The 135,265-nt window shown below is 46.5% G+C and overlaps 2 protein-coding genes across 3 annotated transcripts; both read right to left on the minus strand.

Moving 5' to 3' along the window:
* Positions 1 to 1,126: 1,126 nt before the first annotated feature.
* paxip1 (PAX interacting (with transcription-activation domain) protein 1) lies at positions 1,127 to 55,475 on the minus strand. The gene is made up of 23 exons (XM_061731503.1): positions 55,293 to 55,475; positions 47,707 to 47,841; positions 47,356 to 47,399; positions 45,646 to 45,709; positions 42,872 to 42,982; positions 41,941 to 42,016; positions 40,738 to 41,247; positions 36,326 to 36,438; positions 33,735 to 34,521; positions 27,159 to 27,253; positions 26,960 to 27,055; positions 25,670 to 25,807; positions 25,438 to 25,559; positions 25,144 to 25,328; positions 23,699 to 23,742; positions 23,525 to 23,592; positions 20,587 to 20,692; positions 16,430 to 16,598; positions 7,093 to 7,193; positions 5,611 to 5,745; positions 1,541 to 1,616; positions 1,378 to 1,442; positions 1,127 to 1,294 (listed from the first exon to the last, which is right to left on the minus strand). The coding sequence occupies exons 1-23, from the start codon at positions 55,371 to 55,373 to the stop codon at positions 1,283 to 1,285; spliced, it is 3,333 nt and encodes a 1,110-aa protein (XP_061587487.1). The 5' UTR covers positions 55,374 to 55,475; the 3' UTR covers positions 1,127 to 1,282.
* A 5,294-nt stretch (positions 55,476 to 60,769) lies between these two features.
* Positions 60,770 to 86,109, minus strand: fam110b (family with sequence similarity 110 member B). Of its 2 annotated transcripts, XM_061730910.1 has the most exons (5): positions 85,891 to 86,109; positions 80,148 to 80,349; positions 79,592 to 79,948; positions 78,233 to 78,657; positions 60,770 to 62,351 (listed from the first exon to the last, which is right to left on the minus strand). In XM_061730910.1, the coding sequence occupies exons 3-5, from the start codon at positions 79,715 to 79,717 to the stop codon at positions 61,508 to 61,510; spliced, it is 1,395 nt and encodes a 464-aa protein (XP_061586894.1). In that variant the 5' UTR covers positions 79,718 to 79,948; positions 80,148 to 80,349; positions 85,891 to 86,109; the 3' UTR covers positions 60,770 to 61,507. The 2 variants fall into 2 exon arrangements, with proteins under 2 accessions (XP_061586894.1, XP_061586895.1); XM_061730911.1 differs by lacking the exon at positions 80,148 to 80,349.
* Between the last annotated feature and the right edge of the window lie 49,156 nt (positions 86,110 to 135,265).

The following is a 135,265-nucleotide window of genomic DNA, read 5'->3' on the forward strand; positions in this document are numbered from 1 at the left end:
CCGTTTACTCCCCGACCCGTTTACTCCCCGACCCGTTTACTCCCCGACCCGTTTACTCCCCGACCCGTTTACTCCCCGACCCGTTTACTCCCCGACCCGTTTACTCCCCGACCCGTTTACTCCCCGACCCGTTTACTCCCCGACCCGTTTACTCCCAGAACCCCGACCCGTTTACTCCCCGACCCGTTTACTCCCTGACCCGTTTACTCCCAGAACCCCGACCCGTTTACTCCCCGACCCGTTTACTCCCCGACCCGTTTACTCCCTGACCCGTTTACTCCCAGAACCCCGACCCGTTTACTCCCCGACCCGTTTACTCCCTGACCCGTTTACTCCCAGAACCCCGACCCGTTTACTCCCCGACCCGTTTACTCCCCGACCCGTTTACTCCCAGAACCCCGACCCGTTTACTCCCCGACCCGTTTACTCCCCGACCCGTTTACTCCCCGACCCGTTTACTCCCCGACCCGTTTACTCCCCGACCCGTTTACTCCCAGAACCCCGACCCGTTTACTCCCAGACCCGTTTACTCCCAGACCCGTTTACTCCCCGACCCGTTTACTCCCCGACCCGTTTACTCCCCGACCCGTTTACTCCCCGACCCGTTTACTCCCCGACCCGTTTACTCCCCGACCCGTTTACTCCCCGACCCGTTTACTCCCAAAACCCCGACCCGTTTACTCCCCGACCCGTTTACTCCCCGACCCGTTTACTCCCCGACCGGTTTACTCCCGACCCGTTTACTCCCAGAACCCCGACCCGTTTACTCCCCGACCCGTTTACTCCCCGACCCGTTTACTCCCAGAACCCCGACCCGTTTACTCCCCGACCCGTTTACTCCCAGAACCGTTTACTCCCCGACCCGTTTACTCCCAGAACCGTTTACTCCCGACCCGTTTACTCCCAGAACCGTTTACTCCCCGACCCGTTTACTCCCAGAACCCCGACCCGTTTACTCCCCGACCCGTTTACTCCCAGAACCCCGACCCGTTTACTCCCCGACCCGTTTACTCCCCGACCCGTTTACTCCCAGAACCGTTTACTCCCAGAACCCTGACCCGGCTTCTGGTTCTGGTTCTGGTTCTGGTTCTGGTTCTGGTCCGATCAGAAAAAACCCTCACACCAGTTTAAACAGGAAACTTTATTCATAATTTCAGGAAGAAAAATAACATTATTTTGTCCAACAGTTAGAAACAAACGCTACAAAAGCTGCAGGAATAAAAACAGAATCAGCTGCTGCAGAAGTTCTGGATCTTCAGGTTCTTCAGGATCTTCTGGATCTTCAGGTGAACTTATATGTGCCGGCGTTAAGGAACCAAACAGTTCTGCAGAAACAACAAGAACCAGAACTAACCAAACCTAAACCTCACAGAAAGGATATGATTCGTAGTCCAGTTTCTGGGTCAGAACTCCCGTCAGGATGAACTCTGCGTTGTGGACGTCTGTGGAGGAGAGACAGGTCAGAACCAGGACTGGGTCAGGACCAGGACCGGGTCAGGACCAGGACCGGGTCAGGACCAGAACCAGAACCAGGACTCACCCAGGTTCTTCAGGAAGTATTCTCTGCAAAGGTGCAGGTCGTTGTCGCAGGAAATCAGGACGATCTCTGGAAGATTCTGGAACAGAAGAAACACCTGGTTAGGTTAGTTAGGGTTAGGGGTTAGCTAACCCCAGATAACTGGGGTTAGCTAACCCCTAGCCACTAGGTTAACAGTAGAAACATCAGGGTCAGGGTGGGGGTTAGGGGTTAGCTAACCCCAGATAACTGGGGTTAGCTAACCCCTAACCACTAGGTTAACAGTAGAAACATCAGGGTCAGGGTGGGGGTTAGGGGTTAGCTAACCCCAGATAACTGGGGTTAGCTAACCCCTAACCACTAGGTTAACAGTAGAAACATCAGGGTCAGGGTGGGGGTTAGGGGTTAGCTAACCCCAGATAACTGGGGTTAGTTAACCCCTAACCACTAGGTTAACAGTAGAAACATCAGGGTCAGGGTGGGGGTTAGGGGCTAGCTAACCCCAGATAACTGGGGTTAGCTAACCCCTAACCACTAGGTTAACCACTAGGTTAACAGTAGAAACATCAGGGTCAGGGTTGTGGTTAGCTAACCCCAGATAACTGGGGTTAGCTAACCCCTAGCCACTAGGTTAACAGTAGAAACATCAGGGTCAGGGTTGTGGTTAGGGGTTAGCTAACCCCAGATAACTGGGGTTAGCTAACCCCTAGCCACTAGGTTAACAGTAGAAACATCAGGGTCAGGGTTGTGGTTAGGGGTTAGCTAACCCCAGTTATCTGGGGTTAGCTAACCCCTAACCACTAGGTTAACAGTAGAAACATCAGGGTCACGGTGGGGGTTAGGGGTTAGCTAACCCCAGATAACTGGGGTTAGCTAACCCCTAACCACTAGGTTAACAGTAGAAACATCAGGGTCACGGTGGGGGTTAGGGGTTAGCTAACCCCAGATAACTGGGGTTAGCTAACCCCTAACCACTAGGTTAACCACTAGGTTAACAGTAGAAACATCAGGGTCAGGGTGGGGGTTAGGGGTTAGCTAACCCCAGTTATCTGGGGTTAGCTAACCCCTAACCACTAGGTTAACCACTAGGTTAACAGTAGAAACATCAGGGTCAGGGTTGTGGTTAGCTAACCCCAGATAACTGGGGTTAGCTAACCCCTAGCCACTAGGTTAACAGTAGAAACATCAGGGTCAGGGTTGTGGTTAGGGGTTAGCTAACCCCAGATAACTGGGGTTAGCTAACCCCTAGCCACTAGGTTAACAGTAGAAACATAAGGGTCAGGGTTGTGGTTAGGGGTTAGCTAACCCCAGATAACTGGGGTTAGCTAACCCCTAGCCACTAGGTTAACAGTAGAAACATCAGGGTCAGGGTTGTGGTTAGGGGTTAGCTAACCCCAGTTATCTGGGGTTAGCTAACCCCTAACCACTAGGTTAACAGTAGAAACATCAGGGTCACGGTGGGGGTTAGCTAACCCCAGATAACTGGGGTTAGCTAACCCCTAACCACTAGGTTAACAGTAGAAACATCAGGGTCAGGGATGGGGTTAGGGGTTAGCTAACCCCTAACCACTAGGTTAACCACTAGGTTAACAGTAGAAACATCAGGGTCAGGGTTGTGGTTAGCTAACCCCAGATAACTGGGGTTAGCTAACCCCTAGCCACTAGGTTAACAGTAGAAACATCAGGGTCAGGGTTGTGGTTAGGGGTTAGCTAACCCCAGATAACTGGGGTTAGCTAACCCCTAGCCACTAGGTTAACAGTAGAAACATCAGGGTCAGGGTTGTGGTTAGGGGTTAGCTAACCCCAGATAACTGGGGTTAGCTAACCCCTAACCACTAGGTTAACAGTAGAAACATCAGGGTCAGGGATGGGGTTAGGGGTTAGCTAACCCCAGATAACTGGGGTTAGCTAACCCCAGTTATCTGGGGTTAGCTAACCCCTAACCACTAGGTTAACAGTAGAAACATCAGGGTCACGGTGGGGGTTAGGGGTTAGCTAACCCCAGATAACTGGGGTTAGCTAACCCCTAACCACTAGGTTAACAGTAGAAACATCAGGGTCAGGGATGGGGTTAGGGGTTAGCTAACCCCAGATAACTGGGGTTAGCTAACCCCAGTTATCTGGGGTTAGCTAACCCCTAACCACTAGGTTAACAGTAGAAACATCAGGGTCAGGGTTGTGGTTAGGGGTTAGCTAACCCCAGTTATCTGGGGTTAGCTAACCCCTAACCACTAGGTTAACAGTAGAAACATCAGGGTCACGGTGGGGGTTAGGGGTTAGCTAACCCCAGATAACTGGGGTTAGCTAACCCCTAACCACTAGGTTAACAGTAGAAACATCAGGGTCAGGGATGGGGTTAGGGGTTAGCTAACCCCAGATAACTGGGGTTAGCTAACCCCAGTTATCTGGGGTTAGCTAACCCCAGTTATCTGGGGTTAGCTAACCCCTAACCACTAGGTTAACAGTAGAAACATCAGGGTCAGGGTGGGGGTTAGGGGTTAGCTAACCCCAGTTATCTGGGGTTAGCTAACCCCTAACCACTAGGTTAACCACTAGGTTAACAGTAGAAACATCAGGGTCAGGGTTGTGGTTAGGGGCTAGCTAACCCCAGTTATCTGGGGTTAGCTAACCCCTAACCACTAGGTTAACCACTAGGTTAACAGTAGAAACATCAGGGTCAGGGTTGTGGTTAGCTAACCCCAGATAACTGGGGTTAGCTAACCCCTAACCACTAGGTTAACAGTAGAAACATCAGGGTCAGGGATGGGGTTAGGGGTTAGCTAACCCCAGATAACTGGGGTTAGCTAACCCCAGTTATCTGGGGTTAGCTAACCCCTAACCACTAGGTTAACAGTAGAAACATCAGGGTCAGGGTGGGGGTTAGGGGTTAGCTAACCCCAGTTATCTGGGGTTAGCTAACCCCTAACCACTAGGTTAACCACTAGGTTAACAGTAGAAACATCAGGGTCAGGGTTGTGGTTAGCTAACCCCAGATAACTGGGGTTAGCTAACCCCTAGCCACTAGGTTAACAGTAGAAACATCAGGGTCAGGGTGGGGGTTAGGGGTTAGCTAACCCCAGATAACTGGGGTTAGCTAACCCCTAACCACTAGGTTAACAGTAGAAACATCAGGGTCACGGTGGGGGTTAGGGGTTAGCTAACCCCAGATAACTGGGGTTAGCTAACCCCTAACCACTAGGTTAACAGTAGAAACATCAGGGTCAGGGATGGGGTTAGGGGTTAGCTAACCCCAGTTATCTGGGGTTAGCTAACCCCAGATAACTGGGGTTAGCTAACCCCAGATAACTGGGGTTAGCTAACCCCAGTTATCTGGGGTTAGCTAACCCCAGATAACTGGGGTTAGCTAACCCCTAACCACTAGGTTAACAGTAGAAACATCAGGGTCAGGGATGGGGTTAGGGGTTAGCTAACCCCAGATAACTGGGGTTAGCTAACCCCAGTTATCTGGGGTTAGCTAACCCCAGATAACTGGGGTTAGCTAACCCCTAACCACTAGGTTAACAGTAGAAACATCAGGGTCAGGGATGGGGTTAGGGGTTAGCTAACCCCAGATAACTGGGGTTAGCTAACCCCAGTTATCTGGGGTTAGCTAACCCCAGTTATCTGGGGTTAGCTAACCCCAGTTATCTGGGGTTAGCTAACCCCTAACCACTAGGTTAACAGTAGAAACATCAGGGTCAGGGTGGGGGTTAGGGGTTAGGGGTTAGTAGGTTAGGGTACCAGGACCAGGTCAGGGTAAACTGGGATTAGGGACCGTACTGATCTCCTGCTTGACTGGAACCAACCCCAGATAACTGGGGTTAGTTCTGGTTCTGGTCCCACCTTGTTCTGCTTGTGCTCCATGATCTTCCTAAGGTTAAGTCTAGTTCTGGTTCTAGAGGGGGTTCTGGTTGTGGTTGTGGTTCTGGTCCCACCTTGTTCTGCTTGTGCTCCATGATCTTCCGGTACGACGGCTGCTTGGCCAGTGAGATAAGGTTCTACCTAGTTCTGGTTCTGGAGGAGGTTCTGGTTCTTAGGAGGTTCTGAGGAGGTTCTGGTTCTAGAGGGGGTTCTGGTTCTGGTTCTGGTCCCACCTTGTTCTGCTTGTGCTCCATGATCTTCCGGTACGACGGCTGTTTGGCTAACAGTTTCCCTCCAGCGCTTTCCAGGATGGATCTCATGGTGCTGATGTTGGGACAGATCCCTGGAGTCAGGTAGAAGAACCTCCCCTAGGAGACAAGGAGACAAGGAGACACATGAGGAACCAGGACAGATACCAGGGGTCAGGTAGAAGAACCTCCCCTAGGAGACAAGGAGACAAGGAGACACATGAGGAACCAGGACAGATCCCTGGAGTCAGGTAGAAGAACCTCCCCTAGGAGACAAGGAGACAAGGAGACACATGAGGAGACAAGGACAGATACCAGGAGTCAGGGAGAAGAACCTCCCCTAGGAGACAAGGAGGCAAGGAGACACATGAGGAACCAGGACAGATCCCTGGAGTCAGGTAGAAGAACCTCCCCTAGGAGACAAGGAGACAAGGAGACACATAAAGGAACCAGGACAGATCCCTGGAGTCAGGTAGAAGAACCTCCCCTAGGAGACAAGGAGACAAGGAGACACATGAGGAACCAGGACAGATCCCTGGAGTCAGGTAGAAGAACCTCCCCTAGGAGACAAGGAGACAAGGAGACACATGAGGAGACAAGGACAGATACCAGGAGTCAGGGAGAAGAACCTCCCCTAGGAGACAAGGAGGCAAGGAGACACATGAGGAACCAGGACAGATCCCTGGAGTCAGGTAGAAGAACCTCCCCTAGGAGACAAGGAGACAAGGAGACACATGAGGAACCAGGACAGATCCCTGGAGTCAGGTAGAAGAACCTCCCCTAGGAGACAAGGAGACACATGAGGAACCAGGACAGATCCCTGGAGTCAGGTAGAAGAACCTCCCCTAGGAGACAAGGAGACAAGGAGACACATGAGGAACCAGGACAGATCCCTGGAGTCAGGTAGAAGAACCTCCCCTAGGAGACAAGGAGACAAGGAGACACATAAAGGAACCAGGACAGATCCCTGGAGTCAGGTAGAAGAACCTCCCCTAGGAGACAAGGAGACACATGAGGAACCAGGACAGATCCCTGGAGTCAGGTAGAAGAACCTCCCCTAGGAGACAAGGAGACAAGGAGACACATAAAGGAACCAGGACAGATCCCTGGAGTCAGGTAGAAGAACCTCCCCTAGGAGACAAGGAGACAAGGAGACACATGAGGAGACACATTAGGAGGCAAGGAGACACATGAGGAACCAGAACCTGGTCTCCTCTCAACCTGGAGTCAGGTTGTGTAGGAACCGGTCGTTGGTATAACAGGTTAGGTTGTGATCAGGTTGTGATCAGGAACTGGTCTTAGGTTGTGATCAGGAACTGGTCTCAGGTTGTGATCAGGAACTGGTCTTAGGTTGTGTAGGAACCAGTCGTTGGTATAACAGGTTAGGTTGTGATCAGGTTGTGATCAGGAACTGGTCTTAGGTTGTGATCAGGAACTGGTCTTAGGTTGTGTAGGAACCGGTCTCACCTTGAACAGTGCAGTGCCGTGAGCTCTCTTCAGAGATTCCTCCAGGCTGAAGGAGAACAGAACCTCGGCCTCGGCGTCTCTCAGGATGAAGCTCTGCTCGTCTGGAACGCAGAAACACACGTGAGCAACGACCTACATGTAAATGTACTTTGTTTCTATAGCACCTATACACCTACATGTAAATGTACTTTGTTTCTATAGCACCTATACACCTACATGTAAATGTACTTTGTTTCTATAGCACCTATACACCTATTCAATTCAATTCAATTCAATTCAATTTTATTTATATAGCGTCTAATACAACAGAGTTGTCTCTAGACGCTTTACATCTACATGTAAATGTGTTTCTATAGCACCTATACACCTACATGTAAATGTGTTTCTATAGCACCTATACACCTACATGTAAATGTGTTTCTATAGCACCTATACACCTACATGTAAATGTGTTTCTATAGCACCTATACACCTACATGTAAATGTGTTTCTATAGCACCTATACACCTACATGTAAATGTGTTTCTATAGCACCCATACACCTACATGTAAATGTACTTTGTTTCTATAGCACCTATACACCTACATGTAAATGTACTTTGTTTCTACAGCACCCATACACCTACATGTAAATGTACTTTGTTTCTATAGCACCCATACACCTACATGTAAATGTACTTTGTTTCTATAGCACCCATACACCTACATGTAAATGTACTTTGTTTCTACAGCACCTATACACCTACATGTAAATGTACTTTGTTTCTATAGCACCCATACACCTACATGTAAATGTACTTTGTTTCTACAGCACCTATACACCTACATGTAAATGTACTTTGTTTCTATAGCACCCATACACCTACATGTAAATGTACTTTGTTTCTATAGCACCCATACACCTACATGTAAATGTACTTTGTTTCTATAGCACCCATACACCTACATGTAAATGTACTTTGTTTCTATAGCACCCATACACCTACATGTAAATGTACTTTGTTTCTACAGCACCTATACACCTACATGTAAATGTACTTTGTTTCTATAGCACCCATACACCTACATGTAAATGTACTTTGTTTCTATAGCACCCATACACCTACATGTAAATGTACTTTGTTTCTATAGCACCTATACACCTACATGTAAATGTACTTTGTTTCTATAGCACCCATACACCTACATGTAAATGTACTTTGTTTCTACAGCACCCATACACCTACATGTAAATGTACTTTGTTTCTATAGCACCCATACACCTACATGTAAATGTACTTTGTTTCTATAGCACCTATACACCTATTCAATTCAATTCAATTCAATTCAATTTTATTTATATAGCGTCTAATACAACAGAGTTGTCTCTAGACGCTTTACATCTACATGTAAATGTGTTTCTATAGCACCTATACACCTACATGTAAATGTGTTTCTATAGCACCTATACACCTACATGTAAATGTGTTTCTATAGCACCTATACACCTACATGTAAATGTGTTTCTATAGCACCTATACACCTACATGTAAATGTGTTTCTATAGCACCCATACACCTACATGTAAATGTGTTTCTATAGCACCTATACACCTACATGTAAATGTGTTTCTATAGCACCTATACACCTACATGTAAATGTGTTTCTATAGCACCTATACACCTACATGTAAATGTGTTTCTATAGCACCTATACACCTACATGTAAATGTGTTTCTATAGCACCTATACACCTACATGTAAATGTGTTTCTATAGCACCTATACACCTACATGTAAATGTGTTTCTATAGCACCCATACACCTACATGTAAATGTACTTTGTTTCTATAGCACCCATACACCTACATGTAAATGTACTTTGTTTCTATAGCACCTATACTCCTACATGTAAATGTACTTTGTTTCTACAGCACCCATACACCTACATGTAAATGTACTTTGTTTCTATAGCACCCATACACCTACATGTAAATGTACTTTGTTTCTACAGCACCTATACACCTACATGTAAATGTACTTTGTTTCTACAGCACCCATACACCTACATGTAAATGTACTTTGTTTCTACAGCACCTATACACCTACATGTAAATGTACTTTGTTTCTATAGCACCCATACACCTACATGTAAATGTACTTTGTTTCTACAGCACCTATACACCTACATGTAAATGTACTTTGTTTCTATAGCACCCATACACCTACATGTAAATGTACTTTGTTTCTATAGCACCCATACACCTACATGTAAATGTACTTTGTTTCTACAGCACCCATACACCTACATGTAAATGTGTTTCTATAGCACCTATACACCTACATGTAAATGTGTTTCTATAGCACCTATACACCTACATGTAAATGTACTTTGTTTCTATAGCACCTATACACCTACATGTAAATGTACTTTGTTTCTATAGCACCCATACACCTACATGTAAATGTACTTTGTTTCTATAGCACCTATACACCTACATGTAAATGTACTTTGTTTCTATAGCACCCATACACCTACATGTAAATGTACTTTGTTTCTATAGCACCTATACACCTACATGTAAATGTACTTTGTTTCTAAAGCACCTATACACCTACATGTAAATGTGTTTCTATAGCACCTATACACCTACATGTAAATGTACTTTGTTTCTAAAGCACCCATACACCTACATGTAAATGTGTTTCTATAGCACCTATACACCTACATGTAAATGTACTTTGTTTCTATAGCACCCATACACCTACATGTAAATGTACTTTGTTTCTATAGCACCTATACACCTACATGTAAATGTACTTTGTTTCTATAGCACCTATACACCTACATGTAAATGTACTTTGTTTCTATAGCACCTATACATCTACATGTAAATGTACTTTGTTTCTATAGCACCCATATACCTACATGTAAATGTGTTTCTATAGCACCCATACACCTACATGTAAATGTGTTTCTATAGCACCTATACACCTACATGTAAATGTGTTTCTATAGCACCCATACACCTACATGTAAATGTGTTTCTATAGCACCCATACACCTACATGTAAATGTGTTTCTATAGCACCCATACACCTACATGTAAATGTGTTTCTATAGCACCTATACACCTACATGTAAATGTGTTTCTATAGCACCTATACACCTACATGTAAATGTACTTTGTTTCTATAGCACCTATACACCTACATGTAAATGTACTTTGTTTCTATAGCACCTATACACCTACATGTAAATGTGTTTCTATAGCACCTATACACCTACATGTAAATGTGTTTCTATAGCACCTATACACCTACATGTAAATGTACTTTGTTTCTATAGCACCTTTACACCTAAATGTAAAAGTACTTTGTTTCTATAGCACCTATACACCTACATGTAAATGTGTTTCTATAGCACCCATACACCTAAATGTAAAAGTACTTTGTTTCTATAGCACCTATACACCTACATGTAAATGTGTTTCTATAGCACCCATACACCTACATGTAAATGTGTTTCTATAGCACCCATACACCTACATGTAAATGTGTTTCTATAGCACCTATACACCTACATGTAAATGTACTTTGTTTCTATAGCACCTTTACACCTAAATGTAAAAGTACTTTGTTTCTATAGCACCTATACACCTACATGTAAATGTACTTTGTTTCTATAGCACCCATACACCTACATGTAAATGTACTTTGTTTCTATAGCACCCATACACCTACATGTAAATGTGTTTCTATAGCACCTATACACCTACATGTAAATGTACTTTGTTTCTATAGCACCCATACACCTACATGTAAATGTGTTTCTATAGCACCTATACACCTACATGTAAATGTACTTTGTTTCTATAGCACCCATACACCTACATGTAAATGTACTTTGTTTCTATAGCACCCATACACCTACATGTAAATGTACTTTGTTTCTATAGCACCCATACACCTACATGTAAATGTACTTTGTTTCTACAGCACCTATACACCTACATGTAAATGTACTTTGTTTCTACAGCACCCATACACCTACATGTAAATGTACTTTGTTTCTATAGCACCTATACACCTACATGTAAATGTACTTTGTTTCTATAGCACCCATACACCTACATGTAAATGCACTTTGTTTCTATAGCACCTATACACCTAAATGTAAAAGTACTTTGTTTCTATAGCACCTATACACCTACATGTAAATGTACTTTGTTTCTATAGCACCCATACACCTACATGTAAATGTACTTTGTTTCTATAGCACCCATACACCTACATGTAAATGTGTTTCTATAGCACCCATACACCTACATGTAAATGTACTTTGTTTCTATAGCACCTATACACCTACATGTAAATGTGTTTCTATAGCACCCATACACCTACATGTAAATGTACTTTGTTTCTATAGCACCTATACACCTACATGTAAATGTACTTTGTTTCTATAGCACCTATACACCTACATGTAAATGTACTTTGTTTCTACAGCACCCATACACCTACATGTAAATGTACTTTGTTTCTACAGCACCCATACACCTACATGTAAATGTACTTTGTTTCTACAGCACCCATACACCTACATGTAAATGTACTTTGTTTCTATAGCACCTATACACCTACATGTAAATGTACTTTGTTTCTATAGCACCCATACACCTACATGTAAATGTACTTTGTTTCTATAGCACCCATACACCTACATGTAAATGTACTTTGTTTCTATAGCACCTATACACCTACATGTAAATGTACTTTGTTTCTATAGCACCTATACACCTACATGTAAATGTACTTTGTTTCTATAGCACCCATACACCTACATGTAAATGTACTTTGTTTCTATAGCACCTATACACCTACATGTAAATGTGTTTCTATAGCACCTATACACCTACATGTAAATGTACTTTGTTTCTATAGCACCCATACACCTACATGTAAATGTACTTTGTTTCTATAGCACCTATACACCTACATGTAAATGTACTTTGTTTCTATAGCACCTATACACCTACATGTAAATGTACTTTGTTTCTATAGCACCCATACACCTACATGTAAATGTACTTTGTTTCTATAGCACCCATACACCTACATGTAAATGTACTTTGTTTCTATAGCACCTATACACCTACATGTAAATGTACTTTGTTTCTATAGCACCCATACACCTACATGTAAATGTACTTTGTTTCTATAGCACCCATACACCTACATGTAAATGTACTTTGTTTCTATAGCACCTATACACCTACATGTAAATGTGTTTCTATAGCACCTATACACCTACATGTAAATGTACTTTGTTTCTATAGCACCCATACACCTACATGTAAATGTACTTTGTTTCTATAGCACCTATACACCTACATGTAAATGTACTTTGTTTCTATAGCACCCATACACCTACATGTAAATGTACTTTGTTTCTATAGCACCTATACACCTACATGTAAATGTACTTTGTTTCTATAGCACCTATACACCTACATGTAAATGTACTTTGTTTCTATAGCACCCATACACCTACATGTAAATGTACTTTGTTTCTATAGCACCCATACACCTACATGTAAATGTGTTTCTATAGCACCTATACACCTACATGTAAATGTACTTTGTTTCTATAGCACCCATACACCTACATGTAAATGTGTTTCTATAGCACCTATACACCTACATGTAAATGTACTTTGTTTCTATAGCACCCATACACCTACATGTAAATGTACTTTGTTTCTATAGCACCTATACACCTACATGTAAATGTACTTTGTTTCTATAGCACCTATACACCTACATGTAAATGTACTTTGTTTCTATAGCACCCATACACCTACATGTAAATGTACTTTGTTTCTATAGCACCCATACACCTACATGTAAATGTGTTTCTATAGCACCTATACACCTACATGTAAATGTACTTTGTTTCTATAGCACCCATACACCTACATGTAAATGTACTTTGTTTCTATAGCACCCATACACCTACATGTAAATGTACTTTGTTTCTATAGCACCCATACACCTACATGTAAATGTACTTTGTTTCTATAGCACCTATACACCTACATGTAAATGTACTTTGTTTCTATAGCACCCATACACCTACATGTAAATGTACTTTGTTTCTACAGCACCTATACACCTACATGTAAATGTACTTTGTTTCTACAGCACCCATACACCTACATGTAAATGTACTTTGTTTCTATAGCACCTAAACACCTACATGTAAATGTACTTTGTTTCTAAAGCACCTATACTCCATAAAATTATACCATTTAATCTAATTCAAGACAGAAATAACAATGTACAAGGCACAACCAGATGCTCCCACGCAGGACACAGCCAGTTCTTCCAGGTGAATATATATATTAGTGATGCACCGATTGTTCAGTAACCGAAATTGTTCGGCCGAAAATGTCAAAAAAACACTTTGGGTGTTCGGTGGAATAAGTGGGAAAAACCGAACAATTAATAACGGCGTTGTAAAATAAATAGACTGGCCGCTCCGTAACTGTTGCACCACAAACATAAATCGTTGGCCAACCAAAAACTAACCCCATAAGAATTTTACCAACATTCACCAGGAGGTGGAACCAAAACAACATAAATCAATCTATTCCAGGTTTAGATGAGGAAATCAAACGTTAGAGCGTGGAGTGAAGTGGTGCAAACATGTCAGCAGTGTGGAAGTATTTTAGAGTGGCAAAGAATAAAACAAGAATGGCTGTTTAATGAATGTTCTGCTCAAATATCTAGAGGGGAAACATCTGCAAAGTCTTTCAGCTACAAGTTTGATTTATCATTTGAAATCAAAACACCCTGAACAGCATGCTGCGTATGAGACAGAGACGACGGGACTGAAAAGGAAAGCTGTCACTCCATCCGTGGCCAACGTCTTTGAAAAGACAAAAAAGTTTGCCACTGACAGTGCCAAAGCAAAAGGCATTACTACCAAGATAATGGCATTTATCGCTTTGGATGATCAACCTTTTACGGTTGTGGAGGACCTTGGGTTTCGGAGGCTTGTAGAGCACATTGAGCCCCGTTACACCATGCCTAGTAGACGGTATTTCTCAGATGTGTGCTTATCTGAGATGTATAATGTCGTTGCAACTCAGGTCCACGAGCTCTTGGCTACAGACATTGCAGCCCTCAGCTTCACTACAGATATTTGGAGCTCAGATGTCAGCCCCACCAGTATGCTGAGTTTAACCGCACAGTGGGTCGACGCAGATTTCAAGCTACAAAAAATTGTGCTTCACTCACAAGAGTTCAGGGGGTCCCATACAGCAGCAGCCATCTCCGAGACATTTTCCATCATGTTTCACACTTGGCATATCGACCGATCCAAAGTTCATGCAGTAGTCAGTGATAATGCAAGAAATATGGTAAAAGCGATGGAAGACAGCGACCTGAAAGGCATACGGTGCATGGCCCACACTCTTCAATTAGCGGTCAATGAGGGAGTGTTAAGTCAGCGCAGTATAGCGGATGTCATAGCAACAGGGAGGAAAATTGTCGGCCACTTTAAGCATTCTCCACTTGCTTATTCGCGCCTACAGTCTATCCAAGAGCAGTTAGGAATGCCACCAAAACGGCTCCAACAGGACGCGAGTACACGGTGGAATAGCACCTATTATATGCTGGAAAGCCTTTTTTCACAAAAGCGAGTCCTGGCTGCGTACGTCGCAGATTTTGATCTGCCCGCAACATTGACCTCATACCAGTGGCTGTTAATTGAGAACACGCTCTCTCTCCTCGCCCCTTTTGAGCAGATAACAAAGGAGATCAGCTCATCTGATGCATCTGCGGCAGACGTTATCCCCTTACTTGCTGCACTAAAGCGTCTTCTCAGCAAAGAGGTTGAAACAGACCACGGAGTAAAAACAACTAAACGTACACTGTTAGAGGCTGTCAACACACGCTTTAGTCAGGCAGACTCCGAACCTCTGTTCTGCATTGCAACTGTGCTTGATCCACGATACAAAAATCATTATTTGGAGATGGGGAAGAAGCAGACGACACAACAAATGATCCAGGCTGAGCTGGATCTGGGAAACCCACTTGGTGATGGAGATGGTCACGCGACGCACAGCGCAGGAGATCGGGGAGAGAGCGCAGAAAAAAGGGCCCGTAGTACAGATGCGGTGCGCGTGCCCTCACTCTCAGATATGTTCGATGAGATCCTGCATGAAAACAACCCAGATGCCAGCCAGACGACAAGTGCAACTGCTCAACAATTGGATGGTTATCTGTCAGAAGTCCCCATCCCCCGGAGCGAGAACCCTCTCGCATATTGGAGGACCAATCAAGGCCGCTTTCCTGACTTGGCAAAGATGGCACGCAGGTAATAATAATATATTTAACATAAAAGCAATAAAACAAATAAAAGTACTGAAGAGTGCATAAGAGAAATGGAGACATGATACAATAATATTTAAAACAATAATATAAATAATTAGGTAGACTACTTGTATGGGAAAATGATTAATTTCCTTTTACTTTATTTTTTCTTTATTTTGTTATTGCTAAGGCATTGATAAAACAACTGAACCTACAATGTTGTCCCCATCCCAAGGTACCTGTCTGCTCCATGCACAAGCAGCGACAGTGAAAGGCTGTTTAGTGCTGCATCTCATATCATCGATGAGGAGGAACCGACTCGCCAGTGAGAAAGCAGAGAAGCTACTGTTCATAATGAAGAACCTGCCACTTTTCCTGAAGAAGTAGGATAAGCAGACTTATGCCCAGGATACTTATTCATTGTTGTGGGTTTATCCACTTATTTTGCACTTTTTTTTTACAATGTGCTTTAATGCATTATTATTGTTTTAAGGCCTATGTTACAATGAAGTTAAGCCTAACGTAAGCTCAAAGATGGACAAAAAATGTATTTTGCTAATTTATTTATTTTAAGTGATTGTTCTTTGCTGGTATAATATTTGCTGGAATATTTAAAAAATGCTGGGAAATTAAAAAATGTTCAGTTTTTTATTTATGTTGAATAAATATTTTCTTCTACCTTGTAATTTTGTAAAAGATTTTTTTCTTTTAAAAGCCTAAATCAAATTTATTTGATTTATGCAATGGTGAATGGTATATATATATATATATATATATATATATACCTGTGTGTGTACATATACAGTGTGTATATGCAAACATCTTAACAGAATAAAACCAGAATAAAAAAACACCATCAAGACTAAAGTATAAAACTACTGGCTATTAAAAGCCCTGAATAAATGAGTTTTCAGTTTATATTTAAAAAGTCCCAGGCCAGAGACAGGTAAGTCCCTGGCCTGGGACTAACCCTAAACCTACCCAGGAACCTCTGGTTCCTCCAGGATTCCTCCAGCCACTCGGGGGAGACGATGTGCTTCACCAGAGAAACGGCCGTCAGGAACTTCAGCGTCCTCGTCACCTTCCCGGCCACCAGGTGAGTCGCTCTGGAGACGCTGTCGGCCGGTTCCCCCCCTAGAGCCTGGAGCCTCTGCAGGACCAGAACCAGAACAGAACCACAGTCAGAACCAGGACCAGAACCAGGACCAGTCAGAACCAGAACCAGAACCACCGTCAGAAACCAACAGTCTCACTCCCGACTGGTCAAAAGCCGACGCTTGGTCAGGAGACTTTAGCGACACCTACTGACGTAAAAGGTTCCCATCTGCGTCTCTCTCAGTAGAATACTCTTGACTCCAGTGCAGTGGTGTAAAGTAACGAAGTACAAGTACTTCGTTATTGTACTTAAGTAAGATTTTTGATACTTTCATTTTTCTGTACTTTTACTTTTACTTCGTTACATTTTCAAGGAAAAAATCGTACTTTTAATCCACTATATTTAAAATTGGACACGTCGTTACTCGCTACAAATTAAAGTCTTACATTAAATGAAAATGTAGGCTATTGCCGTGAGAACAGCACAGCAGGGGCTGATTTATGGTTCCGTGTTACACCGGCGCAGAGCTACGGCGTAAGGTACGCGGCGACGCCAGGGGTGGACTGGCCATCGGCCCACCGGGCATTTGCCCGGTGGGCCGATGGGGATGTTGGGCCGGGCTGGGCCAAAAAAAAAAAAAAAAAAAAAAAAATTCTTTTGGCCCGGGCAGGCCCATTGGCCCATTTGATTTTGTTTTTTACCTAACAACAACTGGTACCACTGGCCGATTGGTTATGATGAGTTAGATTGGTTATGGGCTGGAGTCACGCCCGCCGCAAGGGGTGTGCGAACCGTGCGACCCCAAGGGGCCTCGCGCCCCAAGGGGCCTTGCGCTATGGGCCATTTTTTTTTTTCAAATTTTTTTTTTCTTCGTTTTTTTTTCGTTTTTTCTTTTATAAATATCAACAGTCACGTTCCATTACAGACCTAAATGTGTACTAGTCTGTGCATATCAATAAATATATGTGTCTGTTGTTCAATACAACTGATCAGACCAAGCGCAGACACAAGCTGCTCTGATCCAGACGGGTGGAGTTGGAACAAACTGTCACACAATGTCGAGAGAACGAGACAGGATCAGGAAATTTCCATCAGGGGATGAAAAAAGAAAAGAACTAAAGAAAATGGAAGAGTGGGCCCCCCCCCTTGTAGCTGCGGGCTATGAGACCTCCTGGCGTGGACGGCTCCCTGTTACCGTTTCCTCACCTGGATCCTCTGTGCCTAGCCATGTCTACACCATGTGTCTGCTTGTGTCTGTCTGTGTGTGTGCGGGGAGGGGGGGGGGGGGGGGGGGGGTAGGAGGGATGGGGGATGGGGGAGGGGGGGGGACATTAATACATTTTATGTTTATGTTTTATGGAAAGCACTTTGTGTTACATTTTTTGTATGAAAGGTGCTTTACAAATAAAGTTTGATTTGATTTGATTTGAATGATGAGTTCATATTCAATATCTTATATATTCTGTAAAACTAAATTAGCAACTCCAAATTTAAGTTGCTTTTTTGACAGGGACAGTGGTGGTTGGATTCCTGATTGTCACTAAATTTTAATAATGCTGTGATTATTAGTGAGTGGGTGAAATAATACATCAATCTTTTTGGAGAAATGTTTACCTACAGTGATGCCATCGCAGCAAAGACTTTGTGTACATATATTGGAAGTACCCACTGTTTAGGCAATTCAGGGTCATTAGTTAGTAAAAACAGAGGCAGCGCTGCATTCCCCCTGTTTAAAATGGTCAAATATGATGATATCAGCCTGAAAATCACAGGACTCTGTGGTGGTGAAAGAAGTCAGCAGTATGAATTTGAAAGATGTGTGAGCATCCCTTCATGATAAACAGAGGGGGAACGCATTCTGACAGCAGTATTTCACGCTGTCAGAATGTGTTCCCCCTGTTTAAAATGGGTTAATATATCATTGTAGATATCTGAAATGTTCTTTTTGACTAGGAGGAATTGAATTACAGATATCTGCAACACATATCCAGTCTAGCTATTAAATGTTAAAACGGCTTGTCATACAGGTTTGCTGGTCTACTCAGAAACAGTACTAAGTACATCTATAACGGGACTGGGGGGATGGTGTAGGTTTAGGTTTATTAGACAAGAACATACACACCAACAAGACAGTGTACAAGCGGTGTCACAAGAACGTTTGTTTTCATTCATAGGCTTTATTTTCTCATCAATACCTGGTGGGCCGGTCTAGGCTCAAAATGCCCGGGCCGATTTTTTGTCCCAGTCCAGCCCTGGGCAACGCACACCTTACGCCCTAGGGTACGGCGTAGGGTGTGCGTCGATTTAACGCGGAACCATAAGGCGGACGGGAAGGAAGGGGGGCGCGTGGATTGCCCGTGATTGCCCGGCGGCGGCTCCGTGACGAGACACCTGGGGCAGACGCGTACCCTACGCCGTAAGCTACGGCGTAGGGTACGCGGCGAAGCGCACCGTACGGTGCGTAAGGCCGCATACCCTACGCCGTAGCTCTGCGTTGGTGTAACGCGGAACCATAAATCAGCCTTGAGCGGCAGCCGACGAAATTAAAATGGGGTAATGGAAACAAACGCTAAAGGGGTCAGAATAATATCACCATTATTTAGAGTTGTAAGCAAATTCTTGGATTCTTCATTTCTTTGCAATCCTTTTGAAAATAATTTTGTACTTTGTACTTTGTACTTTTGTACTTAAGTACATTTTACACCATGTACTTTTGGTACTTTATTATATTTAATTTGAGGTACTTTTTTACTTTTACTTAAGTAATTTTCAAGCAGACTTACAGACTTTACTTAAGTACAATATTTTTGTACTTTTTCCACCTCTGCTCCAGTGTAATCCCGTCTGCGGCTCCATGTGACGCTCAGAGCAGCTGATCACCGCCAGCCGTTTCCTCTTTCTTCTTTATAAAAAATGCAAATACGTCAATTTAAAAGTGGTTTGATGACATTTTCTAGCGAGAAATGTGCATGTTTCCCCACAATCTCTGTTCAGTGAGTGTATATCATGCATGTTTTATTAATCGTTTATTGTTCTTGTTTGGAAGTCACGCCATATTAAAACTAATTATAAACCACATTAACACTTCATAGAAACTAAATAGATGGAGGGATGAGGTCTGAAAGATCTGTTTGGAAACGTTGATTAATACGTTACGTCATTGAACACAACCCTTCCTGTGGGGGAGATAGAGCAGCAGCACAAAACGTTAAAATAGCACTAATAAATGCATATTGATCTTTTCCATCACATACATCTACTCACAATATAAATATACATTTTATGGTCACACTTTGTTGAAAGATGAGCGGATATATGATTTCTGAGCCCTAGTACGGGTCAGTAGATTTTTTTGCTTGTAATAAGAAGATAAATCTTGTCCCACTGGCAGATTTTTCTACTTATTTCAAGTGAAAATTTACTTGAAACAGGTGAAAATTGTCACATTTTTCTGGTGTTATTTTTCTGGTGATGACTCTAAATGTTGAAATAGCAGTAAAAGCACATGAATTGATGAAATGACATAAGGGATGGAAAGGAGGGATGGCAGTTTTACAGGGGGGATGATTTGGACCGTTTTTATTTCAGGGGGGGATGATTTGGACCGTTTTTATTTCGGGGGGGGATGATTTGGACCGTTTTTATTTCAGGGGGGGATGATTTGGACCGTTTTTATTTCAGAGGGGGATGATTTGGACCGTTTTTATTTCAGGGGGGATGATTTGGACCGTTTTTATTTCAGGGGGGGATGATTTGGACCGTTTTTATTTCAGGGGGGGTGATTTGGACCGTTTTTATTTCAGGGGGGATGATTTGGACCGTTTTTATTTCAGGGGGGATGATTTGGACCGTTTTTATTTCAGGGGGGATGATTTGGACCGTTTTTATTTCAGGGGATGATTTGGACCGTTTTTATTTCAGGGGGGATGCCATCCCCCCTCATCCCCCCTCAACTCCAGTACTGGTGTTGCAGAATCAGAACCGGACCTGTGGAGGTCCTGGTCCCGGTCCCGGTCCAGGACCAGGTCCGGTAAAGCCTCACCTTGGTGAACTGCTGCACCTGCAGCGGCTCGAAGCCGGTGAACATCACCAGGGGGGCGGAGTCTGGGGGGAGGAGCTTCTTACTGGGGGACGTGATTTCCTCCAGCCTGTTAGGGAAAAACCACGTTAGGACCTCAGGCTAGGACCTCAGGTTAGGACCTCAGGCTAGAACCTCACGCTAGGACCTCAGGCTAGGACCTCAGGCTAGGACCTCACGCTAGGACCTCACGCTAGAACCTCACGCTAGGACCTCAGGCTAGGACCTCAGGCTAGGACCTCAGGTTAGGACCTCAGGCTAGGACCTCAGGCTAGGACCTCAGGCTAGGACCTCAGGCTAGGACCTCACGCTAGGACATCAGGCTAGGACCTCAGGCTAGGACCTCAGGCTAGGACCTCAGGCTAGGACCTCAGGCTAGGACCTCAGGCTAGGACCTCAGGTTAGGACCTCAGGCTAGGACCTCAGGCTAGGACCTCAGGCTAGGACCTCAGGCTAGGACCTCAGGCTAGGACCTCAGGCTAGGACCTCAGGCTAGGACCTCAGGTTAGGACCTCAGGCTAGGACATCAGGCTAGGACCTCAGGCTAGGACCTCAGGCTAGGACCTCAGGCTAGGACCTCAGGCTAGGACCTCACGCTAGGACCTCACGCTAGGACCTCAGGCTAGGACCTCAGGCTAGGACCTCACGCTAGAACCTGTTGAGACACATTGTCACGCCAGTTCCAGCTTCCTACACCCCTGCTGACACGTTGGAAGTAGCTTCGGCTTCCTACCCCTGCAGAGACGAAGACTTGAACCAGGGAAATGCCACATGATGGACTTCCTGACTGACTATGGGCTAGTTCCAACTGAACCATCACATCTGACTGGAAATAGCTTTTAATTGCTTCGTCTTTCACCTTTGGTTTGTTGATTCTTGCCGTCTGTGCTTTGAACTTTTTGTATAAAAGCCCTGTTGTCAAACCACTCTGGGTCAGCACACCAACTCAGACACGCTCTGTGCTGGTCCTGCTCACCGCCGGCTACTGAATAAAACTCTCTACACCACAGACTAAAACTCTCTACACCACAGACTAAAACTCTCTACACCACAGACTAAAACTCTCTACACCACAGACTAAAACTCTCTACACCACAGACTAAAACTCTCTACACCACAGACTAAAACTCTCTACACCACAGACTAAAACTCTCTACACCACAGACTAAAACTCTCTACACCACAGACTAAAACTCTCTACACCACAGACTAAAACTCTCTACACCACAGACTAAAACTCTCTACACCACAGACTAAAACTAAATACACCACAGACTAAAACTCTCTACACCACAGACTAAAACTCTCTACACCACAGACTAAAACTAAATACACCACAGACTAAAACTCTCTACACCACAGACTAAAACTCTCTACACCACAGACTAAAACTCTCTACACCACAGACTAAAACTCTCTACACCACAGACTAAAACTCTCTACACCACAGACTAAAACTCTCTACACCACAGACTAAAACTCTCTACACCACAGACTAAAACTAAATACACCACAGACTAAAACTCTCTACACCACAGACTAAAACTCTCTACACCACAGACTAAAACTCTCTACACCACAGACTAAAACTCTCTACACCACAGACTAAAACTCTCTACACCACAGACTAAAACTCTCTACACCACAGACTAAAACTCTCTACACCACAGACTAAAACTCTCTACACCACAGACTAAAACTCTGTACACCACAGACTAAAACTCTCTACACCACAGACTAAAACTCTCTACACCACAGAATAAAACTAAATACACCACAGACTAAAACTCTCTACACCACAGAATAAAACTCTCTACACCACAGAATAAAACTAAATACACCACAGACTAAAACTCTCTACACCACAGACTGAAACTCTCTACACCACAGCGGACTTCTCAACTGGATTTTATATTATTCTTCAACAATTTGGTGCTGTGACCCGGATGACAATAGACCTTCGATGGAAACTCCTTTTTCCAGACCAACGACACACCAGTCACTTCTATCCAAATTATTCAGAGGTAAGGGGTCCTTTTAAAAATCCCAAATTATCGTTGCTGGGTTGTTGTTGAAAGTCTGTGAATTGGAGTGCCAGAGAACGGTTGACGTCATCCCAAAACTTTAGGTAAGTCCGCTGTGTGGTTGTGAGCAGGGGTTATTGGGAAGGTTATTGTACAGATGTTTAGGAACGCTGGCAATTTCATAACACTTGAATTTGATTGTGTTGTGAGAATGCTTTGCTTCTCCTGCCTTAGAATTTGACTCGTTCTTCTAAAAAAGGTTTAATATCATATTATTCTTCAAAAGACCTCACGCTAGGACCTCACGCTAGGACCTCAAGCTAGGACCTCACGCTAGAACATCACGCTAGGACCTCAAGCTAGGACCTCAAGCTAGGACCTCACGCTAGGAACTCACGCTAGGACCTCACGCTAGGACCTCAGGCTAGGACCTCAGGCTAGGACCTCACGCTAGGACCTCAAGCTAGGACCTCATGCTAGGACCTCAAGCTAGGACCTCACGCTAGGACCTCACGCTAGGACCTCACGCTAGGACCTCACGCTAGGACCTCAAGCTAGGACCTCAAGCTAGGACCTCACGCTAGGACCTCACGCTAGGACCTCACGCTAGAACCTCACGCTAGGACCTCACGCTAGGACCTCACGCTAGGACCTCACGCTAGGACCTCACGCTAGGACCTCACGCTAGGACCTCACGCTAGGACCTCACGCTAGGACCTCAAGCTAGGACATCACGCTAGGACATCACGCTAGGACCTCACGCTAGGACCTCACGCTAGGACCTCACGCTAGGACCTCACGCTAGGACCTCAAGCTAGGACATCACGCTAGGACCTCACGCTAGGACCTCACGCTAGGACCTCACGCTAGGATCTCACCTGGCCTTCTTGCTGGCAGGAGAGTTGGCGGAGTCGGAGTTCTTCTGCTTCTGGAGCAGCTGGAGACCCTACCAGGAGAGAGGGGAGAAGGTTCAACCAGGTGCTAGCCACCCGTAGGTGCCGCTAGCTGCTAGCCGCCCGTGTCCATGTTTGGTGACGGAGGTGGGAACTCACCGCTAGCGCCTCCGGAGAAACCTTCACCGGGGTTCTCCAGGCACCTGGAACAACCACAAAATTCAGTCTTGAAAAGAGAGGGGCGTCTTATATTCAGGGTGGTCTATAATCAGGGTGGTCTTTGGACGCTTTTCTGCTCCTCTCCCTCCCTATCTGCCCTGCTACTGCTTTTGTCCTGTCTCGTCTTCAGAGTCTCTCCTTTTCACTCCTCCCAAACTCTACAATCATGGAATTGATTAACTGGTCTCTCAGCACAATTGACCAAATTTTTGCGACGAGAAGTCAGGGGGTAAGGGAGCCCTCCTGCCCCGATGGGATGTTTTTTGCTGGATACACAATGGATTCCTATAAATATTGGAAACCGTTGTGTTTGGTGATTCTGTCTGTCGAGGACGTTGAAGATGCTTCATAATTGGATTTATGATAACAGGATTTCTCTTGATCGGAGGAGGGGGATTCCTGGTCTACTGACAAACGCGTAAGTGGTCGACAGCTGTTCTGGCTCTTTCAGAGCTGCCGGACGTGGCTGAAGGATCAAGCAAGGTGATCAACACTCAGACTTTAACGCTGGGGGAGCAAAGCCGTAAGCTGGATGTGATTCTTGAACAGAATCTCAGGCTGGCGGCGTCTTTGAGTTCATTGACAAGATGGATAAGACCCTGGAGAAGTTGGAAGCTCGGCTTCGCGGGAATTGATTACAAATTCGTCTGATTGGAGTCGCCATTGATGAACCAGAGACTGAAGGCAGACGGAAAATTACTGAGTCTGTTTTCAATATAATTGTTGATTCTATAATCTGGCCTTGACAGGGCGGTTTGGCCGATCGCTCTGGTCACAATCTCCCTGGTGGAATGTAAAGTCACAATCTCTCTGGTGGAATGTAAAGTCACAATCTCCCTGGTGGAATGTAAAGTCACAATCTCCCTGGTGGAATGTAAAGTCACAATCTCCCTGGTGGAATGTAAAGTCACAACCTCGCTGGTGGAATGTAAAGTCACAATCTCCCTGGTGGAATGTAAAGTCACAACCTCGCTGGTGGAATGTAAAGTAACAATCTCCCTGGTGGAATGTAAAGTCACAATCTCTCTGGTGGAATGTAAAGTCACAATCTCCCTGGTGGAATGTAAAGTCACAATCTCCCTGGTGGAATGTAAACAAGGTGACTCTGCCCCCACTAACCCTCCCCTCTCAGGAACATCTGTGGACCTGGATCAGAACTGACCGAGCCGTCTGATAACATCAAGGACATTGGCTGAGGAGCAGCTCTGAGAGAAGTTCAGACTTACTGGCCGCGGTGCTCACTTGGGGAACTGTGTCGGGATACCCCCACCCCTAGAACCCCCCCACACACACACACACACACATGTGCAAGCCTTCTGCTGTTAAATTTGTCATGTGGACCAGCTGGGCGTTAAGTACCGAGCAGGTTCTGGACCGTTACGTACCGAGCAGGTTCTGGACCAGCTGGGCGTTGGGCTGCAGCGGTTCTGGGTGGCTGAACGTGGAGTATCTGGAGTGCTGGATCAGCCTCAAGGCCTCGAAGTTCCCCAGCAGGACGTCGCAGAGCCACTGGGCGTTGACGCAGGGAATCTTCCACTCCCGGGCCTTCTCGTACTTCAGCCCCCCCGGCCTGGGGAGACAGGGTTAGGTTAGGGTATCAGGACCGCGGTCACATGGTGGACCCCTGCAGCCTGAAGGTGAGATGTGGGACCAGACGGGTCACCTGACGTACGACTCACTCCTTGCAGATGAGCACGGTGTTGCTGCGGCACAGGTACCCGGTGTACCGGGCCCCGGACAGGTACACCATCAGCTTCAGGTCGTCCCGGTCGGCGTCCACGAACCCCGTCACAGAGATGATCTGAGGAGAGAGGGGGGGTGAGACGGGACCTGGACCGGTTCCTGAGGGACCGGTCCCGGTTCCTGGGGGACCAGAATCAGGACCAGGAGGGACCAGGGGGGACCACCTACGTGCTGGGAGCAGGGCTTGGCCCCCGGCGGGAAGGCGAACGGCAGGTGCAGCGTCCGGTGAGGAGGAACCATCTTCTTCTTCTTCAGCACCGTGTTGAGCCAGTGGGCCGTGACGCAGCGCTTCCCCTCCCGCAGGGCCTGATGGGAAAACACACCGCCTTAGGGCTAGGAAACACTAACCCTAACCTAGAGAAAACACAACGCATCAGGGATAAGAAACACTAACCTAGAGAAAACACAACGCATCAGGGATAAGAAACACTAACCAGATCAGAGAAACCCTAACCCTCCCGCAGGGCCTGATGGGAAAACACACCGCATGAGGGGTAAGAAACACTAACCCTCCCGCAGGGCCTGATGGGAAAACACACCGCATCAGGGCTAGGAAACACTAACCTAGAGAAAACACAACGCATCAGGGCTAGGAAACACTAACCCTAACCAGAGAAACCCTAACCCTCCCTGAGGGCCTGGTGGGAAAACACACCGCCTTAGGGCTAGGAAACCCTAACCCTAACCCAGAGAAACCCTGACCAGAGAAACCCAGACCAGAGAAACCCTGACCAGACCAGAGAAACCCTGACCTGACCAGAGAAACCCTGACCTGACCAGAGAAACCCTGACCAGAGAAACCCTGACCAGACCAGAGAAACCCTGACCAGACCAGAGAAACCCTGACCTGACCAGAGAAACCCTGACCAGAGAAACCCTGACCTGACCAGAGAAACCCTGACCTGACCAGAGAAACCCTGACCTGACCAGAGAAACCCTGACCTGACCAGAGAAACCCTGACCTGACCAGAGAAACCCTGACCAGACCAGAGAAACCCTGACCTGACCAGAGAAACCCTGACCTGACCAGAGAAACCCTGACCAGAGAAACCCTGACCAGAGAAACCCTGACCAGAGAAACCCAGACCAGAGAAACCCTGACCTGACCAGAGAAACCCAGACCAGAGAAACCCAGACCAGAGAAACCCTGACCAGAGAAACCCTGACCAGAGAAACTCTGACCAGACCAGAGAAACCCTCACATACCTGCGTAGCTGCGAGCTGCTGTGCTAACACGTACCTGCATAGCTGCGTAGCTGCTATGCTAACACGTACCTGCGTAGCTGCGTAGCTGCTATGCTAACACGTACCTGTGTAGCAGCATGCTAACACGTACCTGCATAGCTACGTAGCTGCTATGCTAACACGTACCTGCGTAGCAGCAGGCTAACACGTACCTGCGTAGCTGCTTAGCTGCTATGCTAACACGTACCTGCGTAGCAGCATGCTAACACGTACCTGCACATACATGTTGCTGACCTGACTCTCACACAGCAGGTGGGTGCAGCGGCTGCTCAGCGTGGGCTCCACCACGCCTCCACAGGCCTGGATCACCTGGAACCACAGCAGTTAAAGAAAACACGGTTACCGCCTCATTCACTGAATGGTCTGAGTGGTCTAAACCGGGTCCTGGACCGGGTCCTGGACCGGGTCTTACCCTCTTCCAGGTGGCCAGCAGCTGCTTGTCGGCCATCTGTTCCGGGTAGTCGGCCACAGCAAACACACAGCTGAGCAGGAAGCCGTCCTGAGGAACTGAGGGATGGAGAGATGGATCTATTTACTATCAATATTAAAGTTTAATGATGGATGGATGGAGAGATTTAGTTCCTATCAATACTAAAGTTTAATGATGGATGGAGAGATGGATTTATTATCAATATTAAAGTTTAATGGCTTGGGTAGAAAGGACGTGTTTGACCTATTTTTAATGAACCATTTAACATTAACATTAAAAGACAAGTTTCTTTAAGAAGTACCGTATTTTCCGCACTATAAATTGCACTAAATATCTGGTAAAATAGCGACTATAGTGGCTGGGGTTGAGTTAGCATCTACCTGATGGAGCTGCTACAGGAAATGCTACAAGACTACATTACTACATTACCCACAATCCCCCTGACTACATTACCCACAATCCCCCTGACTACATTACCCACAATCCCCCTGACTACAGGAACAGAAATGACCGTAATGATCTTATATAAGGCACTGCCGTATTTGAGAAGATTAAAGTCTTTTAGGTTTAACTCAGTGCCCGGACAGTCAGACCAATCGTCCCATTTAAGTTTGTGATCAAGCACAAAGTTCTGCAGAACTCTCCGATGATAAAAGTGGCTGAAATTAATTTTACTTCCTGAAATCAAAAGGTAATTTCCTTTGTCTTTAAGGTGTTGAGGACGAGGTTTTCCCTTTCACAACATTTAAGAAAAATGGTCCAGAACTGGCCCATGATTTAATCTCACTAGTGCAGTATCATCTGTGTATTTAATCACTAGTGCAGTATCATCTGCATATTTAATCACTAGTGCAGTATCATCTGCATATTTAATCACTAGTGCAGTATCATCTGCATATTTAATCACTAGTGCAGTATCATCTGTGTATTTAATCACTAGTGCAGTATCATCTGTGTATTTAATCACTAGTGCAGTATCATCTGCATATTTAATCACTAGTGCAGTATCATCTGCATATTTAATCACTAGTGCAGTATCATCTGCATATTTAATCACTAGTGCAGTATCATCTGTGTATTTAATCACTAGTGCAGTATCATCTGCATATTTAATCACTAGTGCAGTATCATCTGCATATTTAATCATTAGTGCAGTATCATCTGTATATTTAATCACTAGTGCAGTATCATCTGCATATTTAATCACTGGTGCAGTATCATCTGCATATTTAATCACTAGTGCGGTATCATCTGCATATTTAATCACTAGTGCAGTATCATCTGCATATTTAATCTCACTAGTGCGGTATCATCTGCATATTTAATCACTAGTGCAGTATCATCTGCATATTTAACCTCACTAGTGCAGTATCATCTGCATATTTAACCTCACTAGTGCAGTATCATCTGCATATTTAATCACTAGTGCAGTATCATCTGCATATTTAATATCACTAGTGCAGTATCATCTGCATATTTAATCACTAGTGCAGTATCATCTGCATATTTAATCACTAGTGCAGTATCATCTGTGTATTTAATCACTAGTGCAGTATCATCTGCATATTTAACCTCACTAATGCAGTATCATCTGTGTATTTAATCACTAGTGCAGTATCATCTGCATATTTAATCACTAGTGCAGTATCATCTGCATATTTAACCACAAGTGCAGTATCATCTGCATATTTAATCACTAGTGCAGTATCATCTGCATTTTTAATATCACTAGTGCAGTATCATCTGCATATTTAATCACTAGTGCAGTATCATCTGCATATTTAACCTCACTAACGCAGTATCATCTGCATATTTAATCACTAGTGCAGTATCATCTGCATATTTAATCTCACTAGTGCAGTATCATCTGCATATTTAATCACTAGTGCAGTATCATCTGCATACTTAATCACTAGTGCAGTATCATCTGCATATTTAATCACTAGTGCAGTATCATCTGCATATTTAATCACTAGTGCAGTATCATCTGCATATTTAATCACTAGTGCAGTATCATCTGCATATTTAATATCACTAGTGCAGTAGCATCTGCATATTTAATCACTAGTGCAGTATCATCTGCATATTTAACCTCACTAGTGCAGTATCATCTGCATATTTAATCACTAGTGCAGTATCATCTGCATATTTAATCACTAGTGCAGTATCATCTGTATATTTAGTCACTAATGCAGTATCATCTGCATATTTAACCACAAGTGCAGTATCATCTGCATATTTAATCACTAGTGCAGTATCATCTGCATATTTAATCACTAGTGCAGTATCATCTGCATATTTAACCACTAGTGCAGTATCATCTGTATATTTAATCACTAATGCAGTATCATCTGCATATTTAACCACAAGTGCAGTATCATCTGCATATTTAATCACTAGTGCAGTATCATCTGCATATTTAATCAATAGTGCAGTATCATCTGCATATTTAACCACTAGTGCAGTATCATCTGCATATTTAATCACTAGTGCAGTATCATCTGCATATTTAATCACTAGTGCAGTATCATCTGTATATTTAATCACTAATGCAGTATCATCTGCATATTTAACCACAAGTGCAGTATCATCTGCATATTTAATCACTAGTGCAGTATCATCTGCATATTTAATCACTAGTGCAGTATCATCTGCATATTTAATCAATAGTGCAGTATCATCTGCATATTTAATCACTAGTGCAGTATCATCTGCATATTTAATCACTAGTGCAGTATCATCTGCATATTTAATCACTAGTGCAGTATCATCTGCATATTTAATCACTAGTGCAGTATCATCTGCATATTTAATCACTAGTGCAGTATCATCTGCATATTTAATCACTAGTGCAGTATCATCTGCATATTTAATCACTAGTGCAGTATCATCTGCATATTTAATCACTAGTGCAGTATCATCTGCATATTTAATCACTAGTGCAGTATCATCTGCATATTTAATCACTAGTGCAGTATCATCTGCATATTTAACCTCACTAGTGCAGTATCATCTGCATATTTAATCACTAGTGCAGTATCATCTGCATATTTAATCACTAGTGCGGTATCATCTGCATATTTAACCTCACTAGTGCAGTATCATCTGCATATTTAATCACTAGTGCAGTATCATCTGCATATTTAATCACTAGTGCAGTATCATCTGCATATTTAATCAATAGTGCAGTATCATCTGCATATTTAATCACTAGTGCAGTATCATCTGCATATTTAATCTCTAGTGCAGTATCATCTGCATATTTAATCACTAGTGCAGTATCATCTGCATATTTAACCTCACTAGTGCAGTATCATCTGCATATTTAATCACTAGTGCAGTATCATCTGCATATTTAATCTCACTAGTGCAGTATCATCTGCATATTTAATCACTAGTGCAGTATCATCTGCATATTTAATCACTAGTGCAGTATCATCTGCATATTTAATCACTAGTGCAGTATCATCTGCATATTTAACCTCACTAGTGCAGTATCATCTGCATATTTAACCACTAGTGCAGTATCATCTGCATATTTAACCACTAGTGCAGTATCATCTGCATATTTAATCACTAGTGCAGTATCATCTGCATATTTAATCACTAGTGCAGTATCATCTGCATATTTAACCTCACTAGTGCAGTATCATCTGCATATTTAACCACTAGTGCAGTATCATCTGCATATTTAATCACTAGTGCAGTATCATCTGCATATTTAATCACTAGTGCAGTATCATCTGCATATTTAATCTCACTAGTGCAGTATCATCTGCATATTTAATCACTAGTGCAGTATCATCTGCATATTTAATCACTAGTGCAGTATCATCTGCATATTTAATCACTAGTGCGGTATCATCTGCATATTTAATCACTAGTGCAGTATCATCTGCATATTTAATCACTAGTGCAGTATCATCTGCATATTTAATCACTAGTGCGGTATCATCTGCATATTTAATCTCACTAGTGCAGTATCATCTGCATATTTAATCACTAGTGCAGTATCATCTGCATATTTAATCACTAGTGCAGTATCATCTGCATATTTAATCAATAGTGCAGTATCATCTGCATATTTAATCACTAGTGCAGTATCATCTGCATATTTAATCTCACTAGTGCAGTATCATCTGCATATTTAATCTCTAGTGCAGTATCATCTGCATATTTAATCACTAGTGCAGTATCATCTGCATATTTAATCACTAGTGCAGTATCATCTGCATATTTAATCACTAGTGCAGTATCATCTGCATATTTAATCACTAGTGCAGTATCATCTGCATATTTAATCACTAGTGCAGTATCATCTGCATATTTAATCACTAGTGCAGTATCATCTGCATATTTAACCTCACTAGTGCAGTATCATCTGCATATTTAATCACTAGTGCAGTATCATCTGCATATTTAATCTCTAGTGCAGTATCATCTGCATATTTAATCTCACTAGTGCAGTATCATCTGCATATTTAATCTCACTAGTGCAGTATCATCTGCATATTTAATCACTAGTGCAGTATCATCTGCATATTTAATCACTAGTGCAGTATCATCTGCATATTTAATCACTAGTGCAGTATCATCTGCATATTTAATCACTAGTGCAGTATCATCTGCATATTTAACCACTAGTGCAGTATCATCTGTATATTTAATCACTAGTGCAGTATCATCTGCATATTTAACCACTAGTGCAGTATCATCTGCATATTTAATCACTAGTGCGGTATCATCTGCATATTCAATCACTAGTGCAGTATCATCTGCATATTTAATCACTAGTGCAGTATCATCTGCATATTTAATCACTAGTGCGGTATCATCTGCATATTTAATCTCACTAGTGCAGTATCATCTGCATATTTAATCACTAGTGCAGTATCATCTGCATATTTAACCACTAGTGCGGTATCATCTGCATATTTAATCTCACTAGTGCAGTATCATCTGCATATTTAATCACTAGTGCAGTATCATCTGCATATTTAACCACTAGTGCGGTATCATCTGCATATTTAATCACTAGTGCAGTATCATCTGCATATTTAATCACTAGTGCAGTATCATCTGCATATTTAATCACTAGTGCGGTATCATCTGCATATTTAATCACTAGTGCAGTATCATCTGCATATTTAATCTCACTAGTGCAGTATCATCTGCATATTTAATCACTAGTGCAGTATCATCTGCATATTTAATCACTAGTGCAGTATCATCTGCATATTTAATCACTAGTGCGGTATCATCTGCATATTTAATCACTAGTGCAGTATCATCTGCATATTTAATCACTAGTGCAGTATCATCTGCATATTTAATCACTAGTGCGGTATCATCTGCATATTTAATCTCACTAGTGCAGTATCATCTGCATATTTAATCACTAGTGCAGTATCATCTGCATATTTAATCACTAGTGCAGTATCATCTGCATATTTAATCAATAGTGCAGTATCATCTGCATATTTAATCACTAGTGCAGTATCATCTGCATATTTAATCTCACTAGTGCAGTATCATCTGCATATTTAATCTCTAGTGCAGTATCATCTGCATATTTAATCACTAGTGCAGTATCATCTGCATATTTAATCACTAGTGCAGTATCATCTGCATATTTAATCACTAGTGCAGTATCATCTGCATATTTAATCACTAGTGCAGTATCATCTGCATATTTAATCACTAGTGCAGTATCATCTGCATATTTAATCACTAGTGCAGTATCATCTGCATATTTAACCTCACTAGTGCAGTATCATCTGCATATTTAATCACTAGTGCAGTATCATCTGCATATTTAATCACTAGTGCAGTATCATCTGCATATTTAATCACTAGTGCAGTATCATCTGCATATTTAATCACTAGTGCGGTATCATCTGCATATTTAATCACTAGTGCAGTATCATCTGCATATTTAATCACTAGTGCAGTATCATCTGTATATTTAATATCACTAGTGCAGTATCACCTGCATATTTAATCACTAGTGCGGTATCATCTGCATATTTAATCTCACTAGTGCAGTATCATCTGCATATTTAATCACTAGTGCAGTATCATCTGCATATTTAACCACTAGTGCGGTATCATCTGCATATTTAATCTCACTAGTGCAGTATCATCTGCATATTTAATCACTAGTGCAGTATCATCTGCATATTTAACCACTAGTGCGGTATCATCTGCATATTTAATCACTAGTGCAGTATCATCTGCATATTTAATCACTAGTGCAGTATCATCTGCATATTTAATCACTAGTGCGGTATCATCTGCATATTTAATCACTAGTGCAGTATCATCTGTATATTTAATCACTAGTGCAGTATCATCTGCATATTTAATCACTAGTGCAGTATCATCTGCATATTTAACCACTAGTGCAGTATCATCTGCATATTTAACCTCACTAACGCAGTATCATCTGCATATTTAACCTCACTAGTGCAGTATCATCTGCATATTTAATCACTAGTGCAGTATCATCTGCATATTTAATCACTAGTGCAGTATCATCTGCATATTTAATCTTCTCACCATCTTGTCCCGGCTCGTGTCCGAACAGCTGGGTGATGTGAGGGGTTTGCTGCACCTGCGGCTGCAGCGCAGCCACGTTGGTCTGCTGCTGGTTCTGGTGCTGCAGGTGCTGCTGCTGCTGCTGCTGCTGCTGCTTCTGCAGCTGCTGCAGGTGCTGCTGCCGCTGCTGCAGGAAGTGCTGCTGCTGCAGGTGCTGGTGGTGCTGCAGCTGCTGCTGCTGCTGCTGTTGCTGCTGCTGCTGCTGCTGCTGCTGGTTCTGCTGCTGCAGCATCTGCATGCGCTGCTGCTGCTGGAACTGCTGCAGCTGCTGCTGCAGCGCCTGCTGCTGCTGCAGCTGCTGGAGTCCCGGACGCAGCAGCTGCTGCTGCTGCGGTCGCAGCTGCTGCTGCTGGGGGAAGGCATGCGGCTGCTGCTGCTGCTGCTGCTGCTGCTGCTGCTGCTGGGAGAACATCTGCTGCTGCTGCAGGAACTGCTGCTGCTGCTGCTGCTGCTGCTGCTGGAACTGCTGCTGGGCAGCCTGCGACTGCTGCTGCTGCTGCAGCTGCATCATCTGCTGCTGCTGCTGCAGGTGCATCATGGGATGCTGCTGCGGCTGCTGCTGCAGCTGGTGCTGCTGAGCAGCCTGGTGGGACTGCAGCAGCTGCTGCTGCTGCTCGGCGCTGAGCGGCTGCTGCCCCAGCTTGGGGTTGAACTGGGGAGGGTTGCTACTGTTGGGGGGCGGAGCCAGGCCCTGATTGGTCTGCTGCTCCAGAGGCTTGCCCTGATTGGCCGTTAGATTCTGGATGATCTGCAAAAGAAACAAAAGAGTGGCAGCTTTCAGTTTGATCACTGGAAACATCTAAAATGGGAAACAGCTGTTGTGCGATCGACTGAACTCATAGGGCCTGATTTACTAAAGGTTTGCGTGTGTAAAAACGTGTGCAAACTTGACATCACCCGCAAACCAAAGTGCCAGCTGATCTACTAACAGCTGATCTACTAACAGCTGATCTACTAACAGCTGATCTACTAACAGCTGATCTACTAACAGCTGATCTACTAACAGCTGATCTACTAACGGCTGATCTACTAACGGCTGATCTACTAACAGCTGATCTACTAACGGCTGATCTACTAACAGCTGATCTACTAACAGCTGATCTACTAACAGCTGATCTACTAACAGCTGATCTACTAACAGCGTGCAAAGAGGACTGCGTCTCTCAAATAGCACACGCTGTTCATTTAGTACTTTTGCCCTGATGAATAATCAATATGGGGCGTACCCGCCAGAAATCCTAAATACTGGGAGGGGAAAATGCAAATACGTTCAATTACCACACGCAATGAGATTTACCAAGCCTGAAAGTAATTGCGGGGATTGTGATTGCGTCTGTATTTAATACGTTGGAAAGGAAGGTGCTAATCTGCCCAGCGTTACGCACCGATGGCGGCTGTTATTGTGGTGTTGTGCCGTATTCAGCACCCCTGCCGTGAAAAGCACCCCCTCGTACACACTCACACAAACACATACTTAGGAGTTTATATTATATATATTTACAAATATTATGGAAGACAACACAGTAAGCAGGCTATTAATTAATGACATCAATAACCATTTACCCGATTTGTGTTATCTGTGACTGTGATCGTGGGAAAGTATGACTATTGTGGAATCCATGAGCGCATTTAAACATGAATCATTAACACAAAACTGGACGCTAAACAGAACATAACACGGAATGAGAATATCATTTTTGTCATTGTGTGTACGTTGTCATTTGGAGTAAATTAAACATGAGCATTTAGTCCTTTTTGACATTTACTTGTGAATAAGAGATCTGTGGGTAATATATGTCGACGAGGGGGTGCTTTTCACGGCAGGGGTGCTGAATACGGCACAACTGGCAAGGAGGCGACATCGCCAAAATCAAAGAATACGCAGAGAGAGAGTCTTTGCCCAAGTTTTATTAAAGGCCACTTTTTCTTTAGTTCTTCGCCTTATATCTTGCCACCTTCTTTTAACCTCATCTGCCGTTCTTTTTGTCTTATAACTGCATTTATTCTATCGCAGGTTTTCTCCCATATTGCGTTTCTTTTGGTAATGTTTAAATTTCTTTGCTGTAGTTCATGAATGTGTTTATTTGCCTCTTCCACTAATATCTCTAACTCCAACTCGTCAAATTTTATTTTGCGCTTGCGACTATATCCTGCTTTCCATCCAGACTCTCCATGGCGCAAACCGTAAGACACGCATTTAAATACTGCGGTTTGCACCTGTTATCAATTGCACACGCATTCTTAGTTGATCACCCGCAAAACACACAACAACAGCACGTGCAAACTTTTTCAGTGCACACGCAATTTAGTACTCTTTATTTAGGATCTTAGTAAATCAGGCCCATAGATTTAGCAAGAAATCAGAGTTATCGTTTTACAGACTGACGAAGAATAAGCTAAAGAGAGACAAACGGATCAGAAACAACTGGATTCCAGGACAGAAACGTGGATTTGTGGTTCCCGGTTTGTATCAGGTGATGTTGGATTTTTGGGAAGCTAACATTAAACGGTCCAATCGTAAAGTCCGTGTCCTCATCACTTTAGTTTCTTACGTGTGCTACGTTGGCGGGCCGGTGCGCCGGCTGCATGTCGTTGTTGTTGGTGATGTTCCGGAGGGTTCTGATGTTGGGGCTCCACCCGGGGATTCCCTCTGGGACCGGAACACCTGGAAACAACGGTGCAGGTCAGGCTACATGCTACATGCTACATGCTACACCGGCTAACACCCAACTAGCAGCAGCTGCTGCACTTGGAATCTGAAATTACAGAAAATGTTGTGTGTATGCGGACCGGACTGACGGACCGCGGACCGGACTGACGGACCGGACTGACCGACCGCGGACCGGACTGACCGACCGGACTGACGGACCGCGGACCGGACTAACGGACCGGACTGACGGACCGCGGACCGGACTGACCGACCGCGGACCGGACTGACGGACCGGACTGACGGACTGACGGACCGCGGACCGGACTGACCGACCGCGGACCGGACTGACGGACCGGACTGACAGACCGCGGACCGGACTGACGGACCGGACTGACAGACCGCGGACCGGACTGACGGACCGGACTGACGGACTGACGGACCGCGGACCGGACTGACCGACCGCGGACCGGACTGACGGACCGGACTGACAGACCGCGGACCGGACTGACGGACCGGACTGACAGACCGCGGACCGGACTGACGGACCGGACTGACGGACTGACGGACCGCGGACCGGACTGACCGACCGCGGACCGGACTGACGGACCGGACTGACCGACCGCGGACCGGACTGACGGACCGGACTGACGGACCACGGACCGGACTGACGGACCGGACTGACAGACCGCGGACCGGACTGACGGACCGGACTGACAGACCGCGGACCGGACTGACGGACCGGACTGACGGACCACGGACCGGACTGACGGACCGGACTGACGGACCACGGACCGGACTGACGGACCGGACTGACGGACCACGGACCGGACTGACGGACCGGACTGACAGACCGCGGACCGGACTGACGGACCGGACTGACAGACCGCGGACCGGACTGACGGACCGGACTGACGGACCACGGACCGGACTGACGGACCGGACTGACGGACCACGGACCGGACTGACGGACCGGACTGACAGACCGCGGACCGGACTGACGGACCGGACTGACAGACCGCGGACCGGACTGACGGACCGGACTGACGGACCACGGACCGGACTGACGGACCGGACTGACAGACCGCGGACCGGACTGACGGACCGGACTGACGGACCACGGACCGGACTGACGGACCGGACTGACGGACCGGACTGACGGACCGGACTGACGGACCACGGACCGGACTGACGGACCGCGGACCGGACTGACGGACCGGACTGACGGACCGGACTGACGGACCGCGGACCGGACTGACGGACCGGACTGACGGACCGGACTGACGGACCGCGGACCGGACTGACGGACCACGGACCGGACTGACGGACCGCGGACCGGACTGACGGACCGGACTGACGGACCACGGACCGGACTGACGGACCGCGGACCGGACTGACGGACCGCGGACCGGACTGACGGACCGGACTGACGGACCACGGACCGGACTGACGGACCGCGGACCGGACTGACGGACCGGACTGACGGACCGGACTGACGGACCGCGGACCGGACTGACGGACCGGACTGACGGACCACGGACCGGACTGACGGACCGCGGACCGGACTGACGGACCGCGGACCGGACTGACGGACCGGACTGACGGACCACGGACCGGACTGACGGACCGCGGACCGGACTGACGGACCGGACTGACGGACCACGGACCGGACTGACGGACCGCGGACCGGACTGACGGACCGCGGACCGGACTGACGGACCGGACTGACGGACCACGGACCGGACTGACGGACCGCGGACCGGACTGACGGACCGGACTGACGGACCACGGACCGGACTGACGGACCGCGGACCGGACTGACGGACCGCGGACCGGACTGACGGACCGCGGACCGGACTGACCTGCTCAGCGCGTTCACATGGGAACTTTAATTCCTCTTTAATTCAGAATTAAAATTAAATCTGATTTAAAATGAGTAAAAATGACCGTGTAAACACCTAATTCTGAATTAAAAATGGCCATTCCCAATTAAACTTAATTCCAAAGTAAGTGGCCGGTTTATTCCCATTTTAAATCTGAATAGAATAATTCCGTGATCATGTTTACACTAGGGCTGGGCGGTACGGACTAAAAAATGTATCACGATCATTTCTGGCATTTATCCCCATAACGATAAAAAAAATACCAATTCAACTCCGTCTTTGTAACTATAAATCTATCTCCACATTCAGTGTTTGGAGCCAAATCACTGCTCTAAAAGATACTAAATGCTAATAAACTACACCAATGGGAATTTTTTTTCCTTCCTTCCTTCCTTCCTTCCTTCCTTCCTTCCTTCCTTCCTTCCTTCCTTCCTTCCTTCCTTCCTTCCTTCCTTCCTTCCTTCCTTCCTTCCTTCCTCCCTCCCTCCCTCCCTCCCTCCCTCCCTCCCTACCAATCAGCTTTACACAAAAACGTCATCAACAGGAATTTATCATTTTTACCACAAGATACAAATTCTTAACGTGGGGAATTTTTTTGATGGTTTATCGTGAACAGTGAAAACAATTTTTTCTCGTAAGTGCAAAATGAAAAATAAATCTCCCCCAGTTCTAACTAATATAGAAACTAATAATTAGTCACTAATATAGAAACTAATAATTAGTAACTAATATAGAAACTAATAATTAGTAACTAATATAGAAACTAATAATTAGTCACTAATATAGAAACTAATAATTAGTAACTAATATAGAAACTAATAATTAGTAACTAATACAGAAACTAATAATTAGTAACTAATATAGAAACTAATAATTAGTCACTAATATAGAAACTAATAATTAGTAACTAATATAGAAACTAATAATTAGTAACTAATACAGAAACTAATAATTAGTAACTAATATAGAAACTAATAATTAGTAACTAATACAGAAACTAATAATTAGTAACTAATACAGAAACTAATAATTAGTAACTAATACAGAAACTAATAATTAGTAACTAATACAGAAACTAATAATTAGTAACTAATATAGAAACTAATAATTAGTAACTAATATAGAAACTAATAATTAGTAACTAATATAGAAACTAATAATTAGTAACTAATATAGAAACTAATAATTAGTAACTAATATAGAAACTAATAATTAGTAACTAATATAGAAACTAATAATTAGTAACTAATATAGAAACTAATAATTAGTAACTAATATAGAAACTAATAATTAGTAACTAATATAGAAACTAATAATTAGTAACTAATATAGAAACTAATAATTAGTAACTAATATAGAAACTAATAATTAGTAACTAATATAGAAACTAATAATTAGTAACTAATATAGAAACTAATAATTAGTAACTAATATAGAAACTAATAATTAGTAACTAATATAGAAACTAATAATTAGTAACTAATATAGAAACTAATAATTAGTAACTAATATAGAAACTAATAATTAGTAACTAATATAGAAACTAATAATTAGTAACTAATATAGAAACTAATAATTAGTAACTAATATAGAAACTAATAATTAGTAACTAATATAGAAACTAATAATTAGTAACTAATATAGAAACTAATAATTAGTAACTAATATAGAAACTAATAATTAGTAACTAATATAGAAACTAATAATTAGTAACTAATATAGAAACTAATAATTAGTAACTAATATAGAAACTAATTAGTAACTAATATAGAAACTAATAATTAGTAACTAATATAGAAACTAATAATTAGTAACTAATATAAAACTAATAATTAGTAACTAATATAGAAACTAATAATTAGTAACTAATATAGAAACTAATAATTAGTAACTAATATAGAAACTAATAATTAGTAACTAATATAAAACTAATAATTAGTAACTAATATAGAAACTAATAATTAGTAACTAATATAAAACTAATAATTAGTAACTAATATAAAACTAATAATTAGTAACTAATATAGAAACTAATAATTAGTAACTAATATAGAAACTAATAATTAGTAACTAATATAGAAACTAATAATTAGTAACTAATATAGAAACTAATAATTAGTAACTAATATAGAAACATGCAGCATGTGTTTCCTTCATTCTAATTGAATTGCGGCTCCAGACATTTTTGTTTTTTGTGTTTTTGGTCCAATATTCAGTACTGGTACTGACCTGGTACCGGTACTGACCTGATACCGGTCCTGACCTGATACTGGTACTAGTACTGACCTGGTACTGGTACTGGTACTAACCTGGTACCGGTCCTGACGGGGCTGGTACTGGTACTGGTACTAACCTGACGGCGGGGCGTGGCTGATGGCGGTACCGGTACTGGTACTAACCTGATACTGGTACCGGTACTGATACTGGTACTAACCTGACGGCGGGGCGTGGCTGATGGCGGTTCCGGGCCGGGCCTCAGCAGGAATGATTCCTCCCCCCGGTACCGAGGGCCCGGTAGCACACAGGTTGATGAGGCCGGGCCCCTTGGGTCCCCCCGGGTCCTTGAGGCCCGGCGGGCCCCCCGGGCCCCCCCCGGGGCCGGGCCTGCGCCGGGCCCCGGCCCCGGGCACGGGCGTGGCCGGCGTCACGTCGGCCGGGGTCCAGTTCAGGTTGGTTCCCTCCTTCTCCGTGGACGAGTCGTCGTCCGAGTCGTCGAACATTCTCTCGCTGCGCCGCTCCGGTTTCCGTGGCGACGGCGGAGACACGGAGTTCAGCCTCTTGGGCCCGGGCCGGCGCCGCGGGCTGGACTCGTCTCCGGACGACGCTCCGCTGGAAACCCGGGACCGGCGGGGGCTGAAGCTGTCGTAGGAGTCGTCGCTGTCGTCGTCCGGCTCCACGTAGGTCAGTCTGGGGTGGTAGAGGTTCTCATCTTTACGACATCTGTCTGGAGGAAACACACGTAATTAACGTTAAGTGATTAACGCTGTCATCGTCCGGCTCCACGTAGGTCAGTCTGGGGTGGTAGAGGTTCTCATCTTTACGACTCCTATCTGAGGGAATAACCAGTTATTAACGTTAAGTGATTAACGCTGTCATCGTCCGGCTCCACGTAGGTCAGTCTGGGGTGGTAGAGGTTCTCATCTTTACGACATCTGTCTGGAGGAAACACACGTTATTAAAGTTAAGTTATTAACGCTGTCATCGTCCGGCTCCACGTAGGTGAGTCTGGGGTGGTAGAGGGATTCCTCCTTACGGTGCTTATCTGAGGGAATATTAACGTTAAGTTATTAACTTAATAACGTTAATAACTTAAGGTTAACGTTATTAAGTTATTAACGTTATTAAGTTTGATTGATCTGATCACGTGTATTGATCCGGCTGATTGATCTGATCACGTGTGTATTGATATGTGATTGATCTGATCACGTGTGTATTGATATGTGATTGATCTGATCACGTGTATTGATCCGGCTGATTGATCTGATCACGTGTGTATTGATATGTGATTGATCTGATCACGTGTGTATTGATATGTGATTGATCTGATCACGTGTGTATTGATATGTGATTGATATGATCACGTGTGTATTGATATGTGATTGATCTGATTAGTGTGTATTGATTGATTGATCTTTACCTCGAACAGAGTCGGTGATCCAGTCTGGAGTCACGATCTTGATGTTGGAATGTTTCAGCGCACAATCAAACTTGGCCTTCAGGAAAACAAACGACAACCGTCGGGTTAGTAAAGAAAAACAAGAAAAACAAACGATAACCGTCGGGTTATTAAAGAAAAACAAACGACAACCGTCGGGTTAGTTCAGGACGCAATGAAAAACCCTGAAATACCAGAAAACACTCCAAGATACCTGGAAATACTCTAAAATACCTGGAAATACTCTAAAATACCTGAAAATACTCTAAAATACCTGAAAATACTCTAAAATACCTGGAAATACTCTAAAATACCTGGAAATACTCTAAAATACCTGGAAATACTCTAAAATACCTGAAAATACTCTAAAATACCTGGAAATACTCTAAAATACCTGGAAATACTCTAAAATACCTGAAAATACTCTAAAATACCTGAAAATACTCTAAAATACCTGAAAATACTAAAATACTCTAAAACCCCTGGAAACACCCCCGGTTACCCATGATGCTCCTCACCCCCGGTTACCCATGATGCCCCTCACCCCCGGTCACCCCCGGTTACCCATGATGCCCCTCACCCCCGGTCACCCCCGGTTACCCATGATGCCACTCACCCCCCGTTACCCATGATGCCCCTCACCCCCGGTCACCCCCGGTTACCCATGATGCCCCTCACCCCCCCCGGTCACCCCCGGTTACCCATGATGCCCCTCACCCCCGGTCACCCCCGGTTACCCATGATGCCACTCACCCCCCGTTACCCATGATGCCCCTCACCCCCGGTCACCCCCGGTTACCCATGATGCCCCTCAACCCCGGTCACCCCCGGTTACCCATGATGCCCCTCACCCCCGGTTACCCATGATGCCCCTCACCCCCGGTCACCCCCGGTTACCCATGATGCCACTCACCCCTCGGGGCTCCTTCACCACCAGGTGCGTGACCTTCTTGTTGAGGTTCAGCTGACACTCGCCCCCGTAGAAGGTGACGTACGCCCACAGGGCGTTGAGGTCGTCAGGAAGCTGCAGGGACATGAGAGTTCAGCAGTGAGGAGTGCTAGCATGGAGTAGCTACGCTACGCTAAGAGTAGCTACGCTATGCTAAGAGTAGCTACGCTACACTAAGTATAGCTACGCAGCCTGGATGCTGAAGGTGACAAGAGTCCTAGCCATAACTAAGAGTAGACGCAGCTTTTTGGGGAAACATCTCTTGCGTCGACTCCTTTTTGGGGAAACGTGTTTCGTGACGATTCCTTTTTGGGGAAACGTCTCTCGTGACGACTCCTTTTTGGGGAAACGTCTTTTGCGACAATTCCTTTTTGGGGAAACGTCTCTTGCGACAATTCCTTTTTGGGGAAACATCTCTTGCAACGCTTCTTTTTTGGGGAAACGTCTTTTGCGACGATTCCTTTTTGGGGAAACGTCTCTTGCGTCGACTCCTTTTTGGGGAAACGTCTCTTGCGACGATTCCTTTTTGGGGAAACGTCTCTTGCAACGACTTTTTTGAGGAAATGTGTCTTGCGACGCTTCCTTTTTTGGGAAATATCTCACGGGACGATTACTTTTTGGGGAAACGTCTCTTGCGTCGACTCCTTTTTGGGGAAACGTGTTTCGCGACGCTTCCTTTTTGGGGAAACGTCTCTTGCGACGCTTCCTTTTTTGGGAAATATCTCCCGGGACGATTCCTTTTTGGGGAAACGTCTCTTGCAACGACTCTTTTTTGAGGAAACCTGTCTTGCGACGCTTCCTTTTTTGGGAAATATCTCCCGGGACGATTCCTTTTTGGGGAAACGTCTCTTGTGACGCTTCTTTTTTGGGGAAACGTGTCTTGCGACTTTCTTTTTGGGGAAACGTCTCTTGCGATGCCTTCTTTTCGGGGAAATGTCTCTTGCGACGATTCCTTTTTGGAGAAACATCTTTTGCGACGCTTCTTTTTTGGGGAAACGTCTTTTGCAACGACTCCTTTTTGGGGAAACGTCTTTTGCAACGACTCCTTTTTGGGGAAACGTCTCTTGCGACGCTTCCTTTTTGGGGAAACGTCTCTCGCGATGCTTCCTTTTTGGGGAAATGTTTAATGTGACGCTTCCTTTTTGGGAAACATCTCCCAGGACGATTACTTTTTGGGGAAACGTCTTTCGCGACGATTCCTTTTTGGGGAAACATCTCTTGCGACTCTTCCTTTTTGGAGAAACATCTTTTGCAACGATTCCTTCTTGGAGAAACATCTTTTGCAACGATTCCTTTTTGGGGAAACGTCTCTTGCGACGCGTCCTTTTTGGGGAAACATCTCTTGCGACGATTCCTTTTTGGGGAAACGTCTCTTGCAACGACTCCTTTTTGGGGAAACGTCTCTTGTTACGATTCCGTTTTGGGGAAACGTCTCTTGCGACGCGTCCTTTTTGGGGAAACGTCTCTTGTTACGATTCCGTTTTGGGGAAACGTCTCTTGCGACGCGTCCTTTTTGGGGAAACATCTCTTGCGACGATTCCTTTTTGGGGAAACGTCTCTTGCAACGACTCCTTTTTGGGGAAACGTCTCTTGCAACGACTCTTTTTTGGGGAAACGTCTCTTGCAACGACTCCTTTTTGGGGAAACGTGTCTTGCGACGCCTTCTTTTTGGGGAAACGTCTCTCGCGACGGTTTCCTTTTTGGGGAAACGTCTCTTGCAATGATTCCTTTTTGGGGAAACGTGTCTTGCGACGCCTTCTTTTTCGGGAAACGTCTCTCGCGACGATTCCTTTTTGGGGAAACGTGTCTTGCGACGCCTTCTTTTTCGGGAAACGTCTCTTGCGACGCTTCCTTTTTGGGGAAACGTCTCTTGCGACGCTTCCTTTTTGGGGAAACGTCTCTCGCGATGCTTCCTTTTTGGGGAAATGTTTAATGTGACGCTTCCTTTTTGGGAAACATCTCCCAGGACGATTACTTTTTGGGGAAACGTCTTTCGCGACTCTTCCTTTTTGGAGAAACATCTTTTGCAACGATTCCTTCTTGGAGAAACATCTTTTGCAACGATTCCTTTTTGGGGAAACGTCTCTTGTTACGATTCCGTTTTGGGGAAACGTCTCTTGCGACGCGTCCTTTTTGGGGAAACATCTCTTGCGACACTTCCTTTTTGGGGAAACATCTCTTGCGACACTTCCTTTTTGGGGAAACGTCTCTTGCAACGACTCCTTTTTGGGGAAACGTCTCTTGCAACGACTCTTTTTTGGGGAAACGTCTCTTGCGACGCCTTCTTTTTGGGGAAACGTGTCTTGCGACGCCTTCTTTTTGGGGAAACGTCTCTCGCGACGGTTTCCTTTTTGGGGAAACGTCTCTTGCAATGATTCCTTTTTGGGGAAACGTGTCTTGCGACGCCTTCTTTTTCGGGAAACGTCTCTCGCGACGATTCCTTTTTGGGGAAACGTCTCTTGCAATGATTCCTTTTTGGGGAAACGTGTCTTGCGACGCCTTCTTTTTGGGGAAACGTCTCTTGCAACGCTTCCTTTTTGGGGAAACGTGTCTTGCGACGATTCCTTTTTGGGGCAACGCCCCTTGTTACGATTCCTTTTTGGGGAAACGTCTACCGCGACTATTCCTTTTTGGGGAAACGTCTACCGCAACACTTCCTTTATGGGAAACTTTCACATGAAACGACAACGGACATGTGGGACAGTCTAGCGTCTACTGTCTGAGGCTGGAATACTTACCCGAGGGAGACACGCCGTCACTCCGAAGAAGATCTGTCCAGATTCCGGAGAGAAGCCGGTAACTCTGAGGGAATCGAGGTCAAAGGAAATACTGACAGGAAGTGGAACCTGAGGAGAACCTGAGGAGAACCTGAGGAGAACCTGAGGAGAACCTGAGGAGAACCTGAGGAGAACCTGAGGAAAACCTGAGGAGAACCTGAGGAGAACCTGAGGAGAACCTGAGGAGAACCTGAGGAGGACCTGAGGAGGACCTGAGGAGAACCTGAGGAGAACCTGAGGAGGACCTGAGGAGAACCTGAGGAGAACCTGAGGAGAACCTGAGGAGAACCTGAGGAAAACCTGAGGAAAACCTGAGGAAAACCTGAGGAGAACCTGAGGAGAACCTGAGGAGAACCTGAGGAGAACCTGAGGAGAACCTGAGGAGAACCTGAGGAGAACCTGAGGAAGGACCTTAGGAGAACCTGAGGAGAACCTGAGGAGAACCTGAGGAGAACCTGAGGACCTGAGGAAGGACCTTAGGAGAACCTGAGGAGAACCTGAGGAGAACCTGAGGAGAACCTGAGGAGAACCTGAGGAGAACCTGAGGAGAACCTGAGGAGAACCTGAGGAGAACCTGAGGAAAACCTGAGGAGAACCTGAGGAAAACCTGAGTAGAACCTGAGGAGAACCTGAGGAGAACCTGAGTAAAACCTGAGGAGAACCTGAGTAAAACCTGAGGAGAACCTGAGGAGAACCTGAGGAGAACCTGAGGAGAACCTGAGGAGAACCTGAGGAGAACCTGAGGAGAACCTGAGGAGAACCTGAGGAGAACCTGAGGAAAACCTGAGGAGAACCTGAGGAGAACCTGAGGAGAACCTGAGGAGAACCTGAGGAGAACCTGAGGAGAACCTGAGGGGAACCTGAGGAGAACCTGAGGAGAACCTGAGGAGAACCTGAGGAAGGACCTTAGGAGAACCTGAGGAGAACCTGAGGAGAACCTGAGGAGAACCTGAGGAGAACCTGAGGAAAACCTGAGGGGAACCTGAGGAGAACCTGAGGAGAACCTGAGGAGAACCTGAGGAGAACCTGAGGAGAACCTGAGGGGAACCTGAGGAGAACCTGAGGAGAACCTGAGGGGAACCTGAGGAGAACCTGAGGAGAACCTGAGGAAGGACCTTAGGAGAACCTGAGGAGAACTTGAGGAGAACCTGAGGGGAACCTGAGGAGAACCTGAGGAGAACCTGAGGGGAACCTGAGGAGAACCTGAGGAGAACCTGAGGAGAACCTGAGGAAGGACCTTAGGAGAACCTGAGGAGAACCTGAGGAGAACCTGAGGAGAACCTGAGGAGAACCTGAGGAAGGACCTTAGGAGAACCTGAGGAGAACCTGAGGAGAACCTGAGGGGAACCTGAGGAGAACCTGAGGAGAACCTGAGGAAGGACCTTAGGAGAACCTGAGGAGAACCTGAGGAGGACCTGAGGAGAACCTGAGGAGAACCTGAGGAAGGACCTTAGGAGAACCTGAGGAGAACCTGAGGAGAACCTGAGGAGAACCTGAGGAGAACTGCTAGCTGCTAGCTAACTAGCTGGTGCTAGCTACGACAATGTAGCTTCATTAATACGACAGCGTAGCTACAGCGTAGCTTTGATAAGATTCACCACAGAGTAAGGGCTGGAGCAGAGCAGGACCAGCAGGACCAGCAGGAATTCTGGAAGATTCCTGGAAGGATACGGTAGCAGGTCTCCACATCGCACCGACAGGATCACCCAGGACGGCTGCAGGAGAAACCAGCGGTTAGAAACCAGCGGTTAGAAACCAGCGGTTAGAAACCAACGGTTAGAAACCAGCGGTTAGAAACCAACGGTTAGAAACCAGCGGTTAGAAACCAGCGGTTAGAAACCAGAGGTTAGAAACCAGCGGTTAGAAACCAGCGGTTAGAAACCAGCGGTTAGAAACCAACGGTTAGAAACCAGCGGTTAGAAACCAGCGGTTAGTCCAACATTCCCAACATTCCCAACATTCAGACTGTCAGGAACCAGCGGTTAGTCTGGGTGTAGTCTGGGTGTAGTCAGGGTGTCTCACCTTCACCACCGGCAGGTCGAACACCTCCCGGGACTCTCCCACCTCTGGGTTGTCTCCGTCCTCAGCGATGATGTGGGAGGCCAGAGCGTTGTAGGAAACTTCCTTCCCCTTCCCCGCCTTCAGCAGCTGCACCACCTGAAAATACAACACCGTCACCAGCTGAAATAACAACACCTTCAGCAGCTGCACCACCTGAAATAACAACACCTTCAGCAGCTGCACCACCTGAAATAACAACACCGTCACCACCTGAAATAACAACACCTTCAGCAGCTGCACCACCTGATAATAACTACACCTTCAGCAGCTGCACCACCTGAAATAACTACACCTTCAGCAGCTGCACCACCTGAAATAACTACACCTTCAGCAGCTGCACCACCTGAAAATACAACACCGTCACCACCTGAAATAACTACACCTTCAGCAGCTGCACCACCTGAAAATACAACACTGTCACCACCTGCTACACCCCACCAGAAACACCCATAATAACAACACCTTCAGCAGCTGCTAGGAGTGGGCAAAAATATCGTTATGGCAATATATCGCGATACTTTTCCAGCCGATTCAATATCAATATTAAAGATTTGAATTTTTTTTTTTTCTTTTTTTCTATCCCCCAGTGCTCCTACCTAAGCTACAGTCCTGGGCATTAACACTCTCTACCAACCCTGGGAGTTCCTGCACTGAGCTCAGGTTTTATTTCATTTTATAATTTATTTTTTATATAACACAATTGCCTGTCCTTAAAAAGTAAAAATAATGGACAGAGGTTTATTTATTTATGGATTTATATCTATACTGACTGATCACTGTGCCTGTCCTTGGTTTTAGTTCCATCTTTCTTGTGTTTATTATCATTTGCCACATAATTAAAGCAACCTCATACTAAATTTAATGTTAATTTCATATGATGTAAATAATATGAAAAACATATACAAATATGTTGTAACTTTAGCTTGTATAGTTATAATAAAACATTGTTTTGACTCAGTTTGTCCCATGAATTGTCACTATAATCTGATGAACTCTGATGTTAAGATCCATCACTATCATCTGATGTACATTTATACAACTGGGATGTTAAGATCCATCACTATCATCTGATGTACATTTATACAACTCTGATTTTAAGATCCATCACTATCATCTGATGTACATTTATACAACTGGGATTTTAAGATCCATCACTATCATCTGATGTACATTTATACAACTGTTTAAGATCCATCACTATCATCTGATGTACATTTATACAACTGTTAAGATCCATCACTATCATCTGATGTACATTTATACAACTGTTAAGATCCATCACTATCATCTGATGTACATTTATACAACTGTTTAAGATCCATCACTATCATCTGATGTACATTTATACAACTGTTAAGATCCATCACTATCATCTGATGTACATTTATACAACTGTTAAGATCCATCACTATCATCTGATGTACATTTATACAACTCTGATTTAAGATCCATCACTATCACCTGATGTACATTTATACAACTCTGATTTAAGATCCATCACTATCACCTGATGTACATTTATACAACTGTTAAGATCCATCACTATCATCTGATGTTCATTTATACAACTGTTTAAGATCCATCACTATCATCTGATGTACATTTATACAACTCTGATTTAAGATCCATCACTATCATCTGATGTACATTTATACAACTGTTAAGATCCATCACTATCATCTGATGTACATTTATACAACTGTTTAAGATCCATCACTATCATCTGATGTACATTTATACAACTGTTTAAGATCCATCACTATCATCTGATGTACATTTATACAACTGTTAAGATTCATCACTATCATCTGATGTACATTTATACAACTGTTAAGATCCATCACTATCATCTGATGTACATTTATACAACTCTGATTTTAAGATCCATCACTATCATCTGATGTACATTTATACAACTCTGATTTAAGATCCATCACTATCATCTGATGTACATTTATACAACTCTGATTTAAGATCCATCACTATCATCTGATGTACATTTATACAACTCTGATTTAAGATCCATCACTATCATCTGATGTACATTTATACAACTCTGATTTAAGATCCATCACTATCATCTGATGTACATTTATACAACTGTTAAGATCCATCACTATCATCTGATGTACATTTATACAACTCTGATTTAAAGATCCATCACTATCATCTGATGTACATTTATACAACTCTGATTTTAAGATGTGTAATGCATTTTTAAATTTTTCGGTGAACTATGTAGAATATAATAATCGGGATATCGCAATGTGTATCGTATCGTGGCTCAAGTATCGTGATGCGTATCGTATCGTGAGGTCCTTCCCAATACCCACCCCTAGCAGCTGCACCACCTGAAAATACAACACCGTCACCACCTGCACCACCTGAAAATACAACACCTTCACCACCTGAAAATACAACACCGTCAGCAGCTGCACCACCTGAAAATACAACACCGTCAGCAGCTGCACCACCTGAAAATAACAACACCGTCACCACCTGAAAATACAACACCTTCAGCAGCTGCACCACCTGATAATAACAACACCGTCAGCAGCTGAAATAACTACACCTTCAGCAGCTGCACCACCTGAAAATAACAACACCGTCAGCAGCTGCACCACCTGAAAATACAACACCTTCAGCAGCTGCACCACCTGAAAATAACAACACCTTCACCACCGTCACCACCTGAAAATACAACACCTTCAGCAGCTGCACCACCTGATAATAACAACACCGTCACCACCTGCACCACCTGAAAATAACAACACCGTCAGCACCTGCACCACCTGATAATACAACACCATCACCACCTGAAAATAACAACACCTTCACCACCGTCACCACCTGAAAATACAACACCTTCAGCAGCTGCACCACCTGAAAATACAACACCTTCAGCAGCTGCACCACCTGAAAATAACAACACCGTCAGCACCTGATAATAACAACACCGTCAGCAGCTGCACCACCTGAAAATACAACACCGTCACCACCTGAAAATACAACACCTTCAGCAGCTGCACCACCTGAAAATAACAACACCGTCAGCACCTGATAATAACAACACCGTCAGCAGCTGCACCACCTGAAAATACAACACCGTCACCACCTGAAAATACAACACCTTCAGCAGCTGCACCACCTGATAATAACAACACCGTCAGCAGCTGAAATAACTACACCTTCAGCAGCTGCACCACCTGATAATAACAACACCGTCAGCAGCTGCACCACCTGAAAATACAACACCTTCAGCAGCTGCACCACCTGAAAATAACAACACCGTCAGCACCTGATAATAACAACACCGTCAGCAGCTGCACCACCTGAAAATACAACACCGTCACCACCTGAAAATACAACACCTTCAGCAGCTGCACCACCTGAAAATAACAACACCGTCAGCACCTGATAATAACAACACCGTCAGCAGCTGCACCACCTGAAAATACAACACCGTCACCACCTGAAAATACAACACCTTCAGCAGCTGCACCACCTGATAATAACAACACCGTCAGCAGCTGAAATAACTACACCTTCAGCAGCTGCGCCACCTGAAAATAACAACACCGTCAGCAGCTGCACCACCTGAAAATACAACACCTTCAGCAGCTGCACCACCTGATAATAACAACACCGTCACCACCTGCACCACCTGAAAATAACTACACCTTCAGCAGCTGCACCACCTGAAAATAACAACACCGTCAGCACCTGATAATAACAACACCGTCAGCAGCTGCACCACCTGAAAATAACAACACCGTCAGCAGCTGCACCACCTGATAATAACAACACCGTCAGCAGCTGCACCACCTGATAATAACAACACCGTCAGCAGCTGCACCACCTGATAATAACAACACCTTCACCACCTGCACCACCTGAAAATAACAACACCGTCACCACCTGCACCACCTGAAATAACAACACCGTCACCACCTGATAATACAACACCTTCAGCAGCTGCACCACCTGAAAATAACAACACCGTCACCACCTGCACCACCTGAAAATAACAACACCTTCACCACCGTCACCACCTGAAAATACAACACCTTCAGCAGCTGCACCACCTGAAAATAACAACACCGTCACCACCTGCACCACCTGAAAATAACAACACCTTCACCACCGTCACCACCTGAAAATACAACACCGTCACCACCTGCACCACCTGAAAATAACAACACCGTCAGCACCTGCACCACCTGATAATACAACACCGTCACCACCTGAAAATAACAACACCTTCACCACCGTCACCACCTGAAAATACAACACCTTCAGCAGCTGCACCACCTGAAAATAACAACACCGTCAGCAGCTGCACCACCTGATAATAACAACACCGTCAGCAGCTGCACCACCTGATAATAACAACACCGTCAGCAGCTGCACCACCTGATAATAACAACACCGTCAGCAGCTGCACCACCTGAAAATAACAACACCGTCAGCAGCTGCACCACCTGAAAATAACAACACCGTCAGCAGCTGCACCACCTGAAAATAACAACACCGTCAGCAGCTGCACCACCTGAAAATACAACACCTTCACCACCTGAAAATAACAACACCTTCAGCAGCTGCACCACCTGAAAATAACACAGTCAGCAGCTGCACCACCTGATAATAACAACACCTTCACCACCTGAAAATAACAACACCGTCAGCAGCTGCACCACCTGGAAATAACAACACCGTCAGCAGCTGCACCACCTGAAAATAACAACACCGTCAGCAGCTGCACCACCTGAAAATAACAACACCGTCAGCAGCTGCACCACCTGAAAATAACACCGTCAGCAGCTGCACCACCTGATAATAACACCGTCACCACCTGCACCACCTGATAATAACACCGTCACCACCCGATAATAACAACACCGTCAGCAGCTGCACCACCTGAAAATAACACAGTCAGCAGCTGCACCACCTGATAATAACAACACCTTCACCACCTGCACCACCTGAAAATAACAACACCTTCACCACCTGATAATAACAACACCTTCACCACCTGCACCACCTGAAAATAACAACACCTTCAGCAGCTGCACCACCTGATAATAACAACACCTTCACCACCTGCACCACCTGAAAATAACAACACCGTCAGCAGCTGCACCACCTGATAATAACAACACCTTCACCACCTGCACCACCTGAAAATAACAACACCGTCACCACCTGATAATACAACACCTTCAGCAGCTGCACCACCTGAAAATAACAACACCGTCACCACCTGCACCACCTGAAATAACAACACCTTCAGCAGCTGCACCACCTGAAAATAACAACACCTTCACCACCGTCACCACCTGAAAATACAACACCTTCAGCAGCTGCACCACCTGAAAATAACACCGTCACCACCTGCACCACCTGATAATAACACCGTCACCACCTGCACCACCTGATAATAACACCGTCACCACCTGCACCACCTGATAATAACACCGTCACCACCTGCTACACCTGAAAATAACACCGTCAGCAGCTGCACCACCTGAAAATAACACAGTCAGCAGCTGCACCACCTGATAATAACAACACCTTCACCACCTGCACCACCTGAAAATAACAACACCTTCACCACCTGATAATAACAACACCTTCACCACCTGAAAATAACAACACCTTCACCACCTGAAAATACAACACCTTCACCACCTGAAAATAACAACACCTTCACCACCTGATAATAACAACACCTTCACCACCTGAAAATAACAACACCTTCACCACCTGATAATAACAACACCTTCACCACCTGAAAATAACAACACCTTCACCACCTGATAATAACAACACCTTCACCACCTGAAAATAACAACACCTTCACCACCTGATAATAACAACACCTTCACCACCTGAAAATAACAACACCTTCACCACCTGATAATAACAACACCTTCACCACCTGATAATAACAACACCTTCACCACCTGATAATAACAACACCTTCACCACCTGAAAATAACAACACCTTCACCACCTGATAATAACAACACCTTCACCACCTGAAAATAACAACACCTTCACCACCTGATAATAACAACACCTTCACCACCTGAAAATAACAACACCTTCACCACCTGAAAATAACAACACCGTCAGCAGCTGCACCACCTGATAATAACAACACCGTCAGCACCTGCACCACCTGATAATAACAACACCGTCAGCACCTGATACACCTGAAAATAACAACACCGTCAGCAGCTGCACCACCTGATAATAACTACACCGTCAGCAGCTGCACCACCTGATAATAACAACACCGTCACCACCTGCACCACCTGAAAATAACACCTGCACCACCCGATAATAACAACACCGTCAGCAGCTGCACCACCTGAAAATAACAACACCGTCACCACCTGCACCACCTGAAAATAACACCTGCACCACCCGATAATAATGACACCGTCAGCAGCTGCACCACCTGAAAATAACAACACCGTCACCACCTGCACCACCTGAAAATAACAACACCGTCAGCAGCTGCACCACCTGATAATAACAACACCGTCACCACCTGAAAATAACAACACCGTCAGCAGCTGCACCACCTGATAATAACAACACCGTCACCACCTGAAAATAACAACACCGTCAGCAGCTGCACCACCTGATAATAACAACACCGTCACCACCTGAAAATAACAACACCGTCAGCAGCTCCGTTGTCAGCTGTTACACCGCTAACTGCACGCGACAGCGTCAGCGTCAAAAACAATTCCATGTCTTTATTTTCTATGGGACTGTCCTAACTGGACGAGCTTCATCCTAACCCACGATAGGACTGGATGTGCTCGGTTTGTTTGTATCTAGATTTCAATAAAAATAAATAAAAAAAACTATTTAAAACAAGGTCGTAGTTCACAACCAATCAGCCGTAAATAAGGACGTAAATTAGTAAATAAATAATTTAAACTAGTAAATAAATAAATAAACAAACTAGTAAATAAATCCTTTAAACTAGTTAATAAATAAATAAACTAGTAAATAAATCATTTAAACTAGTAAGTAAATCCTAGTTTTATTTAATAGTTTATATTATTAGTTTTATTTATTTTAGTTTTATTTTAATACTAGTTTTCCCGCGACCTGAGCGCGCCTTCTGACGTCACACAGAGCGCGGGGGTTCCGGGTCAATAAAACACTAAAACTAAATAAACCCATATAAATGTTTTATCTGCTGCTCTGGGTGCCGGGGGACTGGGGGACTGGGGGACCGGGACCCGGCCCCCCAGTCCCCCAGTCCCCCGGCACCGGTCCCGGTCCCGTCCCCCCGGTCCCCCGGCCCCTGGCACCAGCCCCCCGGCCCCCCGGCCCCGGGCACCAGCCCCCCGGCCGAGTCCCGCTCTGACAGGCGGTTAGCATGTAGCTGCTAACTAGCTGCTAACCAGCTCCCCCCATAGAGAATGAACGGTTAGCATGTAGCTGCTAACTAGCAGCTAACCAGCTCCATGGAGGATGAAGGAGGGTTAAAGATGGCGGCCGGTCCGCGGGTTCCCGCCTCTCACCTGCGGGTCGATGTCTCCCACCACGTAGAACTTGACGTCCCTGAAGAGCTCGGGGGGAACGAGCAGCGGCTCCTCGGCCATGGCGGAGCGGGAGTAGGGGCTCCTGGAGCAGTAAATGCGGGGACTGGAGCGGTAATTGCGGGGACTAGCGGGTCCTGGAGCGACGCCGTCCGGCTGCAGTGACGGACGGACGGGGGAGAAGCTGCTGAAGGTCGGGGGGGGACCGACACCAGGAATAATCACTGTTTTAGGGTTTTATTCACCTTTATCATCTCACTCTCATGGCTCTTGAAATGTTTAAAATGATTAAAGTGTGTTTTGTCGACAACATGTATGTTCCACGTGAATGTAAATAGAAATATGATTGTTTGGTGCGAAGGAATCCCCCCCCACTCGATGGTACATCCCTGTCTTTATTTACTGTTTCTAACTTTATTTATACAAACAGCTGACACACACACAAATATATACTTCATTTTTATTTATACTTTATTTATACAGTCATCTGACACACATATATACATATAGATACTATATTTTTATTTATAGTTTATTTATAGTTTATTTATATATATATATATATATATATATATATATATATATATATATATATATATATATATATATATATATATGTAAGATGATCGATATTGCAAAATATTGTTGCGCTCTCTGCTGCAATAAATAATCGATAACTGACAGCATATATTGATATTTTATTCCAACACATAATGGATTTACGTGGTTGTCACCGCACTTTTGTTCATGCACTTTAATTATTTCAGCTGTTCAGAGTTTACATTTACCGACTAGCAGCAGTGAGGAATTTTTTTTTTTTTTTTTTTTTAGTTTTTGTTTCCTGGTGAAATAAAGGTTAAAGAAAAAAAAGAAAAAAAATATATATACATACATTTTATTTTATTTCTATTTTGTACATGTAAAAGACAACAATTAAAGAGAAGATAAGAAAACAAAACAACAAAACAAAAGTTTCATACTTTAACACTTCATAACTTAATTACATGTGGAAAAAGGAGTAGGAAGAAGTTTAAACTTATTTAATCCTACCCCCATTCACTAATCATTTATTAACACGTATTTATAATAACAATACTATAATTATACTATAACTATACTATAATGTTCTGTAATGTTATACACGTTGCTTTGGATAAAAGCGTCTGCTAAATAACCATTTACCTGTACAGTTACGGGTGACGACTTATTCTTTAACTTCTGCTCATGTTAGGTTTGACTACCAATAACACATTACATACATTATAACCTAATTCTGGGTTAAATGTGTTATTTTATCTGCCTTTAATGGAAATGCGTTTATATTATAACACACTGATCAGGTTTAATCAGAATACTGATTTAAAACCAATCACAGCTGTTTTCCAGGGTCAAAATGAACCGGTGTGACTGTTTATAAAAGTTTAAACAGAGTTTAATGAAAGTAGTCATGATTATATTTGCAAAAAACATAATATGGAACCAATAATGTGATTATTGTGACAACTAGACAACAGAAATCCTTCTGTCTGACATCAAATGAATAAGATATAAATCATTTTTCATGTTTGTAACTGTTCCTTCCTGCGGTGAACTAGTAACGTTCCTAGTCTGACCGTTTTCAGACAGACCCGTGCAGCTCCGGCGACGCCAACGGTTACCATGCCAACGGTTACCATGCCAACGACGTTAACGGTTACCATGCCAACGGTTACCATGCCAACGGTTACCATGCCAACGGTTACCATGCCAACGACGTTAACGGTTACCATGCCAACGACGTTAACGGTTACCATGCCAACGACGTTAACGGTTACCATGCCAACGGAGCTTGGTAAATCTTTGTCTGTAAGTAAGGACATGTTATATTGTTAAGTATACTGTGATTTGTAGTGTATACACTTACTCACCGTTCAAGTTTGGTTGTTATTTATTAACGTAGTTTGTCACCTTTACCGTTTTATCGTGGCAGCGCAGTGTTTTTATTTGTCCACCAGAGGGCGCCAGTTAGTCTGTCACAGCCGATTTAGTTTTATTTATCTGTTTAAAGCAGCACAACATAACTTTCAGCTTTTCTGAGTTTGGCGGCATCTTTTGGACAAAAGCGGTAGTGCTTTATTATTATTATTAGTGTTTTACCAGAAAGAACACTACGTTTCCCATGAGCACCAGCGCGTACTGCCGGAAAACTCCTGTCCCGTCGCTGCATTTGTTTTGATGAGAGGAGACTGGACGCTTTTCTGTTTCACCAAGTGAACAGACGGAACGCAAAAAAAAGATGTTAAACTGCTGGAAAGGAACTGGAATTTACCGGGAACCTTAAACAAGGAAGCCAGGGAGCAGTATATGGAGAAAATAATGATTATTAACGGTCTGGATCCATATGAAATCACTACTAAAGAGTGGAACTCCTCGTCGGAGCTGCACTCTTTAGAAGGATTTACTGCCGCAGTTCTGCACAACCCACGTCTTAGACTACCTTGTTTAGGAGTGTTTGGCAGCTGCTTTGGTAAATGTTTGACTCGCCATGTGTTTCAATAAATTAGTATAATAGTACAACATACAGTACATGTTTTGTATTACTCTTACTTTTCTTTTCTTTTTTTTGACTGCTATATTATGCTGAAGAGGCTCCGAGGCGTGAGCAATATTTTTTTTTCCTCGTGAGATTATTTTTTTCCTCTGCAGCTACAAATCAAATAGTTAATATTTTTTCCTCAACAAAATTAATCGCACCGCAGAGAGCTGGCCAACAACTGCGTTTAGTTGGAGAAGTGGGGAATAAAACCCGTTTGAATGATCCGACCCCGGTCTGTGAGTGTTTGTTTGTGGTTTAATAAACCCGTGTTTTGATCCGACCCCGTCTGTGCGTGTTTGTTTGTTTACTGAGGAACATTATGTTTGGTCGTTTCAGCCGCGATCCAACCGAGCCGACAACTTTTTCACTCTTTTACTCTGTTATATCAGATACTCGGCCTCTGTGGTTCTGCCTCCGAGCAGGAAACCGTTGAAAAGTTAAACCATTAGCGATCTTTTCCCCACGTCTGTTATGTGGAGCTGCTGCAGCCACAACACAGCAACGGGTTACCATGGTTACAGAATAACCCACAACAGCAACAGGTTACCATGGTTACAGAATAACCACAACAGCAACGGGTTACCAGCTTCTCCGGAGCTCTCGCTCCAAGCCCCGCCCATTTTCGTCTCGACTGCGAATGGGGAAGGAGGGAGAAGTGACGTATGCCGTAAAGCAGTCAAAGTCGTAAAAATGTGTAGTTATTTAGTGTGGCAGGGTTCCTACCATGCTCCTCAAAGTTACAGAGTGCCAGTGAAGGCGATACAGACCCCCTCAGACCAGGACAGAGGTTCATTAAACCTGTTGGAAGTTGATGTTCCATCACAATGATGATGATGAAATATTAGATTAAGGTGGAAAGGTTACATAGTGCTGCTTTAAATTAATTTCTTTTCCCTCTAGTGGACACATAAATTACTGCATTTAAATGCATTTATTTTCCCTCTTGTGGACATATAAATTACTGCATTAAAATTACTTATTTGCCCTCTAGTGGACATATAAATTACTGCATTTAAATGCATTTATTTTCCCTCTTGTGGACATAGAAATTACTGCATTAAAATTACTTATTGGCCCTCTAGTGGACATATTTAATTACTGCATTTAAATGCATTTATTTGCCCTCTAGTGGACACATAAATTACTGCATTAAAATGCATTTATTTGCCCTCTAGAGGACATAAAAGTTATTGCATTTAAATGCGTTTATTTGCCCTCTAGTGGACACATGATTTACTGCAATAAATGTACTTATTTTCCCTCTAGTGGACACATAAATTACTGCATTTAAATGATCTATCTGTCCCTCCGTCTCACCAACTCATTGACTCATTAATTAACGTCGTCATCAATCACATCAATAATTAATACTGACGACAGTCATTTCTATCAGAACTGGAGCAGAACAGATGAACTTTCCTCATGTTTATTTCTCACAGCAGCAGAAGTTGTTTTATTGTTTTATCAGTGCGTCACAGGCGTAAGAAAATTATCATACGTTCTGTTAATAGCGAGCATGATAACTTACAATAATTCCAACATTTCCCTGCTGTTTATCATGCATGCTAAACAACACCTCATACTTCATATCACAACCCAGTCTTCAAAATATTTTCAACTAGGAGTTAATTTCTGTTGTAGTCACACATTTATGCTCAGAGATCAATGTCCATCATCTCCATGAGTGCAGGATCAGGGAAAAGGTCCGGCAGATGCAGGTGGTAGTCGATGTCATCATCCTTTTCTCCTTCGCTGTCATCTTCGTTGTCCGTCGTCGAGGAATCCGTGGCCAGCAGGGGGTTTGTCTCCTGTAGTGATGCTGGCGGTTGAGGCCCAAGGGCCGTCACCATCAACCTGTTGAGGAGAGCTCAGAGACACGGAATGCAACAGCAGCCACACAGTGTGAGGATAGCCGCAAACACCGCTATGGACGTGAGCGCCGAGGCTACTAAGGTTTTGTAGCGTCCGAACACGTTCAGCCAATCCTCCCACATGGAGGTATTTACCCCTGAATGTTCCTTCATTTTAGCGTTTAATGCTCGAAGTCCTTGAATGGTCTTAGTCAGGCTTCCGTCCGAGGGTTAGGGTTAACCCTAACCGTATTATTCGGGATGAAAGTGTAGCATTGTTCACCAAACAGAGTGCACACTCCGCCTTTTTCTGCCAGCAGCATGTCCAATGCTATTCGATTCTGAAACGACATTAACGATGTCGCGGACAACTGTTCATGCACGGCCTCAAACCCCTCCGCGGTATAGTTCCCTAGGCGTTGTACATTGTGATGGATGTAATTAAGATTAAGGGTAGGCTTTCAAATCCTGTGGTGACTTGGTCAGCCAACTTGTACTCGTCCGGTACTCCGCGGGGAACACCTATGGAGTCGATGTAGGTGGTATCGTGGCCTTCCTTCCACGATGCGGATCGTCTGTCCCGGTGCCAGCGTTCGGGGAGCACGTGGTCTATGGCCAGCGGTAAATTGTCCACTGTTACTGGAGTTACTCTGACCGGAAGAATCAGAGAAACTATGGCACACAGGCCGGTAACGTTTTTTGGTAAACGGTCGAATCACCACACCACCACCAGTCAAAGTGTGACCATAAAATGTATATTTATATTGTGAGTAGATGTATGTGATGGAAAAGATCAATATCTGCATTTATTAGTGCTATTTTAACGTTTTGTGCTGCTGCCTATCTCCCCCACAGGAAGGTTGTGTTCAATGACGTAACGTATTAAGCAACGTTTCAAAACAGTGACTCGTAGTGACTCGTGGTGACTCGTGGTGACACGTGGACAGAAGAATCAGACACTTCAACATCATGTTTGTCAGTTTTAATGAACTTGGTTTGTTACACGACATCAACATCAGCAAACGGGGAACTGGAGGAACTCGAGCAACTCTGGGAACTCGAGCAACTCGGGGAAATGGAGAACTTGGGAACTCAAGGAACTCAGGCTGAAAGTCCACCATGAGGTCCAGGAACCTTCCAGAACCAGCAGCTTCTTCTTCTCTCGTATTTCTTTGTTATTGTTCTTGGAACCGATAAAGTTCCTGAGATCTTTTCTTATCTTTTCTTACAAATTCACAGCTTTCTTTATTCTAATCCTTCAAACCCGGTGCAGCAGATAAAGTCGTTAGAGTCTTCTACAATGTTCTCGTCGCTCTGACTCGGCGGTTTTTACCGTGCTGACTCAGCACTTTTACACCCGCTTTAGCTTCTTTAGCTTCTTTAGCTTCTTTAGCTTCTTTAGCTCCAACGTCATACAGATGAACCAGGATCTCCGAGTCTGAAAACCGGAACAAGGACCCCCTTAGTCCGGCCCCGAGTCCGTCGTCAAGTCCGGCCCCGAGTCCGGTCCCCGAGTCCGGGCCACTAAAACAGAACATTATTTACAGATTTTCTCGGATACTTGAGTCTTTGGACCTCCTGGTCCCGCGGTCTGGGGGTCTGCAGTCCGGTCCAGACCGGCCCTGGTAGTCCAGACCGGTCCCGGCGGTCCCGGTCCTACACGTGCGAGACCTTCTGCGTGTCACGGGCCTGGTAGTCCAGACCGGTCCCGGTAGTCCAGACCGGTCCCAGACCGGTCCCGGTACCCCAGACCGGTCCCGGTACCCCAGGTCCTACACGTGCGAGACCTTCTGCGTGTCGCGGGCCTGCCGGATGCTGTACAGCCACTTGATGACGCGGGCATTCCTCTCTACGGCCGAGATGCCGTAGGGCACGCGCTCGCCGGCGTCCTCGTCCTCGTCCTCCGCCTCGTCGCCGTCCGAGACGCCGTCGTTGGACGAGCGGCGCGAGCGCTCGCAGTCGGACGACACCATGGAGGCCGAGCGGAAGTTGAGGCTGACGATGTCGGAGTTGGCGCGGGCGAAGCTCTCGGGCCCGACGGCCTCCAGCTCCTCGGGGTCCAGGCCGCAATAGTTGAAGAACCGCTCCACGTCGGCGCCGGCGCGCGCGTAGCGGTCCGACAGGTCCGACTTGGAGCGGTGCAGCGAGGAGCGCCGGGCGGCGCCGGGGCCCGGGTCGGACTCCGGGGGGTCGGCCGGGTCGCAGGGCAGGGACTGGGGGGCGTCGGGCCGGGCCGGCGGCAGCGACAGCGCCGGGGGCGGCAGGCCGGCCGGGTTGGGCTTGGGGGGCAGCGGCGGCGCCGAGGAGCTGCTGGACCGGGCCGAGCGCAGCGGCCGGCCGTTGCAGAGCCGCAGCAGGTCGCAGGACGAGTGCGAGCTGAGCAGCGGCGGCAGCGGCGACGGGGAGTCCAGGACCCGGTCCAGGGCCCCGCCCTCGCGGACCCGCCGGCTCAGGTTCAGGTTCAGGGGCGCCGGGCTGCGCCGCCCCCCCCCGGCAGCCGGCGGCACCTTCAGGGAGCGGGAGAAGGACCGGAGGGAGTGGGAGGTGCTGGGACTCGGGGCCGAGTCCGCCGGCGTCTCGTTGAGAGTCAAGGTGGACCGGTAGGTCAGCGGAGTCCTGGAGACACAGACATATACACATACGCTGCTGAGAACGTTGAGTTATTCACCGACTATCGACCAACGACTGGAGAGACAGATACGCTGCTGAGAACACGCTGAGATACTCATTCTAATGACTATCAACAAACGAAGATCAACCAACGACTAATGACTATCGACCAACGACTGGAGACACAGACACGCTGCTGAGAACACTGGTCATTACACCACACACACACATACCGCTGAGTCATTCCAAACAGACAAACATACGCCGCTGAGAACAACGACTAATGACTATCGACTAATGACTAATGACTATCGACCAACGACTAATGACTAATGACTATCGACCAACGACTAATGACTAATGACTATCGACCAACGACTAATGACTATCAACCAACGACTAATGACTATCAACCAACGACTAATGACTATCGACCAACGACTAATGACTATCGACCAACGACTAATGACTATCAACCAACGACTAATGACTATCGACTAATGACTAATGACTATCAACCAACGACTAATGACTATCAACCAACGACTAATGACTATCGACTAATGACTAATGACTATCGACCAACGACTAATGACTATCAACCAACGACTAATGACTAATAACTATCGACCAACGACTAATGACTATCGACCAACGACTAATGACTATCGACCAACGACTAATGACTATCGAGCAACGACTAATGACTATCAACCAACGACTAATGACTAATGACTATCAACCAACGACTAATGACTATTGACCAACGACTAATGACTATCGACCAACGACTAATGACTAATGACTATCGACCAACGACTAATGACTAATGACTATCGACCAACGACTAATGACTATTGACTATCGACCAACGACTAATGACTATCAACCAACGACTAATGACTATCAACCAACGACTAATGACTATCGACCAACGACTAATGACTATCAACCAACGACTAATGACTAATAACTATCGACCAACGACTAATGACTATCGACCAACGACTAATGACTATCGACCAACGACTAATGACTATCGAGCAACGACTAATGACTATCAACCAACGACTAATGACTAATGACTATCAACCAACGACTAATGACTATTGACCAACGACTAATGACTATCGACCAACGACTAATGACTATCAACCAACGACTAATGACTATCGACCAACGACTAATGACTATCGACCAACGACTAATGACTATCGACCAACGACTAATGACTATCGACCAACGACTAATGACTATCGACCAACGACTAATGACTATCGACCAACGACTAATGACTATCGACCAACGACTAATGACTATCAACCAACGACTAATGACTATCAACCAACGACTAATGACTAATGACTATCAACCAACGACTAATGACTATTGACCAACGACTAATGACTATCGACCAACGACTAATGACTATCAACCAACGACTAATGACTATCAACCAACGACTAATGACTATCAACCAACGACTAATGACTATTGACCAACGACTAATGACTATCAACCAACGACTAATGACTATCGACCAACGACTAATGACTATCAACCAACGACTAATGACTATCGACCAACGACTAATGACTATCAACCAACGACTAATGACTATCAACCAACGACTAATGACTATCGACCAACGACTAATGACTATCGACCAACGACTAATGACTATCGACCAACGACTAATGACTATTAACCAACGACTAATGACTATCGACCAACGACTAATGACTATCAACCAACGACTAATGACTATCGACCAACGACTAATGACTATCGACCAACGACTAATGACTATCGACCAACGACTAATGACTATCGACCAACGACTAATGACTATCAACCAACGACTAATGACTATCGACTAACGACTAATGACTATCGACCAACGACTATTGACTATCGACCAACGACTAATGACTATCAACCAACGACGATCGACCAACGACTAATGACTATCGACCAACGACTAATGACTATCGACCAACGACTAATGACTATCCACCAACGACTAATGACTATCGACCAACGACTAATGACTATCGACCAACGACTAATGACTATCAACCAACGACTAATGACTATCGACCAACGACTAATGACTATCAACCAACGACGATCGACCAACGACTAATGACTATCGACCAACGACTAATGACTATCGACCAACGACTAATGACTATCGACCAACGACTAATGACTATCCACCAACGACTAATGACTATCGACCAACGACTAATGACTATCGACCAACGACTAATGACTATCAACCAACGACTAATGACTATTAACCAACGACTAATGACTATCGACCAACGACTAATGACTATCCACCAACGACTAATGACTATCGACCAACGACTAATGACTATCGACCAACGACTAATGACTATCGACCAACGACTAATGACTATCGACCAACGACTAATGACTATCCACCAACGACTAATGACTATCGACCAACGACTAATGACTATCAACCAACGACTAATGACTATCCACCAACGACTAATGACTATCAACCAACGACTAATGACTATGGACCAACGACTAATGACTATCCACCAACGACTAATGACTATCGACCAACGACTAATGACTATCGACCAACGACTAATGACTATCGACCAACAACTAATGACTATCAACCAACGACTAATGACTATGGACCAACGACTAATGACTATGGACCAACGACTAATGACTATGGACCAACGACTAATGACTATCAACCAACGACTAATGACTATCCACCAACGACTAATGACTATCCACCAACGACGATCGACCAACGACTAATGACTATCGACCAACGACTATTGACTATCGACCAACGACTAATGACTATCCACCAACGACGATCGACCAACGACTAATGACTATCAACCAACGACTAATGACTATCAACCAACGACTAATGACTATCCACCAACGACGATCGACCAACGACTAATGACTATCGACCAACGACTATTGACTATCGACCAACGACTAATGACTATCCACCAACGACGATCGACCAACGACTAATGACTATCGACCAACGACTATTGACTATCGACCAACGACTAATGACTATCAACCAACGACGATCGACCAACGACTAATGACTATCCACCAACGACTAATGACTATCGACCAACGACTAATGACTATCGACCAACGACTAATGACTATCCACCAACGACGATCGACCAACGACTAATGACTATCGACCAACGACTAATGACTATCCACCAACGACGATCGACCAACGACTAATGACTATCGACCAACGACTATTGACTATCGACCAACGACTAATGACTATCGACCAACGACTAATGACTATCGACCAACGACTAATGACTATTAACCAACGACTATCGACCAACGACTAATGACTATCGACCAACGACTAATGACTATCGACCAACGACTAATGACTATCGACCAACGACTAATGACTATCAACCAACGACTAATGACTATCGACTAACGACTAATGACTATCGACTAACGACTATCAACCAACGACGATCGACCAACGACTAATGACTATCGACCAACGACTAATGACTATCAACCAACGACTAATGACTATCGACCAACGACTAATGACTATCGACCAACGACTAATGACTATCGACTAACGACTATCAACCAACGACGATCGACCAACGACTAATGACTATCGACCAACGACTAATGACTATCAACCAACGACTAATGACTATCGACCAACGACTAATGACTATCAACCAACGACTAATGACTATCGACTAACGACTAATGACTAATGACTATCAACCAACGACTAATGACTATCGACTAACGACTAATGACTAACGACTAACGACTAATGACTAATGACTATCAACCAACGACTAATGACTATCAACCAACGACTAATGACTATCGACCAACGACTAATGACTAACGACTAACGACTAATGACTAATGACTATCAACCAACGACTAATGACTATCAACCAACGATTAATGACTAATGACTATCAACCAACGACTAATGACTAATGACCAACGACTAATGACTATCGACCAACGACTAATGACTATCGACCAACGACTAATGACTATCGACCAACGACTAATGACTATCGACCAACGATTAATGACTATCGACCAACGACTAATGACTATCAACCAACGACTAATGACTATCAACCAAGGACTAATGACTATCAACCAACGACTATCGACCAACGACTAATGACTATCGACCAACGACTAATGACTATCGACCAACGACTAATGACTATCGACCAACGACTAATGACTATCAACCAACGACTATCAACCAACGACTAATGACTAATGACTATCAACCAACGACTAATGACTATCAACCAACGATTAATGACTATCGACCAACGACTAATGACTATCGACCAACGACTAATGACTATCGACCAACGATTAATGACTATCGACCAACGACTAATGACTATCAACCAACGACTAATGACTATCAACCAAGGACTAATGACTATCAACCAACGACTATCGACCAACGACTAATGACTATCGACCAACGACTAATGACTATCGACCAACGACTAATGACTATCGACCAACGACTAATGACTATCAACCAACGACTATCAACCAACGACTAATGACTATCGACTAACGACTAATGACTATCGACCAACGACTATTGACTATCGACCAACGACTAACGACTATCAACCAACGACGATCGACCAACGACTAATGACTATCGACCAACGACTAATGACTATCAACCAACGACTAATGACTATCGACCAACGACTAATGACTATCAACCAACGACTAATGACTATCGACTAACGACTAATGACTAATGACTATCAACCAACGACTAATGACTATCGACTAACGACTAATGACTAACGACTATCAACCAACGACTAATGACTATCAACCAACGACTAATGACTAACGACTATCAACCAACGATTAATGACTAATGACTATCAACCAACGACTAATGACTAATGACCAACGACTAATGACTATCGACCAACGACTAATGACTATCGACCAACGACTAATGACTATTGACCAACGACTAATGACTATCAACCAACGACTAATGACTATCGACCAACGACTAATGACTATTAACCAACGACTAATGACTATCAACCAACGACTATCGACCAACGACTAATGACTATCAACCAACGACTAATGACTAATGACCAACGACTAATGACTATCGACCAACGACTAATGACTATCGACCAACGACTAATGACTATCGACCAACGACTAATGACTATCGACCAACGACTAATGACTATCGACCAACGACTAATGACTATCAACCAACGACTAATGACTAATGACTATCAACCAACGACTAATGACTATCAACCAACGACTATCGACCAACGACTAATGACTATCGACCAACGACTAATGACTATCGACCAACGACTAATGACTATCGACCAACGACTAATGACTATCAACCAACGACTAATGACTATTAACCAACGACTAATGACTATCAACCAACGACTATCAACCAACGACTAATGACTAATGACTATCAACCAACGACTAATGACTAATGACTATCAACCAACGACTATCGACCAACGACTAATGACTATCGACCAACGACTAATGACTATCGACCAACGACTAATGACTATCAACCAACGACTATCAACCAACGACTAATGACTAATGACTATCAACCAACGACTAATGACTAATGACTATCAACCAACGACTAATGACTATCGACTAACGACTATCAACCAACGACTAATGACTATCAACCAACGACTAATGACTATCGACCAACGACTAATGACTATCGACCAACGACTAATGACTATCGACCAACGACTAATGACTATCGACCAACGACTAATGACTATCGACCAACGACTAATGACTAATGACTATCAACCAACGACTAATGACTATCGACTAATGACTATCGACCAACGACTAATGACTATCGACTAATGACTATCGACCAACGACTAATGACTAATGACTATCAACCAACGACTAATGACTATCGACTAACGACTATCAACCAACGACTAATGACTAATGACTAATGACTATCAACCAACGACTAATGACTATCGACCAACGACTAATGACTATCGACCAACGACTAATGACTATCGACCAACGACTAATGACTATCGACCAACGACTAATGACTATCAACCAACGACTATCAACCAACGACTAATGACTAATGACTATCAACCAACGACTAATGACTATCGACCAACGACTAATGACTATCAACCAACGACTAATGACTATCGACCAACGACTAATGACTATCGACCAACGACTAATGACTATCGACCAACGACTAATGACTATCAACCAACGACTAATGACTATCAACCAACGACTATCAACCAACGACTAATGACTAATGACTATCAACCAACGACTAATGACTAACGACTATCAACCAACGACTAATGACTATCAACCAACGACTAATGACTATCGACCAACGACTAATGACTATCGACCAACGACTAATGACTATCAACCAACGACTAATGACTATCGACCAACGACTAATGACTAATGACTATCAACCAACGACTAATGACTATCGACCAACGACTAATGACTATCGACCAACGACTAATGACTAATGACTATCAACCAACGACTAATGACTATCGACTAATGACTATCGACCAACGACTAATGACTATCGACTAATGACTATCGACCAACGACTAATGACTAATGACTATCAACCAACGACTAATGACTATCGACTAACGACTATCAACCAACGACTAATGACTAATGACTAATGACTATCAACCAACGACTAATGACTATCGACCAACGACTAATGACTATCGACCAACGACTAATGACTATCGACCAACGACTAATGACTATCGACCAACGACTAATGACTATTGACCAACGACTAATGACTATCAACCAACGACTAATGACTATCGACCAACGACTAATGACTATCGACCAACGACTAATGACTATCGACCAACGACTAATGACTATCGACCAACGACTAATGACTATTGACCAACGACTAATGACTATCAACCAACGACTAATGACTATCGACCAACGACTAATGACTAATGACTATCAACCAACGACTAATGACTATCGACCAACGACTAATGACTATCGACCAACGACTAATGACTATCGACCAACGACTAATGACTATCGACTAACGACTATCAACCAACGACTAATGACTAATGACTAATGACTATCAACCAACGACTAATGACTATCGACCAACGACTAATGACTATCGACCAACGACTAATGACTATCGACCAACGACTAATGACTATCGACCAACGACTAATGACTATCGACCAACGACTAATGACTATCGACTAATGACTATCGACCAACGACTAATGACTATCGACCAACGACTAATGACTATCGACCAACGACTAATGACTAATGACTAATGACTATCAACCAACGACTAATGACTATCGACCAACGACTAATGACTATCGACTAATGACTATCGACCAACGACTAATGACTATCGACTAATGACTATCGACCAACGACTAATGACTATCAACCAACGACTAATGACTATCAACCAACGACTAATGACTATCGACCAATGACAAACAACTATCGACCAACGACTAATGACTATCGACCAACGATTAATGACTATCGACCAACGACTAATGACTATCGACCAACGACTAATGACTATCGACTAATGACTATCGACCAACGACTAATGACTATCGACCAACGACTAATGACTATCGACCAACGACTAATGACTATCGACTAATGACTATCGACCAACGACTAATGACTATCAACCAACGACTAATGACTATCGACCAACGATTAATGACTATCGACCAACGACTAATGACTATCGACTAATGACTATCGACCAACGACTAATGACTATCGACCAACGACTAATGACTATCGACTAATGACTAATGACTATCGACCAACGATTAATGACTATCGACCAACGACTAATGACTATCGACTAATGACTATCGACCAACGACTAATGACTATCGACCAACGACTAATGACTATCGACCAACGACTAATGACTATCGACCAACGACTAATGACTATCGACCAACGACTAATGACTATCGACCAACGACTAATGACTATCGACCAACGACTAATGACTATCGACCAACGACTAATGACTATCAACCAACGACTAATGACTATCAACCAACGACTAATGACTATTGACCAACGACTAATGACTATCGACCAACGACTAATGACTATTGACCAACGACTAATGACTATCAACCAACGACTAATGACTATCGACCAACGACTAATGACTATCAACCAACGACTAATGACTATCAACCAACGACTAATGACTATTGACCAACGACTAATGACTATCGACCAACGACTAATGACTATCAACCAACGACTAATGACTATCGACCAACGACTAATGACTATCGACCAACGACTAATGACTATCGACCAACGACTAATGACTATTAACCAACGACTAATGACTATCGACCAACGACTAATGACTATCAACCAACGACTAATGACTATCGACCAACGACTAATGACTATCGACCAACGACTAATGACTATCGACCAACGACTAATGACTATCGACCAACGACTAATGACTATCAACCAACGACTAATGACTATCGACTAACGACTAATGACTATCGACCAACGACTATTGACTATCGACCAACGACTAATGACTATCAACCAACGACGATCGACCAACGACTAATGACTATCGACCAACGACTAATGACTATCGACCAACGACTAATGACTATCCACCAACGACTAATGACTATCGACCAACGACTAATGACTATCGACCAACGACTAATGACTATCAACCAACGACTAATGACTATCGACCAACGACTAATGACTATCAACCAACGACGATCGACCAACGACTAATGACTATCGACCAACGACTAATGACTATCGACCAACGACTAATGACTATCGACCAACGACTAATGACTATCCACCAACGACTAATGACTATCGACCAACGACTAATGACTATCGACCAACGACTAATGACTATCAACCAACGACTAATGACTATTAACCAACGACTAATGACTATCGACCAACGACTAATGACTATCCACCAACGACTAATGACTATCGACCAACGACTAATGACTATCGACCAACGACTAATGACTATCGACCAACGACTAATGACTATCGACCAACGACTAATGACTATCCACCAACGACTAATGACTATCGACCAACGACTAATGACTATCAACCAACGACTAATGACTATCCACCAACGACTAATGACTATCAACCAACGACTAATGACTATGGACCAACGACTAATGACTATCCACCAACGACTAATGACTATCGACCAACGACTAATGACTATCGACCAACGACTAATGACTATCGACCAACAACTAATGACTATCAACCAACGACTAATGACTATGGACCAACGACTAATGACTATGGACCAACGACTAATGACTATCAACCAACGACTAATGACTATCCACCAACGACTAATGACTATCCACCAACGACGATCGACCAACGACTAATGACTATCGACCAACGACTAATGACTATCCACCAACGACGATCGACCAACGACTAATGACTATCGACCAACGACTATTGACTATCGACCAACGACTAATGACTATCCACCAACGACGATCGACCAACGACTAATGACTATCGACCAACGACTATTGACTATCGACCAACGACTAATGACTATCAACCAACGACGATCGACCAACGACTAATGACTATCGACCAACGACTATTGACTATCGACCAACGACTAATGACTATCCACCAACGACGATCGACCAACGACTAATGACTATCGACCAACGACTATTGACTATCGACCAACGACTAATGACTATCGACCAACGACTAATGACTATCGACCAACGACTAATGACTATTAACCAACGACTATCGACCAACGACTAATGACTATCGACCAACGACTAATGACTATCGACCAACGACTAATGACTATCCACCAACGACTAATGACTATCGACCAACGACTAATGACTATCGACCAACGACTAATGACTATCCACCAACGACTAATGACTATCGACCAACGACTAATGACTATCGACCAACGACTAATGACTATCGACCAACGACTAATGACTATCAACCAACGACTAATGACTAATGACTATCGACTAACGACTAATGACTATCGACTAACGACTATCAACCAACGACGATCGACCAACGACTAATGACTATCGACCAACGACTAATGACTATCAACCAACGACTAATGACTATCGACCAACGACTAATGACTATCGACCAACGACTAATGACTATCGACTAACGACTATCAACCAACGACGATCGACCAACGACTAATGACTATCAACCAACGACTAATGACTATCGACCAACGACTAATGACTATCAACCAACGACTAATGACTATCGACTAACGACTAATGACTAATGACTATCAACCAACGACTAATGACTATCGACTAACGACTAATGACTAACGACTAACGACTAATGACTAATGACTATCAACCAACGACTAATGACTATCAACCAACGACTAATGACTAACGACTAACGACTAATGACTAATGACTATCAACCAACGACTAATGACTATCAACCAACGATTAATGACTAATGACTATCAACCAACGACTAATGACTAATGACCAACGACTAATGACTATCGACCAACGACTAATGACTATCAACCAACGACTAATGACTATCGACCAACGATTAATGACTATCGACCAACGACTAATGACTATCAACCAACGACTAATGACTATCAACCAACGACTAATGACTATCAACCAACGACTATCGACCAACGACTAATGACTATCGACCAACGACTAATGACTATCGACCAACGACTAATGACTATCAACCAACGACTATCAACCAACGACTAATGACTAATGACTATCAACCAACGACTAATGACTATCGACCAACGACTAATGACTATCGACCAACGACTAATGACTATCGACCAACGACTAATGACTATCAACCAACGACTATCAACCAACGACTAATGACTAATGACTATCGACCAACGACTAATGACTATCGACCAACGACTAATGACTATCGACCAACGACTAATGACTATCAACCAACGACTATCAACCAACGACTAATGACTAATGACTATCAACCAACGACTAATGACTATCAACCAACGATTAATGACTATCGACCAACGACTAATGACTATCGACCAACGACTAATGACTATCGACCAACGATTAATGACTATCGACCAACGACTAATGACTATCAACCAACGACTAATGACTATCAACCAAGGACTAATGACTATCAACCAACGACTATCGACCAACGACTAATGACTATCGACCAACGACTAATGACTATCGACCAACGACTAATGACTATCGACCAACGACTAATGACTATCAACCAACGACTATCAACCAACGACTAATGACTATCGACTAACGACTAATGACTATCGACCAACGACTATTGACTATCGACCAACGACTAACGACTATCAACCAACGACGATCGACCAACGACTAATGACTATCGACCAACGACTAATGACTATCAACCAACGACTAATGACTATCGACCAACGACTAATGACTATCAACCAACGACTAATGACTATCGACTAACGACTAATGACTAATGACTATCAACCAACGACTAATGACTATCGACTAACGACTAATGACTAACGACTATCAACCAACGACTAATGACTATCAACCAACGACTAATGACTAACGACTATCAACCAACGATTAATGACTAATGACTATCAACCAACGACTAATGACTAATGACCAACGACTAATGACTATCGACCAACGACTAATGACTATCGACCAACGACTAATGACTATTGACCAACGACTAATGACTATCAACCAACGACTAATGACTATCGACCAACGACTAATGACTATTAACCAACGACTAATGACTATCAACCAACGACTATCGACCAACGACTAATGACTATCAACCAACGACTAATGACTAATGACCAACGACTAATGACTATCGACCAACGACTAATGACTATCGACCAACGACTAATGACTATCGACCAACGACTAATGACTATCGACCAACGACTAATGACTATCGACCAACGACTAATGACTATCAACCAACGACTAATGACTAATGACTATCAACCAACGACTAATGACTATCAACCAACGACTATCGACCAACGACTAATGACTATCGACCAACGACTAATGACTATCGACCAACGACTAATGACTATCGACCAACGACTAATGACTATCAACCAACGACTATCGACCAACGACTAATGACTATCGACCAACGACTAATGACTATCGACCAACGACTAATGACTATCAACCAACGACTATCAACCAACGACTAATGACTAATGACTATCAACCAACGACTAATGACTAATGACTATCAACCAACGACTAATGACTATCGACTAACGACTATCAACCAACGACTAATGACTATCAACCAACGACTAATGACTATCGACCAACGACTAATGACTATCGACCAACGACTAATGACTATCGACCAACGACTAATGACTATCGACCAACGACTAATGACTATCGACCAACGACTAATGACTAATGACTATCAACCAACGACTAATGACTATCGACTAATGACTATCGACCAACGACTAATGACTATCGACTAATGACTATCGACCAACGACTAATGACTATCAACCAACGACTAATGACTATCGACTAACGACTATCAACCAACGACTAATGACTAATGACTAATGACTATCAACCAACGACTAATGACTATCGACCAACGACTAATGACTATCGACCAACGACTAATGACTATCGACCAACGACTAATGACTATCGACCAACGACTAATGACTATCAACCAACGACTATCAACCAACGACTAATGACTAATGACTATCAACCAACGACTAATGACTAATGACTATCAACCAACGACTAATGACTATCGACTAACGACTATCAACCAACGACTAATGACTATCGACTAACGACTATCAACCAACGACTAATGACTATCGACTAACGACTATCAACCAACGACTAATGACTATCGACCAACGACTAATGACTATCGACCAACGACTAATGACTACCGACCAACGACTAATGACTATCGACCAACGACTAATGACTAATGACTAATGACTATCGACCAACGACTAATGACTATCGACTAATGACTATCGACCAACGACTAATGACTAATGACTATCAACCAACGACTAATGACTATCGACTAACGACTATCAACCAACGACTAATGACTAATGACTAATGACTATCAACCAACGACTAATGACTATCGACCAACGACTAATGACTATCGACCAACGACTAATGACTATCGACCAACGACTAATGACTATCGACCAACGACTAATGACTATTGACCAACGACTAATGACTATCAACCAACGACTAATGACTATCGACCAACGACTAATGACTATCGACCAACGACTAATGACTATCGACCAACGACTAATGACTATCGACCAACGACTAATGACTATCGACCAACGACTAATGACTATCGACCAACGACTAATGACTATCAACCAACGACTAATGACTATCGACCAACGACTAATGACTAATGACTATCAACCAACGACTAATGACTATCGACCAACGACTAATGACTATCGACCAACGACTAATGACTATCGACCAACGACTAATGACTATCGACCAACGACTAATGACTATCGACTAACGACTATCAACCAACGACTAATGACTAATGACTAATGACTATCAACCAACGACTAATGACTATCGACCAACGACTAATGACTATCGACCAACGACTAATGACTATCGACCAACGACTAATGACTATCGACCAACGACTAATGACTATCGACCAACGACTAATGACTATCGACTAATGACTATCGACCAACGACTAATGACTATCGACCAACGACTAATGACTATCGACCAACGACTAATGACTATCGACCAACGACTAATGACTAATGACTAATGACTATCAACCAACGACTAATGACTATCGACCAACGACTAATGACTATCGACTAATGACTATCGACCAACGACTAATGACTATCGACTAATGACTATCAACCAACGACTAATGACTATCAACCAACGACTAATGACTATCAACCAACGACTAATGACTATCGACCAACGACTAATGACTATCGACTAATGACTATCGACCAACGACTAATGACTATCAACCAACGACTAATGACTATCAACCAACGACTAATGACTATCGACCAATGACAAACAACTATCGACCAACGACTAATGACTATCGACCAACGATTAATGACTATCGACCAACGACTAATGACTATCGACCAACGACTAATGACTATCGACTAATGACTATCGACCAACGACTAATGACTATCGACCAACGACTAATGACTATCGACCAACGACTAATGACTATCGACTAATGACTATCGACCAACGACTAATGACTATCAACCAACGACTAATGACTATCGACCAACGATTAATGACTATCGACCAACGACTAATGACTATCGACTAATGACTATCGACCAACGACTAATGACTATCGACCAACGACTAATGACTATCGACCAACGACTAATGACTATCGACCAACGACTAATGACTATCGACCAACGATTAATGACTATCGACCAACGACTAATGACTATCGACTAATGACTATCGACCAACGACTAATGACTATCGACCAACGACTAATGACTATCGACCAACGACTAATGACTATCGACCAACGACTAATGACTATCGACCAACGACTAATGACTATCGACCAACGACTAATGACTATCGACCAACGACTAATGACTATCCACCAACGACTAATGACTATCGACCAACGACTAATGACTATCGACTAATGACTATCGACCAACGACTAATGACTAATGACTATCAACCAACGACTAATGACTATCGACTAACGACTATCAACCAACGACTAATGACTAATGACTAATGACTATCAACCAACGACTAATGACTATCGACCAACGACTAATGACTATCGACCAACGACTAATGACTATCGACCAACGACTAATGACTATCGACCAACGACTAATGACTATTGACCAACGACTAATGACTATCAACCAACGACTAATGACTATCGACCAACGACTAATGACTATCGACCAACGACTAATGACTATCGACCAACGACTAATGACTATCGACCAACGACTAATGACTATCGACCAACGACTAATGACTATCGACCAACGACTAATGACTATCAACCAACGACTAATGACTATCGACCAACGACTAATGACTAATGACTATCAACCAACGACTAATGACTATCGACCAACGACTAATGACTATCGACCAACGACTAATGACTATCGACCAACGACTAATGACTATCGACCAACGACTAATGACTATCGACCAACGACTAATGACTATCGACCAACGACTAATGACTATCAACCAACGACTAATGACTATCAACCAAGGACTAATGACTATCGACCAACGACTAATGACTATCAACCAACGACTAATGACTATCAACCAAGGACTAATGACTATCAACCAACGACTAATGACTATCGACCAACGACTAATCATTAACCACTAACGACTACTGACTATCGACCAACGACTATCGACCAACGACTAGTCATTAACCGCTAACGACTAGCCACGAACGAGTTCTCTGAGTCCTGACTATCTCATCGGAGGAAAACTGGATTCATACTTTAATTCTCATTCAGACATGAAAACAGGAAGTGGTTTTACCCAGACGGCATCCAGCTGCGCGGTGATGACCTCTTGGCCCCCCCAGCCGGTCCCTCGGGTCCTGGTCCTGGTCCCGGGGACGAGCTGCAGTTCAGCAGGTTCTTCAGCATCTCCAGGTTCAGGTTCTCGCGTTTGCCGCCGCTGGTCGTCGCGCACGTGTCCGACTTGGCGTTGTTATTGGACGCCTTGAAGGAGACTCCGCCCCCGGAGGCCCGTTTGGCCAGCAGGGGGAGGGGCTTGGCCAGCAGGGGGAGGGGCTTGGCCAGCAGGGGGAGGGGCTTGGCCAGCAGGGGGAGGGGCTTGGCCAGCACCGGCGGCTTGACGGGCTCCTGCTTGGCGTTGATCACCTCCTGGCTCTTCACGTACTTGGCCTTGTCGGCCTCCAGGCGCTCCACAGCGCTGAGACGCTTCGGGTTCGGGTCCACCTGGAACCAGAACCGGGATTAGACCTGGAACCAGAACCTGGAACCAGAACCTGGAACCAGAACCTGAATTAGTCCTGGAACCAGAACCTGGATTAGACCTGGAACCAGAACCTGGATTAGACCTGGAACCAGAACCTGGATTAGTCCTGGAACCAGAACCTGGATTAGTCCTGGAACCAGAACCTGGATTAGACCTGGAACCAGAACCTGGAACCAGAACCTGAATTAGACCTGGAACCAGAACCTGGATTAGACCTGGAACCAGAACCTGGAACCAGAACCTGAATTAGACCTGGAACCAGAACCTGGATTAGTCCTGGAACCAGAATCTGGATTAGTCCTGGAACCAGAACCTGGATTAGTCCTGGAACCAGAACCTGGATTAGTCCTGGAACCAGAACCTGGAACCAGAACCTGAATTAGACCTGGAACCAGAGACTGAAGGCAGGCGGAAAATTACTGAGTCTGTCTGTTTTTCAATATAATTGTTGATTCTATAATCTGACCTTGACAGGGCGGTTTGGCCGATCACTCTGGTCACAATCTCCCTGGTGGAATGTACTGGTCACAATCTCCCTGGTAGAATGTAAACAAGTTGGCTCTGCCCCCACTAACCCTCCCCTCTCAGGAACATCTGTGGACCTGGATCAGAACTGACCGAGCCGTCTGATAACATCAAGGACATTGGCTGAGAGCAGCTCTGAGAGAAGTTCACGATTTATCACCTGGGGGCCCCTGGTTCCTACCTGTCTCCTGAAGTAGTCGGGGCCCCTGTGGGCCCCTGGGGGCCCCTGGTTCCTACCTGTCTCCTGAAGTAGTCGGGGCCCCTGGGGGCCCCTGGAGGCCCCTGGGGGCCCCTGGTTCCTACCTGTCTCCTGAAGTAGTCGGGGCCCCTGGGGGCCCCTGGAGGCCCCTGGGGGCCCCTGGTTCCTACCTGTCTCCTGAAGTAGTCGGGGCCCTTGTTGAGGATGCGCAGCGGCACGGCGGGGGCCCCAAAGGCGGCGGGGGGGCCGGGGCCCTTGCTGTCCTGCAGGGGCGGGGCCAGCGTCTCCGTCGGCATGGCAACCAGGCTCCTGGGGGGGCCGGCCGTGGTGGCAGCAGGGGGGGGGGTCGCAGGAGGGCGGGGCCACCGCGGGGCCCCCAGCGCATCAAGACCCTCGGTGGGGGTGGGCGGGGCCTCCTCAGCAGCTGGGCGGGGGCACCGCTCAGGCTCCGCCCCCGGGTTCTAAGCCCCGCCCCTGAATCAGGAGGACAGAGATGCCGGCGGGTCGATGCTGCTCATCTGGACCACCTGCGGGAGAGCAGATTTTACTGCCGGCGACTCACGGAGACGACGGCTGCCGTGTGCGTGTCTGTGTCTGTGTCTGGTGACGACACGGAGCTGCCGGCGACTCACGGAGACGACGGCTGCCGTGTGCGTGTCTGTGTACGTGTCTGGTGACGACACGGAGCTGCCTGCCTTTTCTGACGGTAAAAAGTTGTAAACAAACCTCTGTGAGAAACGTCTGGGTCTGGTGGGGGGACGGAACCAGTCCTGGTTCTGGTCCTGGTTCTGGTCCTGGTTCTGGTCCAGGTCCTGGTTCTGGTCCTGGTTCTGGTCCTGGTTCTGGTCCAGGTCCTGGTTCTGGTCCTGGTCCTGGTTCTGGTCCTGGTTCTGGTCCAGATGCTGCAGGTTGTCAGCAGGACTCACAGCTGCCAACAATAGAAGAAGAAGAATTAAAGCTGCAGCAGCGATCAACAGCGTGCAATTTACACCAATAAAAGTCAAGGACTCAAACCGAGTCCGATGACACCACCATGACTCTTTATGTCAAACCGTTCAAAAGTTATGGCAGAAAGTAGGAACTATCAAATATGGACCAATCAGATGAAGGGTGGGTGCTTTTTGGCGTCTAGCGTCGCCACGGTAACACTTTTGAAAGAGAAAAGTAATGCTCGTAGTCGCAGGATGTAGACGCACATTTTGATGTATAACACACCTGGGTGCACGTTACGGTTCGGGCCGTATTAATTCTCGAAGGAATGGCATATATTGCTCCAAAATTACGCGATTAATTCAGAATGTTCAAAATGGCCGACTTCCTGTTCGGTTTCGGCCATGGCGCCAAGAGACTTTTCTTTAAGTTGCGACATGATACAGGTGTGTACCGATTTTCGTTCATGTACGTCAAACCGTATTATGGGGCTTGAGGCGCAAAGTTTTTTCGGTCTGAACCAATCAGATGAAGGGTGGGCGCGCTTTTTGGCGTCTAGCGTCGCCACGGTAACGCTTTTGAAAGAGAAAAGTAATGCGTGTAGTCACAGGATGGAGACGCACATTTTGATGTATAACACACCTGGGTGCACGTTACGGTTCGGGCCGTATTAATTGCCGAAGGAATGGCATAAATTCCACCAAAATTACGCGATTAATTCAAAATGTGCGTCTCCATCCTGCGACAACGCGCATTACTTTTCTCTTTCAAAAGTGTTACCGTGGCGACGCTAGACGCCAAAAAGCGCCCACCCTTCATCTGATTGGTTCATATTTGATAGTTCCTACTTTCTGCCAGAACTTTTGAATAGTTTGGTATAAAGACTCGTGGTGGTTCATCGGACTCAGTTGAGTCCTTGACGTTTATTGGTGCAAATTGCACGCATGAGGGCCCGTTCACCCGTTCATCGCTGCTTGCAGCTTTAATTTATTTTTGTTATTGCACTATTCTGGACTTGTTTTAGTTTACTAGGGCTGCAACCTGTCGATTAATTGATGAATCGGATAAAAAAACTAAAAAATAGCATTAAATTCCAACCATTTATTTGAAAACAGAACTGACTTCAAATTCCCAGAGCAGATAATTCAGATAATTCAGATAATGTTCAGAAAGTTCACTAACAGGTTTCTCCTTGAACATCCTGAGCTTTTAAAGTATTGATTAAAAAAAAACCTAAATGGACTAGCACAGAAAACATCCATGTAGCAGGGCGAGTGCTACGGGCCCGACCGAAGGATGGAGAGGACACGGAGTTTCGTGCAGACCCTTTTATTTCAGCTTTTTCACCAACACCAGACACAGTGCACAAGCACAGCTTCCCTCAGCAGCTCCTCCGACCCAGCTGCAGTCTCTCAGTCCTCCTTATCAAGGCTGGCAGGGTGGAGAGGCTGACGGGACACACCTGTGTCCCGGCAGGGTGGAGAGGCTGATGGGACACACCTGTGTCCCGGCAGGGTGGAGAGGCTGATGGGACACACCTGTGTCCCGTCAGCCTGAGTGGCTGCAGCTACTCCACCCTGCCACAATACACATGTATGATTTACATCTGCCAAATATATCAAAATAAAGTGCACAAAACAGGTATACTTTGTTTAAAAGGGACCTGAGCCGTCAGAACAATAAATACATTATAAAAAATAAAGAAATTTATTTATATATAACAGGATTTGTTTGTTCTCTCACTGCCTTCACTCAAATAACTAAGATCTTACCAAGAAATGTTCTTATTTCTAACCTAAAAATGCCATTACACCTGATAACACACATCACTTAAAAGGTTAGGTGTTTTCCCTCGTGTTAACATTTAACTTTAATTTGTGTCAAGTAAATTTTAAGTTCTAGTTAAGTTTTAAGTTAAAGTCTTTATAAGGTTTTGAGTGTTGGAAGTGTTCAAAATAAAGACCTGCTGTATTAGAACATTAGACTCCAGCACTGCTTGTTTTATCCATGAACGACTACAAACTACCCAGTTAGCTTTATTACGTTTCTATTTTTCTGACATTTTCTGCCTTTTCTTTTAGTTAAAACTGTAGCGGGAACAGATGTTTAGAGGAACCTATGTATGTACCGGGTTAGAGGGGGAACATATAGGAGAACGGACCACAAGAATATAGAGTGGATTAAAAATAAAAGTTAAGCACTGAGTTACATGTGTCTCCGTCTGGGCCGTTGCAGACTACCTGAGCACATACATATATATATATATATATATATATATATATATATATATATATGCCTGAGCATGATGTTACTAAAACCAAACAAATCCTCCGCGTCTTTCTTCTTTTAACGTGCGCGGCGTCAGCGCGCTGTGCCGCATTAAATGCAGTCCGGGTGAAACAGCTGAACTTAAGCTCTGCGACTTAAAGAGCATATTGCAGGTTAGGGTTTTTTCAAAAATGATACCTGACCTTATGTGAAAATGACTATGCGAGAAGTTAATGTAGGATTTAATATGTTTTACAAGACATAAGGGCACGTATTCAGAGGAAAAAGTGGCTGATTTTAGCAAAGCTCCTACAAACGCTTTTTTTTCCGAACACCGCGTCATATGACGCAGCAGCAGGGAGACGTCTCCACTAAAGTACTATAGTATTAGTACTCGATGTAATGTGCATACAAATTATTTTATAAACGAAGGGGGGGAAATATTCGGTTTTAAAAATACCGGGCTAATTCGGATGCTTTTAATCAGAAAAAAGAGAAGATAATAAGCCTGTTTTCTGTTTAGAAAGTACAAACGTAGACAGATTACAAGTACTCACCCGTTTTTAAGGAGTTATTTTCGGAGTTTCTTTCAGGAGCACGGAGCAGGAGTGCTGTAGTGAATAAAGGCGGATTTATGGTTCCGCGTAAAAACGACGGCGTAGCCTACGGTGTAGGGTACGCGGTGCACGCAGCGTTCGGTGCGTCGCCGCGTAACCTACGCCGTAGGGCTGCGTTGGTGTAACGCGTACCCTACGCCGTAGGGCTGCGTTGGTGTAACACGTACCCTACGCCGTAGGGCTGCGTTGGTGTAACGCGTACCCTACGCCGTAGGGTCTGCGTTGGTGTAACACGTAACCTACGCCGTAGGGCTGCGTTGGTGTAACGCGTAACCTACGCCGTAGGGTCTGCGTTGGTGTAACGCATACCCTACGCCGTAGGGCTGCGTTGGTGTAACGCGTAACCTACGCCGTAGGGTCTGCGTTGGTGTAACACGTAACCTACGCCGTAGGGTCTGCGTTGGTGTAACACGTACCCTACGCCGTAGGGCTGCGTTGGTGTAACACGTAACCTACGCCGTAGGGTCTGCGTTGGTGTAACACGTAACCTACGCCGTAGGGTCTGCGTTGGTGTAACACGTAACCTACGCCGTAGGGCTGCGTTGGTGTAACACGTAACCTACGCCGTAGGGCTGCGTTGGTGTAACGCGTAACCTACGCCGTAGGGCTGCGTTGGTGTAACGCGTAACCTACGCCGTAGGGGCTGCGTTGGTGTAACGCGTAACCTACGCCGTAGGGGCTGCGTTGGTGTAACACGTACCCTACGCCGTAGGGTCTGTGTTGGTGTAACACGTAACCTACACCGTAGGGCTGCGTTGGTGCAACACGTACCCTACGCCGTAGGGTCTGTGTTGGTGTAACACGTACCCTACGCCGTAGGGTCTGTGTTGGTGTAACACGTACCCTACACCGTAGGGTCTGTGTTGGTGTAACACGTAACCTACACCGTAGGGCTGCGTTGGTGTAACACGTAACCTACGCCGTAGGGTCTGCGTTGGTGTAACACGTAACCTACGCCGTAGGGCTGCGTTGGTGTAACACGTAACCTACGCCGTAGGGTCTGCGTTGGTGTAACACGTAACCTACGCCGTAGGGTCTGCGTTGGTGTAACGCGTAACCTACGCCGTAGGGCTGCGTTGGTGTAACACGTACCCTACACCGTAGGGTCTGTGTTGGTGTAACACGTAACCTACGCCGTAGGGTCTGTGTTGGTGTAACGCGTAACCTACGCCGTAGGGTCTGCGTTGGTGTAACGCTGACCCTACGCCGTAGGGTCTGCGTTGGTGTAACGCGTAACCTACGCCGTAGGGTCTGCGTTGGTGTAACGCTGACCCATAAATCAGCCTTTTAAAAAGTGAGTTTCAGCTGTCAATCAAAAGAACGTGGGGGCCTAACGGGTTGGTAATTATAAGGCTGTGGCCCGTCATATTGGTGTGAATACACATTCACAACCTCTTCAGTGTCACAACTAACATTAAGATCCATTATTTTTCCTATTGTTGAATTCACCGCGCTCCCCAGTGTGACGTCACTTCCGGTTCAGCTTTTTCAGATGCGGAAGTAAAATACTCTCACAAAAACAACTCCGGAGGTCACTGTAGTTTATATTTATGCGTATTTCAATGAAAATTCAGTTCCTACATTATTTTCCTACACATTGATTCACAGGGGTCTCCAACCTGCAATCTGCTCTTTAAGGCTGATTTATGGTTCTGCGTTACACCAACGCAGAGCCTACGCCGTAGGGTACACCTTACCCTACGCCGTAGCCTACGGCATAGGGTACGCCGTAGCCTACGGCGTACCCTATGCCGTAGGCTACGGCATAGGCTACGGCATAGGGTACGGCGTAGCCTATGCCGTAGCCTACGGCGTCAATTTAACGCAGAACCATAAATCAGGCTAAAGTGAGTGACGTAATAATCGCGCGACACAACAAATCGATAATGGAATTCGTTGCCAACGCTTTTAATAATCGATTTTTATCGATTTTATTGATTCGTTGTTGCAGCCCTATAGTTTACAATTTCATGTTTTCACATTTAGAAGAAAAGAAACTTGGGATCATTTAGTTTTATTTCTCTTTTTTTCTTTTTAATTAATTGCCAAAAAGTATCTGATCGGGAAAAGTATCAGAAAAGTATCAGAAAAGTATCAGAAAAGTATCAGAAAAGTATCAGAAAAGTATCAGAAAAGTATCAGAAAAGTATCGGAGCCAAAACAAGTGATGGGATCAGGAAAAACCAGGATCAGCAGAAACTCAAACTCTAGTGATCGGGATCAAACCCAGACCATGAACCGGGACCAGAACCAGGACCTGGACCTGACCCAGGACCAGGACCAGGACCAGGACCAGCATCCTCCACCTCCCAGACCCAGACCCCCTCCTCCTCCTCCTCCTCCTCCTCTAACCTCCAGCTGATGTTCTTTTCCTCCATCCTTGTGTTTTCATCAACCACGTGTTTATAAAAGCGCGTGCACGCCAGCACCTCCTCGTCCACGCGCAGAATTCGCGTGCACGAGGAGGTGCTAACGTGCACGCGCACAAATCACGCAGAGAAGCAGCTGATCATGCACGCGCCTGCAGCTCATGCACGCGCCCGTGTCACGGATCCTGCGCGTGCACAACAACCAGGACCAGAACCAGAACCAGAACCAGACCCGGGTCCTGGTTCTGGTTCAGGTTCTGGTCCAGAACCAGAACCTGGACTCACCAGAACAAAGGAGCCGCCGCTCAGCTGTTCCGCTGCTCCGCTGCTCCGCTCCGCGCAGGCGCACTGGCCCCGGCCCCCGCAGGTGAACAGGTGAAGCGGAGATCAGGTGAGCGGGTCGGAACCGGACCGGTCCGGGTCCAGGACTGCAGGAGACGGTTCGGATCCCAGGGCTCGGTTCGGTCCTGCTGGGCCCGTCAGCATCCTGCAGCCGCTTCCGCCCCGGACTTTCACAATAAAAGCCCCGCGGATTAACGCGCTGCTTAAAGGGAAAACCCGCAGTAAAAGAGAAGGAAAATAAAGATTATTATTCATTTATTTACAGGAAATAATCACGGTTTACCCTCAAAACAACATTATTTATCTTTGTTTAGATGTTTCATCACAATATCTTACTCTGGACATTTCAGGAGTTTATGTTGAAATTCAATATTATTGTCTCCGTTAAGGAATTTAATGTCGTTATAAATGAATTTAATGTCGTTATAAATGAATTTAATGTCGTTATAAATGAATTTAATGTCGTTATAAATGAATTTAATGTCGTTATAAATGAATTTAATGTCTTATAAATGAATTTAATGTCTTATAAATGAATTTAATGTCGTTATAAATGAATTTAATGTCTTAGAAATGAATTTAATGTCGTTATAAATGAATTTAATGTCGTTATAAATTAATTTAATGTCGTTATAAATGAATTTAATGTGGTTATAAATGAATTTAATGTGATTATAAATGAATTTAATGTGGTTATAAATGAATTTAATGTCGTTATAAATGAATTTAATGTCGTTATAAATGAATCTTCATCCTTGTTTTTGTCTGAAACTAAATAAAAAATAAAATAAAAATAAACGACGGTAGCGGTTTCTGGTTCCTGTTTGAATTTTTATTTATGTATTTTTTATTATTGAACAATTTATAAAGAAGAAAACACATTTATACAAACTGCTAGTGGAGGAAATATAATATAATATAATATAATATAATATAAGAAAATATAAGAAAATATAAGATATTTAGGGAGGAATCATCAATGAGAGACATAAACACAAACAATAAGGTAATAAATGAATAAAATTATTAACAAAAACGAAAAGAAAGAAAAATAATAAGAAAGAAAGAAAGAAAGAAAGAAAGAAAGAAAGAAAGAAAGAAAGAAAGAAAGAAAGAAAGAAAGAAAGAAAGAAAGAAAGAAAGATAATAATAAAGAAAGATTTGATTTTCAAAAACCCTTTATTTTCTATTCAATCATGACATTTTAAAACACTTCAGAATATCAAAAACAGAACTCATTATAATAACACATAGTTAAAAAGCAACTGTCCCTCCACAACAGAGCACAAGCCTCATTGAAACACCCCTGTAAGATCAAAAACTCATCATCATTCATGAGTGAGTAGAACCCAAAGTCCACTCTGATTCTGTCTTTTACCAATGCCTTAAACATGGGCAGAAGCCCCTCCCCTGATTCATTCAACACCTGATTCTTCCTGCTTTTGTAAACGGACAGTTTGGCCTGTCCCACAACAAAGTTCAATAACTGCCACTTCTTTGCATTTTCTTTTTTGTACCCAGCACCAAGAACAAAATCCATTTTACACCACTCCTCACCACAGCTTAAAAAAATAATTTTCTAAATTTCAAACAGTTCTTCTAATCTGTAACATTCCATAAAACAATGGAAAATAGTTTCCGGCTCGTCACAGAAAGGGCATTTAGTGGACACTGAGGGATTCAACCTAGAAACAAAGCTGTTAACACCCAGAGCTCCCTTCAATATCCTCCACTGTAGATCCCCTGATCTTTTGTTTAAGGGGGGCTTATATAGCACCCTCCACACTGGTTTGCAATCGTCCTCCATCTTTAATGTCTCTCTCCATACAGTGTCGGTTTTCCAACTCAACTGTTCTTTGTTCAGAGCTTTAACACAGTGTTTGTACATAGCTTTCCCCCTCAGCATGTACAAATCTGTAGATGGTTCATTCGACTTCTCAAAGAAAACTCCATCACCCCAGTTTGATCCACATCAAGACCCAATTCAGGGAACGGATCTCCGTCATCTGGATGCTCCGTACCACTGAAGTAGTCCTGTAGCATCTCCAGTTCCTGTTGCTCAGTCTCCTCATCCATTCATTCAGAATGTCTCTGGTGTGTCGCCTCGACCTCAGACCCAGCAAAGCGGCCACTGCCTCTGTGTTGTAGAATCCTGGACCCGCTACATCCGCAACATGTCTCAGTTTCAATGTCCCAGCTGACACCAACCTCTGAGTGAGCCCAGGTCTGCTTCCACTCTGCACATCCAGTCGGGCCCCATGTGTTAGAGCCGTGATTCCCAACCCCCGGTCCCCGGACCGGTACCGGTCCGTAGAGCCGTTACTACCGGGCCGTGGAATGGCTTGTGTTCCGATCATAATTAGGGCTGCAACGATTCGCCGACGTTGTCGACAAAAAAGCGATAATCAAAATTGTCACCAGACGTTTTTTTCCCAATGGAGTGAGGCATCTCACTTTACTTCACTTCATACAATCTCTGCCGAGAGCAGCGCTGCACGACAGGGTCTCAGCAGCTTTTCTTTTTTTTTGCGTGTCAGCGCAGCTGCGGGTAACAAAACTTGGCACTGGGGGTTCTAGGATTTTTCTGAAACAGGGGCCATTATGGGGCCAAATGTAACCTTCACGGGCCAACAGTATTAAGCCCCTTTCACATAGAGGGCGCAAAGCGGGACCGCAGCCGGCTTTCCCATTCATTGTGTATGTGCTACCGCAGCGCAAGAGTGGACCGCTCTGCTGGCGAGCTTGGCGGCGCGCGAGAGGCCACCTGCCACGGGCGTTTCACCTGCCTGCGTCTGAATTGAACATTTTTTAATTTCATCGCGCTGTGAGGGCATCTCGGTGCGACCAATAGGAGAGAAGATGGTTGTCATCCTGCTGAGGACCCACTCCCCAACAGGCTGTCAAACTGCTCCCTGTTCAATCTGAAGTAGACCTGGTCATCATGGAGCTGTAGCTCCAACGAGCCTGGATTCCCCCAAATCTTCTCAAGTCTTCTCATGAGGATTTCATGGGCCCTCCTTGCTGCTGCTGCTGCTGCTCGTCTCCTCCTCAGAAGAACTAAAGCCAGCATCCCCCCTGAAATAAAAACGGTCCAAATCATCCCCCCCTGAAATAAAAACGGTCAGAATCATCCCCCCCCTGAAATAAAAACGGTCCAAATCATCCCCCCCCTGAAATAAAAACGGTCCAAATCATCCCCCCCTGAAATAAAAACGGTCAGAATCATCCCCCCCCTGAAATAAAAACGGTCCAAATCATCCCCCCTGAAATAAAAACGGTCCAAATCATCCCCCCGAAATAAAAACGGTCCAAATCATCCCCCCTGAAATAAAAACGGTCCAAATCATCCCCCCTGAAATAAAAACGGTCCAAATCATCCCCCCCGAAATAAAAACGGTCCAAATCATCCCCCCCGAAATAAAAACGGTCCAAATCATCCCCCCTGAAATAAAAACGGTCCAAATCATCCCCCCCCTGAAATAAAAACGGTCCAAATCATCCCCCCTGAAATAAAAACGGTCCAAATCATCCCCCCCGAAATAAAAACGGTCCAAATCATCCCCCCCGAAATAAAAACGGTCCAAATCATCCCCCCCGAAATAAAAACGGTCCAAATCATCCCCCCTGAAATAAAAACGGTCCAAATCATCCCCCCCCTGAAATAAAAACGGTCCAAATCATCCCCCCCGAAATAAAAACGGTCCAAATCATCCCCCCCGAAATAAAAACGGTCCAAATCATCCCCCCTGAAATAAAAACGGTCCAAATCATCCCCCCCGAAATAAAAACGGTCCAAATCATCCCCCCCGAAATAAAAACGGTCCAAATCATCCCCCCCGAAATAAAAACGGTCCAAATCATCCCCCCTGAAATAAAAACGGTCCAAATCATCCCCCCCCTGAAATAAAAACGGTCCAAATCATCCCCCCCGAAATAAAAACGGTCCAAATCATCCCCCCCGAAATAAAAACGGTCCAAATCATCCCCCCTGAAATAAAAACGGTCCAAATCATCCCCCCCGAAATAAAAACGGTCCAAATCATCCCCCCCGAAATAAAAACGGTCCAAATCATCCCCCCTGAAATAAAAACGGTCCAAATCATCCCCCCCCTGAAATAAAAACGGTCCAAATCATCCCCCCCTGAAATAAAAACGGTCAGAATCATCCCCCCCCTGAAATAAAAACGGTCCAAATCATCCCCCCCTGAAATAAAAACGGTCAGAATCATCCCCCTGAAATAAAAACGGTCCAAATCATCCCCCCCCTGAAATAAAAACGGTCCAAATCATCCCCCCTGAAATAAAAACGGTCCAAATCATCCCCCCCGAAATAAAAACGGTCCAAATCATCCCCCCCGAAATAAAAACGGTCCAAATCATCCCCCCCGAAATAAAAACGGTCCAAATCATCCCCCCTGAAATAAAAACGGTCCAAATCATCCCCCCCTGAAATAAAAACGGTCAGAATCATCCCCCTGAAATAAAAACGGTCCAAATCATCCCCCCCCTGAAATAAAAACGGTCCAAATCATCCCCCCCTGAAATAAAAACGGTCCAAATCATCCCCCCCCTGAAATAAAAACGGTCCAAATCATCCCCCCCGAAATAAAAACAGTCCAAATCATCCCCCCCGAAATAAAAACGGTCCAAATCATCCCCCCTGAAATAAAAACGGTCCAAATCATCCCCCCCGAAATAAAAACGGTCCAAATCATCCCCCCCGAAATAAAAACGGTCCAAATCATCCCCCCCGAAATAAAAACGGTCCAAATCATCCCCCCTGAAATAAAAACGGTCCAAATCATCCCCCCCCTGAAATAAAAACGGTCCAAATCATCCCCCCCGAAATAAAAACGGTCCAAATCATCCCCCCTGAAATAAAAACGGTCCAAATCATCCCCCTGAAATAAAAACGGTCCAAATCATCCCCCCCCTGAAATAAAAACGGTCCAAATCCTCCCCCCTGAAATAAAAACGGTCAGAATCATCCCCCTGAAATAAAAACGGTCCAAATCATCCCCCCTGAAATAAAAACGGTCCAAATCATCCCCCCCCTGAAATAAAAACGGTCCAAATCATCCCCCCTGAAATAAAAACGGTCCAAATCATCCCCCCCGAAATAAAAACGGTCCAAATCATCCCCCCCGAAATAAAAACGGTCCAAATCATCCCCCCCGAAATAAAAACGGTCCAAATCATCCCCCCTGAAATAAAAACGGTCCAAATCATCCCCCCCCTGAAATAAAAACGGTCCAAATCATCCCCCCCGAAATAAAAACGGTCCAAATCATCCCCCCCGAAATAAAAACGGTCCAAATCACCCCCCCTGAAATAAAAACGGTCCAAATCATCCCTGAAATAAAAACGGTCCAAATCATCCCCCCCTGAAATAAAAACGGTCCAAATCATCCCCCCCGAAATAAAAACGGTCCAAATCATCCCCCCCGAAATAAAAACGGTCCAAATCATCCCCCCCGAAATAAAAACGGTCCAAATCATCCCCCCTGAAATAAAAACGGTCCAAATCATCCCCCCCCTGAAATAAAAACGGTCCAAATCATCCCCCCCGAAATAAAAACGGTCCAAATCATCCCCCCCGAAATAAAAACGGTCCAAATCATCCCCCCTGAAATAAAAACGGTCCAAATCATCCCCCCCGAAATAAAAACGGTCCAAATCATCCCCCCCGAAATAAAAACGGTCCAAATCATCCCCCCTGAAATAAAAACGGTCCAAATCATCCCCCCCCTGAAATAAAAACGGTCCAAATCATCCCCCCCTGAAATAAAAACGGTCAGAATCATCCCCCCCCTGAAATAAAAACGGTCCAAATCATCCCCCCCTGAAATAAAAACGGTCAGAATCATCCCCCTGAAATAAAAACGGTCCAAATCATCCCCCCCCTGAAATAAAAACGGTCCAAATCATCCCCCCTGAAATAAAAACGGTCCAAATCATCCCCCCCGAAATAAAAACGGTCCAAATCATCCCCCCCGAAATAAAAACGGTCCAAATCATCCCCCCCGAAATAAAAACGGTCCAAATCATCCCCCCTGAAATAAAAACGGTCCAAATCATCCCCCCCTGAAATAAAAACGGTCAGAATCATCCCCCTGAAATAAAAACGGTCCAAATCATCCCCCCCCTGAAATAAAAACGGTCCAAATCATCCCCCCCTGAAATAAAAACGGTCCAAATCATCCCCCCCCTGAAATAAAAACGGTCCAAATCATCCCCCCCGAAATAAAAACAGTCCAAATCATCCCCCCCGAAATAAAAACGGTCCAAATCATCCCCCCTGAAATAAAAACGGTCCAAATCATCCCCCCCGAAATAAAAACGGTCCAAATCATCCCCCCCGAAATAAAAACGGTCCAAATCATCCCCCCCGAAATAAAAACGGTCCAAATCATCCCCCCTGAAATAAAAACGGTCCAAATCATCCCCCCCCTGAAATAAAAACGGTCCAAATCATCCCCCCCGAAATAAAAACGGTCCAAATCATCCCCCCTGAAATAAAAACGGTCCAAATCATCCCCCTGAAATAAAAACGGTCCAAATCATCCCCCCCCTGAAATAAAAACGGTCCAAATCATCCCCCCCTGAAATAAAAACGGTCAGAATCATCCCCCCCCTGAAATAAAAACGGTCCAAATCATCCCCCCTGAAATAAAAACGGTCAGAATCATCCCCCTGAAATAAAAACGGTCCAAATCATCCCCCCCTGAAATAAAAAAAGTCCAAATCATCCCCCCCGAAATAAAAACGGTCCAAATCATCCCCCCTGAAATAAAAACGGTCCAAATCATCCCCCCCCTGAAATAAAAACGGTCCAAATCATCCCCCCCTGAAATAAAAACGGTCAGAATCATCCCCCCCCTGAAATAAAAACGGTCCAAATCATCCCCCCCTGAAATAAAAACGGTCAGAATCATCCCCCTGAAATAAAAACGGTCCAAATCATCCCCCCCCTGAAATAAAAACGGTCCAAATCATCCCCCCTGAAATAAAAACGGTCCAAATCATCCCCCCCGAAATAAAAACGGTCCAAATCATCCCCCCCGAAATAAAAACGGTCCAAATCATCCCCCCCGAAATAAAAACGGTCCAAATCATCCCCCCTGAAATAAAAACGGTCCAAATCATCCCCCCCTGAAATAAAAACGGTCAGAATCATCCCCCTGAAATAAAAACGGTCCAAATCATCCCCCCCCTGAAATAAAAACGGTCCAAATCCTCCCCCCTGAAATAAAAACGGTCAGAATCATCCCCCTGAAATAAAAACGGTCCAAATCATCCCCCCTGAAATAAAAACGGTCCAAATCATCCCCCCCCTGAAATAAAAACGGTCCAAATCATCCCCCCTGAAATAAAAACGGTCCAAATCATCCCCCCCGAAATAAAAACGGTCCAAATCATCCCCCCCGAAATAAAAACGGTCCAAATCATCCCCCCCGAAATAAAAACGGTCCAAATCATCCCCCCTGAAATAAAAACGGTCCAAATCATCCCCCCCCTGAAATAAAAACGGTCCAAATCATCCCCCCCGAAATAAAAACGGTCCAAATCATCCCCCCCGAAATAAAAACGGTCCAAATCACCCCCCCTGAAATAAAAACGGTCCAAATCATCCCTGAAATAAAAACGGTCCAAATCATCCCCCCCTGAAATAAAAACGGTCCAAATCATCCCCCCCGAAATAAAAACGGTCCAAATCATCCCCCCCGAAATAAAAACGGTCCAAATCATCCCCCCCGAAATAAAAACGGTCCAAATCATCCCCCCTGAAATAAAAACGGTCCAAATCATCCCCCCCCTGAAATAAAAACGGTCCAAATCATCCCCCCCGAAATAAAAACGGTCCAAATCATCCCCCCCGAAATAAAAACGGTCCAAATCATCCCCCCTGAAATAAAAACGGTCCAAATCATCCCCCCCGAAATAAAAACGGTCCAAATCATCCCCCCCGAAATAAAAACGGTCCAAATCATCCCCCCTGAAATAAAAACGGTCCAAATCATCCCCCCCCTGAAATAAAAACGGTCCAAATCATCCCCCCCTGAAATAAAAACGGTCAGAATCATCCCCCCCCTGAAATAAAAACGGTCCAAATCATCCCCCCCTGAAATAAAAACGGTCAGAATCATCCCCCTGAAATAAAAACGGTCCAAATCATCCCCCCCCTGAAATAAAAACGGTCCAAATCATCCCCCCTGAAATAAAAACGGTCCAAATCATCCCCCCCGAAATAAAAACGGTCCAAATCATCCCCCCCGAAATAAAAACGGTCCAAATCATCCCCCCCGAAATAAAAACGGTCCAAATCATCCCCCCTGAAATAAAAACGGTCCAAATCATCCCCCCCTGAAATAAAAACGGTCAGAATCATCCCCCTGAAATAAAAACGGTCCAAATCATCCCCCCCCTGAAATAAAAACGGTCCAAATCATCCCCCCCTGAAATAAAAACGGTCCAAATCATCCCCCCCCTGAAATAAAAACGGTCCAAATCATCCCCCCCGAAATAAAAACAGTCCAAATCATCCCCCCCGAAATAAAAACGGTCCAAATCATCCCCCCTGAAATAAAAACGGTCCAAATCATCCCCCCCGAAATAAAAACGGTCCAAATCATCCCCCCCGAAATAAAAACGGTCCAAATCATCCCCCCCGAAATAAAAACGGTCCAAATCATCCCCCCTGAAATAAAAACGGTCCAAATCATCCCCCCCCTGAAATAAAAACGGTCCAAATCATCCCCCCCGAAATAAAAACGGTCCAAATCATCCCCCCTGAAATAAAAACGGTCCAAATCATCCCCCTGAAATAAAAACGGTCCAAATCATCCCCCCCCTGAAATAAAAACGGTCCAAATCATCCCCCCCTGAAATAAAAACGGTCAGAATCATCCCCCCCCTGAAATAAAAACGGTCCAAATCATCCCCCCTGAAATAAAAACGGTCAGAATCATCCCCCTGAAATAAAAACGGTCCAAATCATCCCCCCCTGAAATAAAAAAAGTCCAAATCATCCCCCCCGAAATAAAAACGGTCCAAATCATCCCCCCTGAAATAAAAACGGTCCAAATCATCCCCCCCCTGAAATAAAAACGGTCCAAATCATCCCCCCCTGAAATAAAAACGGTCAGAATCATCCCCCCCCTGAAATAAAAACGGTCCAAATCATCCCCCCCTGAAATAAAAACGGTCAGAATCATCCCCCTGAAATAAAAACGGTCCAAATCATCCCCCCCCTGAAATAAAAACGGTCCAAATCATCCCCCCTGAAATAAAAACGGTCCAAATCATCCCCCCCGAAATAAAAACGGTCCAAATCATCCCCCCCGAAATAAAAACGGTCCAAATCATCCCCCCCGAAATAAAAACGGTCCAAATCATCCCCCCTGAAATAAAAACGGTCCAAATCATCCCCCCCTGAAATAAAAACGGTCAGAATCATCCCCCTGAAATAAAAACGGTCCAAATCATCCCCCCCCTGAAATAAAAACGGTCCAAATCATCCCCCCCTGAAATAAAAACGGTCCAAATCATCCCCCCCCTGAAATAAAAACGGTCCAAATCATCCCCCCCGAAATAAAAACAGTCCAAATCATCCCCCCCGAAATAAAAACGGTCCAAATCATCCCCCCTGAAATAAAAACGGTCCAAATCATCCCCCCCGAAATAAAAACGGTCCAAATCATCCCCCCCGAAATAAAAACGGTCCAAATCATCCCCCCCGAAATAAAAACGGTCCAAATCATCCCCCCTGAAATAAAAACGGTCCAAATCATCCCCCCCCTGAAATAAAAACGGTCCAAATCATCCCCCCCGAAATAAAAACGGTCCAAATCATCCCCCCTGAAATAAAAACGGTCCAAATCATCCCCCTGAAATAAAAACGGTCCAAATCATCCCCCCCCTGAAATAAAAACGGTCCAAATCATCCCCCCCTGAAATAAAAACGGTCAGAATCATCCCCCCCCTGAAATAAAAACGGTCCAAATCATCCCCCCTGAAATAAAAACGGTCAGAATCATCCCCCTGAAATAAAAACGGTCCAAATCATCCCCCCCTGAAATAAAAAAAGTCCAAATCATCCCCCCCTGAAATAAAAACGGTCAGAATCATCCCCCTGAAATAAAAACGGTCCAAATCATCCCCCCTGTAAAACTGCCATCCCTCCTTTCCATCCCTTATGTCATTTCATCAATGAATGTGGTTTTACTGCTATTTCAACATTTGGAGTCATCACCAGAAAAATAACACCAGAAAAATAACTCATTTGACAATTTTCACCTGTTTCAAGTCAATTTTCACTTGAAATAAGTAGGAAAATCTGCCAGTGGAACAAGATTTATCTTCTCATTACAAGCAAAAAAATCTCAGATTTTTCTACTTATTTCAAGTGAAAATCTTTGAAAAAAAATTGTTGTTTTTTATTTACTTTTTGTATGAACAGCAGCAAAGTTGAATAAAATATCTATTTTTCATTGAAGTACCCATCTTTCTCGTGTTTATTATCATTTGCCACATAATTAAAGCAACCTCATACTAAATTTAAGAAAACAATTTTTGCATTTTTTTGTCATATAATTTCATCCAAAACTTGTATAAATCGAAATGTGTTTCTTTGAGTGGCAGCCCTGTCATGGCTTGGCGGACAATAAGTTCTGGTACCCGACCGGACTGAACAGCGCCATGCACAGGTGCTGCAGGTTAGGTACAGTCAGCTGCAGAGATGAGCGGACCTCAGCAAACCTCCATGAGCCGTTTCTTTACTGGTTGTTCGAGTAAAAGAAATGGCGATGAACAAGTAGAAAATCCTACCAAAAAGAAAAGCAAAAGCTTTAATCGCAAGTACGACATTATGTATATAAAATACGGATTTGTTGCAACGGGCGATTTGGAGGCGCCAAACCCACTATGTTTTATGTGGAGAAACGCTCGCCAACGAAGCAATGAAGCCATCCAAGCTTCAAAGACACTTAAATACAAAACATCCTTCTCTCAAAGACAAACCAGTGGATTTTTTCGAAAGGAAAAAACGTGAGTTAGATTTGCAGAAGCAAGTTTTAAAGGCCACAACATCAGCTAACGTCGCTGATGATAGCCTGCATTTTAAAATGCATAGTTTTTTTCTAAAATGTTTATTAAAATTGACATAAATTGTCAACCGGTCCCTGAGCTTTTTGTTTATACTTCTGCTGGTCCTTGGCTCAAAAAAGGTTGGGAACCCCTGTGTTAGAGGCTCCTCAAGGAGCCAGTGCAACGAAGCTGCAGGTTCCAGCCTGTTCCATTTTAAAAGAGTCCATGCCCTAAACAGTCCCTGATAAAAAGGACACATCTCACACAATCTTATAAAATTACAGTCTGTTAAAAACAAGGAAGCATCTAGCCCCAAACCTGCTATTCTCCTTAAAATGAAGCACATTACTGGCTTCCAAACAACATCATCATCTCCTGTGAGGTACCTTTGTATATGTTGTAATCTGAAAGCCGCTGTTCTGCTTTCCAAGTGAATTAACCTCTGACCCCCTTCCTCTTTTGACAAATAAAGTACACTTTGTGGAACCCAATGCAACTTGTCCCAGAAGAAATTGACCATCACTGCTTGTATTTTTTTTAACAGACCAGCAGGAGGCGCCAAACATTTGAGCCTGTGCCAAAGAGTTGATGCCACTAAATCATTAATGATCAGTACTCTTCCTCTGTAAGACATTTGTGGTAGCAGCCACCTCCATTTAGCCAGCTTTCCCTCCACCTTTTCCACCACTCCTTCCCAATTCTTTTCTTCAAACTGCTTATCCCCCAAGTACACCCTCAGGTACTTTAAACCGCCCCTCTTCCACATTAACCCTCCTGGAAACTTAGGTAGACCTGCAGACCATGTCCCGACTGCTAAGGCCTCACTCTTGGTCCAATTTACCTTTGCAGATGAAATTTTCCCAAAAGTTTTAACTATGTTTCCTAATCTTGTAACATCTTCTTGATTTTTTATAATGGCAATAATGTCATCTGCATAAGCAGAAACAATAAAATGTGTATTAAAATCAGATAAACTCAAACCATCAGTCTTGGATCGAATATGCAATAGGTTCAATTGACACAGTGGCGTCAATTCAGTCGAAGCTAAGGTATGGCAAGGTTACGAGTCACAGAATTTAACTAGAGTATCAATCAACACGTCCAGCAAATACTCATCACAGAGGTCTGCTATGTAGCTTATCTGTGTGGTTAAGAAAATTGGAACTTTTTCAAATGCAGTCTCGCTCACTGCAAAAACTCAAAGTCTTACCAGGAATATTTGTCTTATTTCTAGTTAAAATGTCTCATTTTTAGTCAAAAAATCTCATTACATTTAAAACAAGAGTCATTACCAGAAAAATAACTTCTTTGACAATTTTCACCTGTTTCAAGTAAATTTTCACATGAAATAAGTAGAAAAATCTGCCAGTGGAACAAGATTTATCTTCTTATTACAAGCAAAACAATCTTGTTCCACTGGCAGATTTTTCTACTTATTTCAAGTGAAAATCTACTTCAAAAATCAAAATCTACTTGAAACAATGGTTGTTTTTGAGTCTTGTCTTAAATGTAATGAGATTTTTTTTGACAAAAAATTAGACATTTTAACTAGAAATAAGACAAATATTCTTGTTAAGATTTTGAGTTTGTGCAGTGTAAAATAACTAGTGAAATCGACTTGTATTAAGTAATAGAATAATCAATACAAATAGACACAGACTAATTACCATTAATGTATTTAGAAAACAAACATTTACATTTTCCCTTGAAGCCGAGGTGTGGCGGCTGTCATACCCAATTGACGCCCCTGAATTCACAAAGAGTAGAGCATACCAGACATTGCACACTCTTGTCTAATTCCCCTTGTTGCCTTAAATGTTTTACACAAACCCCCATTAAATTTCAGTACACTTTCAATGTTTTCATACATCACCTTAATCCTGGCAATAAAACCCTCACTGAGGCCGAACCTCTGCAAAACTTTCCAGAGGTAACGGTGCTCAGTGCGGTCAAACGCCTTCTCCTGGTCTAGAAACCAGACCAGCATTTCCTGGTCTAGAAACCAGACCAGCACCTCCTGGGCCAATTAAACCAGACCAGCATCTACTGGTCACGAAACCAGACCAGCACCTCCTGGTCCAGAAACCAGACCAGCACCTCCTGGTCCAATGAAACCAGACCAGCACCTCCTGGTCCAGAAACCAGACCAGCACCTCCTGGTCCAATGAAACCAGACCAGAAACCAGACCAGCACCTCCTGGTCCAGAAACCAGACCAGCACCTCCTGGTCCAGAAACCAGACCAGCACCTCCTGGTCCAGAAACCAGACCAGCACCTCCTGGTCCAGAAACCAGACCAGCACCTCCTGGTCCAGAAACCAGACCAGCACCTCCTGGTCCAGAAACCAGACCAGCACCTCCTGGTCCAGAAACCAGACCAGCACCTCCTGGTCCAGAAACCAGACCAGCACCTCCTGGTCCAATGAAACCAGACCAGCACCTCCTGGTCCAGAAACCAGACCAGCACCTCCTGGTCCAGAAACCAGACCAGCACCTCCTGGTCCAATGAAACCAGACCAGCACCTCCTGGTCCAGAAACCAGACCAGCACCTCCTGGTCCAATGAAACCAGACCAGCACCTCCTGGTCCAGAAACCAGACCAGCACCTCCTGGTCCAGAAACCAGACCAGCACCTCCTGGTCCAGAAACCAGACCAGCACCTCCTGGTCCAGAAACCAGATCAGCTTCTCCTGTTCTAGAAACCAGACCAGCACCTCCTGGTCCAGAAACCAGACCAGCACCTCCTGGTCCAGAAACCAGCACCTCCTGGTCCAATGAAACCAGACCAGCACCTCCTGGTCCAATGAAACCAGACCAGCACCTCCTGGTCCAGAAACCAGACCAGCACCTCCTGGTCCAGAAACCAGACCAGCACCTCCTGGTCCAATGAAACCAGACCAGCATCTCCTGGTCCAATGAAACCAGACCAGCACCTCCTGGTCCAGAAACCAGACCAGCACCTCCTGGTCCAGAAACCAGACCAGCACCTCCTGGTCCAGAAACCAGACCAGCACCTCCTGGTCCAGAAACCAGACCAGCATCTCCTGGTCCAGAAACCAGACCAGCACCTCCTGGTCCAGAAACCAGCACCTCCTGGTCCAGAAACCAGACCAGCACCTCCTGGTCCAGAAACCAGACCAGCACCTCCTGGTCCAGAAACCAGACCAGCACCTCCTGGTCCAGAAACCAGACCAGCACCTCCTGGTCCAGAAACCAGACCAGCACCTCCTGGTCCAGAAACCAGACCAGCACCTCCTGGTCCAATGAAACCAGACCAGCACCTCCTGGTCCAATGAAACCAGACCAGCACCTCCTGGTCCAATGAAACCAGACCAGCACCTCCTGGTCCAGAAACCAGACCAGCACCTCCTGGTCCAGAAACCAGACCAGCACCTCCTGGTCCAGAAACCAGACCAGAATCTCCTGGTCCAGAAACCAGACCAGCACCTCCTGGTCCAGAAACCAGACCAGCACCTCCTGGTCCAATGAAACCAGACCAGCACCTCCTGGTCCAGAAACCAGACCAGCACCTCCTGGTCCAGAAACCAGACCAGCACCTCCTGGTCCAATGAAACCAGACCAGCATCTCCTGGTCCAGAAACCAGACCAGCACCTCCTGGTCCAATGAAACCAGACCAGCACCTCCTGGTCCAGAAACCAGACCAGCACCTCCTGGTCCAGAAACCAGACCAGCACCTCCTGGTCCAATGAAACCAGACCAGCACCTCCTGGTCCAGAAACCAGACCAGCACCTCCTGGTCCAGAAACCAGACCAGCACCTCCTGGTCCAATGAAACCAGACCAGCACCTCCTGGTCTAGAAACCAGACCAGCACCTCCTGGTCCAGAAACCAGACCAGCACCTCCTGGTCCAGAAACCAGACCAGCACCTCCTGGTCCAGAAACCAGACCAGCACCTCCTGGTCCAGAAACCAGACCAGCACCTCCTGGTCCAGAAACCAGACCAGCACCTCCTGGTCCAGAAACCAGACCAGCACCTCCTGGTCCAGAAACCAGACCAGCACCTCCTGGTCCAGAAACCAGACCAGCACCTCCTGGTCCAGAAACCAGACCAGCATCTCCTGGTCCAGAAACCAGACCAGCACCTCCTGGTCCAATGAAACCAGACCAGCACCTCCTGGTCCAATGAAACCAGACCAGCATCTCCTGGTCCAGAAACCAGACCAGCACCTCCTGGTCCAGAAACCAGACCAGCACCTCCTGGTCCAGAAACCAGCACCTCCTGGTCCAGAAACCAGACCAGCACCTCCTGGTCCAGAAACCAGACCAGCACCTCCTGGTCCAGAAACCAGACCAGCACCTCCTGGTCCAATGAAACCAGACCAGCACCTCCTGGTCCAGAAACCAGACCAGCACCTCCTGGTCCAGAAACCAGACCAGCACCTCCTGGTCCAGAAACCAGACCAGCACCTCCTGGTCCAGAAACCAGACCAGCACCTCCTGGTCCAGAAACCAGACCAGCACCTCCTGGTCCAGAAACCAGACCAGCACCTCCTGGTCCAGAAACCAGACCAGCACCTCCTGGTCCAGAAACCAGACCAGCACCTCCTGGTCCAGAAACCAGACCAGCATCTCCTGGTCCAGAAACCAGACCAGCACCTCCTGGTCCAGAAACCAGACCAGCACCTCCTGGTCCAATGAAACCAGACCAGCACCTCCTGGTCCAAAAACCAGACCAGCACCTCCTGGTCCAATGAAACCAGACCAGCACCTCCTGGTCCAGAAACCAGACCAGCATCTCCTGGGCCAGAAACCAGACCAGCACCTCCTGGTCCAGAAACCAGACCAGCACCTCCTGGGCCAGAAACCAGACCAGCACCTCCTGGTCCAGAAACCAGACCAGCACCTCCTGGTCCAATGAAACCAGACCAGCACCTCCTGGTCCAATGAAACCAGACCAGCACCTCCTGGTCCAGAAACCAGACCAGCACCTCCTGGTCCAGAAACCAGACCAGCACCTCCTGGTCCAGAAACCAGACCAGCACCTCCTGGTCCAGAAACCAGACCAGCACCTCCTGGTCCAATGAAACCAGACCAGCACCTCCTGGTCCAGAAACCAGACCAGCACCTCCTGGTCCAGAAACCAGACCAGCACCTCCTGGTCCAATGAAACCAGACCAGCACCTCCTGGTCCAGAAACCAGACCAGCACCTCCTGGTCCAGAAACCAGACCAGCACCTCCTGGTCCAATGAAACCAGACCAGCACCTCCTGGTCCAGAAACCAGACCAGCATCTCCTGGTCCAATGAAACCAGACCAGCACCTCCTGGTCCAGAAACCAGACCAGCACCTCCTGGTCCAGAAACCAGACCAGCACCTCCTGGTCTAGAAACCAGACCAGCACCTCCTGGTCCAGAAACCAGACCAGCACCTCCTGGTCCAATGAAACCAGACCAGCACCTCCTGGTCCAGAAACCAGACCAGCACCTCCTGGTCCAATGAAACCAGACCAGCACCTCCTGGTCCAGAAACCAGACCAGCACCTCCTGGTCTAGAAACCAGACCAGCACCTCCTGGTCCAGAAACCAGACCAGCACCTCCTGGTCCAATGAAACCAGACCAGCACCTCCTGGTCCAGAAACCAGACCAGCACCTCCTGGTCCAGAAACCAGACCAGCACCTCCTGGTCCAATGAAACCAGACCAGCACCTCCTGGTCCAGAAACCAGACCAGCACCTCCTGGTCCAGAAACCAGACCAGCACCTCCTGGTCCAGAAACCAGACCAGCACCTCCTGGTCCAGAAACCAGACCAGCACCTCCTGGTCCAATGAAACCAGACCAGCACCTCCTGGTCCAGAAACCAGACCAGCACCTCCTGGTCCAGAAACCAGACCAGCACCTCCTGGTCCAATGAAACCAGACCAGCACCTCCTGGTCCAATGAAACCAGACCAGCACCTCCTGGTCCAGAAACCAGACCAGCACCTCCTGGTCCAGAAACCAGACCAGCACCTCCTGGTCCAATGAAACCAGACCAGCACCTCCTGGTCCAATGAAACCAGACCAGCACCTCCTGGTCCAGAAACCAGACCAGCACCTCCTGGTCCAGAAACCAGACCAGCACCTCCTGGTCCAGAAACCAGACCAGCACCTCCTGGTCCAATGAAACCAGACCAGCACCTCCTGGTCCAGAAACCAGACCAGCACCTCCTGGTCCAGAAACCAGACCAGCATCTCCTGGTCCAGAAACCAGACCAGCACCTCCTGGTCCAGAAACCAGACCAGCACCTCCTGGTCCAGAAACCAGACCAGCACCTCCTGGTCCAGAAACCAGACCAGCACCTCCTGGTCTAGAAACCAGACCAGCACCTCCTGGTCCAGAAACCAGACCAGCACCTCCTGGTCCAATGAAACCAGACCAGCACCTCCTGGTCCAGAAACCAGACCAGCACCTCCTGGTCCAGAAACCAGACCAGCACCTCCTGGTCCAGAAACCAGACCAGCACCTCCTGGTCCAATGAAACCAGACCAGCACCTCCTGGTCCAGAAACCAGACCAGCACCTCCTGGTCCAGAAACCAGACCAGCATCTCCTGGTCCAATGAAACCAGACCAGAGGCTTCCGGTTGGTGAGCAGATGGAGTAGACGTGTTTCGTGAGTGCTCCCGTGAGTGCCAAACTTTTTAAACCACCAAGCCCTCAAACTTTCAAACTTTTTCCTTTAAAAGGGATTCCCTGTTGCTGTTTTTCTTTTTTTTTGTCTCGAACGAGCCCACTTACCTCCGAGATGGCTTCGAAGAGCGGCAAGTCGGGCAAGAAGGACGACGCTGGCGCTGTCTTAACCCTGGCGGCCATTACCACGTTGCTGGAGGAACACCGCGCTGCCCTGGCCGCCGAGTTCAAAAATACTTTCAGTCAGCTCGACTCCAAACTCGACCAAACGCGGCTCGCGGTCGAGGACCATGGCCAACGTGTTTCGTCCCTTGAACTCGCCACAGAAGACCTCAGCCAGCGAGTTACGGACCTTGAAGGCATCTGCTCGACTCTACGGGATGATAATGCTCGGCTGAAGGCTAAGGTGGTGGATTTGGAAAGCCGAAGCAGAAGGCAGAACATCCGTATCCTGGGCTTACCGGAGTCGACCGAGAGCGGTTCTCCGGCGGCTTTCTTCTCCAAGCTGCTGTGTGAGGTGTTCGGGAACGATACGCTGCCGTCACCGCCAGAGATAGACAGAGCGCACCGCTCGCTCGCCGCCAAGCCGGCCCCGGGACAGAGACCGCGTCCGGTCATCATCCGCCTTCACCGGTACCAGACCAAGGATATCCTCGTGAGGGAAGCGCGCCGGAGAGGAAAGTTGGAATATCGCGGCCAGCCAATCCGGATATTGGAGGATTACAGCCCCGAAGTTGCCAGCCAACGAGCGGAATACAGCGGAGTCATGTCGGAGCTCTACCAGCTGGGTCTGAGGCCGGCTCTGCTCTTCCCCGCCCGGCTCCGGCTCACGCTGTCCGGGGGGGCCAGGAAGTGGATCGGCTCCGTGGATGAGGCGCGCAAATTCATCACGAGTCGCAGCAAAGCTTCAAACCCGCCGTAACGGGACTGTTGGAGGCTGTCACGGCTCCGCCTGCAGCCCGGTGCAGCTCACTGACGCTCACGGACTGACTTTTTTTTCTCTCTCTTTTTTTTTTTTACGTGAGTCACATTATTCCTGAGGGGAGGGTGAGTAACCCCGCGACAACCAGTATTTTCTCTGTTGTTAGTTGGACTGCCCCTTTGCAAATATTATTAATTTGCAGTTATTTTTGGCTATTTGAGGGAAGGGGAAAAATAAGTGGTGAAGAGGGAGAGGAGAAAAAAAAAAAAAAAAAGCTTTTCCGATTTACCTATAAGTTTTGTAATAATTGTAAGCTGTTAACCTTACTTTTACGCTGCTTAAGTCGGACGTTTTATATTTTATATTTTTGTACAAATATTTCTGGGCTCATATCGGGACTTACAGGTCAAGATTTGAGAGGGTATTTCTTTTTTTTATTTATATCTACACGTTTTAAGGTGCTAATATGTATACACCCATGATACGGGAGCAAAAGCTATTAGTGTGTAGGATAGGAAGATGCGTTATTGCACTTTGTTTGTTTTGAAGAGCTTGCTGCTTTTTTTTTATTTTTCTATAGCAGCTGTCTTAGTTGGGGTGGGTGGGTTGGGGGGATATGTCACTGCCAGAAACTTTGCATTAACTCTTTTCAACTCATTACTTAATGTGGGTCACATTCAACCTCCTTTCCGTTCTCTTTTTTTTTGCCTAGGTCATTGTGCACACCTAATTTTTCTTCTTAGATATTATGAGTAGATACTTGAAGTTGGTGAGCTGGAATGTTAAGGGTCTGAATCACCCTGTTAAGAGGAAAAGGATCTTCTCACATCTAAAACACCTTAAAACAGAAATAGCCTTTCTACAAGAAACTCATATTCGCAGTTCTGATAATAGCCGCCTGTTCCCGAGGTGGTCAGGGCAGAGATTTCACTCCTCCTTTCAAGCTAAGGCCCGAGGAGTTTCAGTTCTGATCAGTCAGGATGTTTCATTTGAGCAGCACAATGTGATTTCTGACAAGTTTGGTCGCTACGTGATCGTTTCTGGGAAATTATTCAATACATTGGTCGTACTTGTGAACGTTTATGCCCCTAATTCAGATGATGCAGTCTTTTTGAACGACTGTTTTCACTGCTCCCTGACCTTAATACATATTCTCTCATACTGGGTGGTGATTTTAATTGCTGGCTCGACCCAGTCCTAGACCGATCCTCTACCAACCCCGGCACAGCAAGTAAGTCAGCCCGTCTTATTCAGGCGTTCCTTTCTGACTACGGTGTTTGTGATGTGTGGCGTTCTTTACATCCATGTGACAGAGAATACTCCTTTTTCTCACAAGTGCACCACACATACTCGAGGATTGATTATTTTTTTATTGATAATCAACTGATTCCCCTGGTTCATTCCTGTGCTTATCAGAGCATTGTCATTTCCGACCACGCTCCTGTGGTTCTAACCATGTCCCTTCCTGACCTACCTCAGAGAGACAGACAGTGGCGATTCAATTCAACTCTGCTGTCGGACACAAATTTTGTTAAATCAATGGAAACGGAAATAGCCTTTTTCCTATCCACGAATATGACTCCAGGAATGTCTAGTCTAACTGTCTGGGATTCCCTCAAGGCTTATCTCCGGGGACAGATTATATCCTACACTGCTAGGGTGAGGCAAAAATCTTATAGGGAGCGATCAGACCTTGCCCGCCAAATCAAAGAGGTCGATGAAGAATATTCTCGGACTAAATCCCCAGATCTTTACAAAAAGCGGCTAGAACTTAAAACTAAATTTGACCTGCTTACCACTCACCCAATTGAACAGTCACTTCTGAAAAGTAAAACCAGGTTTTATGTTTATGGAGACAAATCTGACAAATTATTAGCCAACCAACTTAAAGGCTCTAAGGCTAAACAAAATATTTCTAAGATTCGATTACCAAATGGCCATGTAACTACAGACCACTTACTCATAAATGAAGCATTCAGGGACTTTTATACCCAGCTATACACCTCGGAATCTCAGACTGATCGAGATGAGATTGCGGACTTTTTAAATAGTCTTAGTATTCCCAGTCTTTCACCAGATCTAAGGAAGACATTAGAAGAACCAATATCCCTGATGGAAATTACTCGAGCCATTTCTTCACTGCAGTCGGGTAAATGTCCTGGCCCTGATGGCTTCCCGGCGGAATTTCTAAAGAAATTTTCAACTCTGCTTTCCCCATTGCTATCTACAGTTCTTTCAGAATCCTTCAGCCACGGTTCCCTCCCTCCTTTCTTTTTCGGAGGCCTGCATCACCCTCATAGCTAAAAAAGGGAAGGATCCTGCTGAATGCGCCTCCTACAGGCCCATCTCCCTATTAAACACAGATGCTAAAATCCTAGCTAAAGTCCTAGCCCATAGGCTGGAGAATGCCCTCCCCACAATTATATCTGAAGACCAAACTGGCTTCATTAAAGGTAGGCAGTCTTACTTCAACACAAGGCGACTGTTCAATATTATCTACTCTGCCTCTGAGGCTATCCCTGAATGCGTTGTCTCTCTGGATGCGGAGAAAGCATTTGATCGCGTCCAATGGGATTATCTCTTTGCTTTGCTGGACAGGTTTGGTTTTGGTCCGAACTTTGCTCTGTGGATTAAACTTCTCTATTTACACCCAACAGCCTCAATTCGTACTAACTCTCAACGGTCAAAGCCATTTAATCTGCATCGTGGAACCCGTCAGGGGTGCCCCCTTAGTCCCATGCTTTTTGACATGGCTATCGAACCGCTTGCCACAGCACTCTGATCTTGTGAGGATGTGTCCGGTATCTGGAGAGGTGGCAGGGAACATAAGGTCTCGCTTTATGCCGATGACCTCTTGCTTTTCATCTCTCACCCTCTGGCCTCATTACCCCCTGCGCTGTCACTTCTCAGTCAGTTTGGGAAACTCTCAGGCTATAAACTGAATCTCAGCAAAAGTGAGCTTTTCCCTACCAATCTCGAATCGCATGCTTTAGACCTTTCCAATTTTCCCTTTAAAATCGTAAATGACAAATTCTCCTATTTAGGCATATCTGTGACAAGGAAACACAAAGACCTGCTCCAAGAGAATCTTATCTCATTGTTATATGAGACCAAACAAATCCTTACACAATGGTCACCCCTGTCAATGTCTCTTGTGGGTCGCATCAATTCAGTTAAAATGACCATTTTACCTAAATTTTTGTACCTTTTCCAGACCTTACCACTCTTTATTCCTGGTTCTTTTTTTCAGTCCCTTGACTCAGTTATATCTTCATACCTATGGCGGGGTAAACTGCCACGTTTGAACAAAACTCATCTTCAAAAAATTAAGTCTGCAGGTGGTCTGGCCCTCCCAAACTTTCGTTATTATTATTGGGCTGCTAACCTGCGCTGCCTTGCATTCTGGTCCTTCTACTGCGACGGCGCTGACCGCCCTGACTGGGTGGCGATGGAGTTACATCCAACTGATGACCTGTCAATTCCTGCCCTACTCAGCTCCTCACTTCCACTTCCTTCACTTAAATCAATCAAAAACCCAGTGGTTAAACATTCTCTTAGAATTTGGGCCCAATTTAGGAAGTTTTTTGGTTTTCACAGCTTCTCTCTTCTTAGCCCCATTGCATCAAATCACTCTTTCAAACCATCCCTTGAGGACCCCACCTTCCAGGAATGGCACAGGAGGGGTATGAATCGTTTTAGAGACATGTTCATAGACGGCACCGTGGCATCTTTTGAGCAGTTAAGTAGTAAATTCAGCCTTCCAAAATCACATTTCTTTAGGTATCTTCAGGCTAGACATTTTGTTCTTTCCCAGACACCCAGCCCTGGTGCATCGATGGGCTTGACCACAGTTGACAAAGTTCTTGCCACAGACCCATTCAAAAAGGGGCTCATTTCGTCTTTCTATGGCATGTTGCTGGATCTTAGGAGTGCCCCTACAGATAAACTCAAAGCAGCATGGGAGCAGGACTTAGGGCTTCCCTTATCAGAGGATACCTGGGAGTCCATACTCAAACTGGTTAATACAACCTCCCTGTGCGCACGTCACTGCTTAATTCAGTTTAAAGTGGTACACAGGGCTCATATTTCCAAAGCAAAGTTATCCTCCATGTACCCAGATATTAGTCCATACTGTGTAAGATGTAAAGTAGCAGAAGCCTCTCTCATCCACATGTACTGGTCCTGCCCATGTCTAAATAAGTACTGGATGGAAGTATTTCATACTCTCTCTCTGGTGCTTAAAATCAGACTAGAACCAAACCCACTGACTGCCCTGTTTGGGGTCATGGAGGGAGGAAGGAAGTTAACCACTGCACAGGGGCACACTTTGTCTTTTGCCTCCCTTTTGGCTCGTCGGGCAATTCTGTTCAGGTGGAAGGATCCCTTCCCTCCTACTCGTGCACAATGGCTGGAAGACATCATGTCCTGCTTAAAACTGGAGAAAATTAGATACTCGCTTCAGAAATCAAATAAGTTCCAGAAAGTGTGGGGACCTTTTCTAGAAGCATTCCAGACCCTGTGAACTATACTTCATATTTCTTTAGTATTCCTAGTGCAGGCTTTTGATGTTAGAGTGACCTCATATTGTGATTAGTAATCTGGCAGTGACAGGGGAGGGATTAGTTTGGTCTGTAGTTTTGTTTTTTACATTTAGTACACTGGTGTATGCTATGATTAACATGCCCATGCCTACTCAAAATATTTGTATTTGTTTAATAAAAAGATCTTGAATTAAAAAAAACCAGACCAGCACCTCCTGGTCCAGAAACCAGACCAGCACCTCCTGGTCCAGAAACCAGACCAGCACCTCCTGGTCCAGAAACCAGACCAGCACCTCCTGGTCCAGAAACCAAACCAGCACCTCCTGGTCCAGAAACCAGACCAGCACCTCCTGGTCCAATGAAACCAGACCAGCACCTCCTGGTCCAGAAACCAAACCAGCACCTCCTGGTCAAATGAAACCAGACCAGCATCTCCTGGTCCAGAAACCAGACCAGCACCTCCTGGTCCAATGAAACCAGACCAGCACCTCCTGGTCCAGAAACCAGACCAGCACCTCCTGGTCCAATGAAACCAGACCAGCACCTCCTGGTCCAGAAACCAGACCAGCACCTCCTGGTCCAGAAACCAGACCAGCACCTCCTGGTCCAGAAACCAGACCAGCACCTCCTGGTCCAATGAAACCAGCACCTCCTGGTCCAGAAACCAGACCAGCACCTCCTGGTCCAATGAAACCAGACCAGCACCTCCTGGTCCAATGAAACCAGACCAGCACCTCCTGGTCCAGAAACCAGACCAGCATCTCCTGGTCCAATGAAACCAGACCAGCACCTCCTGGTCCAGAAACCAGACCAGCATCTCCTGGTCCAATGAAACCAGACCAGCACCTCCTGGTCCAGAAACCAGACCAGCACCTCCTGGTCTAGAAACCAGACCAGCACCTCCTGGTCCAGAAACCAGACCAGCACCTCCTGGTCCAGAAACCAGACCAGCATCTCCTGGTCCAGAAACCAGACCAGCACCTCCTGGTCCAGAAACCAGACCAGCACCTCCTGGTCCAGAAACCAGACCAGCACCTCCTGGTCCAATGAAACCAGACCAGCACCTCCTGGTCCAATGAAACCAGACCAGCACCTCCTGGTCCAGAAACCAGACCAGCATCTCCTGGTCCAATGAAACCAGACCAGCACCTCCTGGTCCAGAAACCAGACCAGCACCTCCTGGTCCAATGAAACCAGACCAGCACCTCCTGGTCCAGAAACCAGACCAGCACCTCCTGGTCCAGAAACCAGACCAGCACCTCCTGGTCCAGAAACCAGACCAGCACCTCCTGGTCCAGAAACCAGACCAGCACCTCCTGGTCCAGAAACCAGACCAGCACCTCCTGGTCCAGAAACCAGACCAGCACCTCCTGGTCCAGAAACCAGACCAGCACCTCCTGGTCCAGAAACCAGACCAGCACCTCCTGGTCCAGAAACCAGACCAGCACCTCCTGGTCCAGAAACCAGACCAGCACCTCCTGGTCCAATGAAACCAGACCAGCACCTCCTGGTCCAGAAACCAGACCAGCATCTCCTGGTCCAATGAAACCAGACCAGCACCTCCTGGTCCAGAAACCAGACCAGCACCTCCTGGTCCAGAAACCAGACCAGCACCTCCTGGTCTAGAAACCAGACCAGCACCTCCTGGTCCAGAAACCAGACCAGCACCTCCTGGTCTAATGAAACCAGACCAGCACCTCCTGGTCCAGAAACCAGACCAGCACCTCCTGGTCCAGAAACCAGACCAGCACCTCCTGGTCCAGAAACCAGACCAGCACCTCCTGGTCCAATGAAACCAGACCAGCACCTCCTGGTCCAGAAACCAGACCAGCACCTCCTGGTCCAGAAACCAGACCAGCACCTCCTGGTCCAGAAACCAGACCAGCACCTCCTGGTCCAATGAAACCAGACCAGCACCTCCTGGTCCAATGAAACCAGACCAGCACCTCCTGGTCCAATGAAACCAGACCAGCATCTCCTGGTCCAGAAACCAGACCAGCACCTCCTGGTCCAGAAACCAGACCAGCACCTCCTGGTCCAGAAACCAGACCAGCACCTCCTGGTCCAGAAACCAGACCAGCACCTCCTGGTCCAGAAACCAGACCAGCACCTCCTGGTCCAATGAAACCAGACCAGCACCTCCTGGTCCAATGAAACCAGACCAGCACCTCCTGGTCCAGAAACCAGACCAGCACCTCCTGGTCCAGAAACCAGACCAGCACCTCCTGGTCCAGAAACCAGACCAGCACCTCCTGGTCCAATGAAACCAGACCAGCACCTCCTGGTCCAATGAAACCAGACCAGCACCTCCTGGTCCAGAAACCAGACCAGCATCTCCTGGTCCAGAAACCAGACCAGCACCTCCTGGTCCAATGAAACCAGACCAGCACCTCCTGGTCCAGAAACCAGACCAGCACCTCCTGGTCCAGAAACCAGACCAGCACCTCCTGGTCCAGAAACCAGACCAGCACCTCCTGGTCCAGAAACCAGACCAGCACCTCCTGGTCCAGAAACCAGACCAGCACCTCCTGGTCCAGAAACCAGACCAGCACCTCCTGGTCCAGAAACCAGACCAGCACCTCCTGGTCCAGAAACCAGACCAGCACCTCCTGGTCCAGAAACCAGACCTCCTGGTCCAGAAACCAGACCAGCACCTCCTGGTCCAGAAACCAGACCAGCACCTCCTGGTCCAGAAACCAGACCAGCACCTCCTGGTCCAGAAACCAGACCAGCACCTCCTGGTCCAGAAACCAGACCAGCACCTCCTGGTCCAGAAACCAGACCAGCACCTCCTGGTCCAGAAACCAGACCAGCACCTCCTGGTCCAGAAACCAGACCAGCACCCCCTGGTCCAATGAAACCAGACCAGCACCTCCTGGTCCAATGAAACCAGACCAGCACCTCCTGGTCCAGAAACCAGACCAGCACCTCCTGGTCCAGAAACCAGACCAGCATCTCCTGGTCCAGAAACCAGACCAGCACCTCCTGGTCCAATGAAACCAGACCAGCACCTCCTGGTCCAGAAACCAGACCAGCACCTCCTGGTCCAATGAAACCAGACCAGCACCTCCTGGTCCAGAAACCAGACCAGCACCTCCTGGTCCAATGAAACCAGACCAGCACCTCCTGGTCCAGAAACCAGACCAGCACCTCCTGGTCCAGAAACCAGACCAGCACCTCCTGGTCCAGAAACCAGACCAGCACCTCCTGGTCCAATGAAACCAGACCAGCACCTCCTGGTCCAGAAACCAGACCAGCACCTCCTGGTCCAGAAACCAGACCAGCATCTCCTGGTCCAGAAACCAGACCAGCACCTCCTGGTCCAGAAACCAGACCAGCATCTCCTGGTCCAATGAAACCAGACCAGCATCTCCTGGTCCAATGAAACCAGACCAGCACCTCCTGGTCCAGAAACCAGACCAGCATCTCCTGGTCCAGAAACCAGACCAGCACCTCCTGGTCCAGAAACCAGACCAGCACCTCCTGGTCCAATGAAACCAGACCAGCACCTCCTGGTCCAATGAAACCAGACCAGCACCTCCTGGTCCAGAAACCAGACCAGCACCTCCTGGTCCAATGAAACCAGACCAGCACCTCCTGGTCCAATGAAACCAGACCAGCACCTCCTGGTCCAGAAACCAGACCAGCACCTCCTGGTCCAGAAACCAGACCAGCACCTCCTGGTCCAATGAAACCAGACCAGCACCTCCTGGTCCAATGAAACCAGACCAGCACCTCCTGGTCCAATGAAACCAGACCAGCACCTCCTGGTCCAATGAAACCAGACCAGCACCTCCTGGTCCAGAAACCAGACCAGCACCTCCTGGTCCAGAAACCAGACCAGCACCTCCTGGTCCAATGAAACCAGACCAGCACCTCCTGGTCCAATGAAACCAGACCAGCATCTCCTGGTCCAGAAACCAGACCAGCACCTCCTGGTCCAATGAAACCAGACCAGCATCTCCTGGTCCAGAAACCAGACCAGCACCTCCTGGTCCAATGAAACCAGACCAGCACCTCCTGGTCCAGAAACCAGCACCTCCTGGTCCAGAAACCAGACCAGCATCTCCTGGTCCAGAAACCAGACCAGCACCTCCTGGTCCAGAAACCAGACCAGCACCTCCTGGTCCAGAAACCAGACCAGCACCTCCTGGTCCAGAAACCAGCACCTCCTGGTCCAGAAACCAGACCAGCACCTCCTGGTCCAGAAACCAGACCAGCACCTCCTGGTCCAGAAACCAGACCAGCACCTCCTGGTCCAGAAACCAGACCAGCACCTCCTGGTCCAGAAACCAGACCAGCACCTCCTGGTCCAGAAACCAGACCAGCACCTCCTGGTCCAGAAACCAGACCAGCACCTCCTGGTCCAGAAACCAGACCAGCACCTCCTGGTCCAATGAAACCAGACCAGCACCTCCTGGTCCAGAAACCAGACCAGCACCTCCTGGTCCAGAAACCAGACCAGCACCTCCTGGTCCAATAAAACCAGACCAGCACCTCCTGGTCCAGAAACCAGACCAGCACCTCCTGGTCCAATGAAACCAGACCAGCACCTCCTGGTCCAGAAACCAGACCAGCACTTCCTGGTCCAGAAACCAGACCAGCACCTCCTGGTCCAGAAACCAGACCAGCACCTCCTGGTCCAATGAAACCAGACCAGCACCTCCTGGTCCAGAAACCAGACCAGCACCTCCTGGTCCAGAAACCAGACCAGCACCTCCTGGTCCAGAAACCAGACCAGCACCTCCTGGTCCAATGAAACCAGACCAGCACCTCCTGGTCCAGAAACCAGACCAGCACCTCCTGGTCCAGAAACCAGACCAGCACCTCCTGGTCTAGAAACCAGACCAGCACCTCCTGGTCCAGAAACCAGACCAGCACCTCCTGGTCCAGAAACCAGACCAGCATCTCCTGGTCCAGAAACCAGACCAGCATCTCCTGGTCCAATGAAACCAGACCAGCACCTCCTGGTCCAGAAACCAGACCAGCACCCCCTGGTCCAGAAACCAGACCAGCACCTCCTGGTCCAGAAACCAGACCAGCACCCCCTGGTCCAGAAACCAGACCAGCACCTCCTGGTCCAATGAAACCAGACCAGCACCCCCTGGTCCAGAAACCAGACCAGCACCTCCTGGTCTAGAAACCAGACCAGCACCTCCTGGTCCAATGAAACCAGACCAGCACCTCCTGGTCCAATGAAACCAGACCAGCACCCCCTGGTCCAGAAACCAGACCAGCATCTCCTGGTCCAGAAACCAGACCAGCACCTCCTGGTCCAGAAACCAGACCAGCACCTCCTGGTCCAGAAACCAGACCAGCACCTCCTGGTCCAATGAAACCAGACCAGCACCTCCTGGTCCAGAAACCAGACCAGCACCTCCTGGTCCAATGAAACCAGACCAGCACCTCCTGGTCCAGAAACCAGACCAGCACCTCCTGGTCCAGAAACCAGACCAGCATCTCCTGGTCCAGAAACCAGACCAGCACCTCCTGGTCCAGAAACCAGACCAGCACCTCCTGGTCCAGAAACCAGACCAGCACCTCCTGGTCCAGAAACCAGACCAGCACCTCCTGGTCCAATGAAACCAGCACCTCCTGGTCCAGAAACCAGACCAGCACCTCCTGGTCCAGAAACCAGCACCTCCTGGTCCAGAAACCAGACCAGCACCTCCTGGTCCAGAAACCAGACCAGCACCTCCTGGTCCAGAAACCAGACCAGCACCTCCTGGTCCAATGAAACCAGACCAGCACCTCCTGGTCCAGAAACCAGCACCTCCTGGTCCAGAAACCAGACCAGCACCTCCTGGTCCAGAAACCAGACCAGCACCTCCTGGTCCAGAAACCAGACCAGCACCTCCTGGTCCAATGAAACCAGACCAGCACCTCCTGGTCCAGAAACCAGCACCTCCTGGTCCAGAAACCAGACCAGCACCTCCTGGTCCAATGAAACCAGACCAGCACCTCCTGGTCCAGAAACCAGACCAGCACCTCCTGGTCCAGAAACAAGACCAGCACCTCCTGGTCCAGAAACCAGCACCTCCTGGTCCAGAAACCAGACCAGCATCTCCTGGTCCAGAAACCAGACCAGCACCTCCTGGTCTAGAAACCAGACCAGCACCTCCTGGTCCAGAAACCAGACCAGCACCTCCTGGTCCAATGAAACCAGACCAGCACCTCCTGGTCCAGAAACCAGACCAGCACCTCCTGGTCCAGAAACCAGACCAGCACCTCCTGGTCCAGAAACCAGACCAGCACCTCCTGGTCCAGAAACCAGACCAGAAACCAGACCAGCACCTCCTGGTCCAATGAAACCAGACCAGCACCTCCTGGTCCAGAAACCAGACCAGCACCTCCTGGTCCAGAAACCAGACCCGCACCTCCTGGTCCAGAAACCAGACCAGCACCTCCTGGTCCAGAAACCAGACCAGCATCTCCTGGTCCAGAAACCAGACCAGCACCTCCTGGTCCAGAAACCAGACCAGCACCTCCTGGTCCAGAAACCAGACCAGCACCTCCTGGTCCAATGAAACCAGACCAGCACCTCCTGGTCCAGAAACCAGACCAGCACCTCCTGGTCCAGAAACCAGCACCTCCTGGTCCAGAAACCAGACCAGCACCTCCTGGTCCAGAAACCAGCACCTCCTGGTCCAGAAACCAGACCAGCACCTCCTGGTCCAGAAACCAGCACCTCCTGGTCCAGAAACCAGACCAGCACCTCCTGGTCCAGAAACCAGCACCTCCTGGTCCAGAAACCAGACCAGCACCTCCTGGTCCAATGAAACCAGACCAGCACCTCCTGGTCCAGAAACCAGACCAGCACCTCCTGGTCCAGAAACCAGCACCTCCTGGTCCAGAAACCAGACCAGCATCTCCTGGTCCAGAAACCAGACCAGCATCTCCTGGTCCAGAAACCAGACCAGCACCTCCTGGTCCAATGAAACCAGACCAGCACCTCCTGGTCCAGAAACCAGACCAGCACCTCCTGGTCCAGAAACCAGACCAGCACCTCCTGGTCTAGAAACCAGACCAGCACCTCCTGGTCCAGAAACCAGACCAGCACCTCCTGGTCCAGAAACCAGACCAGCACCTCCTGGTCCAGAAACCAGACCAGCACCTCCTGGTCCAGAAACCAGCACCTCCTGGTCCAGAAACCAGACCAGCACCTCCTGGTCCAGAAACCAGACCAGCATCTCCTGGTCCAATGAAACCAGACCAGCACCTCCTGGTCCAATGAAACCAGACCAGCACCTCCTGGTCCAGAAACCAGACCAGCACCTCCTGGTCCAATGAAACCAGACCAGCACCTCCTGGTCCAGAAACCAGACCAGCACCTCCTGGTCCAGAAACCAGACCAGCACCTCCTGGTCCAGAAACCAGACCAGCACCTCCTGGTCCAATGAAACCAGCACCTCCTGGTCCAGAAACCAAACCAGCACCTCCTGGTCCAGAAACCAGACCAGCACCTCCTGGTCCAGAAACCAGACCAGCACCTCCTGGTCCAGAAACCAGACCAGCACCTCCTGGTCCAATGAAACCAGACCAGCACCTCCTGGTCCAGAAACCAGACCAGCACCTCCTGGTCCAGAAACCAGACCAGCATCTCCTGGTCCAATGAAACCAGACCAGCACCTCCTGGTCCAGAAACCAGACCAGCACCTCCTGGTCCAATGAAACCAGACCAGCACCTCCTGGTCCAGAAACCAGACCAGCACCTCCTGGTCCAATGAAACCAGACCAGCACCTCCTGGTCCAATGAAACCAGACCAGCACCTCCTGGTCTAATGAAACCAGACCAGCACCTCCTGGTCCAGAAACCAGACCAGCACCTCCTGGTCCAGAAACCAGACCAGCACCTCCTGGTACAATGAAACCAGACCAGCACCTCCTGGTCCAGAAAACAGACCAGCACCTCCTGGTCCAATGAAACCAGACCAGCACCTCCTGGTCCAGAAACCAGACCAGCACCTCCTGGTCCAGAAACCAGACCAGCACCTCCTGGTCCAGAAACCAGACCAGCACCTCCTGGTCCAGAAACCAGACCAGCACCTCCTGGTCCAATGAAACCAGACCAGCACCTCCTGGTCCAGAAACCAGACCAGCACCTCCTGGTCCAGAAACCAGACCAGCACCTCCTGGTCCAGAAACCAGACCAGCACCTCCTGGTCCAATGAAACCAGACCAGCACCTCCTGGTCCAGAAACCAGACCAGCACCTCCTGGTCCAATGAAACCAGACCAGCACCTCCTGGTCCAATGAAACCAGACCAGCACCTCCTGGTCCAGAAACCAGACCAGCACGTCCTGGTCCAGAAACCAGACCAGCACCTCCTGGTCCAATGAAACCAGACCAGCACCTCCTGGTCCAATGAAACCAGACCAGCACCTCCTGGTCCAATGAAACCAGACCAGCACCTCCTGGTCCAGAAACCAGACCAGCACGTCCTGGTCCAGAAACCAGACCAGCACCTCCTGGTCCAATGAAACCAGACCAGCATCTCCTGGTCCAATGAAACCAGACCAGCACCTCCTGGTCCAATGAAACCAGACCAGCACCTCCTGGTCCAGAAACCAGACCAGCACCTCCTGGTCCAGAAACCAGACCAGCACCTCCTGGTCCAGAAACCAGACCAGCACCTCCTGGTCCAGAAACCAGACCAGCACCTCCTGGTCCAGAAACCAGACCAGCACCTCCTGGTCCAGAAACCAGACCAGCACCTCCTGGTCCAGAAACCAGACCAGCACCTCCTGGTCCAGAAACCAGACCAGCACCTCCTGGTCCAGAAACCAGACCAGCACCTCCTGGTCCAGAAACCAGACCAGCACCTCCTGGTCCAGAAACCAGACCAGCACCTCCTGGTCCAATGAAACCAGACCAGCACCTCCTGGTCCAATGAAACCAGACCAGCACCTCCTGGTCCAGAAACCAGACCAGCACCTCCTGGTCCAGAAACCAGACCAGCACCTCCTGGTCCAATGAAACCAGACCAGCACCTCCTGGTCCAGAAACCAGACCAGCACCTCCTGGTCCAATGAAACCAGACCAGCACCTCCTGGTCCAGAAACCAGACCAGCACCTCCTGGTCCAGAAACCAGACCAGCACCTCCTGGTCCAGAAACCAGACCAGCACCTCCTGGTCCAGAAACCAGACCAGCACCTCCTGGTCCAATGAAACCAGACCAGCACCTCCTGGTCCAGAAACCAGACCAGCACCTCCTGGTCCAATGAAACCAGACCAGCACCTCCTGGTCCAGAAACCAGACCAGCACCTCCTGGTCCAGAAACCAGACCAGCACCTCCTGGTCCAATGAAACCAGACCAGCACCTCCTGGTCCAGAAACCAGACCAGCATCTCCTGGTCCAATGAAACCAGACCAGCACCTCCTGGTCCAGAAACCAGACCAGCACCTCCTGGTCCAGAAACCAGACCAGCACCTCCTGGTCCAATGAAACCAGCACCTCCTGGTCCAGAAACCAGCACCTCCTGGTCCAGAAACCAGACCAGCACCTCCTGGTCCAGAAACCAGACCAGCACCTCCTGGTCCAGAAACCAGACCAGCACCTCCTGGTCCAATGAAACCAGACCAGCATCTCCTGGTCCAGAAACCAGACCAGCATCTCCTGGTCTAATGAAACCAGACCAGCACCTCCTGGTCCAGAAACCAGACCAGCACCTCCTGGTCCAGAAACCAGACCAGCACCTCCTGGTCCAATGAAACCAGACCAGCACCTCCTGGTCCAATGAAACCAGACCAGCACCTCCTGGTCCAATGAAACCAGACCAGCACCTCCTGGTCCAGAAACCAGACCAGCACCTCCTGGTCCAATGAAACCAGACCAGCACCTCCTGGTCCAGAAACCAGACCAGCACCTCCTGGTCCAATGAAACCAGACCAGCACCTCCTGGTCCAATGAAACCAGACCAGCACCTCCTGGTCCAATGAAACCAGACCAGCACCTCCTGGTCCAGAAACCAGACCAGCACCTCCTGGTCCAATGAAACCAGACCAGCACCTCCTGGTCCAGAAACCAGACCAGCATCTCCTGGTCCAGAAACCAGACCAGCACCTCCTGGTCCAGAAACCAGACAAGCACCTCCTGGTCCAATGAAACCAGACCAGCACCTCCTGGTCCAGAAACCAGACCAGCACCTCCTGGTCCAGAAACCAGACCAGCACCTCCTGGTCCAGAAACCAGACCAGCATCTCCTGGTCCAATGAAACCAGACCAGCACCTCCTGGTCCAGAAACCAGACCAGCATCTCAGGGTTCTATGGGGGAGGTAGAGGACAGGGTTCTATGGGGGAGATAGAGGGTTCTATGGGGGAGATAGAGGACAGGGTTCTATGGGGGAGATAGAGGGTTCTATGGGGGAGATAGAGGGTTCTATGGGGGAGATAGAGGGTTCTATGGGGGAGATAGAGGGTTCTATGGGGGAGATAGAGGGTTCTATGGGGGAGATAGAGGGTTCTATGGGGGAGGTAGAGGGTTCTATGGGGGAGGTAGAGGGTTCTATGGGGGAGATAGAGGGTTCTATGGGGGAGATAGAGGGTTCTATGGGGGAGATAGAGGGTTCTATGGGGGAGATAGAGGGTTCTATGGGGGAGGTAGAGGGTTCTATGGGGGAGATAGTTCTATGGGGGAGATAGAGGGTTCTATGGGGGAGATAGTTCTATGGGGGAGATAGAGGGTTCTATGGGGGAGATAGAGGGTTCTATGGGGGAGATAGAGGGTTCTATGGGGGAGGTAGAGGGTTCTATGGGGGAGATAGAGGGTTCTATGGGGGAGATAGAGGGTTCTATGGGGGAGATAGAGGGTTCTATGGGGGAGATAGAGGACAGGGTTCTATGGGGGAGGTAGAGGGTTCTATGGGGGAGATAGAGGGTTCTATGGGGGAGGTAGAGGGTTCTATGGGGGAGATAGAGGGTTCTATGGGGGAGATAGAGGGTTCTATGGGGGAGGTAGAGGGTTCTATGGGGGAGATAGAGGGTTCTATGGGGGAGGTAGAGGGTTCTATGGGGGAGATAGAGGGTTCTATGGGGGAGGTAGAGGGTTCTATGGGGGAGATAGAGGGTTCTATGGGGGAGGTAGAGGGTTCTATGGGGGAGATAGAGGGTTCTATGGGGGAGATAGAGGGTTCTATGGGGGAGATAGAGGGTTCTATGGGGGAGGTAGAGGGTTCTATGGGGGAGATAGAGGGTTCTATGGGGGAGGTAGAGGGTTCTATGGGGGAGATAGAGGGTTCTATGGGGGAGATAGAGGGTTCTATGGGGGAGGTAGAGGGTTCTATGGGGGAGATAGAGGACAGGGTTCTATGGGGGAGGTAGAGGGTTCTATGGGGGAGATAGAGGGTTCTATGGGGGAGATAGAGGGTTCTATGGGGGAGATAGAGGGTTCTATGGGGGAGGTAGAGGGTTCTATGGGGGAGATAGAGGGTTCTATGGGGGAGATAGAGGGTTCTATGGGGGAGATAGAGGGTTCTATGGGGGAGATAGAGGGTTCTATGGGGGAGATAGAGGGTTCTATGGGGGAGATAGAGGGTTCTATGGGGGAGGTAGAGGGTTCTATGGGGGAGATAGAGGGTTCTATGGGGGAGATAGAGGGTTCTATGGGGGAGATAGAGGGTTCTATGGGGGAGATAGAGGGTTCTATGGGGGAGATAGAGGGTTCTATGGGGGAGATAGAGGGTTCTATGGGGGAGATAGAGGGTTCTATGGGGGAGATAGAGGGTTCTATGGGGGAGATAGAGGGTTCTATGGGGGAGATAGAGGGTTCTATGGGGGAGGTAGAGGGTTCTATGGGGGAGATAGAGGGTTCTATGGGGGAGATAGAGGGTTCTATGGGGGAGATAGAGGGTTCTATGGGGGAGATAGAGGGTTCTATGGGGGAGATAGAGGGTTCTATGGGGGAGATAGAGGGTTCTATGGGGGAGGTAGAGGGTTCTATGGGGGAGATAGAGGGTTCTATGGGGGAGATAGAGGGTTCTATGGGGGAGATAGAGGGTTCTATGGGGGAGGTAGAGGACAGGGTTCTATGGGGGAGATAGAGGGTTCTATGGGGGAGATAGAGGACAGGGTTCTATGGGGGAGATAGAGGGTTCTATGGGGGAGGTAGAGGACAGGGTTCTATGGGGGAGATAGAGGGTTCTATGGGGGAGATAGAGGGTTCTATGGGGGAGATAGAGGGTTCTATGGGGGAGATAGATGGTTCTATGGGGGAGATAGAGGGTTCTATGGGGGAGATAGAGGGTTCTATGGGGGAGATAGAGGGTTCTATGGGGGAGATAGATGGTTCTATGGGGGAGATAGAGGGTTCTATGGGGGAGATAGAGGGTTCTATGGGGGAGATAGAGGACAGGGTTCTATGGGGGAGATAGAGGGTTCTATGGGGGAGATAGAGGGTTCTATGGGGGAGGTAGAGGGTTCTATGGGGGAGATAGAGGGTTCTATGGGGGAGATAGAGGGTTCTATGGGGGAGGTAGAGGGTTCTATGGGGGAGATAGAGGGTTCTATGGGGGAGATAGAGGGTTCTATGGGGGAGGTAGAGGGTTCTATGGGGGAGATAGAGGGTTCTATGGGGGAGATAGAGGGTTCTATGGGGGAGGTAGAGGGTTCTATGGGGGAGATAGAGGGTTCTATGGGGGAGATAGAGGGTTCTATGGGGGAGGTAGAGGGTTCTATGGGGGAGATAGAGGGTTCTATGGGGGAGGTAGAGGGTTCTATGGGGGAGATAGAGGGTTCTATGGGGGAGATAGAGGGTTCTATGGGGGAGATAGAGGGTTCTATGGGGGAGATAGAGGGTTCTATGGGGGAGATAGAGGGTTCTATGGGGGAGGTAGAGGGTTCTATGGGGGAGATAGAGGGTTCTATGGGGGAGATAGAGGGTTCTATGGGGGAGGTAGAGGGTTCTATGGGGGAGGTAGAGGGTTCTATGGGGGAGGTAGAGGGTTCTATGGGGGAGGTAGAGGGTTCTATGGGGGAGATAGAGGGTTCTATGGGGGAGATAGAGGGTTCTATGGGGGAGATAGAGGGTTCTATGGGGGAGATAGAGGGTTCTATGGGGGAGATAGAGGGTTCTATGGGGGAGATAGAGGGTTCTATGGGGGAGATAGAGGGTTCTATGGGGGAGATAGAGGGTTCTATGGGGGAGATAGAGGGTTCTATGGGGGAGATAGAGGGTTCTATGGGGGAGATAGAGGGTTCTATGGGGGAGATAGAGGGTTCTATGGGGGAGATAGAGGGTTCTATGGGGGAGATAGAGGGTTCTATGGGGGAGGTAGAGGGTTCTATGGGGGAGGTAGAGGGTTCTATGGGGGAGATAGAGGGTTCTATGGGGGAGATAGAGGGTTCTATGGGGGAGGTAGAGGGTTCTATGGGGGAGATAGAGGGTTCTATGGGGGAGATAGAGGGTTCTATGGGGGAGATAGAGGGTTCTATGGGGGAGGTAGAGGGTTCTATGGGGGAGATAGAGGACAGGGTTCTATGGGGGAGGTAGAGGGTTCTATGGGGGAGATAGAGGGTTCTATGGGGGAGGTAGAGGGTTCTATGGGGGAGGTAGAGGGTTCTATGGGGGAGATAGAGGACAGGGTTCTATGGGGGAGGTAGAGGGTTCTATGGGGGAGATAGAGGGTTCTATGGGGGAGGTAGAGGGTTCTATGGGGGAGGTAGAGGGTTCTATGGGGGAGATAGAGGGTTCTATGGGGGAGATAGAGGGTTCTATGGGGGAGATAGAGGGTTCTATGGGGGAGGTAGAGGGTTCTATGGGGGAGATAGAGGGTTCTATGGGGGAGATAGAGGGTTCTATGGGGGAGGTAGAGGGTTCTATGGGGGAGGTAGAGGGTTCTATGGGGGAGATAGAGGGTTCTATGGGGGAGATAGAGGGTTCTATGGGGGAGATAGAGGGTTCTATGGGGGAGGTAGAGGGTTCTATGGGGGAGATAGAGGGTTCTATGGGGGAGATAGAGGGTTCTATGGGGGAGATAGAGGGTTCTATGGGGGAGATAGAGGGTTCTATGGGGGAGATAGAGGGTTCTATGGGGGAGGTAGAGGGTTCTATGGGGGAGATAGAGGGTTCTATGGGGGAGGTAGAGGGTTCTATGGGGGAGGTAGAGGGTTCTATGGGGGAGATAGAGGGTTCTATGGGGGAGATAGAGGGTTCTATGGGGGAGATAGAGGGTTCTATGGGGGAGATAGAGGGTTCTATGGGGGAGATAGAGGGTTCTATGGGGGAGATAGAGGGTTCTATGGGGGAGATAGAGGGTTCTATGGGGGAGATAGAGGGTTCTATGGGGGAGATAGAGGGTTCTATGGGGGAGATAGAGGGTTCTGTGGGGGAGGTAGAGGGTTCTATGGGGGAGGTAGAGGGTTCTATGGGGGAGATAGAGGGTTCTATGGGGGAGATAGAGGGTTCTAAAGGGAGATAGAGGGTTCTATGGGGGAGATAGAGGGTTCTATGGGGGAGATAGAGGGTTCTATGGGGGAGATAGAGGGTTCTATGGGGGAGATAGAGGGTTCTATGGGGGAGGTAGAGGGTTCTATGGGGGAGATAGAGGGTTCTATGGGGGAGATAGAGGGTTCTATGGGGGAGATAGAGGGTTCTATGGGGGAGGTAGAGGGTTCTATGGGGGAGATAGAGGGTTCTATGGGGGAGATAGAGGGTTCTATGGGGGAGATAGAGGGTTCTATGGGGGAGATAGAGGGTTCTATGGGGGAGGTAGAGGGTTCTATGGGGGAGATAGAGGGTTCTATGGGGGAGATAGAGGGTTCTATGGGGGAGATAGAGGGTTCTATGGGGGAGATAGAGGGTTCTATGGGGGAGATAGAGGGTTCTATGGGGGAGATAGAGGGTTCTATGGGGGAGGTAGAGGGTTCTATGGGGGAGATAGAGGGTTCTATGGGGGAGATAGAGGGTTCTATGGGGGAGGTAGAGGGTTCTATGGGGGAGGTAGAGGGTTCTATGGGGGAGATAGAGGGTTCTATGGGGGAGGTAGAGGGTTCTATGGGGGAGATAGAGGGTTCTATGGGGGAGGTAGAGGGTTCTATGGGGGAGATAGAGGGTTCTATGGGGGAGATAGAGGGTTCTATGGGGGAGATAGAGGGTTCTATGGGGGAGATAGAGGGTTCTATGGGGGAGATAGAGGGTTCTATGGGGGAGATAGAGGGTTCTATGGGGGAGGTAGAGGGTTCTATGGGGGAGATAGAGGGTTCTATGGGGGAGATAGAGGGTTCTATGGGGGAGATAGAGGGTTCTATGGGGGAGATAGAGGGTTCTATGGGGGAGATAGAGGGTTCTATGGGGGAGATAGAGGGTTCTATGGGGGAGGTAGAGGGTTCTATGGGGGAGATAGAGGGTTCTATGGGGGAGATAGAGGGTTCTATGGGGGAGGTAGAGGGTTCTATGGGGGAGGTAGAGGGTTCTATGGGGGAGATAGAGGGTTCTATGGGGGAGGTAGAGGGTTCTATGGGGGAGATAGAGGGTTCTATGGGGGAGATAGAGGGTTCTATGGGGGAGATAGAGGGTTCTATGGGGGAGGTAGAGGGTTCTATGGGGGAGGTAGAGGGTTCTGTGGGGGAGGTAGAGGGTTCTATGGGGGAGGTAGAGGGTTCTATGGGGGAGATAGAGGGTTCTATGGGGGAGATAGAGGGTTCTAAAGGGAGATAGAGGGTTCTATGGGGGAGATAGAGGGTTCTATGGGGGAGATAGAGGGTTCTATGGGGGAGATAGAGGGTTCTATGGGGGAGATAGAGGGTTCTATGGGGGAGGTAGAGGGTTCTATGGGGGAGGTAGAGGGTTCTATGGGGGAGATAGAGGGTTCTATGGGGGAGATAGAGGGTTCTATGGGGGAGATAGAGGGTTCTATGGGGGAGATAGAGGGTTCTAAAGGGAGATAGAGGGTTCTATGGGGGAGATAGAGGGTTCTATGGGGGAGATAGAGGGTTCTAAAGGGAGGTAGAGGGTTCTATGGGGGAGGTAGAGGGTTCTATGGGGGAGGTAGAGGGTTCTATGGGGGAGGTAGAGGGTTCTATGGGGGAGATAGAGGGTTCTATGGGGGAGATAGAGGGTTCTATGGGGGAGATAGAGGGTTCTATGGGGGAGATAGAGGGTTCTATGGGGGAGATAGAGGGTTCTATGGGGGAGATAGAGGGTTCTATGGGGGAGATAGAGGGTTCTATGGGGGAGATAGAGGGTTCTATGGGGGAGATAGAGGGTTCTATGGGGGAGGTAGAGGGTTCTATGGGGGAGATAGAGGGTTCTATGGGGGAGGTAGAGGGTTCTATGGGGGAGATAGAGGGTTCTATGGGGGAGATAGAGGGTTCTATGGGGGAGATAGAGGGTTCTATGGGGGAGATAGAGGGTTCTATGGGGGAGATAGAGGGTTCTATGGGGGAGATAGAGGGTTCTATGGGGGAGATAGAGGGTTCTATGGGGGAGATAGAGGGTTCTATGGGGGAGGTAGAGGGTTCTATGGGGGAGATAGAGGGTTCTATGGGGGAGGTAGAGGGTTCTATGGGGGAGATAGAGGGTTCTATGGGGGAGGTAGAGGGTTCTATGGGGGAGATAGAGGGTTCTATGGGGGAGGTAGAGGGTTCTATGGGGGAGATAGAGGGTTCTATGGGGGAGATAGAGGGTTCTATGGGGGAGATAGAGGGTTCTATGGGGGAGATAGAGGGTTCTATGGGGGAGATAGAGGGTTCTATGGGGGAGATAGAGGGTTCTATGGGGGAGATAGAGGGTTCTATGGGGGAGATAGAGGGTTCTATGGGGGAGATAGAGGGTTCTATGGGGGAGGTAGAGGGTTCTATGGGGGAGATAGAGGGTTCTATGGGGGAGGTAGAGGGTTCTATGGGGGAGATAGAGGGTTCTATGGGGGAGATAGAGGACAGGGTTCTATGGGGGAGATAGAGGGTTCTATGGGGGAGATAGAGGGTTCTATGGGGGAGGTAGAGGGTTCTATGGGGGAGATAGAGGGTTCTATGGGGGAGATAGAGGGTTCTATGGGGGAGATAGAGGGTTCTATGGGGGAGATAGAGGGTTCTATGGGGGAGATAGAGGGTTCTATGGGGGAGATAGAGGGTTCTATGGGGGAGATAGAGGGTTCTATGGGGGAGATAGAGGGTTCTATGGGGGAGATAGAGGGTTCTATGGGGGAGATAGAGGGTTCTATGGGGGAGATAGAGGGTTCTATGGGGGAGGTAGAGGGTTCTATGGGGGAGATAGAGGACAGGGTTCTATGGGGGAGATAGAGGGTTCTATGGGGGAGGTAGAGGACAGGGTTCTATGGGGGAGATAGAGGGTTCTATGGGGGAGGTAGAGGGTTCTATGGGGGAGGTAGAGGGTTCTATGGGGGAGATAGAGGGTTCTATGGGGGAGATAGAGGGTTCTATGGGGGAGATAGAGGACAGGGTTCTATGGGGGAGATAGAGGGTTCTATGGGGGAGATAGAGGGTTCTATGGGGGAGATAGAGGGTTCTATGGGGGAGATAGAGGGTTCTATGGGGGAGGTAGAGGGTTCTATGGGGGAGATAGAGGGTTCTATGGGGGAGATAGAGGGTTCTATGGGGGAGATAGAGGGTTCTATGGGGGAGATAGAGGGTTCTATGGGGGAGATAGAGGGTTCTATGGGGGAGATAGAGGGTTCTATGGGGGAGATAGAGGGTTCTATGGGGGAGGTAGAGGGTTCTATGGGGGAGATAGAGGGTTCTATGGGGGAGATAGAGGGTTCTATGGGGGAGGTAGAGGGTTCTATGGGGGAGGTAGAGGGTTCTATGGGGGAGATAGAGGGTTCTATGGGGGAGATAGAGGGTTCTATGGGGGAGATAGAGGGTTCTATGGGGGAGATAGAGGGTTCTATGGGGGAGATAGAGGGTTCTATGGGGGAGGTAGAGGGTTCTATGGGGGAGGTAGAGGGTTCTATGGGGGAGATAGAGGGTTCTATGGGGGAGGTAGAGGGTTCTATGGGGGAGATAGAGGGTTCTATGGGGGAGATAGAGGGTTCTATGGGGGAGGTAGAGGGTTCTATGGGGGAGATAGAGGGTTCTATGGGGGAGATAGAGGGTTCTATGGGGGAGATAGAGGGTTCTATGGGGGAGATAGAGGGTTCTATGGGGGAGATAGAGGGTTCTATGGGGGAGATAGAGGGTTCTATGGGGGAGATAGAGGGTTCTATGGGGGAGATAGAGGGTTCTATGGGGGAGATAGAGGGTTCTATGGGGGAGATAGAGGGTTCTATGGGGGAGATAGAGGGTTCTATGGGGGAGGTAGAGGGTTCTATGGGGGAGATAGAGGGTTCTATGGGGGAGATAGAGGGTTCTATGGGGGAGATAGAGGGTTCTATGGGGGAGATAGAGGGTTCTATGGGGGAGATAGAGGGTTCTATGGGGGAGATAGAGGGTTCTATGGGGGAGGTAGAGGGTTCTATGGGGGAGGTAGAGGGTTCTATGGGAGAGATAGAGGGTTCTATGGGGGAGATAGAGGGTTCTATGGGGGAGATAGAGGGTTCTATGGGGGAGATAGAGGGTTCTATGGGGGAGATAGAGGGTTCTATGGGGGAGATAGAGGGTTCTATGGGGGAGATAGAGGGTTCTATGGGGGAGATAGAGGGTTCTATGGGGGAGATAGAGGACAGGGTTCTATGGGGGAGGTAGAGGGTTCTATGGGGGAGATAGAGGGTTCTATGGGGGAGATAGAGGGTTCTATGGGGGAGATAGAGGACAGGGTTCTATGGGGGAGGTAGAGGGTTCTATGGGGGAGGTAGAGGGTTCTATGGGGGAGATAGAGGGTTCTATGGGGGAGATAGAGGGTTCTATGGGGGAGGTAGAGGGTTCTATGGGGGAGATAGAGGGTTCTATGGGGGAGATAGAGGGTTCTATGGGGGAGGTAGAGGGTTCTATGGGGGAGGTAGAGGGTTCTATGGGGGAGATAGAGGGTTCTATGGGGGAGATAGAGGGTTCTATGGGGGAGATAGAGGGTTCTATGGGGGAGATAGAGGGTTCTATGGGGGAGATAGAGGGTTCTATGGGGGAGATAGAGGGTTCTATGGGGGAGATAGAGGGTTCTATGGGGGAGGTAGAGGGTTCTATGGGGGAGATAGAGGGTTCTATGGGGGAGGTAGAGGGTTCTATGGGGGAGATAGAGGGTTCTATGGGGGAGATAGAGGGTTCTATGGGGGAGATAGAGGGTTCTATGGGGGAGATAGAGGGTTCTATGGGGGAGGTAGAGGGTTCTATGGGGGAGGTAGAGGGTTCTATGGGGGAGGTAGAGGGTTCTATGGGGGAGATAGAGGGTTCTATGGGGGAGATAGAGGGTTCTATGGGGGAGATAGAGGGTTCTATGGGGGAGATAGAGGGTTCTATGGGGGAGATAGAGGGTTCTATGGGGGAGATAGAGGGTTCTATGGGGGAGATAGAGGGTTCTATGGGGGAGATAGAGGGTTCTATGGGGGAGATAGAGGGTTCTATGGGGGAGATAGAGGGTTCTATGGGGGAGATAGAGGGTTCTATGGGGGAGATAGAGGGTTCTATGGGGGAGGTAGAGGGTTCTATGGGGGAGGTAGAGGGTTCTATGGGGGAGATAGAGGGTTCTATGGGGGAGATAGAGGGTTCTATGGGGGAGGTAGAGGGTTCTATGGGGGAGATAGAGGGTTCTATGGGGGAGATAGAGGGTTCTATGGGGGAGATAGAGGGTTCTATGGGGGAGATAGAGGGTTCTATGGGGGAGATAGAGGACAGGGTTCTATGGGGGAGGTAGAGGGTTCTATGGGGGAGGTAGAGGGTTCTAAAGGGAGATAGAGGGTTCTATGGGGGAGATAGAGGGTTCTATGGGGGAGATAGAGGGTTCTATGGGGGAGATAGAGGGTTCTATGGGGGAGATAGAGGGTTCTATGGGGGAGATAGAGGGTTCTATGGGGGAGATAGAGGGTTCTATGGGGGAGATAGAGGGTTCTATGGGGGAGGTAGAGGGTTCTATGGGGGAGATAGAGGGTTCTATGGGGGAGATAGAGGGTTCTATGGGGGAGGTAGAGGGTTCTATGGGGGAGATAGAGGACAGGGATCTATGGGGGAGGTAGAGGGTTCTATGGGGGAGATAGAGGGTTCTATGGGGGAGATAGAGGGTTCTATGGGGGAGATAGAGGGTTCTATGGGGGAGGTAGAGGGTTCTATGGGGGAGATAGAGGGTTCTATGGGGGAGATAGAGGGTTCTATGGGGGAGATAGAGGGTTCTATGGGGGAGATAGAGGGTTCTATGGGGGAGATAGAGGGTTCTATGGGGGAGATAGAGGGTTCTATGGGGGAGGTTCATCCCAATATTTATTTATTTATTGTTCTCTAACTGTTTACTGTGTTTGTTAATGATTATTTCACCTAGATGTATTTAATATTATGTAAATGTCTCATTAAACGATCTGTATCATTTATGTTTTGCTTCTATTATAACAATGTCTGTTCCAACTGCTCTATTATTTATATTTCATTTAAAAATATGTACAGATGTATAAAGACAAATATTTCCGTCCAGAAAACATTTGCAGATAAAACCAATCTGATTTTACGTAGATGTGTCTTTGTTAATTCCATGCTCTTGTATTTACCTGTAACTAGAGTCATTTATCCTAATCATTCAGGGGGATTATTATTATTATTATTATTATTATTATTATTATTATTATTATTATTATTATTATTATTATTATTATTATTATTATTCATTCAGGGTCCCCTCCCCCATTTCACCACCAACAATATCACATATTAATGTATTTACCTGTAACTAGAATCATTTATCCTATTCATTCAGGGTTTCCCTCCACCATTTCACCACCAGGTGGCGCTGTGGCATCATCACTATCACATATTAATGTCAGATGTCCAGTTGGATTAAGGGTTAGGGAAATGAATGAATGAAAGGGGATCGGGGAGGATCCTGTTAATTATTCCTTTCATACCTTAATATTTCTAAACCGTATCATAATCATTCAATTCAATTCAATTCAATTCAGTTTATTTGGGAAGGGACAGTGTACATTCATATACATTTAGAATTAAAAATGCAAAATGCACCCCAACCTGGGACTTGCTGATTGGGCCGGAGCTTCGGGAGCTGTGTGCTGGCCTGCGGTCCCCACCCCCGGTCATCCCGTTGCTGCTTCCACCTGCCTGCTGTGCTGTTGCCGTCCCTGACCCACCAGTCTGGCCCTCGGCAGGAGGGTCCCCCCTTATGATCCTGGTCCTGCTCAAGGTTTCTTCCTCCTAAAGGGGAGTTTTCCTTGCCACTGTTTGGCTTAAGGTTTTTCTCCCACTAGGGGAGTTTTTACCTGCCATTGTTTATGTAATAACTGCTCGGGGGTCATGTTCTGGGTATGGGTCTCTGGAAAGCGTAGAGACAACTCTGTTGTATTAGACGCTATATAAATAAAATTGAATTGAATTGAATTGAATTCAAATGCACCCAGTTTTAGCTCCAGAGCTAGTATCCATCTTCCTCAGCTCAGCAGCCTCCTCTTCCTCAGCTCATCCTCCTCTTCCTCCTCCTCCTCCTCCTCCTCCTCCTCCTCCTCCTCCTCCTCTTCCTCCTCCTCTTCCTCCTCCTCCTCCTCCTCAGCTCTTCCTCCTCTTCTTTCTCCTCCTCCTCCTCCTCCTTCTCCTCCTCCTCCTCCTCCTCCTCCTCCTCCTCCTCCTCCTCCTCTTCCTCCTCCCAGCTCAGCAGCCGACGGCGACAAAAGCTGCAAAGGTTGCCGCTCCATATTTTCCAAAATCCAATAGTTCTCTATCTTTCTCTTTAAATCTCCTCTCAAATCAACGCCATCCACAAACACTCACCTTTTTCCCGCCGTTGGTTCGTGACGTAGAGAAAATTATTGGCTTAAAAGCACGTAAACAAAAAAAACAAAATACAATAAATAACATGTACTATCAAATGATATTGTTGCTGCTTTATTGAAAATAGGCATTACATTGTTAGTATTCACTTGTGGCAGCAACATCATCATCAGAGTATTGTATAGTGACTGATATATATATATATATATATATATATATATATATATGTATATATATATATATATATATATATATATATATATATATATATATATATATATATATATGTGTGTGTATATGTATATTATATAATGTGTAGATATCGCAAAACCAACTATTTTGGATGATAAAGCCCGGCTAGGAGGCTGCCTCCAGAACGCATCGTCTCAAACTGTTCGTGTGTTCGGGGTCAGGGTTAGGGGTTAGGGGTCAGGGTTAGGGGTTAGGGGTCAGGGTTAGGGGTTAGGGGTCAGGGTTAGGGGTTAGGGGTCAGGGTTAGGGTGAGGGTTAGGGTTAGGGGTCAGGGTTAGGGGTTAGGGGTCAGGGTTAGGGGTTAGGGGTCAGGGTTAGGGGTTAGGGGTTAGGGGTCAGGGTTAGGGTGAGGGTTAGGGTTAGGGGTCAGGGTTAGGGGTTAGGGTTAGCTGCTCGTGTTCTTGAGAGTTCGTTCTTCCAAGAACGACTTGCAAGAACGTTGGAGACGGAACCAAAACAACAGTGTCGTATTCGGTTCTGGTTCAGGTTCTGGGTCAGGGTTGGAGGTCCAGATGTTTGTAATCTCTACCAGGTTTCCGGAGCGCCGCGGCGTTCCCGCCCGGCTCTCACAACACTGAGTCATTCTGGGATCAGTTACAGCTGACGTTAGTTTACTGTTAACAACAACATGTTTAAACCGCCCTGTAGCCTCAGTCCGGGAATCAACCTAGTAGTAAGGGAAGCGTCTGAAAATCTGGGAACTAAATCGTTACCAAGAAATCTCTTCACCAATGTGTTTCTAAAGGTGTCTAATAACATGTCCTAAAAAGTTGAAATTCAACTCCTGGGGGAAACCTAGTAAAAAACTGCACAAAGTCGGGGTACCGATAACCGATTTTTGAAAAATCGAAAATGCTTAATTTGGCCTTAATTAGCTTGTGAAAGGTCAAACTAGGGTTTTTTTTATGATTCTGAGTTCATTTACAGCATTTGTTTTTCACTACAACCATTCCTTAGTGGAAAAACTGCCACACCCTTTTTTGCATTTACATAAGATTGTATTTATTACAATTCGTTTTACATTAGTCAGAGCAAACAGTGATCCCCCTTGTGGAATGCTTTATGAGGCAATGTCTGAGTATTCCTCATCAATGCCATCATCGTGAATAGCATTCTTGCAGGTAATGCCTTGACAGACTCCACAAGCTGAGATGCACCTGACGCTATTCTTCTTGCAGCTGCATCGCCGGCTGCTGCAATCTCCATGAACTGGAGTAGCTCTTCAGGAGCCATGGGGTCTAGAGTTGGAACTGGCTCATAACCATGAACACCTGTTGTCCATCCATAGTCACTGGGGTCCAGAGACATGCTCTGTAGAAGGAGCCAGTCCCGAGTCTGTAGGTAGGCATGGAGCGAATGCTGTGCTGCTGCACCCTCTGTTGGAGGTAGAGTCTCCGGTTTGATCAGCCCAGCCGCTGCCTTACGTGAGAAGATGTTGTATCAAACTTCACCCAGAGTAGAACCTGGACCATGGTAGATGTGGTGGAAGATCGCAGTACCAGCCTCAATCACTGCATCCAGTTTCCAGTTCCTTCATCAGTTGACAGTAGAGCCGTGCAACTTTGGCATACTGATGATGGCCCGTAGCTGCAAAGATGTCCAGCATCCAGGTAGCAATGCAGGACAGGTGCCCATTGTGGTCTGCAAGCTGCTCAGTTCGGATGAACATCTTAATAACATTTACCATGTGGTGGTACTGCACCCAGAGTGCAGGTGTTCGTCCTCCTTCAGCGAGTCTTTTGAAGGTTTCTTCAAATCTCTGCTCAAACAAAACCACCACTTGATCTGTGTGACTGGCTCCCATCTTCCCATCAGCAACCATCTCCATGAAGGTCCTCATTCCAACAAGCTCCCCCTCAGTAAAGGCATGTTTCATGATGTGCTGACACATGGCTGCATTAATGAGAAAGTGAGCACGGATTGCCTTGTCAAAACATCCTCCATCCAGGATGTGGCTGGCTGTCGTACTCCCCGGATAAATCAGCGGGGTCAGCTCTAGTAGTCCAGAATCCTCCATGATGTTACCAATGGATCCAAGGTAGGACTTCAGCAGATGAAACCTGCCCAACCTTGGAATGATGGGTAGATTGGTCTGCTTAATATCCACAGCCTTCAGCCAAATCGGAAGATCGAACGTCACTACAGTGACCTTGCCTGCAGAGAGCCGGATGCACTCTTTGAGAGTGGTGAAGATGGTGTTGTGGCCATTAGGGTCACCATCGATGACTGGGAGGGAATCAATCTGCGTGCTCTGCTTGACATTATCTGAATGGATATTCATCCAGCCATTCCAGTTGGTGTGTGGGAAGTCAGGATCCTGAGCTTTGATCACCCACCCTGCTGCCCAGAGTACATCACCCGGTGTGAGGAGTGGCTGGCTATGTATCAAAGAGGAGGCGAGTTCAGCAATGGGAAGAAACGTGATGGAGTTTATTCCTGTGCCAGGGTGGAGGAGCTGCAGCCACTCAGGTTGATTAGACCACAGGTGGCCCCAATCAACCTCTCCACCCTGCCTGGCTTGATAAGACATGGCTGCACAGCAGAAAAGGGGCTCGTCTGCTGTGAAGGAGCTGAAGCACGTGTTGGTGGTTGGTGAATAAAGAGTTCTGCACTAAAACCTGTGTCCTCTGTCCTGTCAGTCTGTCTCCGTAGCACTCGCCGTGCTACAATTCCCTTCTGTTTCATGTTCATGAATGGAAGAATATTCACTTCAGCTTGCTTCAGGAGCTTAGCTTTGGCAAGGGCCTTCAATTTTACCCTGTGGACAGGTGCTGTTGTTTGCGGATCTGGCAAAGGTGGTGCCGGAGAGGTTACTTTGATCCAACCCATGGAATGAAAGGGAGTGTTTCCATGAATAGGGACAATGTTTAAATCTATATTGATATATCATCAAGTCAATCATCTACTGCAACCTCATCATCGATCTGATCATCAAATTCTTCCGAAATGGTATCAAGAGTGCCAGATGTAGCTGGATTGCCATCTCCGTTCCTGTCATTAAGGTAGCAGTATTTGTAGTTTTGTGTCTCTGAATAAGACTCAGTGTATCCCAGCCATCACTAAACACTGACTTGGCCTATTCATCATGCCAAACAATAAAGAATAAACTATTATCTTCTTTTCTTTTTTTACATAGGTTATGTGTGAGTGGGGGGCCAGTGTTGTGCCAAAAAGTGATTGCCTGCCAGAATCTGATTTCTTCTGATTTCTGGCCGCGGGAGCGCGCACAGCAGCCCGTTGAGCGATAGCACTGAAACGTCAGATTTTCAGATTATGAAGCTCAAGAATGAAATAAAGTCATATTTAGGTAGAAACAACTTTTCATTAACTGTATTTGGCCTTCAATCAATTTTTGGCAGATAAAAAGACCCATTTTCAGGGGAGAAATCAGATTCTGCCAGGCAATCACTTTTTGGCACGACACCGGGATGAACGATGACCTGGGAAAGTGGGTGTGGCCGTTTCTCCACCAGGGAGTGGTCTTGGTGAAAAATAAATACTTGCAATGAACTCAGAATATTGAAAAGTCCCTAGTTTGAACCATCGCAAGTTACTTAAGGCCAAATTAAGCATTTTCAAATTTTCGAAAATCGGTTATTTGTCGATTGAATTTCAACTTTTTAGGACATGTTATTAGACACCTTTAGAAACACATTGGTGAAGAGATTTCTTGGTAACGATTTAGTTCCCAGATTTGCCAAATATCCCATAAGATGACCTTACTATAGTCAGAGCCGGATTAACGCAAAGGCAAACTAGGCATGTGCCTAGGGCCCGATTGACAGGGGAGGGGCCCAGACAGAGGGACAAAAAAAAATATATATTTTTTTTGTCTGCACACATATTAATGGTTGATACCATGCCGGTAAAAACCTAAGGCATATATATATGTGCATTATTACTATATTTAGTATACATACATATATATACGCATACATATGCACAGGGCCGCCGCAAGGGGTGTGGGAACAGTGCAACCGCACGGGGCCTCGCGCCCCAAGGGCCCTCGCGCTATGGGCCGTTTTTTTTAATTTTTTTTCTTTTCGTTTTTTTTTCCTTTTTTCCTTTATAAATATC

This window comes from Cololabis saira, chromosome 10 (assembly GCF_033807715.1).
Source record: "Cololabis saira isolate AMF1-May2022 chromosome 10, fColSai1.1, whole genome shotgun sequence".
Taxonomy (NCBI): domain Eukaryota; kingdom Metazoa; phylum Chordata; class Actinopteri; order Beloniformes; family Belonidae; genus Cololabis; species Cololabis saira.

Coding starts and splice junctions, on each gene's coding strand:
- fam110b (XM_061730911.1), bottom strand. CDS start 79,717: ATGCCGACGGAGACGCTGGCCCCGCCCCTGCAGGACAGCAAGGGCCCC. Junction 78,658..79,591: donor CCGACTACTTCAGGAGACAG/GTAGGAACCAGG, acceptor TTCTGGTTCCAG/GTGGACCCGAACCCGAAGCG. Junction 62,352..78,232: donor CGCAGCTGGATGCCGTCTGG/GTAAAACCACTT, acceptor CTGTGTCTCCAG/GACTCCGCTGACCTACCGGT.
- paxip1 (XM_061731503.1), bottom strand. CDS start 55,373: ATGGCCGAGGAGCCGCTGCTCGTTCCCCCCGAGCTCTTCAGGGACGTC. Junction 34,522..36,325: donor GGCCCGCCAACGTAGCACAC/GTAAGAAACTAA, acceptor TTTCTTTTGCAG/ATCATCCAGAATCTAACGGC. Junction 1,443..1,540: donor ATACTTCCTGAAGAACCTGG/GTGAGTCCTGGT, acceptor TCTCCTCCACAG/ACGTCCACAACGCAGAGTTC.